Source organism: Schistocerca cancellata, chromosome 8 (genome assembly GCF_023864275.1).
Source record: "Schistocerca cancellata isolate TAMUIC-IGC-003103 chromosome 8, iqSchCanc2.1, whole genome shotgun sequence".
Lineage (NCBI taxonomy): Eukaryota > Metazoa > Arthropoda > Insecta > Orthoptera > Acrididae > Schistocerca > Schistocerca cancellata.
The window spans coordinates 595,294,366-595,438,544 of NC_064633.1; the positions used below are offsets into that span (position 1 = coordinate 595,294,366).

The following is a 144,179-nucleotide window of genomic DNA, read 5'->3' on the forward strand; positions in this document are numbered from 1 at the left end:
GGGGAGTGTTGACGTGATCGGACGTGTGTAACTGTGTTCACGCAAAAGTGATTGTGCACCAGAGAAGAGGCGAATATCGTCGCCGTTGTTGGAGTAAATCGCGACGAATGGTTGTTGAAGCCGCCTCTATGCCACTGGGGCTGATTGTAAGAGTTCCTGCGCCCAGATTTTATGGCGGACGTGCAGTAGCTTATACGAGTGCTACAGCTCGTAGTTCCAGCCGCCATTAAGGGCATGAGGCGTGAAGAGCTGCGTTAGCCACATGCATCTCACCACCAGCACCGACACGTCTACCCAAGGCAAGACTGATTTCAGTTGTTAAGTCGAACTTTGTATACATGTAAAAGGAGAATACCAGTTTTCTTTTACACAAGTGCAGAGGACAGAATATAGTAATGAGTATAATTACGGCGCATGTTGTTCTTTGTAAAGTGTAGTAACCTCAAACATAGTATAGTGAAATCAGACTGAGGCCACCATCGCCTCTTTCATTTACAATTCTTTTGGTTGTAGAATACTTTAGCGTATAAGAATGTTGAAAAGAGCAATGGTCACACCAGAATGAGTCGCCTATTTATAGTTACTTAAATTTTTCTGAGTAACCTTTCAAGTAAAGTCACTTAAATAATTCTGTATCAATTCTCCAAAGAGTAATATCCAAAATCATTAAATAAGTTGAAGGATAGAATTTTGATAACCCAAGTTGCATAAACTGTCTTGGTAGTAATTACCAAGCCAACTCACAGATATTGAGAGAGTATTTGCTTTGTAGAATCATCTAGAATGATCAGAAATAGTAATATTCAGAATTAAGTTTAAATTCAACTCAAGCCATTTCACTTTGAAACGAGCCAAAAATTGATTTATTCTTTTGCTCCTTCAGAGCTGGCGACCGTAGTTATAAGTATTTTCAGGAGGATTCGACGGTAAGTCTGCTGCTCTCGTCGTGCTGATAGGATTATCCACTGCTGCTAGCAGTGGTGATTGGATACATAAGCTCACTACCAAGTTAAGTGGGTCAGGTAGGCAGTGCTACCGTGTGAACTGTAGGGCACTGTAGGCCGTGGATCGAACCCGTTCAATCATCACAGCTCTTAGGGAGATAGTCCGGTTAGGAGTGTACTAATCATTAGGTAAATACTGGCGAGTAACGGTCAAAAATGTATACGCAAGTGAATTTAGCAAGGTCCACGTAGCACCTAGTTAATGTGGTGCAATGGCGAGGGTAGGAGTGGAGTAAAAGTGAGCTGAGCTTGTGGCAGCTGTGCTGTATTCAAATATTAACAACGTGAATTCACTACTACCTCTTACCATTAGGACTGAGCTATTTACAGTTAAAATACGTAGCAGTAAGCGCAAAGGCGTGACAGCTACAAGTCCGTATTGGTTTTATACATACGGAATTAGGAAGCGGGTCATTCCGTCAGTGGAGGGGGTTAAAACAACCGAGTCAGTGGAGAACATACCCCATTTACTGATGGAAAGATTCGGCGGTTCGGTCGCAGGCCGTTTATGAAATCTGCAACAATTTGCTGAAGGGTTGCACTTCCGTCACGTTGAACGATTCTCTTCGGTCGTCGTTGGTCCCATTCTTGCAGGATCCTTTTCCGGCCTCAGCGATGTCGGAGATTCTACGTTTTACGGGATTCCTGATGCTCACGGTACACTCGTGAAATGGTCGTACGGGAAAATTCCCTCATCGCTACCTCTGAGATGCTGTGCCCATCGCCCTTGCGCCGACTGTAACAACACGTTCAAACTGACTTAAGTCTTGATAACCTGCCATTTCAGTAACTGTAACCGATCTAACAACAGCTCTAGACACTTGTGTAATGTGGGCGTTACCCATCGCAACGTGACATGCTGCCTGTTTACATATCTCAGAATTTGAATACGCATCCCTATATCAGTTTCCTTGGCGCTTCAGTGTATGTAGATTACGCGATCAGAGAATGCATAAGAGATATAATGCCACCACGTACAAATATTATGGATAATGAACACATTAGCGCCGGCCAGAGCGGCCGTGCGGTTGTAGGCGCTACAGTCTGGAACCGAGCGACCATTACGGTCGCAAGTTCGAATCCGGCCCTGGGCATGGATATGTGTGATGTCCTTAGGTTAGTTAGGTTTAAGTAGTTCAAGGTCTAGGGGACTGATGACCACAGATGTTAAGTCGCATAGTGCTCAGAGCTATTTGAACCATTTTTTGAACCAACACATTAGCACGATGTAATTTCCGAGTGAACAATGAAGATAAATTACAGGAAGTAACGTGAATATATCTCTGAATGTAACGTATGCATGGCACCTGTAGGTACTTTCCCAATACAAACGAAACTAACCTCGACAATAAGGCGCTATAACAGGTAATCCTTTTCCTGTATTTAGGATGTGACGTATCGTATGGACAGGACGTGGATATATAGAAAAAACTAATACTTGCAACCGTATATATGGCACAATAAGGAGAACACTTAAGATTGAAACAAGGAAAGAAACACGAGGGAAATTTTATGAAGGCATCGGAGTCTCAACTTAATAATGTGGGACGGAAACTTGCACGCTTAGAAATATCGATTTACGACAGCTATAAGTATCAGAAGAGCCCTGGAAGGCTGCACTGGGGAAGAGAAAATCAGAGACGAAGTAGTAGGGAAGAATTAGGGAGGCAGCCAAGAACGTAGAAGTGATACAACGAAAAATATAAACCACATGCACTCCGTACGCCGCCAGAAATGCTTGCTAAACTAGCAATGGAATACAAAGCTTGGGGCAAGAGTGATTTAGGGGAGACCGAGGAAGAGATGGTGTACGCCGACACAGTGATATAACCCGCAAATGGATTGCATTTTTTGTATTTCACCTACTGCCTTCACATCTGTGGTATCTGGTGTCCTTACCTACTACTACGGTTGTTCAAGACTGTTATTAGAGACTGAATTAGCCGTTGCTTTTCTCTGCCTTTAAATGCAGAATGCAACACGTTGTTGTTGTTGTTGTGGTCTGCAGTCTTGAGACTGGTTTGATGCAGCTCTCCGTGCTACTCTATCCTGTGCAAGCTTCTTCATCTCCCAATACGTACTGCAGCCTACATCCTTCTGATTCTGTTTAGTGTATTCATCTCTTGGTCTCCCTCTACGATTTTTACCCTCCACACTGCCCTCCAATACTAAATTGGTGATCCCTTGATGCCTCAGAACATGTCCTACCAACCGATCCCTCCTTCTTGTCAAGTTGTGCCACAAACTCCTCGTCTCCCCAATGCTATTCAATACCTCCTCATTAGTTATGTGATCTACTCATTTAATCTTCAGCATTCTTCTGTAGCACCACATTCCAAAAGCTTCTATTCTCTTTTCGTCCAAACTATTTTTCATCTCTCTTTTGTACGTTTGAGCCTCTCTTTCTAAGAGGTGAGTATCCCCACAAAAGTATTCCGTAAGATATTATTGTGAGGAAATATGCACATTATGTCAGCAGTTTGCCTCGTTCTTTTCCAAAAACAGCAGCGGACATGTCCGAAAGAACAGACACCTTGCATTTATGTAATTGATACTCCTAGCTGGGCAATGGATCAACTTTCATCGGTGGGAATGCACAAATATCTAAGCAGCGAACAGGAGTATAATGGAAAGGTGGCGCTCGGTGGAAAAGTAGATCGGCCTTGAGGCGTGCCGATGTAATCCACGCAGTTGCCATAAAGCCGTGTCCCGAATTGCTTAACGCATCTGCCTCGTATTCAGGCGATCTCGGGTTCGAATTCCGCTCCAGTACACATTTTCACTCGTCTCCGCTTCTTCCACGTAATGTCCCCCTGCTGCTGAGATCCATGATCCCCTTCAATTTACATATAACGAGTCTACGTAGCTTGTTGTCTTCTGTCCTGAGACTAGTTTGATGCAGCTCTCCATGGTACTCTCATCCTGTGCAAGCTTCTTCATCTCCCAGGGCCTACTGCAACCTACATCCTTCTGAATCTGCTTAGTGTATTCATGCCTTGGTCTCCCTCTACGATTTATACCCTCCACGCTGCCCTCCAATGCTAAATTTGTGATCCCCTGGTGCCTCAGAACATGACCTACCAACCGGTCCCTTCTTCCTGTCAAGTTGTGCCACAATCTCCTCTTCTCCCCGATTCTATTCAATACCTCCTCATTAGTTACGTGATTTACCCATCTAATCTTCAGCATTCTTCTGTAGCACCACATTTCGAAAGCTTCTATTCTCTTCTTGTCCAAACTATTTATCGTCCACAATTCACTTCCATACATGGCTACACTCCATACAAGTACTTTGAGAAACGAATTCCTGACACTTAAATCTATACTCGATGTCAACAAATTTCTCTTCTTCAGAAACGCTTTCCAAGCCATTGACAGTCTACATTTTATATGTTTATCCCGATGTAGCTTCTCAGGACCGAAGGGTGCGGAATTAGCTATATGCTGACTAATGAAAGAAAGTGTTTACTTGTAAATAAGAGCAAAAGCTCAGGGTGAAGATCCAACGGAAAGCAGCGCGCTTCGTTACAGGATCATTTAGTAATCGCGAAAGCGTTACGGAGATGATAGATAAACTCCTGTGGAATACTCTGCAGGAGAGACGCTCAGTAGCTCGGTACAGGCTTTTGTTGAAGTTTCGAGAACATACCTTCACCGAGGAGTCAAGCAGTATATTGCTCCCTCCTACGTATATCTCGCGAAGAGGCCATGAGGATAAAATCAGAGAGATTAGAGCCCACACAGAAGCATACCGACAATCCTTCTTACCACGAACAATACGAGACTGGAATAGAAGGGAGAACCGATAGAGGTACTCAAGGTACCCTCCGCCACACACCGTCAGGTGGCTTGCGGAGTATGTAAGTAGATGTAGATACAGGTGAGAGACAAACGGAGAGAGAAGAGAGAATCCACCAAACGGAAAGGGCGCAGACGCAGTGGCGTTCAGCCCAGCCGCCGTTGCATCAGAGTTTGCTAACTGGGCGCGAGACCGCCAGATATGACGACTCACCGTGACGTCACGCGCAACGCAAGCAAGCAAGCAAAAAGGCAGGCCCGGCGCAGACGTGACGCGCTATAAATGTGCTTGCCGGGAGGACGCTGGCCAGTGCGCGGCGCATGCGCGGAGCAGACATCCGCGGCGGCATGCGGTCAGTCAAACAAACGCCTCGTCTCACGTGGATGCATTCCTAAAAAGGGCGGTTCGGCGGTTTCCACAGCGGGTGCGGAAATAGAACGCAGACACGTTGCAAGGCTGCGGAAGTAAACCGTTGTAGGACAGTGTAAAAGTGTGTAACTGTTAGAACAGAACAGGTAATGCTAGTCAGTGAGACTGCTATGAACCGAATTAACGTCACAAGGTGTGCGTCGAGAGTGATGAATACCTATACCGTGCCTCATATGAAGTGCAAGCGTCAGGATTCGCTGTTACGCGCTTTGGATAACGCGCTTGGAACCAGAGTAAACGACCAGTGGTGAACTGGTGTAGCACAATCCAGTCTTCGCAGTAGCAGAAAACAATGGCGCACCTCAGCGGATGGCCCTTGACCCTCCTCCTGTTGGGGCTCTCGCTGCTGTTGTTGGTGGTCTTCTTGAGAGAGGTCAACGCCTACTGGCGCAAGCTGGGAGTCCCCTACGTCGAACCGACGCTCCTCTTCGGCAACGCCGCTGGTCTCTTCTTCATGCGGGAGAGCTTCGCCGCTTTGATCGAGAATGTCTACCGCCGCCTCGAAGGATGCCCTGTCGGAGGTTTCTACTTGATGACCCGACCGTATCTGCTGCTCAGAGACCCTGAAGTCATCAAGAAGGTCAACCTGTGGGACGAGAGATATTTCCATGCCAGGTGAGCCGAAAGTACCTTCTTTGTTGCTCTGTCTCCTGACTAATTTCGCTATTTCTTGTGTCCAACCCTTCGTCTCTGTGTAGCACACACTCAGGTAACCTCGTTTACTTGTTATGTATATTCTAAACGTTACTTCCACTAGAAATTGTATTCTCTGTGAGCCAAAACTGCCTTCTTCGTTGATCTGTCTCAAGATTAATTTCGTCATTTCCTGTGTCCATCCCTTCGTCTCTGTGTAGCACACACTCCGGTAGCCACGTTTACTTTTTATGTATATACTAAAAGTTGCTTCCCCTAGAAATTGTGTTCTCTACAGCTCCATCTGCCCATCATCATAATAATCTTCAAGATTTAGCCCTTAGGTCTAGTTCCTTCTTCAAGGTAAATTGTACTGTATTCTCTTGAGATGTAACCGAGCAAGGTGGCGCAGTGGTTAGCACACTGGACTCGCATTCGGGAGGACAACGGTTCAATCCCGTCTCCGGCCATCCTGATTTAGGTTTTCCGTGATATCCCTAAATCGTTTCAGGCAAATGCCGGGATGGTTCCTTTGAAAGGGCACGGCCGATTTCCTTCCCAATCCTTCCCTAACCCGAGCTTGCGCTCCGTCTCTAATGACCTCGTTGTCGACGGGACGTTAAACACTAACCACCACCACCACCACTTGAGATGTATTCTCGTGAGAGGAGTTCCTACCTTCTCTCATTATATGGATCAACACGTTAGCATAATCACTGGCATTCGGTTACTGTGTACTCCTATAATATACTTTTTCCATTTTAATTTGCTGTCCTGCGTTCTACCGTTTATATTTAATACTTCCAGTTCCTTCTGTTTGTCACAAACACTTTTTATTATTATTTTTGTATAACTTTTTCTACAGTAGTGTGTAGCCTGCCACAGATCATAGAAATCTCACCTCGCCAGCTTCTCATCTCCTCTTGATTGATTATTGTCTTGCCCAGTTTCCACTGCCGTCTGTTAACACATCAGTGAGGTCGTAGAACTCAATTTTGATTTAGTGTCCTACTTCTGTAGTGTCGTGTTAATTGCAGCTAGAAGGTATTTCCATAACAGCCCATATCGCAATATTGGTTATTCAGCACTTACGGTGAACATGTGGAGCAAAAACGGATAAAATTCAAAAGTTTTGTACAATGAAATCACTTCCAGGAACAAGTGTATACCATAATTGAAGCCGGCTGGAGTGGGCGAGCGGTTCTTGGAGCTACAGTCTGGAACCGCGCGATCGCTACGGTCGTAGGTTCGAATCCTGCCTCTGGCATGGATGTGTGTGATCTCCTTAGGTTAGTTGGGTTTAGGTAGTTCTAAGTTCTAGGGGACTGATGACCGCAGAAGTTAAGTCCCATAGTGCTCAGAGCCATTTGAACCATTTTTGAACCATAATTAAAATGTAACGTCAGCAGCGACATCTCTGATACTGGTCTCGAATCTGTACTCAATGTGGTTTTGCACAGTGTATAGACAAACAGTGTGATAGCTGAATGCTTTGTTTTGTCGCTTGCAGTTTTGGATATTTGCACTTATTTACAGCCAATTTAAATGCTGAAACAATATGCAGTATTTATCAAAAATACCATCTGACGTCCGTTAAGAAGCTGTTTGGTTCGAACGAGGCAAACTAGGTGTGTCAAGAGCGTAATAATCCGAAACGTCACAGCCGTCTCTGTACGTCATGTAAAAGTGACAACTTATGTTAATGTGACACGTTCCACATCATTACAAAATGTCGTATTCATGATCTGTGGAACAAGGATTAATGTATGTATGTGTGTATGGGAACAAGACAATGGGGTGTCCATCATGGATTGGCCTGAAATGTCTCCAGGTGCAAATCCGATCTGAAATGTTAGCCCATATGTTTAGATGAAGCTTGAGAATACAGGGTACTTCTCCGGCTCAGTATTATGTAAAAATCAACACCTATTTCTTTCAGGCACTGTTTATAACGTGTATGGTTTAGAGAATTTTTGTTGATATCAGGTAATGCAGCACACTTTCTAAGTAGATGAGAAGTATTCTGAAGATTTTTGAACCTGCTTACGGTTATTAAAAATTTACAAAGAAATTGACGCAATTTCTTTCCAAAATGCTTCCTCAAGTTGAGGTACGATTTAATCAAGGGTTATACGTTTGGAGGAGAGCAAATGTTTACCAGATATGCATGACATGATGGCTGAGGTAATAGACCTGTTTAGTTCCACCTATTATGTATATTACAACGATAAAAATATCAAATCTTACATTTTAATTTTTTCTTAATAAAGATGTTGTTTTTTTCTATAATTTGATTGATTCTGTAATAAAGCTTAGGTCTAATACATAAATATGGGCTATTCCAAGTTACAGAAAAAAATTACAGCAATGCTTTATATACTTTAGGAAGTATATGTACCTGAATTCGGAAAAATACAACTTGTGGGCAATTGCAAATGAAGATATAAGTCCAATTAAACTGTGCCTAGCCGGCCGAAGTGGCCGTGCGGTTAAAGGCGCTGCAGTCTGGAACCGCAAGACCGCTACGGTCGCAGGTTCGAATCCTGCCTCGGGCATGGATGTTTGTGATGTCCTTGGGTTAGTTAGGTTTAACTAGTTCTAAGTTCTAGGGGACTAATGACCACAGAAGTTGAGTCCAATAGTGCTCAGAGCCATTTGAACCATTGTTTAAACTGTGCCTCAGACATTTCTGAAGCATAGTCATATAGTCTTCATCCTGCAGCATTTACCCATCTTCAAGCTTCCTCTTGGGATTCCATTTACCCCTTATTGCTTCTTTGGTAACTTGAAGAGCGAATCTGTCGGCTTCATGCACCTGTTGTCTATCACACTCAAGCAATTGATCTTCCATATTTTGTGCCTAAATTTCTCAGGGTTTCCTACCTTGCTATCACTCCATCATGGAAACTTATCACTGCATCTAATACACAAACATTTAATGTATTTAGTGCTACAAAAACGTTCTTGGGTAATCTTTCCCATATGCAGTGATTGAATCTTTCATTTGTATTCTGAGTGCCCCCATGAAGATATTTACTAAGCAAAACAAGGTCACTCAGGTCTCCCAAAATTGGATTTATTTCATTCATAACAGGCTCAGGAAGAGAATGCTTATGATGGTATATTTGACCACCTTTTGTTTCTTTTTTTGGTAACCAGACCAAGAATCTTCTCCTTTAGGGCAAAGTCCGTAAACAGGTGAACAGGGTGGTCATCTGTGGACACCTTATGAAAGTAGGTGGCCCATACAGCTTTTCTCAGTGCTGTAAAATCATTCAGAAGTGCAGTTCGTCTAATCGCCAGCCCGTTATAACTCTAAAGAAGGTCTATTTCAGTTTCTGTCAATCTACCTCGGCCAGACAGATATTTCTCATCAGACAACAACTGTCCTTCCATTTCTCTTCGTAGCTTCTTCAATCTAGCACCCATCCTCTCTTGCACATGTCCACAACTCTCCAGTTTTGTTACCAAAGTATCACAATAAACATTGAACTCATTCACTTTATTGAAAGTTTTAGAGTTCCCATCGACTAGGCACTTCGTATATTTAATGTTATATACGGGCACCGACCTCTGAAATATTTTTAGAGCTCTATCACACTCCATACCTCCACTGCAACCATCGTAATTCTTAGAACACTGATGTTCAATATGTGCTTCAGTGTTACCATGTCAGGTGTGGCAGTACTTAGATAAGCACTCAACATCAACAACTTATCCATTATCCAGAGCAATAGCAGTTACAACACCATTCAAGGAACGACGTCCTTGATGTTGCCATATCCAATCTAGTGCAACAGCAATGTCCCTGGTTCCACTAATATTTACACTTACTTCTACTACACGTTTCATAGATGCTTTAGACACAACCGTGAAGGCACTTAAAGGTACTTTTATGTACCTGCTGAACCTACTGGGAGGGGAAGGAAGGTCCAACGAACCACAAAACGTTTGAGCAGCCTTTTTTTCCTTTTCCTATTGCATGCACTGCACACTCTGACTTCAAATTCGCATCATATGTATTATGCACGATGTTCGAAGTCATTTTCAAGGTAGATTCATTGCAGGATCTACATAGAACAACTAATTTTGACGCTAAATCCTTCCTGCTATTTCCTTGTTCAGTTATTTCCAGACAGCCTACACCATCACATTGTTTACATTTCGCCACTTCCTTTATCAGAGAAGATAAAGATGCCCACATGAACAACAACAAATCCAGTACGAACAGCGCCATTTTTAACGCAAAAATTTGAATCACCAAGAAGAGGGCCATGTGGGAATTTCTTCCCTGGAGAAGTGATACATAGGTAACTTACAGCAGTGTCGCTTGCTTTGTTTGTGAACTGGTTACCACGAAATATCCTTTTATTGAATTACTTGTTGGGCGCATAGTTCGCCTTTATTGCACACTAAAGTATATTTACTTCCAAAAATATATGTAGCACTTGGGCAAGAAACATTCCGCAACACGTAAACAAACTGCTTCAGCGAAACAAAAGTAAATACTAGCAAGGATAATGATTTACACACTAGAAACCTGCACTGTTACCCACATAATCGCTGGAAACAGAAAGTTCACAATTCTTTACGAAATAATACTGATTTCTGGAAGAGAAATAAAAGGGGCGTGGTGGCATAAATGACTGTAACACTAAAATTTGGTATATATACGTCATTTTTCATTTGAAACCCTTTAACGTATATATCAATGTAATCAGGAAACACTATAGAGTTTCATACAATCATAAAATATTTCGATTTTTCCAGCATTTATAAGTACCCTGTATCCTTAAAGGAAAGCCATATATACTTTCAAGCAGCCGCCATATACAATAGGGAGACCGTTACCGAGAGAACATGCAGAAAATCTCGTAAAAATCATGCCAAAAATGTGCCAAGCTATAACCGATGACGGCGGCGATTGGATTAACTATTAGGTAATTGTGCTATTGATAATAACATGTATTTACATGTAAATTTATATTTATAATAGTGTCTTTTACTTCGTACAGACAACGGCGTACACTTCGATGTGGCACTGACTGTAGTCTTGACAAGTACATCTCGAGCGCCACGGCGAGGGGTGGAAAGAGACCCACTGCAGTTCAACAGCCGTGTTATAAAGTTACTCAGCAAGCAAAGCAAGCTTCTTCTCCGATTTGGACGAAGTCGACACCTAGTAGGAAATCAATAGCTGAATGAAACGAAAATGAGCAATGCTAGAAGCATTCATCGAATTTGAAAGTAAATATATGACAAACAATTTAAGTAAATATCCTTAGAAGTTTTTGTAGTACGGAAAGATATTAAGATGATCGAAATCACCTGTTCAGTCTCTTAGTGACCACACTGGCACTGAAAGAAACTGTAGCAGGGAGTAAGCCGAGGGACTGAACTCACTCTTCTGAATCTGTTTCGCAGCGGATTGTCGTATTATTACTCCCTTTTTCTAATATCCCACGAATACTGATATCGCAATATGCAGATACGTAGTTGCAGAACAAAATACTGAACCGAGTTGCACCGGAAGATATACCTGTGAGGCTCAACAGAGTTTACAGAAAAGTCCTAGTACCTTCCGACTGCGTTTCATAGTACGCCGTTCGGGCAATAAACAGTATCTAGCGATTGAAACAATGCGCATGCGATCCCTGTTTCCAAGAAGGGCCGTCAGGCATACATGCTTAATTGTAGGTCTGCATCGCTGTAGTCCGGGAGACCAGTCTTCGGCACTGACCGCTCAGTAGCGTCGTTCCGTTGCCTAGCGACCACAGGAAGCCAGCCAATGACCTACTGCTCACGAGCATTTAGCACGACACACGATATCGCACTGTAAATCTGATGCGCACGTATCTGAGGCATCTGAAGCACACCTTTGAGTGTATTAAATGTAGCCGGTACTGTCGTTCCGTCCTTCGCCTCACTAAATGTCATTGGTTGATGGTGCTTTCGTGAGTTATTCGCTTCTGTTTCATTTGAAACCATATACAGCGACAGGAACGGTGGAGGCCCATCACGTGAAGTGAAAGGCAGGATTAAAGCTTGCTACACAGTCAGGTCAGTAAACTGAGGGTTTACTTTCAGAATGAAATGGAAAAAAAACTGAGCCTTCATCTGCTGTCGAAGACGTTGCTAAAGGCAAGTTCTGGAAGTAATCAAAGACACTGTTGCAAAGATAGCCAAAGAACAGTACCATTTGACTGTCATGAGATTGGCTTAAAAAGACTGCAGACACCAGGTGAAAAAAATGGTCGAGAAAAAAAAGTGACAGTTTTGGGCGATTTCTGGAAAGATGCTACCGTCGTCATATACACTGAAGAGCCAACGAAACTGGTGCACCCCGCAAACACGCAGTAGTGTCGCAACGCGCCGTGGCATGGACTCGACTACTGTCTTAAGTGGTGCTGGAGTGACTGACATCATGAATCCTGCAGGGCTGTCCATTAACCCGTAACAGCACGAGCGGGTGGAGTGCTCTTCTGAACAGCATAACGCAAGTCACCCATATACGGTCAATATTGTTTAAACTGAGAAGAGTATTCCTGGTGCCACACTGTAGCAATTCTGGACGTGTGGGGTGTCGCATTGTCCTGCTGGAATTGCCAAAGTCCGATGGAATGCAGAACGGACTTGGGTGGCGTTAATCATACAGGATCTTTACGTACGTGTCACCTGTCAGAATCGTTTCTAGAGTCATCAGAGGTTCCACATCATTCCAACTGCACACGCCCCACACCATTACAGAGCCTCCTCCAGCTTCAACAGTCCTCAGCTGACATGCAGGGTCCATGAATTCGTGAGGTTGTATCCACACTGGTACACGTCCGTCCGCTCGATACAATTTGAAACCAGACTCGTCCGACCAGGCAACGTGATCAACTGTCCAGTGGCGGTGTTGATTGGCCCAGACGAGGCGTCAAGCTTTGTGTCGTGCAGGCATCAAGGGTACACGAGTGGGCCCATATAGAACATGTTTCCTTGAATGGTTCGCACACTAGCACTTGTTGATGGCCCAGCAGCGAAATCTGCAGCAGTTTGCGGAAGGGTTGCACTTGTAACCTCCCCCTCACTTATCGACCTTAATGACAGTGAAAAATTAAACCACGTGTACCTAATGTAAATTTGGGAAAAGAAATCGTCACCGAAGTTAATCTGTCGGTAAAGAGGGAGGAAAGAGTTACATCTAAATGAAAGGAAAAATGCTAATGAAACAGGTAGAAATTAATTTTGAAAAGGGGTAAAGTTAATAAAGAAAGTAAATGTGTGGCCATTACGTTAACAATTAACTAGCGGTAATTAGATATTTGAGATTTGGGGGAAATTATGGTCGCCAGTCCTAAGGACAATTACTATAGTAACTGGAAAAGAAAGGTTATTACACATATAATTAGTACTAGAAGCGTGGCAACTGAAGGTTGACACATGTAGTGTGAAAACTGAAAGTTTGTCAGAAGTAATAAATTTCGCTACACTCTGATTAATTTAGCAAAAGAATTAATAAAACCGGAAAATCGAAAGTTAATTTAGTGACTGAAGTTAATAGTGAGCTTTCTTTCTGAAGCAGATCGAAATTCAGTAAAATACGGTTAGTCTTGGACTACCGCAACAATCATTTCAAAAGCTACTTGAATCTACGCAATTTAGAAACAAGGGATTTAACTTTGAACTTGAATTAATTGATTCTGAACAATTAACAGTAGTAAAATTTAGTACGTACCAAGCTGAGCTGCAGTCACAGGTAAGCTAAAATACGGTAACAAAACTCGCACTCTTAATTTGTGCTTGTGTAATCTAAATATTGTAGCCAGCTGTGAATACCTTAACTGTACTTTGAAATTAAAGCAGTGATATCGAATGATGCTGGCGTTTGAATTTCAATGACACTCGGAAAAAGGAAGGGACCCTGCTTGGTAATGCAATTGGGACAATGAGCAATAAATGTTCATGCTAAGTGCTGTAATTATAGTTACGAAAATGGAACAGTTTGAAAAGCTGAGGTCTGCCATACAGTTGTAAAACTTTACGTGCTTCCAGTCTTCCTTGTTGGTTGATTGAAGGTTTGAAGCCGTCGATCGAGGAGGTGGCGACAGTCACTCATTGTCGGCCGTCGCTGTTGCAGAAGCTGGATGTTGGCGCGCCTTCTCCTCGACATGGTCACCAGGCGAAACGGGCTCTTGATGTGAGCCAGCTAATGCTTCCCGTCCACGACACCGTGTCAGAAACTATTATAGCAAGTCGAGCGCAATTACATGCTGCCAAACCCCGAAAGCGCGGCAACTCGCGGGAGCGTCACACAACACGCCTCCTCTACTGCACCACCCCGGCCAGACTCTCTCTGCTCAGCCCGCGCCCCACGTGACAGAGTTAACACTACCAAACATCCTAAACACTTTCGTTCTCCACGCGACCTATCGATGTAATCGTTCGAATGCATAGTTTTCCCTAGGCAAGACCCAGCGTAAAAATACAAATAATACTTACAAAACAAACCAATTATACATCGACATAAATGCATAAATATATATATACAAACAGTAAAACAATTACAATATATAAAGACACAGAAATGTCATATATTCAGGTAACAAAAATAAGGAAAACAAATTTATAGTACAATAGATGGAAACAGGAGGATATGCATTTCCGGCGTTACACACTTTTGTCAAGTTGAGCGATTCTTTTCGGTAGTAGTTGGTCCCGTTCTTGCAGGATCTTTTTCCGGCATCCGCGACGTCGGAGATTTGATGTTTTACCGGATTCTTGATATTCATGGTACACTCGTGAAATGGTCGTACAGGAAATTCCTCACTTCAGCGCTACCTCGGAGATGCTGTATCCCATCGCCCGTGCGCCGACTATAACACCACGTTCAACTTCTGCCATTGTAGCAGCAGTAACCGATCTGACAACTGCGCCAGGTACTTGTTGTCTTATACAGGCGTTGTCGACCGCAGAGCCGTATTCTGCCTGTTTACATATCTCTGTATTTAACACAGATGCCTATACCAGTTTCTACGGGGCTTCAGTGTATGTGGCTGATCTATAGAACGGAACATCCCAACTATCTAAATTGCTCGTATCGCTTCAGAGAGATATATCTTCTAAAGGTAGTACATTTTTATTGCGTCCAGCGCTCAGAGACATAGGCTTCAGCGATTCGTTAATTAACGGACGTAAAGCAATAATGGAAAGGTCAGATGTTGCTGCGTGGTGTTGCAGATTGCGCAGAGTCATGGCTGTGGCATTCGAAAGTATATTGTGGCGAGGTGAAACTTTGATTAATGCGAGCCATTCATTGCGTAGGTACTGGAGTGATGGAACACCTGAATGCACAGTGTTAAAGCCTATTGGAAAAGGAGGGCGGATTATTGATTTATATGGCAATAAACAATCGGTTTCGTACCAAACTGCCTGTTGTTGTGGAAGCAGGGAGTAGGTGCCCGAAATAATTACTCGTGGAGTCGATTGAGTTACAGTACAAGGTCAAATTTAATTTTCGAATTGCACAACAGAAATCTCAAGTAGAAATAGCATACTTAGAGCCACGTAATGACTGCAAGTTAATATAAGAATGAGTAATATGAAGAAGTTACTAAAATTGAATTTCTGCAGCAAAATCTTATCGAAAGACAGTTTCCAACCTTTAAAAGTCGCAATACAGTTTCTGATAATCAAAGACAACAGGATGTTAAGACAAGAATCCATTAAAACAAGAAATCCTAAATCCAAAATTATTAGTTTCATTAAACAATAGTACAGTCATTTTTGTTTATCCTTCTTACGCAACTAACCTTATTAATGAACCCACTGCTCTTTCGATCCACGTCAGAACGCCGTAGCTGAACACCGTTAACAGAAATACAGAAATCAGTAAGGAATACAAAATGAGTCTTGCCTTCTGTTGTGGCACGCCAAAACCGCTGCCACTATCTACATCTACATCTACATCTACATCTACATCCATACTCCGCAAGCCACCTGACGGTGTGTGGCGGAGGGTACTTGAGTACCTCTATCGGTTCTTCCTCCTATTCCGGTCTCGTATTGTTCGTGGAAAGAAGGATTGTCGCTATGCTTCTGTGTGGGCTCTAATCTCTCTGATTTTATCCTCATGGTCTCTTCGCGAGATATACGTAGGAGGGAGCAATGTACTGCTTGACTCTTCGGTGACGGTATGTTCTCGAAACTTCAACAAAAGCCCGTACCGAGCTACTGAGTGTCTCTCCTGCAGAGTCTTCCACTGGAGTTTATCTATCATTTCCGTAACGCTTTCGCGATTACTAAATGATCCTGTAACGAAGCGCGCTGCTCTCCGTTGGATCTTCTCTATCTCTTCTATCAACCCTATCCGTTACGGATCCCACACCGCTGAGCAGTATTCAAGCAGCGGGCGAACAAGCGTACTGTAACCTATTTCCCTTATTTTCGGATTGCATTTCCTTAGGATTCTTCCAATGAATCTCAGTCTGGCATATGCTTTACCAACGATCAACTTTATGTGATCATTCCATTTTAAATCACTCCTAATGCGTACTCCCAGATAATTTATGGAATTAACTGCTTCCAGTTGTTGACCTGCTATTTTGTAGCTAAATGATAAGGGATCTATCTTTCTATGTATTCGCAGCACATTACACTTGTCTACATTGAGATCCAATTGCCATACGCTGCACCATGTGTCAATTCGTTTCAGATCCACCTGCATGTCAGTACAAGTTTCCATTGTTACAACCTCTCGATATACCACAGCATCATCCGAAAAAAGCCTCAGTGAACTTCCTATGTCATCCACAAGGTCGTTTATGTATATTGTGAATAGCAAAGGTCCTACGACACTCCCCTGCGGCACACCTGAAATCACTCTTACTTCGGAAGACTTCTCGCCATTGAGAATGACATGCTGCATTCTGTTATCTAGGAACTCTTCAATCCAATCACACAATTGGTCTGATAGTCCATATGCTCTTACTTTGTTCATTAAACGACTGTGAGGAACTGTATCGAACGCCTTGCGGAAGTCAAGAAACACGGCATCTACCTGGGAACCCGTGTCTATGGCCCTCTGAATCTCGTGGACGAATAGCGCGAGCTGGGTTTCACACGACTGTCTTTTTCGAAACCCATGTTGATTCCTAAAGAGTAGATTTGTAGTCTCCAGAAAAGTCATTATACTCGAGTATAATACCTGTTCCACAATGCTACAACTGATTGACGTTAGAGATATAGGTCTATAGTTCAGCACATCTGCTCGACGTCCCTTCTTGAAAACGGGGGTGACCTGTGCCCTTTTCCAATCCTTTGGAACGCTACGCTCTTCTAGAGACCTACGGTACACCGCTGCAAGAACGGGGGCAAGTTCCTTCGCGTACTCTGTGTAAAATCGAACTGGTATCCCATCAGGTCCAGCGGCCTGTCCTCTTTTGAACGATTTTTATAGTTTCCTTATCCTTCTGTCGTCTATTTCGATATCCACCATTTTGTCAACTGTGCGACAATCTAGAGAAGGAACTACAGTGCTGTCTTCCTCTGTGAAACAGCTCTGGAGAAAGACATTTAGTATATCGGCCTTTAGTCTGTCATCCTCTGTTTCAGTACCATTTTGGAACTCTACTTTCTAATTCATTGAATGGCTCTCGCATAGCCTTCCTCACACTACATTCCGTTATCCTGTCCATTAATTCAGCAGCATAGAACGTGTACTTAGCATGTTTTTTCTTTTACAGTGGAGTTTACTGGCAAAGACCGTGGTCCCATATATGCAGGACTTATACACCGGTTTCATAAACCTGCAATGGGCGTATGTTATCACTGTAAACAACAACATTTCATCAGCTGAACAAATACGCAAACACATGAAATGATGTCACTGGCGCCAGAGTGCTACCAGAGCTATTAGAGAAACACTAGTCTGCTACTTTTGCCCCTTATAAGGATATATTTAGTGTTCCATTTGAAACACCACTGACCGCTATTAAATTCCTTGTCTCTGAATCACAAACCGAACTCGGTATTTCACAAGAGATAGCGACGGTGAACAGTTCCAAGGGCCTTCTTCAGTAATCTAAGTGCAGAGGCACAGTGCAGTTACTTCTTAATTCAAAAGTGGGCTTCTTACGTGCTTACTTCGGCACAAAATGCAGCTATCACGTTATCCGCCAAAGTATTAGTACTTCTGCAGTGGCACTGTTTGAGCAGGGGTCCAGGCACACCACCTGTTGCCGGCAGTTCGCTCGGCTCACCACCCACGCCACGTCCGCCATGCTTCCGGCCTGCCGCACTCCAGTCAACCACCGCGCCGGAGAGACTCCCAGAGTTTCCCAGCTCGAAGACTGGTCATTGCCCCTGTCAATAAGTGCCGACATGGAGCGACGCTAACGTTTCGATTCAAAAACACAGGTAATTGTCATGAAGAGACGAAGAAATTAGATCCTCAGAAGTGGATCTAGACATTACTTATGACCAATCTGACAAGGCACCGGGGACTGTTATGTTAAATGGGAAATGTCATTCCGCTGTTCACGGAAAAACATCAACTTCAAGAACAATGTTATTTGCTGGTTGAGAAGTGGATTTTGAAGCAGATTTGAGCAAGGCTGAATTGTTCGAAGTTGTGGCACAGAAGAAACCACAGTTATCAACATACATAACTGACGAGATTGCTGAAAGACACAGGCATGAAATGTCTGGATCCATTTTCACCACACCATTATCATCTCAGTGATACTGAAGGGGATATGTGCGCACATAAAAAAATTATTAATAACTTTTTGCAAACAACAAAAATTTTCCAAGAAAGATTTGTACTTACAGCGTCCTCGAGAACTCTGTAAGCGACTTTCTAAGAAGGGATTGTAACTAAAGCGTACGGGGTTTCGCAGTTCCGTTACTTTGATTGTGACCTTTGAGCAGTCCTCGGCAGTTGCACACATACAATAGGTTCCAAATGCAGGTAAAATACTCCCATGGACAGAGCAAAAAATATCACATCCCAAAAAGACTGCATCAAAATACAGTCCACTGTACATCAACAGCTTTCCTCGCCAGTATTTGCCCGAATTATGCGTCAAGCGTTGTTTTCTGCCAAACTGTGCGTGAGATGAATACGGCATGCACGTATAACAAGCTTGTTTTCCATATAAATTTGTATACTAATTGTAAAAATACAGCGTTTATAACGTATACAAATCCCAAGACACCCACTGCTTCCCCTTATTTATGATATCACCCAGCCAAGCGTATATCGTCCACTGCAAAATAATAAATGTATCTAATTTTACATAAGAAGTCATCGTGTACACCTTACAATCCCTTCCTGGAAATTTATTTGCAATCCCAAATTTTTCTTTGCCTTTATTTTCCGCACATTTTAAGAAAATGTTAGTAAATGCAACAGTTTGAACATTATTTCGATTTATTTGCAGTATAAGTAACATGTTGTTGTTGTGGTCTTTAGTCCAGAGACTGGTTTGATGCAGCTCTCCATGCTACTCTATCCTGTGCAAGCTTCTTCATATCCCAGTACCTACTGCAACCTACATCCTTCTGAATCTGTTTAGTGTCTCTTGGTCTCCCTCTACGATTTATACCCTCCACGCTACATACCACTACTAAATTAGTGATACCTTGATGACTCAGAATGTGCCCTACCAACCGATCCCCTCTTCAACTCAAATTGTGCCCTAAATTTCCCTCCTCCCAATTCTGTTCAATACCTCCTCATTAGTTATGTGATCTACCCATCTAATCTTCAGCATTCTTCTGTAGCACCACATTTCAAAAGCTTCTACTCTCTTCTTGTCCAAACTATTTATCGTCCACATTTCACTTCCATACATGGCTACACTCCATACAAGTACTTTCAGGAACGACTTCCTGACACTTAAATCTACACTCGATGTTAACAAAATTTCCTTCTTCAGAAACGCTTTCCTAACCATTGCCAGTCTACATTTTATAAGCTCTCTACTTCGACCATCATCAGTTATTTTGCTCCCCAAATAGCAAAACTCATATACTGCTTTAGGCGTCTCATTTCCTAATCTAATTCCCTCAGCATCACCCGACTTAATTCGACTGCATTCCATTATCCTCGTTCTGCTTTTGTTGATTTTCGTCTTATATCCTCCTTTCAAGACACTGTACATTCCGTTCAGCTGCTCTTCCAAGTCCTTTGCTGTCTCTGCAGAATTACAATGTCATCAGCGAACCTCAAAGTTTTTATTAATGCTCCATGGATTTTAATTCCTACTCCGAATTTTTCTTTTGTTTCCTTTACTGCTTGCTCAATATACAGATTGAATAACATCGGGGAGAGGCGACAACGGTGTCTCACTCCCTTCCTAACCACTGATTCCCTTTCATGACCCTCGACTCTTATAACTGCCATCTGGTTTCTGTACAAGTTGTAAACAGCCTTTCGATTCCTGTATTTGACCCCTGCCACCGTCAGAATTTGAAATAAAGTATTCCAGTGAACATTGTCAAAAGCTTTCTCTAAGTCTACAAATGCTAGAAACGTAGGTTTCCCTTTCCTTAATCTATTTTCTAAAATAAGTCCTACGGTCTGTATTGCCTCACATGTTCCAACATTTCTACGGAATCCAAACTGATCTTCCCCGAGGTCGGCTTCTACAAGTTTTTCCATTCGTCTGTAAAGAATTCGTGTTAGTGTTTTGCAGCCGTGGCTTATTAAACTGATAGTTCGGTAATTTTCACAATTGTCAACACCTGCTTTCTTCGGGATTGGAATTATTATATTCGTCTTGAAGTCTGAGAGTATTTCGCCTCTCTCATACATCTTTCCCACCAGATGGTAGAGTTTGCTCAGGGCTAGCTCTCCCAAGGCTATCAGTAGTTCTAATGGAATGTTGTCTACTCCCGGAACCTTGTTTCGACTTAGGTCTTTCAGCGCTCTGTCAAACTCTTCACGCAGTATCAAATCTCCCATCCCATTTTCATCTACATCGTCTTCCATTTCCATAATATTGTCCTCAAGTACATCGCCCTTGTATAGACCCTCTACATACTCCTTCCACCTTTCTGCTTTCCCTTCTTTGCTTAGATCTAAGTATCCCTCTGAGGCCTTGTTATTCGTGCAACTGGTTCTCTTTTCTCCAAAAGTCTCTTTAATTTTCCTGTAGGCAGTATCTGTTTTACCCTTAGTGATATACGCCTCTACATTCTTACATTTGTCCTCTAGCCATCCCTGCTTAGCCATTTTGCACTTCCTGTCGATCTCACTTTTGAGACGTTTGTGTTCCTTTTTGCTTGCTTCATTTTCTGCATTTTTATATTTTCTCCTTTCATCAAGTAAATTCAATATTTCTTCTGTTACCCAAGGATTTCTACTAGCCCTCTTCTTTTTACCTACTTGCACCTCGGCTGCTTTCACTACTACATCCTTCAAAGCTACCCATTCTTTTTCTACTGTATATCTTTCCCCCATTGCTGCCATATGTTCCCTTACGCTCTCCCTGAAACACTGTACAACCTCTGGTTTAGTCAGCTTATCCAGGTCCCATCTCCTTAAATTTCCACCTTTTTTCAGTTTCTTCAGTTTTAATCTACAGTTCATATGGCGCAGTGGTTAGACACTGGACTCGCATTCGGGAGGACGACGGTTCAATCCCGCGTCCAGCCATCCTGATTTAGGCTTTCCGTGATTTCCCTAAATCGCTCCAGGCAAATGCCGGGATGGCTCCTTTCAAAGGGCACGGCCGACTTCCTTCCCCGTCCTTCCCTAATCCGATGAGACCGATGACCTCGCTGTCTGGTTTCCTTCCCCAAAAACAACAACAACAACATACAGTTAATAACCAATAGATTGTGGTCAGAGTCCACATCTGCCCCGAAAATGTCTTACAATTTAAACCCTGACTCCTAAATCTTTGTCTTACAATTATATAATCTATCTGAAACCTTCCAGTATCTCCAGGCTTCTTCCACGTATACAACCGTCTTTTGTGATTCTTGGACCAAGCTATGATTAAGTTATGCTCTGTGCAAAATTCTACCAGGAGACTTCCTCTTTCATTCCTTACCTCCATTCCATATTCACCTACTAGGTTTCTTTCTCTTCCTTTTCCTACTATCGAATTCCAGTCACCCATGACTATTAAATTTTCGTCTCCCTTCACTGTCTGAATAACTTTCTTTTATCGCATCATACATTTCATCAATCTCTTCGTCATCCTCGGAGCTGGTGGTCGTATAAACTTGTACTACTGCAGCAGGCGTGGGCTTCGTAGGTATCATAAAAATAAAAAGAAAAGAATCGGCACAGGTGCTCTACACAACTAACCTCGGAATAGCTTTCTGTAACGCCAACATCTGCTTGGTACATACACCCATATATACAGGGCTATTACAAATGTTTGAAGCGATTTCATAAATTCATTGTAGCTCCATTCTCGATTCATTGACATATGGTCACGACACACTACAGATACGTAGAAAAACTCATAAAGTTTTGTTCGGCTGAAGCCGCACTTCAGGTTTCTGCCGCCATAGCGCTCGAGAGCGCAGTGAGACAAAATGGCGGCAGGAGCCGAGAAAGCGTATGTCGTGCTTGAAATGCACTCACATCAGTCTGTCATAACAGTGCAACGACACTTCAGGACCAAGTTCAACAAAGATCCACCAACTGCTAACTCCATTCGGCGATGGTATGCGCAGTTTAAAGCTTCTGGATGCCTCTGTAAGGGGAAATCATCGGGTCGGCCTGCAGTGAGCGAAGAAACGGTTGAACGCGTGCCGGCAAGTTTCACGCGTAGCCCGCGGAAGTCGACGAATAAAGCAAGCAGGGAGCTAAACGTACCACAGCCGACGGTCAACAGGATGGTGCTCCACCGCACTTCCATCATGATGTTCGGCATTCCTTTACCAGGAGATTGGAAAACCGATGGATCGGTCGTGGTGGAGATTATGATCAACAATTCATGTCATGGCCTCCACGGTCTCCCGACTTAACCCCATGCGATTTCTTTCTGTGGGGTTATGTGAAAGATTCAGTGTTTAAACCTCCTCTACCAAGAAACGTGCCAGTACTGTGAGCTCGCATCAACGATGCTTTCGAAGTCATTGACGGGGATATGCTGCGCATAGTGTGGGAGGAACTTGATTATCGGCTTGATGTCTGCCGAATCACTAAAGGGGCACATATCGAACATTTATGAATGCCTAAAAAAACTTTTTGAGTTTTTGTATGTGTGTGCAAAGCATTGCGAAAATATCTCAAATAATAAAGTTATTGTAGAGCTGTGAAATCGCTTCAATCATTTGTAATAACCATGTACTGATGTGACAAGTCATGGGATACTTCTTAATATCGCGTCGGACTCTCTTTTGCCAGGCTTAGTGCAGCAACTCGACGTGGCATGGCCTCAACAAGTCCTTGGAATTCCCCTGCGGATATACCGAGCCATGCTGCGTCTACTGCGGAGGTGTTGCCAGTGCAGGACCTTGTACGCGAAGTGACCTCTGATGATGACCCATAAATGATCGATGGGTGGGCAAATACACTCCTGGAAATTGAAATAAGAACACCGTGAATTCATTGTCCCAGGAAGGGGAAACTTTATTGACACATTCCTGGGGTCAGATACATCACATGATCACACTGACAGAACCACAGGCACATAGACACAGGCAACAGAGCATGCACAATGTCGGCACTAGTACAGTGTATATCCACCTTTCGCAGCAATGCAGGCTGCTATTCTCCCATGGAGACGATCGTAGAGATGCTGGATGTAGTCCTGTGGAACGGCTTGCCATGCCATTTCCACTTGGCGCCTCAGTGGGACCAGCGATCGTGCTGGACGTGCAGACCGCGTGAGACGACGCTTCATCCAGTCCCAAACATGCTCAATGGGGGACAGATCCGGAGATCTTGCTGGCCAGGGTAGTTGACTTACACCTTCTAGAGCACGCTGGGTGGCACGGGATACATGCGGACGTGCATTGTCCTGTTGGAACAGCAAGTTCCCTTGCCGGTCTAGGAATGGTAGAACGATGGGTTCGATGTCGGTTTGGATGTACCGTGCACTATTCAGTGTCCCCTCGACGATCACCAGTGGTGTACGGCCAGTGTAGGAGATCGCTCCCCACACCATGATGCCGGGTGTTGGCCCTGTGTGCCTCGGTCGTATGCACGGCGCCAAACACGCATACGACCATCATTGGCACCAAAGCAGAAGCGACTCTCATCGCTGAAGACGACACGTCTCCATTCGTCCCTCCATTCACGCCTGTCGCGACACCACTGGAGGCGGGCTGCACGATGTTGGGGCGTGAGCGGAAGACGGCCTAACGGTGTGCGGGACCGTAGCCCAGCTTCATGGAGACGGTTGCGAATGGTCCTCGCCGATACCCCAGGAGCAACAGTGTCCCTAATTTTCTGGGAAGTGGCGGTGCGGTCCCCTACGGCACTGCGTAGGATCCTACGGTCTTGGCGTGCATCCGTGCGTCGCTGCGGTCCGGTCCCAGGTCGACGGGCACGTGCACCTTCCGCCGACCACTGGCGACAACATCGATGTACTGTGGAGACCTCACGCCCCACGTGTTGAGCAATTCGGCGGTACGTCCACCCGGCCTCCCGCATGCCCACTATACGCTCTCGCTCAAAGTCCGTCAACGACACATACGGTTCACGTCCACGCTGTCGCGGCATGCTACCAGTGTTAAAGACTGCGATGGAGCTCCGTATGCCACGGCAAACTGGCTGACACTGACGGCGGCGGTGCACAAATGCTGCGCAGCTAGCGCCATTCGACGGCCAACACCGCGGTTCCTGGTGTGTCCGCTGTGCCGTGCGTATGATCATTGCTTGTACAGCCCTCTCGCAGTGTCCGGAGCAAGTATGGTAGGTCTGACACACCGGTGTCAATGTGTTCTTTTATCCATTTCCAGGAGTGTAATTCGCTCAAACTGTCCAGATTGTTGTTCAAACCAATTCGCGAACAATTGTGACCCGGTGACATGGCGCACTGTCATCCATAAATATTCTACCGTTGTTTGAGAACACGACATCCATGCATGCCAGCAACCGGTTTCCAAAGTAGCGGAGCTTAACCATTTCCAGTCAGTGATAGGTTCATCTTGACCTGAAGATTCAGCCCATTGCATGTAAACACTGAGCCACCAGCAGCCTACACAGTGTCTTGTTGACAACTTGCATCCTTGGCTTCACGGGTTCTGCGCCTCGCTCGAAACCTACAGTCAGCTCTTACCAAGTGCAGTCGAGGTTCATCTGACCAGGCACCGGTGTTCCGGTCGTCTAGGGTTCAACCGCTGTGGTTACAAGCCCACGAGAGGCGCTGCAGAGGATGTCGTGCTTTTCGCAAAGGCACTCCTGTCGGTCGTCTGTTGCCATAGCCCATTAACGCCAAATTTCGCCGCACTGTCCTAACGAATGCGTTCATCGTACGTGCAACATATTTTTCTGATGTCATTTCACGTAGTGTTGTTTATCTGTTAGCTCGGACATCTCTACGCAAACGCCGCTGCTCTCTGTATTTAAGTGATGGCTGTCGGCCACTGTTCCGTGCTGGGAATTAAGGCCTGAAATGTGGTGTTCTCGGTTCACACTGCGCACTGTGGATCTCGGAAAACTGCATTCTTAATGATTTCCGAAATACAGGGTGAAAAGTATTTAAACCGACAAACTCTGGGAGGTTGTAAGGGACATCATGAAACGTCCCCTTTCAACAATTATACACGACTCTGCTTAAACTGACACAATATTTTTAGCGCAACGCAATCTGACTTTCAGAAATCCCTACAAAGGAATGGCCCTGACTAACATTAACCTATACGTTTCACAAATCACTTACCTCACCAAAAATCTTCCATTCTCGAACTACTGCAATACAGCGAGCGCCACTACTGCCAGCTAAATAAAAGATTCAAACTACGGAAGGCACTAACTACTGATGAAACGTCCCTTTAGAACAATTGTACAAGACTGTGCTTAAACTGACACACAATATTTTTAGCGCAACGCAATCTGACTTTCAAAAATCCCTACAAAAGAATGGCCCTGACTAACATTAACCTATACCTTTCACAAATCACTTACCTCACGAAAATCTTCCTTACTCGAACTACTGCAATACAGCGAGCGCCACTACTGCCAGCTAAATAAAAGATTCAAACTACGGAAGGCACTAACTACTGATAGGCATAGTTAGCAAATGAAAAATTTTTGTAGAGAACAAACAATGTATTTACCTTAATACTCATAATATATATAGCAGTTCATGAAAAATTACAAAACTCCGCCATCTCTGTCCCCACATCCACCACTGCTGGCGGCTCACCTCCAACTGCGCAACGCTACGCGCTGTTCACATCCAGCTGCCGCTGCCCAACACTACAATGGCAGACAACAATGCAAAACTAGCCACAGACTGCACACAGCACAGCCAGTGATTTTCATACAGAACGCTATGTAACGTTGCCAATAAGAAAACATAAACAGCCTACCTACAATCAAAACAAATATTTTTCGCTAATGTCATTTTTTCCTATGAGGAGTATTTAAACCAGTAGGAGAAGATTTCTCTGGCGACAAATTAATTAAGCCAACAAAAAAGTCCAGAGGGGACATACCTGGGGATCGAGCAGGCCGTGGTACAGGACCGCCTCTGCCGATCCACGTGTCTGGGAACCGTCGGTCCAGGAATCGACGCGCACGACGATCGATATGTGCCGGCGCCCCGTCATGTTAGAACCACATGCGTTGTCTTGTAGGGAGCGGGACATTTTCCAGAAATTCTGGGAATGCTCAGAAAATTGTAATAGTGCCTGCCATTTAATGGCCTAAGTAGCAGATACGGCCCAGTTAGTCCCCAACAACACTGACCCACACATTAACGAAGAACCGCACTTGATGAGCGCTAGTAACTGTGACATGTGGGTTATCCTCACTCCAAACATGCGAATTGTGCATGTTGAAGACTCCATCACACCCGAACGTTGCTTCATCGGTAAACAACACAGAGGATGGAAATGTAGGATACATTTCACACTGTCCCAGGTACCACTGCGAAAACTGTGCTCTGGGTGGATAATCAACTGGTTCCAGGTTGTAGACACGCTGTAAATGAAACGGACGTAACAATTGCTCTCGAAGGACTGTTCTTACATTCGTCTGATTCATCCCCATGTTACGTGCAATTGCACGAGAGCTGATTGAAGGATCCCGCTCCACTTGCTGCAAGACAGCTTCCTCAAACTGCAACGTTCTTACCGTGCGACGGCGTCCCTGTCCAGGTAATCTGCTAAATGACCCGGTCTCACGCAGACGTTGGTAAACAGCAGCAAAGGTCTCATGATGCGGGATATGGCGATTAGGATATTGTTGTTGATAAACCCGCTGTACAGCTCGTCCGTTGTGGTGCGCTACATAGAACGCACCAAGCATGTCAGTGTACTCACTCCAGGTGTATCGCTGCATTAGTAAACAGAGAAAATGCACTACTACACTGGTGGACAGCAGTTACCTACAAATGAAGAGCGTAATAAGCCCTTTAACAACTGAAGATCGTAATACGGTCTCTAACAACTGAAGAGCGTAATACGGCCTCCACCGGTTTAAATATTCCTCATAGGAAAAAATGACATCAGGGAAAAATATTTGTTTTGATGTCCCCTACAACCTCACAGAGTTTGTCCGTTTAAATACTTCTCATCCTGTAGAATGTCGTATGTGCCTGGCTCCAACCATCATTCCCCGTTCAAGGTCTCTTAATTCCGGCCGTATGGCCATATTCACGTCCGAAACATTTTCACATGAATCACCTGAGTACAAGCAACAGCTCCACCATTGCTCTGTTCTTTCATAGCGTGTGCACCCGATACTTTCGCCATCTTTATATGTGTGTATCACTATCCCATAACTTGTGACAGCAGTGTAAATGGAGCATGCCATGCATTTAATTTTTAAACCCATGGCAACCTGGAGCTCCCTCTGTTATCTCTTTCACTTGTGGCCAAACCCTGAATATACCACAAATTTGGACGAAAACGGCGTTGACGTGTAGGCGCGTCTTCATCTTCGTGGTTTTCAAACCTTTAATTGCTCATTTACAGTGAACTTCCTTTCATTACCGTAACAGATTTGTCGATATTACTCCTTACCTTCTTGTAATTGTCACAAATTCAATAGGCTGAATGCAGTTAATCTTGGAATTATGCGGGAGCAGACGTTTATGCAACCGATTGTACATCTTGTTGGAACTTGCAGCAGACATCCAATAGAAATTAAAAGAAAAAAACTGGCCCTTGCAGCGCCAATAGTTACTCAGGCCGTAGCTGAGGAGCACACAATAATTCTCGATGTTGTTTCATCGGATGTACTTAACGGATTCTCTGACGCTCTAGTCTTAAAGAAATCAGTAACTTTCACTAAGTTCACATCTCTCGTGGCACCTTCGATTGCTACGAAAGGTCAGATCAGGTCAGGTCAGGTATATGTTCCTTGTAGCATAATATCGCCATGACCGACCTTGGTCGGTGTAGCGGTGCATGTTTCGAGCACCTGTTCGCCTAGGTTACGGAGCGTCTTGACTCGAAGATGGTATAGCAAGAAACGTCACTCACTCTATCCTAGACCGAATCTCGGCGATCCCCTGCCCAGTAGGTTTACGTAGGTACACGGATGTTCAACAATCTGCACTGAACGGCGCGCTCCGATACACTTATGCGAGCACCAGCATTTTACTACAGTGACATTTCCCCCTCAGATCGTCGCCTATCTGTATTTGGAGAACAGGCGATCACCCAACCCCTATGTTCTGTGACGAAGTTGACGCCCAGCGACTTGCTTCAGTACCAGATTTCACTGTCCTTCAACCACTTTCCGGAGATGCTTCATATAAGGAGGAGGAAGTGTTAGAAGAAGAAATAAGAGCCGATAGGGATAACATAGCGGGTACAGTACATTATGTACAAGAATCAAGAGAGAACAATAATACTGGAAGACAAAGAACGAAGTTATGGGGCTGAAGAGGTTGTAAGAGACGAATTCAATCTTTTGCAACTACTGTTATACCTATAAATCGAAGAAGCAATAACGGCAGTAATAGTAAGGTTCAGTAGTGCGATTAAACGTTGAGGTGAAAAGGTACCAATGATAAGATTCGCTGATGACATTGCTATCCTCAGTGAATCTGAAAAAGAGTAACAGGATCTATTGAATCTAATTAATACAGAATCTAATTAATACAGAATCTAATTAATACAAATTCTAGTTAATACAGATTCTAATTAATACAGAATAAGAATTGACACTAAACTGGAGGACGAGAAAGGAAATGAAATGTGGTAGAAACGAGAATGACGAGAAACCTAACATGAAAATTGGGGATCGCGAATTAGACGAAGTAAACGAATTCTGCTGCCTTGGAAGCAAAATTACCCCTGACAGACGAAACAAGAAGGACAGAAATAGCAGCTTAGCTCTGAGAAAGAGTTCATTCCTCGTTAATGGTCCCAGAAATTGGCCTTAATTTCAATAATAAATTATCAGAATGTACGTTTGGAGCTCAGCATCGGTACTAAATCATGGATAGCGGAAAAACCGGAACAGAAAAGAATTGGAGCGTCTGAGACCTAGCTCTACAGAATAATGTTGAAAACTGGACGGACTGAACGATGGGATACGCTTAGGTTCTCCACAGAATTGGTGACGGGAGGGATACATGAAAAACACTGACAAGAAGAAGGGAGAGGATTATAGAACATGTGTTAAAAAATAGCGCTACACGAAAAATATGTTGGAAAACGCTGCAGATTTTCTACTAGGAAGTCCTTAGACATCCTCCGTTCAGTCACAGATCTCGACTCATGCGATTACCATAATTCTGAAGGTCTACAGAAAGATATTCGTGACCGTCGACTTGCTTCCCATGGAAAACTGCATGTCTGATTACATCATGGTTTAGTACGCAACTGCTAATATTTTTCAATGAATGCATTGACCGTCTTATGGCACAGTGTGATAAATACAATTAAGGAAAAGAATCGCAAGACCAAGAAAATACATAAACGAAGGTTGGTAGGCGTGTTTCTATATTCTGAAAGATGTCTATTCAAATTTCGCGCCAGTCGCGTGAGAGTGGCGCCAGTAACGTCACTAGGAGGATGCAAACCAGGTTTGCTTTAAATATACGCTGTAACTGTCCTTAGCGTTAACTGCCTTTGAGATTGAACGTGGTCACTTGATGTTAGTCACTAACACCTTTATGACGACAAAGATGCCATTATAGCACCTCACTGAGCTTGAACGTGTGGTATCCTGCCCAGTCGTGTAATATAGTCTGGTACCGCGCGGAATTTGAATCCCCGACAGACGTCATGGACGTCGAGGACCCATAGACGTCTCTGTGCCACCGCGCCGTAAGCTGTGCGGCGCGCGCCTCCTGGCCCGCATTTAGAGTTATATCGCCACAGCGGAACACGTGGTTGCAGCGGCCAATAGCGGCGCCCCCGAGCAATTAAGCGCCTGCCTGTCGCTCAGCTTATCGCGCCTATGAACGTGTGTGGCTTTCTGGTCTTCTCTTCAAGCTTCAAACCTTCTCCCTTCCTATTAACTGCGTCCGTCTGATCGGATCCTTTCTTTCCCAACGTCCTTCCTACGTCACCATCCATAACACGGATTCCTACACCTTCTTCCCCTTCGCCGGTGTGCCCCAAGGTTCCGTCATTTCCCCTCTTCTGTACCTTTTGTATACGGCGGACATGCCGCCGGCTTCATCCCCCGTCCACCTTCTCCAGTACGCCGATGACACGGCCTTCCTTGCACTCGCCCCCACACTGCAGCGCTCCCAACACCTTCCCCGGTCCCATCTTGACCGATTCACCACTTGGTGCAACCAGTCGTTGCTTAAGGTCAATCCTTCCAAAACCCAGGCGATCATAGTAGGCAAAACCACCTCTTCCTTCCGCCTCCTCGATTTCTATGTCACCGTCTATGGCCATCCTATCGCCCTCACCCCCACCCTTAAGTACCTTGGCGTCACTCTTGACCGTCGCCTCTCCTAGATCCCCCCCCCCCCCCCCAACTCCGGACATTTCAAGTCGAGGCATGCTCTGGACTCTGTCTCCTCAAGCTCCTTTCTGGCCGTACACTGGGCCTGGACCCCTCCACCATCCACCATACCTATACATCCCTCATCCGCCCTCTCCTGTGCTATGCCCACACTGCCTGGATCTCCGCCGCCCCTACCTTTTACAATTCCATTCAGATCCTAGAACACTATGCTCTTTGCCTCGCCTATCGCGTATGTCTGCCCTCTCCCACGCGAATCCTGTACGACCGTCTTCCGTTCCCCCACCTCCTCCTTTTCCTCGAATGGATACGGATCCTCTACATCTCCCGTAAACTCGATCCTCCTCACCTGTTTGTCTCTCCCGCCCCCATCTGCTGCTGCATCTATATTTCCACATCCCACCTGCTTTCCATCTCTCCACTCTCCATACCCTCTCCCAAGGTGGCTTCCGCCAGCTCCCCCTCCCTGATGATGCCCTCCTCCCCTCCATCTACCCCTCCTATCAACTTTGATCCTCCCTCCCACTTCCTGTGCTTTTTCCTCAGGGCACCCTCTCTCCCTTCTGTCTCCCTTCCCTACCTCCTCCCTTCCTCCCCCCTCCTCCCCAAGCTTCCCCTACCCCCATACCTTCATTCCTCCTGCCATCTCCTCTGCCATTGGCATGTTTGCTCCACCCTCTCCGTCCCCCACACCCTTCTCCCCCTCTTGACAGGTTCCCGGACTCGCACACGTGTAGTGTACTTTCGCGCGCTGGAGATCATCGCTTAGTGTTTGTGTGTGCCGTCGTGTTCGTACTCAAGTGTTCCAGTGTTTAATCGTTCGTGCTCCAACGTTCGCATGTGTAATCTGTCATCTCTGTGTGTGTCCACGTGTCTGAACATTTTTATTTTGGACTCTGCACCTGCGAACGGCTCCGCGTGTGTTTTAATTTTGTATGTCTACCTTTGTATATCCACCATGTCTGTGCTGCGCCTGTCTTCTTTTCTATAATTAGTTTTATCTGTGCCGAGTGGTTCGAATCCTGCCTCGGGCATGGATGTGTGTGATGTCCTTAGGTTAGTTAGGTTTAAGTAGTTCTAAGTTCTAAGGGACTGATGACCTCCGATGTTAAGACCCATAGTGCTCAGACGCATTTGAACCACTTTATCAGAGGGTGAAGAGCGGCGTAGTATGCCGCTGCTGACTTACCTGAATCAGGTGTAAAATAGACAATAAAGGAAAAAAAAAAGCTCAGCCTGCCATTCTAACCTTGGGTGCGTCTCAGGACATATCGCCTCGCATTAGGCAGCGTATTGACTTTTGTGTTTTGTTTACGAGTGGACGTGGTTGTCTTGTTTGATTTGTGACTCTGTTGTCTGTTCTTGATGTGTCATATGGTCCTATGTTGGTCGTGTCCGTGATCTCCCGATGTGTTGTTGTTCGCTGCTCCGTGGGTCCCGCCGCGTTTCCGTCACTACAACCACGCAACCATTCGGGTCTCCGTTACAACATATAGTGTGCCTATGATACTGGTTTCTCAGACAGATAAGCAACATTTCAAGTAAATCACAATAATGATTTCTATTACAATAAAGTCGATTGACAATACTTAACTTGGCGTCTTTACAGAGATTAGTCGCAAGCACTTGGCGACAAGCAAATAATCAATGTCCTTCAATGTATGCAATTTACACGCAAGTAAATGATACTGTTCACAACTCACGGATCGTCTTCCAGTGCAGCTCTTCTAGTGGAGCTCTCCTAGTGCGGCCAGCTCTTCTAGTGGGGCTCTCCTAGTGCGGCCAGCTCTTCTAGTGGGGCTCTCCTAGTGCAGCCAGCTCTTCTAGTGGGGCTCTCCTAGTGCGGCCAGCTCTTCTAGTGGGGCTCTCCTAGTGCAACCAGCTCTTCTAGTGGGGCTCTCCTAGTGCGGCCAGCTCTTCTAGTGGGACTCTCCTAGTGCGGCCAGCTCTTCTAGTGGAGCTCTCTTAGTGCGGCCAGCTCTTCTAGTTGGGCTCTCCCAGTGCGGCCAGCTCTTGTAGTGGGGCTCTCCCAGTAGGGCCAGCTCTTCTAGTGGGGCTCTCCGAGTGCGGCCAGCTCTTCTAGTGGGGCTCTCCTAGTGCGGCCAGCTCTTCTAGTGGGGCGCTCCTAGTGTGGCCGGCTCTTCTAGTGGGGCTCTCCTAGTGCGGCCAGCTCTTCTAGTGGGGCTCTCCTAGTGCGGCCGGCTCTTCTCGTGGGGCTCACCTTGTGCGGCCAGCTCTTCTAGTGCAGCTCTCCTAGTGCGGCCAGCTCTTCTAATGGGGCTCTCCTATTGTAGCCAGCTCTTCCAGTGGGGCTCTCCTACTGCAGCCGGCTCTTCTCGTGGGGCTCTCCTAGTGCGGCCAGCTCTTCTAGTGGGGCTCTCCTAGTGCGGCTAGCTCTTCTAGTGGGGCTCTCCTAGTGCGGCCGGCTCTTCTCGTGCGGCTCTCCTAGTGCGGCCAGCTCTTCTAGAGGGGCTCTCCTATTGTGGCCAGCTCTTCCGGTGGGGCTCTCCTACTGCGGCCGGCTCTTCTCGTGGGGCTCTCCTAGAGCGGCCAGCTCTTCTAGTGGGGCTCTACTAGTACAGCCAGCTCTTCTAGTTAGGCTCTTCTAGTGCAGCCAGCTCTTCTAGTTAGGCTCTCCTAGTGCGGCCAGCTCTTCTAGTGGGGCTCTCCTAGTGCGGCCAGCTCTTCTAGTGCGGCTCTCCTAGTGCGGCCAGCTATTCTAGTGGGGCTCTCCTAGTGCGGCTAGCTCTACTAGTGGGGCTCTCCTATTGTTGCCAGCACTTCTAGTGGTGCTCTCCTAGTGCGGCCAGCTCTTCTAGTTGGGCTCTCCCAGTGCGGCCAGCTCTTCTAGTGGGGCTCTCCCAGTGCAGCCAGCTCTTCTAGTGGGGCTCTTCTAGTGGGGCTCTCCTAGTGCGGCCGGCTCTTCTAGTGGGGCTCTCCTATTGTGGCCAGCTCTTCTAGTGGGGCTCTCCTAGTGCGGCCGGCTCTTCTAGTGGGGCTCTCCTATTGTGGCCAGCTCTTCTAGTGGGGCTCTCCTAGTGCTGCCATTCTAACCTTGGGTGCGTCTCAGGACATATCGCCTCGCATTAGACAGCGTATTGTATTTTGTGTTTTGTTTACGAGTGGACGTGGTTGTCTTGTTTGATTTGTGACTCTGTTGTCTGTTCTTGATATGTCATTTGGTTCTACATTGGTCGTGTCTGTGATCTCCCGTTGTGTTGTTGTTCGCTGCTCCGCGGGTCCTGCCGCGTTTCCGTCACTACAACCAGGCGACCATTCGGGTCTCTGTTACAACATATAGTGTGCCTATGATACTGGTTTCTCAGACAGCTAAGCAACATTTCAAGTAAATCACAATAATGATTTCTATTACAATAAATTTGGTTGACAATACTTAACTTGGCGTCTTTACAGAGATTAGTCGCAAGCACTTGGCAACAAGCAAATAATCAATGTCCTTTAAAGTATGCAATTTACACGCAAGTAAATGATACTGTTCACAACTCACGGATCGTCTTCCAGTGCAGCTCTTCTAGTGGGACTCTCATAGTGCGGCCAGCTCTTCTAGTGGGGCTCTCCTAGTGCGGCCAGCTCTTCTAGTGGGGCTCTCCTAGTGCGGCCAGCTCTTCTAGTGGGGCTCTCCTAGTGTGGCCGGCTCTTCTAGTGGGGCTCTCCTAGTGCAGCCAGCTCTTCTAGTGGGGCTCTCCTAGTGGGGCTCTCCTAGTGTGGCCGGCTCTTCTAGTGGGGCTCTCCTAGTGCAGCCAGCTCTTCTAGTGGGGCACTCCTAGTAAGGCTCTCCTAGTGAGGCTGGCTCTTCTAGTGGTGCTCTCCTAGTGCAGCCAGCTCTTCTAGTGGGGCTCTCCTAGTGGGGCTCTCCTAGTGCAGCTGGCTCTTCTAGTGCGGCTCTCCTAGTGCGGCAAGCTCTTCTAGTGGGGCTCCCCTAGTGTTGCCTGCTCTTCTAGTGGGGCTCTCCCAGTGCGGCCAGCTCTTCTAGTGGGGCTCTCCCAGTGCAGCCATCTCTTCTAGTGGGGCTCTCCTAGTGCGGCCAGCTCTTCTAGTGGGGCTCTCCGAGTGCAGCCAGCTCTGCTAGTGGGGCTCTCCTAGTGCGGCCAGCTCTTCTAGTGGGGCTCTCCTAGTGCAGCCATCTCTTCTAGTGGGGCTCTCCTAGTGCGGCCGGCTCTTCTAGTGGGGCTCTCCTAGTGCGGCCGGCTCTTCTAGTGGGGTTCTCCTAGTGCGGCCGGCTCTTCTAGTGGGGCTCTCCTAGTGCGGCCAGCTCTTCTAGGGGGGCTCTCCTAGTGCAGCCATCTCTTCTAGTGGGGCTCTCCTAGTGCGGCCAGCTCTTGTAGTGGGGCTCTCCTAGTGCAGCCGGCTCTTCTAGTGGGGCTCTCTTAGTCCGGCCAGTTCTGCTAGTGGGGCTCTCCTAGTGCGGCCAGCTCTTCTAGTGGGGCTCTCCGAGTGCAGCCAGCTCTGCTAGTGGGGCTCTCCTAGTGCGGCCAGCTCTTCTAATGGGGCTCTCATTGTGCTGCCAGCTCCTCTAGTGGGGCTCTCCTAATGCGGCCAGCTCTTCTAGTGGGGCTCTCCTAGTGCGGCCAGCTCTTCTAGTGGGGCTCTCCTAGTGAGGCCAGCTCTTTTAGTGCGGCTCTACTCCTGCGAGGCCAGACATCACGTCACTTTTATTCTCTTCGTGTAGAGGCCACTCCTGTCTTGGTACATCCTAGTCAGCGTGGTATCGGTTGACGTCATCTCACATCCCTCTCTGCTGTATCTTTCATGTCGGCGCTTGTCGTTATGCCAGTCATTTCCCCCCTCCCTGCCCCCCGAATGCGACGGACGGACCTTGCTCGACAAGGGCTATGGAGGCACGAGCGTGGGCGCAGTGCTGGACCGGAAACTGTGGCTGCAGGGGACGTCAAGCTTCCAGCGGTACCCCGCCATTCACCCTTCGCTCTTCCGGAAACGCCCCTCGGAAAACGGCCAGAAGGGTACGCGTAAACCTCCTGATGCCATAAACCAGGTGAAGAAGGCGGTGTGGGCGGGTCCAGCTCCATCGGTAAAACGAGAGGAGGCGAATTCGTCGTGCAGTGGTGTCGTGAAGACGCCCTCTGGCGGCTGTTGTTGCTGTGCTGTCCTCTGGATCGCGAATCTGGGAGAAGAGACACAGAGGGCTGTCCGTGCAATGACAGTGGCGAAGTTGCTTGTGATGTCGGCGCTGCAAGCCATCTTGCAAGCGCCAAGTCGACGGACGATTTCGCCTCGCGCCCACCACCTGCTGCGCTAAAAAGCCTGTAAAAGACAATATCAAGGGGCGCAAAGCGGTACTTGCGGCCATCCATTAGCGCCGGATGCTGAGTAGGGTGGAGCAGGTGGAGCAGTGTCCGCTGGCGACGACCTTAAAGCAGTTCCGCCGGTGATGGTCCATTTCGTGGGTGAAAACGATAGGAGTCGAGAAACAGTTGCAATGCTTGATCCCTGGTGTGTCCGGAGCGAAGTTTGCCATCTGCTGCTTGAAGGTTCTGACAAAATTTTCCGCTTCGCAGTTTGACTTAGGATGGAACGATGCACTGGTTAGAAGCCATATGCAATTGCATTCGTACAATGTTTCAGATTCATTTGACGTGAACTGAGGGCCGTTGTCTGATACTATGATGTCAGGTAAATCTTCGAGGGAAAAAATAGAGGACAACACCCGAATAGCGCTGCATGACGTCGATTTCACTGGTACAGAAAAAGGGAACTTGCTATACGAGTCAGCCTCAATCAACCAACGAGTGTTCCAAAAGGTACCGCAAACTGTATGTGCACACGTTGCCATGCTGATTGCGACTTAGGCCAAGCAGAGAATTTTTATGACGGAGCGGACTGATTTTCTGCACATGCGTGACACTGTGACGTCATCTGTTACATTTGGGTACTGATATCCTGCCAAGTACAGTTTTGACGCGCTAGTTATTTCGTATGAAGAATCCCTCAAGGTCCTTGATGAAGTAACTACAACACTTCTTTTTGCAAAGTTTTAAGAATCAGCACACATAGATGTCCACTGTCATTTTGAACAAGAATCACATCTTTGTGTATAGCGCGCTACGGAGTTCTTGATGCTATGCAAGGAACGAGGCCATGTTGTGCGAATGTATGTTAGCAAAATGTTCAAATCTGAATCAGGTTCCGTGGAATGTGCAATTTTCGTATAGTTCAGCAGAAAAGATTGAAGCAATTCACAATCCTCTGCATAGATGTGACAAGATGCAGCAGATGCGTCAAATTCAGTATCTGGGCCAAATGGAAGATGCTAAGGTGAGTCCGCATTACCATGCTGTGGTGTCAGACGATACGCTATCTTGTACTGGCACTGAGACAACAACAATGCACATCTTTGCAATTTTTGGGCAGTTCGTACAGGAAGCGGCTTCGTCGGATGAAACAAGGACTGAAAAAGCTTGTGATCCGTTACTGAGTAGAATTTTCTGCTGTATAAATATTTGTGGAATTTGGTGAAATCATACACAACAGCCAAAGTCATTTTTAAATTTGTAAATAATTACAATGTGCTTTGGGCAACGCTTTTGGTGCGAAAGCAATAGGTCTGTCTTTATCACCAATTCTGTGTGGAAGCACTATACCGATCCCGTAAAAGGAAGCGTCAACTTGCAATAAACTGGATTTGTCAGGATCAAAATGAACTAAGCATCGATCACTGAGCAATGCATCTTTAAGTTTTTGAAAAGCTACTTGGCACTCGTCTGTCCAAACAAAGGGGACATCCTTGCGATGCAAGCGATGCTATGGAGCTGCGATTTGTGCAGCATTCAGTGTGAACCGAATATAATAGTTCATATTCCCGAAGACTGACTGCAATTCAGTGACATTGCGAGCAACTGTCAAATCCTGTATGGCTAACAAATGCGACTTAAGATGATGTACACATTGACTGTTTATGATGTGACCAAGATACTGTAACTCAGGTTTAAAAAGATCACACTTGTCCAGTGTACACTTTGGTCCTGCCCCAGATAACACACGAAACAAAGCACGCAGATTTGCAAAATGTTCTTCAGCTGTACGACCTGCTACAACGGTTGGACAGTTAGCTGTTCCAAATACCGTTGGAGAAACGCAAATATTTAACGAAGTCCAAATTAGTATTTACTATACGCACTATTTGAGAGTCTTCATCGAGTAGTATCTCAAGATATGCGTCACACAAATCAGTTTTTTCAGAAATAGCGTCCAGCGAGTAATCTGTCCATGAGATACTCTGGGCGTGGCAGTGGATACGTATCAATCACAGTTTGAGTGTTGGCTATAAACTTACAGTCAATGCGATCTGAAGGGTTGAGGAGAAAAACCAGTGGACTAGCCCACTGACTAGCTTATATGGGCGCAATAGCTCCGCTATCCTGCAGTTCTTTACGTTCAGCAGCGGCTTCGTCAGGTATTGCAATGGGAACAGTTCTGTCCCGGAAAAATTTCGGCTGAGCATTGTCTTTGCGAGTAATATGTGCAACAAAATTGTTAGCCTTGCCTAATCTTTCACAAGAGCTCTGGGAATTCTATTAGCAATCTAGCTACACTGTCTTTTGAATGGAAAGCGGACACTGACGACACACTGTCCTGAATGTTAAAACCAAAGAAATAAAATAAATCAAGACCAAATATGTTCTCACAATCGCGCGACTCTAGCACTCACTATAAGAGTCACTGTTCACGTATGCAAGCGGTACACGGCAGGCAAAGTACGCTTTCTGAGAACAGGAATGTCTTGCCCATTATACGCCGTCGTCAGTTGTGTGCTAGTTTTAGACAGGCGTGGGGAGCCTAACAGTTCATAAACACTCCTGGAAATGGAAAAAAGAACACATTGACACCAGTGTGTCAGACCCACCATACTTGCTCCGGACACTGCGAGAGGGCTGTACAAGCAATGATCACACGCACGGCACAGCGGACACACCAGTAACCGCGGTGTTGGCCGTCGAATGGCGCTAGCTGCGCAGCATTTGTGCACCGCCGCCGTCAGTGTCAGCCAGTTTGCCGTGGCATACGGAGCTCCATCGCAGTCTTCAACACTGGTAGCATGCCGCGACAGGGTGGACGTGAACCGTATGTGCAGTTGTCGGACTTTGAGCGAGGGCGTATAGTGGCCATGCGGGAGGCCGGGTGGACGTACCGCCGAATTGCTCAACACGTGGGGCGTGAGGTCTCCACAGTACATCGATGTTGTCGCCAGTGGTCGGCGGAAGGTGCACGTGCCCGTCGACCTGGGACCGGACCGCAGCGACGCACGGATGCACGCCAAGACCGTAGGATCCTACGCAGTGCCGTAGGGGACCGCACCGCCACTTCCCAGCAAATTAGGGACACTGTTGCTCCTGGGGTATCGGCGAGGACCATTCGCAACCGTCTCCATGAAGCTGGGCTACGGTCCCGCACACCGTTAGGCCGTCTTCCGCTCACGCCCCAACATCGTGCAGCCCGCCTTCAGTGGTGTCGCGACAGGCGTGAATGGAGGGACGAATGGAGTCGTGTCGTCTTCAGCGATGAGAGTCGCTTCTGCCTTGGTGCCAATGATGGTCGTATGCGTGTTTGGCGCCGTGCAGGTGAGCGCCACAATCAGGACTGCATACGACCGAGGCACACAGGGCCAACACTCGGTATCATGGTGTGGGGAGCGATCTCCTACACTGGCCGTACACCACTGGTGATCGTCGAGGGGACACTGAATAGTGCACGGTACATCCAAACCGTCATCGAACCCATCGTTCTACCATTCCTACACCGGCAGGGGAACTTGCTGTTCCAACAGGACAATGCACGTCCGCATGTATCCCGTGTCACCCAACGTGCTCTAGAAGGTGTAAGTCAACTACCCTGGCCAGCAAGATCTCCGGATATGTCCCCCATTGAGCATGTTTGGGACTGGATGAAGCGTCGTCTCACGCGGTCTGCACGTCCAGCACGAACGCTGGTCCAACTGAGGCGCCAGGTGGAAATGGCATGGCAAGCCGTTCCACAGGACTACATCCAGCATCTCTACGATCGTCTCCATGGGAGAATAGCAGCCTACATTGCTGCGAAAGGTGGATATACACTGTACTAGTGCCGACAATGTGCATGCTCTGTTGCCTGTGTCTATGTGCCTGTGGTTCTGTAGGTGTGATCATGTGATGTATCTGCCCCAGGAATGTGTCAATAAAGTTTCCCCTTCCTGGGACACTGAATTCACGGTGTTCTTATTTCAATTTCCAGGAGTGTATGTGAATATTTAGCAATGTGACAGAGGCACCCGTGTCCAACTGAATTTTCCGCAAAGAAGCAAATGTGCAATTGTTTGTGTGACTAGTGTATCACTGAAGACACTGCTCACTTGCTAGTTTTGATAATGCCTGTTGCAGACTTTGAATATACTGCATTAATAACAAGGGCCTTGTGACTAGATTTTTGTGAGTGGGTCGAATTCTTATGTTTGTTCCTTTGCAAACATACAGATTGTATATGTCCTTTCCTGCCACAAATGTAACACTGAACTTGTCGGGGGGGGGGGGGGGGCAGTCATAGTGTTTGCGCTGCGAGCATTGTTTACTCGGCGTGGCGAACGCAAACTGCTGTTGAAAGGGTCAATAGCAAACAAGGACTCAACCCGACAAATTGCTGGCTGCTCAAATTTATCAGCTGACAGGGCACCTGAATCATACTGATCTAGTATTTTCACTATCTGCTGAAATGATGGACTGGATTGTTACAAAATTTGTCGTCTGAGTTTGACATCAGGTACATTGTACACGATCGCATCAAGCTACATAGCCTCTGAATATAAAGCAGCACAAGTGCGTTTGAATTTGTATTTCCTCATCATATCCTGCAAATTTGTTACCCACGCATGATAAGTTTATTGTAACCGGTTTTTGCAATTAAAGAATTGATACCTAGCTGCTGCCACATTCAATTGTTGGTCACAATAGTTAGCGAATCCAAAACCTATTCATACGGAATTTCACTCTGAGTGGTGCTAGAAAATCGCTTTTGAGTTAATTGGAACACTGCACTTCCTATTGTGGATTACAGAAAAGTTTCTTAGTACCTCGTACGTTGTGAGCGGATACGTGTGATTCAAATTGTTGCAACAACCTGAGCCATTCCTCATCACGAAAGTGGCGAAAATGTGGTATAGTAGCTGTAGGTGGTGCTTGTTCCCGTTGGCCAGTAGCTGCTGCAGTGTGTTGAGTTGTATAGATATATAGTGAGTCTGGAACTGAAACCTCTGCATTAGGTGTGTTGCACCTAACACTGGTGGCTGTGGCGCCATAGCAGGGGTAGGATAGGTAGGGTGAGCATTTCGGAAGAGACAAATACAAGAAAGAGACAAGACAAGCAACAAAATTAGTACAAAAGCAAAGAATATTTCTGCAACGCCCACCTGAAAACACTGGTTATCAAAAAGAGACTGTTAAAGCAAGTAAACTACGGTGCAATGAATAAACGAGAGAATTAAAGCGACAGCAATACAAAAAAATATTCCGTGGGTACGAGACATGGCATATGTTTGTAAATCCTTATTGCCTCTGTGCTATCCTGCCTACACGTGTAATATAGGGTGCCTATGATGCAGCTCCCCCCCCCCCCCCCCCCCCCGTGAACCATTGGACCTTGCCGTTGGTGGGGAGGCTTGCGTGCCTCAACGATACAGATAGCCATACCATAGGTGCAACCACAACGGAGGGGTGTCTGTTGAGAGGCCAGACAACCGCGTGGTTCCAGAAGAAGGGCAGCACCCTTTTCAGTAGTTGCAGGGGCAAGTCTGGATGATTGACTGATCTGCCCCTGTAACACTAACCAAAATGGCCTTGCTGTTGTGGTTTGCGAACGTCTGACAGCAAGGGGAAACTACAGCCGTAATTTTTCCCGAGGACATGCAGCTTTACTGTATGCTTAAATGATGATGGCGTCCTCTTGCGTAAAATATTACGGAGGTAAAATAGTCCCCCATTCGGATCTCCGGGCGGGGACTACTCCAGAGGATGTCGTCATCAGCAGAAAGGAAACTGGCGTTCTACGGGTCGGAGCGTGGAATGTCAGATCCCTTAATTGGGCAGGTAGGTTAGGAAAATTAAAAAGGGAAATGGATAGGTTAAAGTTAGATATAGTGGGAATTAGTGAAGTTCGGTGGCACGAGGAACAAGACTTTTGGTCAGGTGATATAATATAATAAAATAATGGAATAGATGATAATAAAATGCGTGGCTTTTTAAAATGTATTTAATTAATGAGATTAATTTTTCGGCATGAATGAGAAGCACAATAAGCTGAGCTATGCTTGGAAATAAGTTTGTATTAGTTCATATTATTTTGCAGGGCGAATTGGTTTCTTAATCCACTGTAGATTTGTGCTTACCATTCTTTATAATGCTACGTTTGGTCGCCGTGTTCACCTTTGGAGTTTTGACCGTGTTCCCGTTAAGCTTATCGGATCTTCGTAATTTTCCAAAGTACACAGGTGGGCTTCAGTTCTTGTAATTATTGCACTATTTGAAATTACAACTCAGACGACCTTTCTGTTAATAAAACAATACAGTACTTTTCTAAACGATGAACATATGAAATACATACTCCTCACTTATTCATAGCGACCCCAAAATGGCGGTCTACAATTACTCGCTAAAAATGGCGTGCTTCTCAGTCGTTCACTAGCTGAGCGCGAATCCTTCCTTCCGCCTACTGGTACCAGAAAAAATCCTCTGTTTTTTAACAACTGAAAGTCAAAAAAATACATGACGGTAGGCATAGGCTCTATGATGGGCTACCGCTTCATCTTCTCTCTTTGCCTTTAAAAAAAATGGTTCAAGTGGCTCTGAGCACTATGGGACTTAACATCTGTGGTCATCAGTCCCCTAGAACTTAGAACTACTTAAACCTAACCAACCTAAGGACATCACACACATCCATGCCGCAGGCAGGATTCGAACCTGCGACCGTAGTAGTCGCGCGGTTCCGGACTGAGCGCCTGAACCGCTAGACCACCGCGGCCGGCTTTGCCTTTAAAGAAGATGAAAACATAAAGGTAATGCAAAAGGTTTATCACAGTAAGTGCAGGTTTATAAATACAATATCAGATAGGGGTAATGCAGTAGTAGGTTTTATAATTAATAAAAAAAATAGGAGTGCGGGTAAGCTACTACAAACAGCATAGTGAGCGCAGTATAGGGCCCAGATAGACACGAAGCCGAAACCTACTACAGTAGTACAAGTTTATATACCAACTAGCTCTGCAGATGATGAACAAAGTGATGAAATGTATGATGAGATAAAAGAAATTATTCAGGTGGTGAAGGGAGACGAAAATTTAATAGTCATGGCTGACTGTAATTCGACAGTAGGAAAAGGAAGAGAAGGAAACGTAGTAGGTGAATATGGATTGGGCCTAAGAAATGAAAGAGGAAGCCGCCTGGTAGAATTTTGCACAGAGCATAATTTAACCATAGGTAACACTTGGTTCAAGAATCATGAAAGAAGGTTGTATACATGGAGATAATAAAAAGTTTCAGATAGAGTAAATAATGGTAAGACAGAGATTTGGAACCAGGTTTTAAATTGTAAGACATTTCCAGGGGCAGATGTGGACTCTGACCACAATCTCTTGGTTATGAACTTTAGATTAAAACTGAAGAAACTGCAAAACGGTGGGAATTCAAGGAGATGGGACCTGAATTAACTGACTAAACCAGCGGTTGTACAGAGTTTCAGAAAGAGCATAAGGCAACAAGTGACAGGAATGGGGGAAAGAAATACAGTAGAAAAAGAATGGGTAGCTTTGAGGTAAGAAATAGTGAAGGCAGCAGACGATCAAGTAGGTAAATTGACGAGGGCTAGTAGAAATCCTTGGGTAACAGAAGAGATACCGAATTTAATTAATGAAAGGAGAAAATACAAAAATGCAGTAAGTGATACAGGCAAAAAGGAATACAAACGTCTCAAAAATGAGATCGACAGGAAGTGCAAAATGGCTAAGCAGGAATGGCTAGAGGACAAATGTAAGGATGTAGAGGCGTATATCACTAGGGGTAAGATACATACTGCCTACAGGAAAATTAAAGAGACCTTTGGAGAAAAGAGAACCACTTGCATGAATATCAAGAGCTCAGATGGAAACCCAGTTCTAAGCAAAGAAGGGAAAGCAGGAAGGTGTAAGAAGTATATAGAGGGCCTATTCAGTGGCGATGTTCTTGAGGACCATATTATGGAAGTGGAAGAGGAGGTAGATGAAGATGAAATGGGAGATATGATACTGCGTGAAGAGTCTGACAGAGCACTGAAAGACCTGAGTCGAAACAAGGCCCCGGGTGTAGACAACATTGCATTAGAACTAATGACAGCCTTGGGAGAGCCAGTCCTCCCAAAACTCTACCATCTGGTGAGCAAGATCTATAAGACAGGGGAAATTCCCTCAGACCTCAATAAGAATAAAATAATTCCAATCCCAAAGAAAGCAGGTGTTCACAGATGTGAAAATTACAGAAGTATCAATTTAATAAGTCACAGCTGCAAAATACTAACGCGAATTATTTACAGACAAATGGAAAAACTGGTAGAAGCCGACCTCGGGGAAGATCAGTTAGGATTCCGTAGAAATGTTGGAACACGTGAGGCAATCCTGACCCTACGACTTATCTGAGAAGCTAGATTAAGGAAAGGCAAACCTACGTTTCTAGCATTTGTAGGCTTAGAAAAAGCATTTGACAATGTTGACTGGAATACTCTCTTTCAAATTCTAAAGGTGGCAGGGGTAAAATACAGGGAGCGAAAGGATATTTACAATTTGTACAGAAACCAGATGGCAGTTATAAGAGTCGATGGGCATGAAAGGGAAGCAGCGGTTGCGAAGGGAGTGAGACAGGGTTGTAGCCTCTCCCCGATGCTATTCAATCTGTACATTGAGCAAGCAGTAAAGGAAACCAAAGGAAAGTTCGGAGTAGAAATTAAAATCCGTGGAGAAGAAATAAAAACTTTGAGGTTCGCCGATGACATTGTAATTCTGTCAGAGACAGCAAAGGACTTGGAAGAGCAGTCGAACGGAATGGACAGTGTCTTGAAAGGAGGATATAAGATGAACATCAACAAAAGCAAAACGAGGATAATGGAATGCAGACGAATTAAGTCGGGTGATGCTGAAGGAATTAGATTAGGAAATGAGACACTGAAAGTGGTAAAGGAGTTTTGCTATTTGGGGACCAAAATAACTGATGGTCGAAGTACGGAGCATATAAAATGTAGACTGGCAATGGCAAGGAAAGCGTCTCTCAAGAAGGGAAATTTGTTACATCGAGTATTGATTTAAGTGTCAGGAAGTCATTTCTGAAAGTATTTGTGTTGAGTGTAGCCATATATGGAAGTGAATCATGGACGATAAATAGTTTAGACTAGATGTAAATTGAAGCTTTCGAAATGTGGTTCTACAGAATAATGCTGAACATTAGATGGGTAGATCACATAACTAATGAGGAGGTATTGAACAGAATTGGGGAGAAGAGGAGTTTGTGGCACAACTTGACTAGATGAAGGGATCGGTTGGTAGGACATGTTCTGAGGCTTGAAGGGATCACCAATTTAGTACTGGAGGGCAGCGTGGATGGTAAAAATCGTAGAGGGAGACCAAGAGATGAATACACTAAGCACATTTAGAAGGATGTAGGCTGCAGTAGGTACTGGGAGATGAAGGAGCTTGCAGAGGATAGAGTAGCGTGGAGAGCTGCATGGAACCAGTCTCAGGACTGAAGACGAGACAACAACAACAACAGTGATGCTGCTTTCTCGGAGAGCTAAACAACAATTCAAGCAAATTATTTTAATGGTTTTTATTACAATAAAGTACATTAACTATACTCAACATGGCGTCCTTACAAAGACTGGTCGCAAGGAAATGGTGACATGCAAATAATCAATGTCCTTCAAAGCATACAATTTTCATGCAAGTAAATGATACTGTTCACAAGTCACAGGTCGGCTTCCAGTGCGGCTCTTCTAGTGGGGCTCTTTTTAGTGCGGCCGGCTATTCTAGTGATGCTCTTCTAATGCGGCCGAGGCTTTTTTTTTTTTTATCTTTATTGAATTTCAATTCCCCCCGAAGGGGGCGGGCTGGCGGCAGCTTAGTATGCCGCTCTTCAGCCTACAGATTTTGTGAGAAATTTCAAGAGAATAAATAATGAAAAACAGGCGATAAAGTCGGAGACTTAAAGAGTAACATGGCGAAAAGAAATCGTGGAACTTAAAACAAACAACAGAGGGATGATGATGCTAATAAAATACATACGAAGCAGACAGGGAAAACAATAGACAGACAATTAAAAAACACGGCGACAGTCTGGATTCTGTTCGCAAAAGACATAAAATTCACACCTAGCCACAGCATGGTTTCTGTTCGCAACACGAGAAAGACAAACAACACTGAATAGTCACTGGAACACTGCACTAAAAAGTTGGCAAATGTGACATACCACAGTCGAGAGCAGGTGGGGGGAAACTGGACAGAAGTTGGGAAAATAAAAAAGGGGGCAAAGGAGAGTAAAAGCAAAGGGGGAAACCGGGAAAGGAGCTGATGGAGGATGAGGACCAATAAGAGGGGTGGGGGGCAGACGCGACAGGGAGTGGGGTAGGCAGAGGAGGGGAATACAAAAGTACTTGAGGGGGAGAGAAGGGAGGTAGGGAGAGGTTTAGTGGGGAGAAAACAGGATGGAAGGGGGGGAAGAGGGAGCCCAGGGAAAGGACAGAGGAAAGGAGGGGGAGTGAGGATCAGAGTTGATAGGAAGGATAAATGGAGGGAGAGAGGGCATCGTCTGGGAGGGGGAGTTGATGGAAGCCACCTTGGGAAAGGAGATGGAGGGTGTAGAGATGGAGGGTAGGGGGGACACAACGGTGAAGACGTGGCAGGGGGCGGGGATGGGAGAGGAGAGGAGCAACCAGGGGGTGAGGGGGTTCAAGACGGCGGGAGGTGTAGAGGATGCGGATATGTTTGAGGAATAGGAGCAGATGGAGGAAAGGAATGAGATCATAGAGGATCCGCGTGGGGGACGGGAGGCAGATACGGAAGGCGAGGCGGAGTGCATGACGCTCAAGGATCTGGAGGGACTTATAGAATTTGGGGGGGGGGCAGATATCCAGGCAGGACTGGCATAACAGAGGATGGGATGGATTAAGGATTTGTAGGTGTGGAAGATAGTAGAGGGGTGCAACCCCCACGTCCGGCCAGAGAGGAGTTTGAGGAGTCAGAGGCGGTTGCGGGCTCTGGATTGGATGGAGCGGAGATGAGGTATCCAGGTGAGGTGACGGTCAATGGTGAGGCCGAGGTAGGTGAGGGTGGGGTTGAGGCGGACAGGACGTGCGCAGACAGTAAGGGAGAAATCCAGGAGCCGGAAGGAGCGAGTGGTACGACCTACGATGATTGCCTGGGTCTTGGAAGGATTGAGTTTCAGGAGCCACTGGTTACACCATGCAGCAAAAAGGTCAAGGTGATTCTGGAGAAGGCGTTGGGACCGTTGGAGGGTAGGAGCGAGGGCGAGGAATGCGGTGTCATCAGCATATTGCAAGAGGTGTACTGGAGGGGGGGGGGGGGGGGTTGGGGCATATCCGCCGTGTACAGGAGGCCGAGGCTAGACGGCGCGTCGCTTTTATTCTCTTCGTGTAGAGGCCGCTCTTGTCGTCGTGACGTCCTAGCCAGCGTGCTATTGGCTGACGTCAGCTCTCTCTGCAGTATCGGTCTTTATCTTCGTGCTGGCACTTGTCATTACGCTGGAACAGAACAAGGTCGTGTAATAGGGCTACCAACAGCTGAATGTTCCTTCTGCGATTTTACAGGAAGTAGGCAGAAATGTAGGCGCTCAACACCACTGCCGGCAGCGGTGGTCACGGGGATGCAAGAACACCGTGCTCTGGACGGCCACATAACACTAACGAAAGGCAAGACCAGCGTGTACAGCATTTAGCCCCGGCACATCGTACTGTATCTGTGTCTGCATCTGCAGCCGTTGCGACCACAGCGACAAAACGAACTGTTCTGTGACAGGCCCGCAGCTCGTGGTCTCGCGGTACGTTCTCGCTTCCCGTGCACAGGGTGCCGGGTTCGATTCTTGGCTGGGTCAGGGGTTTTCACCTACCTCGAGATGACTGAGTGTTGTTGTGTCGTCTTCATCATCATCATTCATCCCCATTAGGGTCGAAGGAAGGCAATGGAAAACCACCTCCACTAGGACCTTGCCTAGTTTATTTATTTATTTTTTATTTATTTATTTATTGTTCGGTGGGACAAAATTAAGGAGAAGTCTCCATGGTCATGGAACGAGTCAATACATCAAATTATAATACGATATTAGAAACAGATAAAATGAAATATAAAAAAAACATATTCAGGTGACAAGTCGTAAGTTTAAATGAAGAAAATCAACAATGTAACACTGGAATATGCTTGATTTTTTAGCTCTTCCAGGAGCTCCTCGACAGAATAGAAGGAGTGAGCCATGAGGAAACTCTTCAGTTTAGACTTAAAATAGTTTGGGCTACTGCTAAGATTTTTGAGTTCTTGTGGTAGCTTATTGAAAATGGATGCAGAAGAATACTGCACTCCTTTCTGCACAAGAGTCAAGGAAGTGCATTCTACATGCAGATTTGATTTCTGCCTAGTATTAACTGAGTGAAAGCTGCTAACTCTTGGGAATAGGCTAATATTGCTAACAACAAACGACATTAAAGAAAATATATACTGTGAGGACAATGTCAGAATTCCCAAATTTTTGAATAGGGATCGACAAGAGGTTCTCGAACTTACACCACATATAGCTCGAACAGCCCGTTTTTGAGCCAAAAATACCCTTTTTGAATCTGAAGAATTACCCCAAAAAATAATACCATACGACATAAGCGTATGAAAATATGTGAAGTAGACTACTTTTCGTGTTGAAGTGTCACTTATTTCTGAGAATGATCTAATGGTAAATAAAGCAGCATTTAGCTTCTGAACAAGATCCTGGACATGGGCTTTCCACAACAGCTTACTATCTATCCGAATGCCTAGGAATTTGAACTGTTCCGTCTCGTTTATAATATCCCCGTTCTGTCTGATCAAAATATCGGTTCTTGTTTAATTGTGAGTTAGAAACTGTAAAAACTGAGTCTTACTGTGATTTAGCATCAAATTATTTTCCACAAGCCACGAACTTATTTCATGAACTACATTATTTGTTACTGTTTCAATATTACACACAAGATCCTTCACTATCAAGCTGGTGTCATCAGCAAACAGAAATATTTTTGAATCACCTGTAATACTAGAAGGCATATCATTTATATAAATAAGAAACAGCAGTGGCCCCAGCATCGACCCTTGGGGAACGCCCCACTTAACAGTGCCCCATTGGGACTGAACATCACTACCACTCACAATATTGCGGAGAATTACCCTCTGATTTCTGTTCTTAAAGTAAGAGGCGAACCAATTGTAAGCTACTCCCCTTACTCCATAATGGTCCAACTTCTGCAGTAATATTTTGTGGTCAACACAGTCAAAAGCCTTCGTTAAATCAAAGAAAACACCTAGCGTTCGCAACCTTTTATTTAATCCGTCCGAAACTTCACAGAGAAAAGAGAATATAGCATTTTCAGTTGTTAAACCATTTCTAAAACCAAACTAAACATTTGACAGCATATTATGTGAATTTAAATGCTCCAGTAACCTTGTATATACAACCTTCTCGATAACTTTAGCAAACACCGATGGCATAGAAATAGGTCTAAAATTGTCAACATTATCAATGTCTCACTTTTTATAAAGTGGCTTCACTACCGAGTACTTTAATCGGTCAGGAAACCGACCAATCCTAAAGGAAAAGTTACAGATACGGCTGAGAACTGGGCTGACATACATAGAACAATACTTCAGTATTCTGCTAGATACCCCGTCATATCCATGAGAGTTGTGGTCTTTAGTGATTTAATTATTAACTCAATCTCCCTCTTGTCAGTATCATGGAGGAGCATTTCAGGTAACAGTCTCGGAACACTTTTTTCTAAGAGCGCTATATGATTACCTGTTGGGACTAGGTTCCTATTTAGTTCACCTGCTATATTCAGAAAGTGATTATTAAATCCTGTACATATATGCGACTTATCAGTAACACGGACATTCCCACTACGCACTGATTCTATATCCTCGACCTGTCTCTGCAGACCAGTAACTTCCTTTACGACTGACCATATGGTTTTAATTTTATCCTGAGACTTAGCTATTCTATCTGCATACCACATACTTTTTGCCTTCCTAATAACATTTTTAAGCACCTTACAATACTGTTTGTAATGGGCTGCAGCATTTAGATTTTGACTGTTTCTGACGTTTTGATATAATTGCCACTTTCTTCTACAAGATATTCTTATCCCTCTAGTCAGCCACCCAGGTTGCCTGTTTGTGCTAGTACCCTGTTTTAAACGTTCTAACGGAAAGCAACTTTCAAAGACCATGAGAAAAGTCTTGAGAAAAGCATTATATTTATCGTCTATTGTATCAGCGCTATAAACATCTTGCCACTCTTGTTCCTTTATAAGGTTTACAAAGGTCTCTACAGCAACTGGATCAGCTTTCCTGAACAACTGATGACTATTTTTAACACGTGTTGCAGCATAAAAATCTTTTAAAGTTAAAATTTGCGCATCATGATCTGAAAGGCCATTCACCTTTTTGCTAACAGAATGCCCTTCTAGTAATGAGGAATGAACAAAAATGTTGTCTATGGTTGTTCTACTGTTCCCTTGCACTCTCGTTGGAAAGAATACGGTTTGCATAAGATTATGTGAATTAAAGAGGTCTACCAGCATCCTCTTCCTTGCACAATCACTTATACAATTAATATTGAAGTCACCACATATAACTAACTTTTTGTATTTCCTATAAAGTGAACCAAGAACCTCCTCTAGCTTTAGCAAAAATGTTGTGAAATCGGAGTCTGGGGATCAATAAATAACAACAGTTCGAAGTTTAGCTCCGTTAAATTTAACCACACCTGCACAACATTCAAACACCTTTTCAATGCAGTATTTTGAAACATCAATTGACTCAAATGCGATGCCGTTTTTCACATACATGGCTACACCCCCACACCGCAAAGAGCTCCTCGAAAAGCAGCCAGCCAACCTGTATCCTGGTAAAGGAAGCCTCTGAATTATCTCCTTATTTAAGAAGTGTTCAGATATACCAATAATTTCAGAGTCAACATCTATAAGCAGTTCACTAACTTTATCTCTAATACCTTGTATATTTTGATGAAATATACTAATTCCCTCAGTACTCGGATACCTAAGCTTTGTCAAAAGTGATTCCCTTGTTAGAGAGACTTCCCTTAAGCAGGAATACCTATCAGCTGACTTCAATCTAAAAAAGGTGCAGCTCTAACACCCACTACTGCAGGAATGTTCCCATGAGTGATCCCACCAACCCCACCTATGCTGTCACCTATAAGCTTTGCCAACATCCCCTTCCCATACCTGTTGAGGTGCAGGCCGTGTCTAGTGAAACCCGTCCTGCAGATAGACTCCACCGACACCACTGAAATGTGACCCACGCTTTCTGTCATCAGCGCACCCCCAAGTCTCATGTTATTACGCCTGACGGCTGTATTAAGATGAGGCCGATCGTGACGCTGAAACAGTTCCACGAAATGCACATTCGTGTTGCCAGTCTGAGCGGCTATCTTTTCCAGGTCACCATCTATGTTATACTCCCCATCCCTATCAATACTATTACCAGCCCCACCCACAATCACTACCTGATCCTCTTTAGTAAAATCCCTACATAACCCCCCTATGTTAACAGTCACCTGAGCCAACCCTGCATTAGGCTTCACAATGCTGGTGACCTAGTACTCACTCCCCAGCAATTCCTACAACTGCTGGCCTACAACTCTGCCATGAGAACTACCTAACAGCAGAACCTTCTTCTTCCTCTTCGACTTTGCAACTGTTCTAGGCACAGTAACTACTGAGGTCTGCTGCATACTTCCTACATCTAAAGCTACTAGAGATTCCTCTCCACTAGACTCTGACAGTTGGTCATATCTATTGTAAACACCAATAGTAAAACTATCTGAAAATCTTCTTCTCCTAGCAAATCTCTTGCTAACAGCCAGCTCCCATTCCCCAACTCCCTTCTCCCTCCTCATCCTATCTAGCTCCTCCTGTGCGTTTTTCAACTGCACCTGAAGGGCACAGATCTTACGCTCCCGCTCCTCTATCAACTTACTCTTGCTACATAACCTGCAGTTCCAGAAGAGGGTCTCACCAGAATGCCCACTGGCTTCCCCACTGCATTCCCCCCAGTCAAAATACTTCGAACAAGTCTCACACCGCAATCCACTACTCACGAACTTACGGCAAAGCCCACACTTCTCACTCATGGTAAAATTTTACTTTTTCTAAGTTCCGCTACTACAATAAGAAGATGTTAAAAACCTGACTACAATAATCACAAACTTATTCTACAAGGGAAGTAACTACTATTATTAACAGTATTAATAAACAACAAATGTGAATATAACAAAAGACTAATACAGAAAGAGAATCAAACGTCTAATGACACAGTAGCGAAGCTGTAAACAGTTCCCAAAAGGTTCTTCTGAAATTATTTCACCAGAAAACACCAAGAACCCCGGTTGAAGACTACTAAAGTTCCTAAGTATACCACTATACACGAACAATTAATTAGTACTTAGCTGAAACAACAAGTTTACTGTTACCAGTCACCGTGACTGGTAACAGTAAACTTGTTGTTTCATTTAATGTCAGTAACAGTTACGGTAAAGCCTAACCTAAAAATGTTCGCATTTAAAGTACTTAGCTTTCGATGCGCCGCTACAGCTGCAAGTACAGCAATGCGGTCTCCCACATCGTCCCCTACGCTCTCTCAAGGCGTATGGGACTTCATCATCATCATCATCATTCTCTGTAACAGAATTACCACAAGGACACCTCCGAGCCAGACGCCCTGTAGGATGCATTCCTCTGATCCCAAACTACCACCATTTGCGACTTCAGTGGTGTCAAATGAGGGCTCATTAGAGGTCAGGGTGGAGGTCTCTTGTGTTTTCTTATGAAAGCTGGCCCAGTCTCAGTGCCAGTGATGGCCATGATGGAGGCCAGTTGAAGGCTACACACACTGGACCTAAAGTTATGGTCAGGGTTGTGATTTCTGTGACAGTAGGAGCACTCTCGTGGTTATCCCATGCACCATGACTGCAAAATTGTGGTTCAGTCTCGTGATTCGACCTGATGTGCAGCTATTCAAGAACAGCTTCCTAGAGGTTGTTTTCCAACAGGATAACGGTCGCCCACATACCGCTGTTGAAACCCAACATGCTCTACAGTGTCAACACGGTGATTTGGCTCAGCCACCAGATCAGTTTCCAATTGAGAACGTATGGGATATCATCGGCCGACAACTCTATCGTCATCCACATCCAGAATGAACTGATCCTGTATTGATCGACCAAGGGCAATAGGCATGGATCTATCCCACAAACAGCCATCTGCCATCTGTACAGCAGAATGCATGGACTTTTGCAGCGTTTACACAGGTTCTCACCGTACAGGCATTTCACACTTGCGTTCGCTTATATGGCATTTACATTAACCTGTGTTCTTACAGTTTAATCATTTAAATATGTTACCTAGACAAATGTATTCCAGAAATTTCCTCACTCTACTGTTGGTATAGCGAGTTTATATATCTACAGTTTTACTTCAGAAATTATAAACAGTTTACGCTACTTACACTACTGGCCATTAAAATTGCTACACCGCGAAGGTGACGTGCTATAGACGCGAAATTTAACCGACAGGAAGAAGATGCTTGATATGCAAATGATTTGCTTTTCAGAGTATTCACACAAGGTTGGCGCCGGTGGCGACACCTACAACGTGCTGACATGAGAAACGTTTCCAACCGATATCTCATACACAAACAGCAGTTGACCCGCGTTGCCTGGTGAAACGCTGTTGTGATGCCTCGTGTAAGGAGGAGAAATGCGTACCATCACGTTTCCGACTTGGGTAAAGGTCGGATTGTAGCCTATCGCGATTGCGGTTTATCGTATCGCGACATTGCTGCTCGCGTAGGTCGAGATCCAATGACTGTTAGCAGAATATGGAATCGGTGGGTACAGGAGGGTAATACAGAACGCCGTGCTGGACCCAACGGCCTCGTATCGCTAGCAGTCGAGATGACAGCCATCTTATCCGCATGGCTGTAATGGATCGTGCAGCCACGTCTCAATCCCTGAGTCAAAAGATGGGGACGTTTGCAAGACAACAACCATCTGCACCAACAGTTCGACGACTTTTGCAGCAGCATGCACTATCAGCTCGGAGACCATGGCTGCGGTTACCTTTGGCGATGAATCACAGACAGGAGCGCCTGCGATGGTGTACTCAACGACGAACCAGCGTGCACGAATGGCAAAACGTCATTTTTTCGGATGAATCGAGGTTCTGTTTACAGCATCATGATGGTCGCGTCCGTGTTTGGTGACATCGCGGTGAACGCACATTGGAAGCGTGTAATCGTCATCGCCATACAGGCGTATCACCAGGCGTGATGGTGTGGGGTGCCATTGCTTACACGTCTCGGTCACCTCTTGTTCGCATTGACGGCACTTTGAACAGTGGACGTTATATTTCAGATGTGTTACGACACGTGGCTCTACCCTTCATTCGATCCCTGCGAAACCCTACATTTCAGCAGGATAGTGTACGACCGCATGTTGCAAGTCCTACACGGGCCTTCCCGGATACAGAAAATGTTCGACTGCTGCCCTGGCCAGCACATTCTCCAGATCTCTCACCAGTTGAAAACGTCTGGTGAATGGGGGCCGAGCAACTGGCTCGTCGCAATACGCCAGCCACTGCTCTTGATGAAGTGTGGTATCGCGTTGAAGCTGCGTGGGCAGATGTACCTGTACACGCCATCCAAGCTCTGTTTGAGTCAATGCCCAGGCGTATCAAGGCCGTTATTACGGCCAGAGGTGGCTGTGCTGGGTACTGATTCTTCAGGATCTATGCACCCAAATTGCATGAACATGTAATCACATGTCTGTTCTGGTATAATATATTTGTCCAATGAATGATCGAAACAGCATATCCTGACACTCCGGGATGATGAAAGCATTGAAACAGAGGATGACACGCGTAAAGCTTAAATACTAAACACCTTTTTCCAAAGCTGATTCACAGAGGAAGAGCGCACTGCAGTTCCTTCTCTAAATCCTCGCACAAACGAAAAAATGGCTGACATCGAAATAAGTGTCCAAGGAATAGAAAAGCAACTGGAATCACTCAACAGAGGAAAGTCCACTGGACCTGACGGGATACCAATTCGATTCTACACAGAGTACGCGAAAGAACTTGCCCCCCTTCTAACAGCCGTGTACCGCAAGTCTCTAGAGGAACGAAAGGTTCCAAATGATTGGAAAAGAGCACAGGTAGTCCCAGTCTTCAAGAAGGGTCGTCGAGCAGATGCGCAAACTATAGACCTATATCTCTGAGGTCGATCTGTTGTAGAATTTGAGAACATGTTTTTTGCTCGAGTATCATGTCGTTTTTGGATACCGAGAATCTACTATGTAGGAATCAACATGGATTCCGGAAACAGAGATCGTGTGAGACCCAACTCGCTTTATTTGTTCATGAGACCCAGAAAATATTAGATACAGGCTCCCAGGTAGATGCTATTTTCCTTGACTTCCGGAAGGCGTTCGATACAGTTCCGCACTGTCACCTGATAAACAAAGTAAGAGCTTACGAAATATCAGACCAGCTGTGTGGCTGGATTCAAGAGTTTTTAGCAAACAGAACACAGCAAGTTGTTATCAATGGAGAGACATCTACAGACGTTAAAGTAACCTCTGGCGTGCCACAGGGGAGTGTTATGGGACCATTGCTTTTCACAATAAATATAAATGACCTAGTAGATAGTGTCGGAAGTTCCATGCGGCTTTTCGCGGATGATGCTGTAATATACAGAGAAGTTGCAGCATTAGAAAATTGTAGCGAAATGCAGGAAGATCTGCAGCGGATAGGCACTTGGTGCAGGGAGTGGCAACTGACCCTTAACATAGACAAATGTAATGTATTGCGAATACATAGAAAGAAGGATCCTTTATTGTATGATTATATGATAGCGGAACAAACACTGGTAGCAGTTACTTCTGTAAAATATCTGGGAGTATGCGTGCGGAACGATTTGAAGTGGAATGATCATATAAAATTAATTGTTGGTAAGGCGGGTACCGGGTTGAGATTCATTGGGAGAGTCCTTAGAAAATGTAGTCCATCAACAAAGGAGGTGGCTTACAAAACACTCGTTCGACCTATACTTGAGTATTGCTCATCAGTGTGGGATCCGTACCAGATCGGGTTGACGGAGGAGATAGAGAAGCTCCGAAGAAGAGCGGCGCGTTTCGTCACAGGGTTATTTGGTAAGCGTGATAGCGATACGGAGATGTTTAACAAACTCAAGTGGCAGACTCTGCAAGAGAGGCGCTCTGCATCGCGGTGTAGCTTGCTCGCCAGGTTTCGAGAGGGTGCGTTTCTGGATGAGGTATCGAATATATTGCTTCCCCCTACTTATACCTCTCGAGGAGATCACGAATGTGAAATTAGAGAGATTAGAGAGCGCACGGAGGCTTTCAGACAGTCGTTCTTCCCGCGATCCATACGCGACTGGAACGGTAATGGGAGGTAATGACAGTGGCACGTAAAGTACCCTCCGCCACACACAGTTGGGTGGCTTGCGGAGTATAAATGTAGATGTAGATGTAGATCATGTGCATTTCTTCTTGGTGCAGCAATTTTATATGGGCAGTAGTGTAGAGTACTTCTGTCGTCACTTCCGACTTTATTTGAATATCTCCTATAGCACAAAGTACGACAAAAGTCTAGGTATTGCATAGGTTGTGACCCTGAAACAACAGCTGCAAGTGTCGTTGTTGGTGCGACAGCTCGGCGCAGGTGCGCTACTGCGGCTTCCGGCCGGCCTCGCACGAGGTGCTGCGGGACACCGCGGTCCACACCGAGGTGCGCCGCCGCGTCGGGCTGGTCTTCGGGCCGGAGCGCACGCGGCGCGTCTTCTGCCTGCTGGAGGGCTGCGTGTCGTGCGTGCTGCAGCGCCTGCAGGCGGACTGCCGCGGCGCGCCGGGGCCCGTCGAGCTGCGCCCGCACCGCGTCTTCGCCGGCTACGCCACTGACGTCATCGGGCGCTGCGCCTTCGGCGTCGAGTGCGGCGCCATCGACGACCCGACCTCGCAGTTCCTGCGCATCGGTATGGAGGTACGAGCAGCGCCAACACTGCCGTTAACCAGTAGCAGTCGTCGAAGTACATGGGGATCGACCAGTAGCAGTTACGGAAGTAACCGCAAGTTGGATAGAGATATGACAGGACACGCAACTACTATCCCTCTCGACTGCTACGGTCGCAGGTTCGAATCCTGCTTCGGGCATGGGTGTGTGTGATGTCCTTAGGTTAGTTAGGTTTAAGTAGTTCTAAGTTCTAGGGGACTTATGACCTAAGATGTTGAGTCCCATAGTGCTCAGAGCCATTTTTACTATCCCTCATTGAATGTTGCAGTAGTAGCATTCATGGTAGTCCCAGCACGTTGGGAAGAAAAAAACCCTGGAGGCGTAACTAGTTGCACTTATCGACCAACAGCAGTAGTAGCATTTACAGAAGGGTCCGCACAGCAAGATAATGTATGCCTGAACACACTGCGACTTGACTCATAGACCAGTAGCAGTAGAAGCATTTATGGATGTCTCAGGATATTGGAAAGGAGGCACACCAGGATGCACCACTACTTACCATTATCTACCAATAGCAGTAGTAGCATTTACAGAGGCCTCAGCATGGCGTGATGATGTATGCCTGAACACACCACTACTAGAATCATTGACCAGTAGCAGTAGTTGTATTTATGGATGTCTCAGGATATTGGTAAGGAGGCTCGCCAGGATGCTCCACTACTTCCCATTATCTACCAATAGCAGTAGTAGCATTTACAGAGGCCTCAGCATGGCGTGATGATGTATGCCTGAACACACCACTACTAGAATCATTGACCAGTAGCAGTAGTTGTATTTATGGATGTCTCAGTATATTGGTAAGGAGACACGCACGGAAGCTCCACTACTTGTCCTTATATACCAATAACAGTAGTAGCATTAACAGAGTCTTCAGCACGGCAAGATGATGTATGCCTGAAAACACTGCTACTTGACTCATTGACCAGTATCAGTAGTAGTATTTATGGATGTCTCAGGACAATGGTAAGGACACACACCCAAAACCTCCACTACTTCCTCGTATCTACCAATAGCAGTAGTAGTCGCATTAAAAGAGGCCTCAGCACGGCGAGATGATGTATGCCTGAACACACTACTGCTTGACTCATTGACCAGTAGCAGTAGTACTATCTATGGATGTCTCAGGATATTGGTAAGGAGGCACTCCTGGAATCTCCACCACTTCCCCTTATCATGCAATAGCAGCAGTAGCATTTAATGAGGTCTCTGCATGACGAGATGATGTTTGCCTGAACACACTGCTACTTGACTCATTGACCAGTAGCAGTAGTAGTATTTATGATGTCTGAGGATATTGGTCAGGAGGCACGCCTGGAACCTCCACTACTTCCCCTTATCTAACAATAGGAGTAGTAGCATTAACAAAAGTCATAGCATGTCGGGATAAAGTACGCTTGAACAGCATTTCCTGCCCTAGTGACCAGAAGCAGAAATAGTTCTCACGGAAGTCTCAGCATACTGGGATGAGGTAAACCTGGATACACCATTACTTGCCTTTGTCGGCCAATAGTAGTAGTACTATTTACGGAAGTCCCAGCGTATTGGGAAGGAGGCATGCCTGGAGGCACTACTACTTTCCATCATCAACCAGCAGAAGTAGTAGCATATTTGGATGAGATGTACGTAGTTGCACCACTACCTGCCCTCATTATTCTGTAGCAATAATAGCATCTGTGGATGGCTCAGCAAGTCGGGATAAAGTGTGTCTCTAGGCGCCACTACTTTCCGTTATTACCTGTAGCTTTAGAAGCACTTACTGTTGTCTCAGCACACTGCGATGGAGGTGTGCCTTTAGCCATCACTACTCTCCCTCACAATCGAGCAACAGTTGTGGCATTTGTGATGTTTCAGCACAGCAGGATGAGGTATGCCTGTATGCAGCACTGCAGTGCAAGATAAGCCACTGCAAATGTGGAACTTTGGTAATTTGATAAACGGTGTAAACGCCAGATCGTTGAATGCAACTATGTAAACATACATGCAATGTGCTGTACAGGTGACAGATGTCAGTTTGTGGGATAGATATCCATACCTGTTGCACTTCGTCAGTCAATACAGAGGCGGTTAATGGTGATTGTGGATGACAATGAAGTTGTCATTCAATGATGTGCCACATCTGCTCGATTGGAAACAGATCTGGAGACTGACCTGCCTAGGCATCGTATCGACTCTCTATAGAGGGCGGTGAGTTACAACAGCGGTGTGTTAGCCAATGTTATCCTGTAGGAAAACAACTATGGAAAGCTGTTCTTGAATGGAAGCTCAACAGGCCGAATCACCAGACTGACATATCGAGCAGTAGCAGTACTAGCATTTATGGAAGTCGTAGCACATTGGGATATATGTACACCTGGCTGCACCACTACATGCCTTCATGAAGCGATAGTAGTAGTTGTGGTGGTACTACCCGAACATTGGTGCGGAGGCAGCATAGTGTGGAAGCAGCATTACTTAGCCTCATTAACTAGTAGCAGTAGTTATGGCACTAACAGTATATTGGAAGGAAGGTGCACCCTCGTTTACTGCTCATTCCTTCTTAACCACTTCTATTAGAATTTGTAGTGGTCGTCACATATGTACATAATTATGCACTAAGGCTAACTACCCTAACTAAGTAGTAGCAAGTGTAATTGTAGTAGAGGACATCATCCTAATGAAGGAACATCCAGAGGCTACTTGTCCTGATTAACCAGTTACAGTAGTATTAACTTTTTGAATTCTTGAACATTGGGATGGAGCTACACACAAATCTACCCACCCTCATTATTAAGGAGAAGTACTAGTGGTTTCGATAGCTCTTGTGCATCATGATGGAGGTTCATCTGTAGTCACCATTACTTACTCTAAGTAACCTGTAGTAATGGTAGTACCTTTACTACAACATTCCCAAGGCGCACCACATATTGAGACACATATGTGTGCACCAAACCTATCTCTCAGAGAGTGAGAGAGACACTTTATAATTATTAATAAGTCAATCTAGAGATTCTAAACCATTTCGTAATGAGCAACCCCTAGGTGAATTTACCTTTGAGCTGCCAACTGTATTAAGAGCTTTATTGAATTATAATTTCAATTCAGATCCTTAAAAAAAATCCGAGGAGAATGTATTTAACTCATTCTTGTAGCAGTGAAGGACAGTAATCTGAAACCGGACTGCAGCTGCTGCCAAAATGGGACAAGTTATTTCTTTGCTGAGAATGGATGCAGTCTTTCAAAACTCTCCAAATCTGACATGGTTTCTTCTTCGTATTTCTCAAACAGACGTAGGGAGACAATGAGGAACACTCTTAGACGGTTTGAACTGAGAGTCTGATAGCAGAAGACGGGTTCAGTACTGTTTTCAACAACCAGAAGTCCTGCGTCTCCACCTCTCCCAATCTTTGGTTGTGGCTCTATGTTTTGGTGTCAGAAGCTGCATAAACAGTAGTAATTCCAACACTATAAAAGCGGAACCAACCCACCCCATTCCCTTTAGCTTCGATTTGGAACCAGTACCGCCTCCAATACGCCAGTGCAGATACATATGGCTCCAGGAGCTTTCCCCCTAACAGATAGCCACAGTTTTCCTGGCCAGTATGTTGAGCACAACACCATAATATCGCTCATATGCAAATGCACTTGTACTTGCCCAGAGTGCAGGACCATGTCTCACTTCAGCCTACAGCTGGCAGCGCAATCATGTGGTAAGAAATCACTTCACCCACCTGCCTTGCTACCTCGTTCAATCTGTCATCGGGTTCTGTACTCTCTACAACACAGGACAGTGACTGTGACAGTGACTCTACCAAGCAGCGCACGATCCAGTGTCTGGGCTGCGTGCAGGTTGAGTGTCAGCCAGTAACAGTTTTGTTCGATCATTCTCGGAAGTATCCGGTACAGCGCGACATTTTAGTTAGTATTGTGGTGAGGCAGTTTTCGGACAGCCCAACTCTCTACGGTAGATACTGGTGTCAGCGCTGATTACCCATCGTTGTTTGTTCATGGTATGAAGGACGCTCACAGGTAGAGTGTCCAGATGCCCAAAACGACTCATTCTAGAGGTCTAGCGTCAGAATCCTTTAAAACTGAGTAGTAGTGACAGTAGAGCGGGAAGAGAATTCTCGATGTCTGTTATGCACTCACATAAACAACACGTGCTGCAGATTTGCTGAGAAACGACATTACAGTACGATGCAGAAAGATTTTAATGATTTAGTTTCCAATGAAGGAATAACACCTGCATTTGTTAAATGGGACTTACTGCCTTGTACACCAAGAAGCCCTTTGTGATAAGTTTTGAGACGTGGAGCACGTGAAGAAATTGGTGGTACAAATAATAAAATTTCTGCAGTCACGTACATTTTTCCACTTTCAGCTGCGACAGATTTCGATGAAACTGAACTAAGGATCAAAAACTCAGTATAAATTTGAAAACTGAATAAATCACGGAATAATGTAGATAGAGAGGTACAAATTGACACCCATGCTTGGAATGACATGGGGTTTTATTAGAACAAACAAAACATACAAAAGTTAAAAACATGTCTGACAGACGGCGTTTCATCTGATCAGAATATCAATTATTAGCATAACAAAGTAAGACAAAGCAAAGATGATGTTCTTTACAGGAAATGCTCAATATGTCCACCATCATTCCACAACAATAGCTGTAGTTGAGGAATAAAGTTGTGAACAGCACTGTAAAGCATATCCGGAGTTATGGTGAGGTATTGGCGTCGGATGTTGTCTTTCAGCATCCCTAGAGATGTCGGTCGATCACGATACACTTGCGACTTCAGGTAACCGCAAAGCCAATAATCGCACGGACTGTGGTCTGGGGACCTGGAAGGCCAAGCATGACGAAAGTGGCGGCTGAGCACACGATCATCACCAAACGACGCGCGCAAGATATCTTTCACGCGTCTAGCAATATGGGGTGGAGCGCCAGCCTGCATAAACATCGTACGTTCCAGCAGGTGTTTATCAGCCAGGCTGGAGATGATCCGATTCTGTAACATAGCGGCGTACCTCTCACCCGTCACGGTAGCAGTTACAAAACCAGAATCACGCATTTCCTCGAAGAAAAAAGGCCCAATAACGGTAGATGTGGTAAATTCAACCCATACCGTGACTTTCTCGTCGTGCAATGGAGTTTCCACGACAGTTCTAGGATTTTAGGTAGCCCACATTCTGCAGTCGTGGGCGTTGACAGATCCTCGGAGCGTGAAATGAGCTTCGTCGGTCCACATCACGTTACTCAACCAATCGTCATCTTCCGCCATCTTTTGAAACGTCCACACCGCAAATGCCCTCCGCTTCACTAAATCGCCAGGTAACAGTTCATGATGCCGATGGGTTTTGTACGGATAGCATCGGAGGTACGCCTGAGTGCCTACCAAACAGTAGCGTATGGAATGCCGGTGCGACGTGCGACTGTACGAGCGCTGACTTCCCCGTGCATAGACGAACCCGCTACAGTCTCCATTTCATCCTGAACTATCTCAGCAGCATTACGCCTTGTGTTCGGTCGGCCACTACGGGGTCTATAGTCTAAACAACGCGTGACTTCGAACTTCGAAATCATTCTCGCCACAGATGCATTTGTCAACGGATCTTTACCCGTTCGAAACCCCTTCCTATGGCGATAGGATCGTAACGCTGAACTATCACATTCCCCATTCTGATAATATAGTTTCACTAAAAGTGCCTTTTCAGGTAACGTCAGCACGCTGCGACTGCTGGCGCATCTGATTCTCACTATAATTACAGCTCCTTTTACACACGATTGTCATACGCAGTCACTGACGTTTTGCTGTCCAGCGCCATCTGTCGGACATTTTGTGGACTTTTTTTTGGTTTTAATAAAACCTCATGTCATTCCAAGCATGTGTGTCAGTTTTTACCTCTCCATCTACGTTATTCCGTGGTTTATTAAGTTTTCAAATTTATACTGACTTTTTGATCACCCGGTAGAATCTTTCTCTCTCTCTCTCTCTCAGTCTCTCTCTCTCTCTCTCTCTCTCTCTCTCTCTCTCTCTCTCTCTCTCCCCTCCAGTGCCATCTTCGCCTGTCTTCCATCTGGCATACGGGCTACGTGGCCCACCCATTGTATTCTTTTTCTCTTTATCTTCTGTAGGATACTTGGTTGTCGCATCAGAAGGTAGATTTCCTCGTTTCTCCTCCTCCTCCATTCTCCATTGTCTAAAACTGGTCCCCATATCTTCCTCATTACTCTCCTTTCAAATATTAATAGTTTTTCCCTTTCTCTCTTAGTCATGTTCCACGTTTGTAACCGTACATTACTGCTGGGCATGTAACTGTTTTGTAGATTTTCATCTTCGTGTTATCTGAGATCGATTTAGAGCCAAGCGTCTCTCTGAGGATATGCATGCATTTCGTTGCCACTGCTATTCTTTCCTTGATGTCCATTTTTATGTTGTTGTCCGTGGTAAACCACGATCCCAAGTGTTTGAACTGGTCTACTCTCCTGAACCTCTTTCCCCTATCTCAAGAAATTCTATCTGCCCTTGCCTTCTTTCTAATTGCATAAACTCTCTCTCTCTCTCTCTCTCTCTCTCTCTCTCTCTCTCTCTCTGGGTGTGTGTGTGGGGAGGGGGGTGGGGTTGATTTGGTGGAAGAGACCAAACAGCGAGGTCATCAGTCTCAGTGGATTAGGGAAGGATGGAAAAGGAAGTCGGCCGTGCCCTTGCAAAGGAACCATCCCAGCATTTGCCTGAATCCATTTAGGGAAATCGTGGAAAACCTAAATCAGAATAGCCGGACGCGGGATTGAACCGTCGTCCTCCCGAATGCGAGTCCAGTGTGCTAACCACTGCGCCACCTCGCTCGGTCTGGGTGTGTGCGCGTGCGCGCACGCATGTATGTGTGTGTGTGTGTGTGTGTGTGTGTGTGTGTGTGTGTGTGTGCGTGCGTGCGTGTGTGTGTGTGTATGTGTGTGTGTTCAGTGATAATAACATACACACACACAGATATAAATATAATGGAAAAATAAAAGATGTTAAAATACATGACGTCATACAGTTACAAAATCTTCGAGGTGGTAGCAGAATAGAAGCCAGCAAAATAGTAATACTAACAAGAAACAGACGTTAGACAGTGTGGAAAAGCTCTTAACAAGTGTATTAAAGCTGTTAACGTAATTATAACGTAAATTGTGGAAAAGTTCGATACATCTCATCAAGCCGACCGGGATGGCCGAGCGGTTCTAGGCGCTACGTCGCAGGTTCGAATCCTACCTCGGGCATGGATGTATGTGATGTCCTTAGGTAAATTAGGTTTAAGTAGTTCTAAACTCTAGGGGACTGATGACCTCAGAAGTTAAGTCCCATAGTGCTCAGAACCATTTGAAGGAGTTTTGAACCATGGCCTTAGCATCATGGAATTTGTCATTTACACATTTTAATATTAGTTCATCTTAATTCCATTAATGATAATATTTGACTTCATTTATTATGATTTCACTAATTTTTGCAACTACAATTGTTGCCTGATAGTCACTCATTTTTGTCTCGTATGGAGCAATTTTCGTATCGATTATAATTTCCTTAAGACCATTTCGTACGAAATTTTTCCTGGATATCCACTATAAACCTTTCGGTAATATTGCCTGTTGATCGTCTGAGAAAGGAATGTTACTGATGTTTACTACTCATTATGGAAATTTGTGTTTTACAGTTGGGATAGCGTCGGGTTTTTTATTAGAAATATGACAAATCTTTAATCCTTTTTTCATGCCTAATTTGAGTTGGTATTGAATGATTGTTGACACTGTTACAAACTGCTCGCCTCTTATTGTGCAACTCAACTGGTATTAATTCATGTTTTAAAAGAACTTTTGTAGTTCTGTAGCCTTACCTGACAGCAGTTCCATCTCTTTATCAGACTCTCTTATTGTAGCTCAAGTCATAAAATTTTAATCTTAGCCTTAATTTTTAATTTTTTTTTCAACTAAAGTGGTGCTATTAATTTTCGCTTTAGCATAGTTAGGAATCACATGCAACTGTGAACATCTCTTATTAAGAATTACATGTAGACGATTTTTAACAATCTTCATTTGTAATTTAAAAAAATTCTTCTTCTTTTTTTCTGGATCGCTAATGTACTGTAATTACCCGACTTATTGCTATGCTTCATCTGATGTGTTTGACAACTTTGTGCATTGCTGATAGAGTTATGGCTGTGAGCGCATCCTTTTATATAATATTTTTAATTTCACAGTTCACCTTTATGTTTTCAAAGGTAAGGTGGCAATATGGCAATATGCCACAGGTAGGGGCTCTAAATTCACGTGTCAGACGTTGTGGATAACTGAGTTAATGTTGTTCCTAAATTACGTATGATAATGACACTGAAGAGCCGAAGAAACTGGTACACCTGACTAGCGCCCCCACGAGCACGCAGAAGTGCCGCAACGTGACATGGCACGGACTCGACTAATGTGTGGAGTAGTCCTTGAGGGAACTGACACCATCAATCCTGCATGGATGTCCATAAATCCGTAAGACTATGAGGAGGTGGAGATCTCTTCTGAACAGCGCTTTGGAAGACATGTTCAATAATGTTAATGTCTGGGGAGTTTGGTGGCTAGCGAAAGTGTTTAAACCCAAAAGAGTGTTCCTGGAGCCGCTCTGTATCTATTGTGGTCGTGTGGGGTGTCACTTTATCTTGCTGGAATTGCCCAAGTCCGTCGGAATCACAATGGACATGAATGGATGCAGGTGATCAGACAGGATGCTCACGTACGTGTTACCTGTCAGAGTCGTATCTAGACGTACCAGGGGTCCCATATCACTCCAACTGCACACGGCCACACCATTACACAGCCTCCACCAGCTTGAACTGCCCCCACCAATGATACAGGGCCGTTGGACACATGAGGTTGTCTCCATAGCCGCACACATCCATCAGCTTGATACAATTTGAATCGAGACTCGCCCGACCAGCCAACATGATTCCAGTCATCAACATCCAATGTCGATGTTGACGGGCCCAGGTGAGGCGGAAAGCATTGTGTCATGCAGTCATCAAGGGCACACGAGTGGGCCTTCAGTTCCGAAAGCCTAATCGACGATGTTTCGTTGAATGTTTAGCACGCTTACACTTGTTGACGGCCCAGCACTGAAATCTGCAACAATTTGCGGAAGGGTTGCACTTCTGTCACTTTGAACGATTCTCTTCGGTAGTCGTTGGTCCCGTTCTTGCAGGACCTTTTTCTGGGCGGAGCCATGTCGGAGATTTGACGTTTTATCTGATTCCTGATATTCACGGCACACTCGGGAAAATCTTCACTTCATCGCTACCTCGGATATGCTGCGTCCCATCGCTCGTGCACGGACTGTAACGCCTCGTTCAAACTCAGATTTTGATAAACTGCCACTGTAGCAGCAGTAACCGACCTAACAACTGCACCGGATAACTTGTTGTCCTATACAGGCGTTGCCGCTCACAGCGCCGTATTCTGCCTGTTTACATGTCTCTTTATTTGAATACACATGCCTATACCAGGCGCTTCAGTGTATAAACCTTGTGACAAATTTGTAACACAAATCTGAAGATAGCAATCTAACATTGCCAAAACTAGTATTATCTGGTGTAGTTGACATCTCTGTGATACAATTATGGCTTAAATTTTAGTGTAGTATTGCATGGGAGTGTCTCTTCTGTGAGTTTAGATACATGTTTTCAGTTGACGGGTAGCAGTGTGATACACGTATATGATGATATGAAGATGTCACTATAACTTTGCTGAAACTACACTACTGGCTATTAAAACTGCTGCACCAAGAGGAAATGCAGATGATAAACGGGTATTCATTGGACAAATATGTTGTACTAGAACTGACATGTGATTACATTTTCATGCAATATGGGTGCGTAGATCCTGAGAAATCAGCACCTAGAACAACCACCTCTGGCCGTAATAACGGCCTTCATACGCCCGGGCATTGAGTCAAACAGAACTTGGATGGCAAGTACAGGTACAGCTGCCGATCCAGCTTCAACACGATACCACAGTTCATCGAGAGTAGTGACTGGCGTATTGTGACGAGCCAGTTGCTGGGCCACCATTGACCAGACGTTTTGGCCAGAGATCTGGAGAATGTGCTGGCCAGGGCAGCAGCCGAACGTTTTCTGTATCCAGAAAGGACTGTACACGACCTGCAACATGCGGTCGTGCATTATCGTGCTGAAATGTGGTGTTTCGCAGGGATCGAATGAAGGGTAGAGCAACGGGTCGTAACACATTTGAAATGAAACGTCCACTGTTCAAAGTGCCGTCAATACGAACACGAGGTGACGGAGACGTGTAACCAATGTGCATTCACAACGATGTCGCCAAAGACGGATGCGACCATCATGATGCTGTAAACAGAACCTGGATTCATCCGAAAAAATTACGTTTTCCCATTCGGGCACCCAGGTTTGTCGTTGAGTACAGCATGGCAGGCGCTCCTGTCTGTGATGCAGCGTCAGTGGTAACCGCAGCCACGGTCTCCGAGCTGATAGTGCATGCTGCTGCAAAAGTCGTCGAACTGTTGGTACAGATGGTTGTCGTCTCGCAAACGGCCCCATGTGTTGATTCAGGGATCGAGACTTGGCTGCACGATCCGTTACAACCATGCGGATAAGATACCTGTCATCTCGACTGCTAGTGATACGAGGCCATTGGGATCCAGCACGGCGTTCCGTATTACCCTCCTTAAGCCACCGATTCCATATTCTGCTAACAGTCATTGGATCTCGACCAACGCGAGGAGCAATGTCGCTATACGATGAATCGCAATCGCGATAGGCTACAATGCGACCTTTATAAAAGTCGGAAACGAGATGGTACGCATTCCTCCTCCTTACACGAGGCATCACAACAACATTTCACCAGGCAACGCCGGTCAACTGCTGTTTGTGTATGAGAAATCGGTTGGAAACTTTCCTCGTGTCAGCACGTTGTAGGTGTCGCCACCGGCGCCGACCTTGTGTGAATGCTCTGAAAAGCAAATTATTTGCATATCACAGCGTCTGTAGCACGTCATCTTCGTGGTGTAGCAGTTTTAATGGCCAGTAGTGTAGTTATCAGGATGTGTATGAAATGCGATCTGGGCAGTAGACCTTCTACTTGGGAAGCATTTATTGTACATTAATGTCTGTGTTTCTTCTCTCTGAACGTGAATTCTTCCCCGCCTCTCTTGACCTCGCCGCTATTCGCCAGGTGTCGCAGCCCTCTCGCTGGGACCCTCTGCTGCCGTGCCTGCGGCCGCTGTTGCTGCCCCTGCGGTACCTACTTCCGCGCTGCACCATCATCTCGGAGGGCCATCAGCTGTTCCAGCGGCTCTTCCGCGAGACCGTGCAGCACCGCGAGCGGCACGGCATCGAGTGCGATGACGTCATCCAGCTACTGCTGCAGATCAAGAATGGCGGACTCGTGTCGCCGTGCAGCAGTCCTGCCCGTAAGTCGTTCTTACTGAGTCCTCTAGCGCTAAGCCTCCGTCACGCCCCCCCCCCCCCCCCCCCATTTGATCCAAATGATTTCCACACCACCACTTATCACCGTCTCGTTCTTACAACTGACACACAAAAGTACGCAGGTCTGCTGAAAAGTAATGGCTCCATGTTTTTTATTCTGTTCTCAGTATCGGTTAAGACATAGATGTCATGGTTTGTACTCGGTTGGGGAATTCAGATATCCAGAAATGGAATGAAATGTCCGATATACGTTACGTCAGTAAATTAGACTGACCCAATAACTACGAGATCCTAGTGCGTGGGAAATATGTTACGAAAAAAGGGAATGCATATTCACAGGAAAATTTGCGTATGTAGATTTTATATCCGAATATCCAGATGGAAAGAATCGTAAAATTTCATCAGTAATGGTGGTCACAGATGTGTTATAAGCTAAGAATCTGAATACAATTCCACTTGCTACATGCTCATTAACATTAATATTTCCATGAATATTTATATAGCAGAATGCTTAATAAATTAGTAGGGTTCCTATAGCGTAGATCGTAAAACACAATAGGGTATAGTACTTCGGTATATAAATTGTTGGTCTCCGGATTTGCAGATGTCGAAATGTGCTGCAGATTTCAATTATGTGTTCTTAACAATAAAACCTGTGCTAAAATATTCGTCGCTGGTGTATGGTCAAGAAAGTCATGTTCTAAAAATCATCGACAGCTGCTAAGAGATTGCTCATTTGCGGATTCCGTCTTGATTCTTATTTAGAAATTTTTAGTTTTCCGGAATGTCGTAGCAGACAAGCAAAAAGAGTGTTTCATAATTCTACAACAACTCTATTTCAGTGATGTAAAATGTAATTGTATTACTTGCGCCTTATCGACGCCCCTCCTAGAATTCAGAAGAGCTTGGAAGCTTTCGTTCCTTCTGCTGGAAGGGAAGGCAGGTCTTTCTCATAATATACACTCCTGGAAATTGAAATAAGAACACCGTGAATTCATTGTCCCAGGAAGGGGAAACTTTATTGACACATTCCTGGGGTCAGATACATCACATGATCACACTGACAGAACCACAGGCACATAGACACAGGCAACAGAGCATGCACAATGTCGGCACTAGTACAGTGTATATCCACCTTTCACAGCAATGCAGGCTGCTATTCTCCCATGGAGACGATCGTAGAGATGCTGGATGTAGTCCTGTGGAACGGCTTGCCATGCCATTTCCACCTGGCGCCTCAGTTGGACCAGCGTTCATGCTGGACGTGCAGACCGCGTGAGACGACGCTTCATCCAGTCCCAAACATGCTCAATGGGGGACAGATCCGGAGATCTTGCTGGCCAGGGTAGTTGACTTACACCATCTAGAGCACGTTGGGTGGCACGGGATACATGCGGACGTGCATTGTCCTGTTGGAACAGCAAGTTCCCTTGCCGGTCTAGGATGACGGTTTGGATGTACCGTGCACTATTCAGTGTCCCCTCGACGATCACCAGTGGTGTACGGCCAGTGTAGGAGATCGCTCCCCACACCATGATGCCGGGTGTTGGCCCTGTGTGCCTCGGTCGTATGCAGTCCTGATTGTGGCGCTCACCTGCACGGCGCCAAACACGCATACGACCATCATTGGCACCAAGGCAGAAGCGACTCTCATCGCTGAAGACGACACGTCTCCATTCGTCCCTCCATTCACGCCTGTCGCGACACCAGTGGAGGCGGGCTGCACGATGTTGGGGCGTGAGCGGAAGACGGCCTAACGGTGTGCGGGACCGTAGCCCAGCTTCATGGAGACGGTTGCGAATGGTCCTCGCCGATACCCCAGGAGCAACAGTGTCCCTAATTTGCTGGGAAGTGGCGGTGCGGTCCCCTACGGCACTGCGTAGTATCCTACGGTCTTGGCGTGCATCCGTGCGTCGCTGCGGTCCGGTCCCAGGTCGACGGGCACGTGCACCTTCCGCCGACCACTGGCGACAACATCGATGTACTGTGGAGACCTCACGCCCCACGTGTTGAGCAATTCGGTGGTACGTCCACCCGGCCTCCCGCACGCCCACTATACGCCCTCGCTCTAAGTCCGTCAGCTGCACATACGGTTCACGTCCACACTGTCGCGGCATGCTACCAGTGTTAAAGACTTCGATGGAGCTCCGTATGCCACGGCAAACTGGCTGACACTGACGGCGGCGGTGCACAAATGCTGCGCAGCTAGCGCCATTCGACGGCCAACACCGCGGTTCCTGGTGTGTCCGCTGTGCCGTGCGTGTGATCATTGCTTGTACAGCCCTCTCGCAGTGTTCGGAGCAAGTATGGTGGGTCTGACACACCGGTGTCAATGTGTTCTTTTTTCCTTTTCCAGGAGTGTATATAGATTTTAAGAGCTTCTGTTTAGCCTTAGATGCTTTTCCTCTTTTGAGCGATTTTCATTGGTTTTCTATTCCACGATTACTTATCTCAATTACTCCCGTTTCGGTGTTAGTGCAGTGATTGAAACGACGAAGGAAAATAGAATCTTCTGCATTGTACTAATTTCGGACGTCTGAGTTCAGTATTTTTGTCCTCCCACTTTCATCTTCCATTCCATTAGCATTATGATAACTGAGCGACCGACAGATAATTCTGATTCTTTTACTAATAAAGAAAAACATTACCTCTTAGTTATTTCATCAAATTAGTGGGTAAAATTTTACATTAGAATTTAGTGTATGCTTCTCGCACTATCCCATTAGCCTATTTTGTCTTAGTTTGGCGTTTGCTTATCAGCATTGCTTTGACTTCGCTTAAATCAGTTTGATGCTTCCTTCCCTGCGTCAGAAACTTTTTAACGCGGCTATTTTGACAGGGAGTGCTGAAAGTTGTGACTCCAGATCTGTTTTCTCTTCTCAAATTTCTTTTCTGGTTCTCAAATTCCCATCAGATCACCTTGTTAAGCGCTGTCTGGCTGGGCTAGCACTTGGATGGGTGACCATCCGATTTGCCGTGCGCTGTAGGCAAGTGGAGTGCACTCAGCCCTTCTGAGGCAAACTGAGGAGCTACTTGATAGAGAAGTAGCGGCTCCGGTCTCGGAAACCGACATACGGGTGGGAGAGCGGTGTACTGACCACATGCCCCCCCCCCCTCCCGTGTCCGCTTCGGGTAACGCCTGTGGTCTGAGGACGACACGGCGGCCGGTCGGTAGCGCTGGGTCTGCCAGGGCCTGTGGATGGAGTTTACGGGTTACCTTTTAAGTTCTCTAAATCGGTTTCTATATTACATGTCACGCACATTATTCACTAGCCTTTCCCTCATCACTGACACGAGCCGCAACTTTCTGCCGCTAGAGGGCTCCGAATTGTAGAGTGTAACAGGGCGGTATATCAAGGAACTACGACGGTGTGTAAGAAACTGCGTGCTGTAATCGAGTTTCTAGCAGCAGGAAACGTGCCTCAAATTTAAATTTTAGGTGATTAAAAGCTGTGTACGGTGATGATTGTATCGACATGAGTAATTTGCCAATGTGGGTCGTTCACGCTCGTAATGAAGGAGATGGTGGTGCTAATCGCATCGTGTATAACAGCACTCGGAGTGTTTCCGAAACTTAAAGAACACATTCGTGGTCTTCACTTTGATAGTGATGCAGCAATGCAAGTAGAGGTCAGGTTGTTGTTCGGTCAAAAATGTCAAAAGTTCTACAGAGACGCTATCAGCAAAGTAGTCTCTCATTGGGAGAAATGTGCTCATCGCCATGGTGACTGTGTTGAGAAGTAAAAGCCTGAAGAATAAATACGTAGAATGTTAATAAAGGCTGTTTTATGTCAAAATCTTTAAGAGTTTTCACGTAAGAAATTCGGAGTCATCACTTTTCAGCACGCCCTCGCAGGTAGGGCTAATCCTATAATCTGACATGGAAAGGTCATAAAGGACTGAAAACTACTAAAACGAACACTTGTAACACCTGCAATACATGGTGTTTGCAAACCTCCAACATTCTGATGGCGTGTATCGTCTCTTATGACAATGATTCCGAAACGTAGGGCCGGCCGCAGTGGCCGAGCGGTTCTAGGCGCTTCAGTCTGGAACCGCGCGACCGCTACGGTCGCAGGTTCGAATCATGCCCCGGGCATGGATGTGTGTGATGTCCTTAGGTTAGTTAGGTTTAAGTAGTTCTAAGTTCTAGGGGACTGAAGACCTGAGATGTTAAGTCCCACAGTGCTCAGAGCCATTTGAACCGAAACGTAGCTCTGTCAGATTTATGCTTACTGTCGTTTGCGCATCGTCCCCCCCTACCCCCCCCCCCCCTATAACTTCTACTTCACCGAACACTTACCGATTTCTTACACTATTCGCAATCTTGACACCTACCACCAAATTATTTCGTCCCTAACATTCGTATTATCCCGTACCTGCACAACTAAATCTTTCCAGCTTTACTTATACCGACACTCCACATCCTAATTCAACGAAGGTTTATCCGCCTACCCCAACCAGGTCACGAAACGCGCCTCAAGATGTACCGACGCTCCTACGGGCTCGTACCTCACCTTTAAATTTGAAGTAATTATGTTTTCTTGTGTAACTATTATTAATAACTTCGATTTCTCTGACAGTAAAGATGGTTAACACTTATATGAGTAGATCGACTCCTCCCCCCCCCTCCCCGTCGACTGGAATGATGCTGACGTAATAACATTGATGTGAAAACAAAAATACGTCGTTAGGCCTGACACCTACCCAAAAATCTACTCTTATCATAGCTTGAATAATAGTTCACGCACTCTCCTTTCATCACTAAGAAACGTGCTATGAGGGTACAAATGTGTCAACAGTTCCCACGTTTACCACATTTATTTAGCTTAGATCAAGATTTCGAGACATTAATGTCTCGCGCAGTTTCGTTAAGGCTATGCAAGACGGTCTTCCTGTACTGAATACTTGCTTTGTTAATGCCACATTGTTATTTAGTAACCATTTAAAATGATCATTGTAAGAATTTAAATACATGAAAGGATAGCAGTAATTAAAAAAGGAGCGAAGTAGGTCTGTATCCTGCTCCCCGTCTTATTCAGTCTATAGCTTGCTCGTGCTGAAATTGGTAGTATGGAGACATTTGGAAAGGGGATTGATATTGACAAACAAGAATATGAGTCTATGGTTTGAGAATGCTGATATCCGTGGTACATGTCCATAGATTGAATCTTCTCTTAGCAGTAAGATGTGAGTCTGTGCGTGGTGCCCAGATAGGGCTCATGTACTGCCAGCGATGACAGTAGCTGATAGGCATCACATAATGCCATGTTCTTCCAGGAACTGAAGTTCTCGCAGAAAAAGCTTCCCCATCTATAGTATCGCTCTTCTAAGCGTTATGAAAAATTTCGTCTCGGCATATTCTTCAGCTAACCGGTTATGAAAAAATTCCACTCGACATGTCCTTCAGATAACTGCTTAGTTCTAATATATATTATCAACAATCAAATTACTTGATAGCAACTTTTCTATGATAAATGATGTAGGATGCAGAAAAAGCATTCCTGTGCGCTCTATGCCAACGTTTACTTTACCAATATCTGTAAATTCCAAAAGCAACAGAACTATAAATTTTACAAAGTACCTTCGGTCACCTCCTATGTTATACAGGATGTACATAAAGTCCGAGAACACTTTCAATTATTTATTGCACAAGAACCAAACATTGTACAGATATCATACATATGTCAATTTGATGAGAAACCTACGGTCGCCTGTTCGAATCCTTCCTCGGGCGTGGATATGTGTCATGTCCTTCAGTTAGTTAGGTTTAAGTAGTTCTACGTTCTAGGGGACTGATGACCTCAGAAGTTAAATCCCGTAGTGCTTAGAGCCATTTGAACCATTTGAAGAGAAACCCTGAAAGTCCTTTATCATATATACCGCCACAGCGTAGTTTGGTAATTTGCCGATAGTCAGCGCTAATCGCATACATGGCGAGTTCAGGTGCGGTGCGAGCTTTCTTTGTGTTGGAGTTGGACAAAAACAAGTGTGCTACAGCTGTTTAGCGGATGTTTAGAAGCAAGTACGGTAAGAAGCCACCAACAAGGAAGGCCATTTATCACTGGCACAACAAATTCGTTATGGCGGGTTGCTTGTGCCCGGCAAAGAGAAGCGGACGTCCCAGTGTGAGTGAAGTGAATGTGGAGCGCGTACGAGAGACATTCATAAGCAGTCCAGAGCAATCAGTCCGTCTCCCGTGAACTCGAAATGGGTCCAATGACAGTGCGGAAAGTCCTGCGACGGAAGTTGTCTATGAAACCTTTGTTCGCAGTTGCAACAATTGAATGAGGATGGTGATAGCATTGTTTATAGCTTAATTTTTAGCTACGAAGCCACTTTTCACACTAATGGGAAAGTGAACAGACATAATTGTTGAATTTGTGGCACAAAGCATTCACACGTATGCATTGAATTTGAGCGTGATTCACCAAATGTAAATACTTTTTACGCCTTGTCACGTCGAAAACTGCACAGGCCATTCTTATTCGCCGAGACCACTGTCACTGGATATTCCTACTCGGACATGTTGCAGCAGTGGCTGATGCCTCAAACGCAGTCGGACTCTCCCTTCATCTTTCTGCAGGATGGGGCTCCACCCCATTTTCATCGTGAAGTTCGTGGGTACCTAAACACGGAGCTGCCGCATTGATGGCTCGCACGTGCTACAGAAGGGGACAGCTGTTCCATGAAATGGCCTCCCCAGTTACCAGAAATCACTCCAATGTGACTTTTTTCTGTGGGGACACATTAAAGATCTGGTGCATGTACGGCCCCCACCACAAGATGTAGCAGTGCTCCGGGAGAGAATACGGCAAGCGATTGCCACAGTCGACGATACCATACTGTGACGTGTATAGGAAGATCTCGATTACCGTATTGACGTCTTCTGGGTGACTCATGGATTGCATATCGAATGTTTGTAAAAAAAAAAAAAAAAACTTTCAGTGTTTCTCATCAAAATGCAGTACGTAAGACATCTGTACAATGTTCAGTTCTTGTGCAATCAATGATTAAAACTGTTCCCAGGTTTAATCTACACTCCTGGAAATGGAAAAAAGAACACATTGACACCGGTGTGTCAGACCCACCATACTTGCTCCGGACACTGCGAGAGGGCTGTACAAGCAATGATCACACGGACGGCACAGCGGACACACCAGGAATCGCGGTGTTGGCCGTCGAATGGCGCTAGCTGCGCAGCATTTGTGCACCGCCGCCGTCAGTGTCAGCCAGTTTGCCGTGGCATACGGAGCTCCATCGCAGTCTTTAACACTGGTAGCATGCCGCGACAGCGTGGACGTGAACCGTATGTGCAGTTGACGGACTTTGAGCGAGGGCGTATAGTGGGCATGCGGGAGGCCGGGTGGACGTACCGCCGAATTGCTCAACACGTGGGGCGTGAGGTCTCCACAGTACATCGATGTTGTCGCCAGTGGTCGGCGGAAGGTGCACGTGCCCGTCGACCTGGGACCGGACCGCAGCGACGCACGGATGCACGCCAAGACCGTAGGATCCTACGCAGTGCCGTTGGGGACCGCACCGCCACTTCCCAGCAAATTAGGGACACTGTTGCTCCTGGGGAATCGGCGAGGACCATTCGCAACCGTCTCCATGAAGCTGGGCTACGGTCCCGCACACCGTTAGGCCGTCTTCCGCTCACGCCCCAACATCGTGCAGCCCGCCTCCAGTGGTGTCGCGACAGGCGTGAATGGAGGGACGAATGGAGACGTGTCGTCTTCAGCGATGAGAGTCGCTTCTGCCTTGGTGCCAATGATGGTCGTATGCGTGTTTGGCGCCGTGCAGGTGAGCGCCACAATCAGGACTGCATACGACCGAGGCACACAGGGCCAACACCCGGCATCATGGTGTGGGGAGCGATCTCCTACACTGGCCGTACACCACTGCTGATCGTCGAGGGGACACTGAATAGTGCACGGTACATCCAAACCGTCATCGAACCCATCGTTCTACCATTCCTAGACCGGCAAGGGAACTTGCTGTTCCAACAGGACAATGCACGTCCGCATGTATCCCGTGCCACCCAACGTGCTCTAGAAGGTGTAAGTCAACTACCCTGGCCAGCAAGATCTCCGGATCTGTCCCCCATTGATCATGTTTGGGACTGGATGAAGCGTCGTCTCACGCGGTCTGCACGTCCAGCACGAACGCTGGTCCAACTGAGGCGCCAGGTGGAAACGGCATGGCAAGCCGTTCCACAGGACTACATCCAGCATCTCTACGATCGTCTCCATGGGAGAATAGCAGCCTGCATTGCTGCGAAAGGTGGATATACACTGTACTAGTGCCGACATTGTGCATGCTCTGTTGCCTGTGTCTATGTGCCTGTGGTTCTGTCAGTGTGATCATGTGACGTATCTGACCCCAGGAATGTGTCAATAAAGTTTCCCCTTCCTCGGACAATGAATTCACGGTGTTCTTATTTCAATTTCCAGGAGTGTACATTCTCTACCAACATCAGTGACCTTGCAGGCAAAAATAAGCTACTGGTCGGTACCAACTCTCCAGTGTTAGTACAAGAACTGTGTTCCCTCTCTCCAGCTACTACAACAGCTTGGATGGTTCCTTCCTAGCATCATACACTAACGCGACAAAAGTCATAGGGTAGCGACATGCACATGTAGAAATTGCGGTAGTGCCGCGTACACAGGGTACAGAACGGCAGTGCGTTGGCGGAGCAGTCATTTATTCTCAGGTGACTGATGTCAAAGGGCTGTAAACGTGATAATGGACGCACGACTCGAATTAAAGACGTTGAATGCCGAATGAGAACTAGAGTTAGACGCATAATACATTTCGTTACGGTAATCGTTGGGGAAGTCAGTATTCCCAGGTCCACAGTGTCAACAGTATGTGGAGACCACCACATTTCAGGAATCACGTATCATAACGGACAACGCCGTGGCCTGACGGCCTCTGCTTAACGACCGAGAGCAGCGGCGTTTGCGCAGACTTGTCAGTGCTAACAGACAAGCAACACCACACAGAATAACCGTCTAAATCAGTGTGGGACGTAGGACAAACGTATCCGTTAGGAAAGTGAGGCAAAATTTGGTGTGAATGTGCTATGGCAGCAGATGACCGATGCGAGCGTCGTTGCTGACAGCACGACTTTGCGTGCAGCTAATCTCTTGGGATCGTGGCCAGATTGTTTGGACGGTAGACGACTGTGACCTGCTCAGATGAGTTTCGATTTAAATTGGTAAGAGGTGATGGTAGGGATCGAGTGTGGTGCATACCCCACGAAGATATGGACCTAGGCACTGTGCAAGTTGGTGGTGGCTCCATAATAGCTTGGGCTGCGTTTACATGGAATGGACTGAGTCCTTTGGTCCAACAGAACCGATCGTTGACTGGAAAAAGTTATGTTCGGCTAATTGGAGACCATTTTCAGCCATTCATGTCTGCCATTCATGTTCCCAAATAACGACGTCGTGTCAGCGGGCCACATTTGTTTGCGATTCGTTCGAAGAACATTGTGCATATGCGATCTGAAGTTTTCCCCGCGTAACTCCAATTTGAACAGTTCTCGGGTATCCGACCGGCTAGCGTCGTAACTTCTCCACAATATTTCGGCAGACGTACGCACTGGCATCTTCAGGTGGTTCCTGACGAATGCTGTGCTGTTCCTCTCGGCGCCCTATATACACTAGCCGTTACGCCCTCCTGCGTTCCTCTTCTGGTGTCTTCTGTGCGGCCGGCGCGGCGTCTACTGGAGCTGGTGGGGGAGGTGGCCTGGCGTAATTCGGTATGGCGCTTGTGTGCGCGGCACCTTTCTTCTACAGTGTGAACTGCCTCCCCAATGTGTAATTTTCCTTACTGACAGGGAATTTGATAAACGCCTGGTTTTCGAAAGCCTAGGTGCTCTTTCGCTGAGCCCAGTACAAAGTCAAGGTTTTTGCAGGGGGTCGGAATACCCATTGTGTTTCCTCAGGATTCTACCGATTTTTCTTGAGGTGTTTCCGACAAACGGAATGAACGCCGATGACTTGTGTTCTTCTGTATCTTCTTCTTGTTCTCTTGGCGCAGTCTGTCTGAGTGCGTGTCTTATTTGCTTCTCGTTGTACCCACTTTTCCCAAATGTTGTCACGAGGGGCTGCAGTTCTTCTGGAAGGCTCTTCTGATCGCAGATCGATCGTGCCCTGTGAACAAGTGTGCGCAAAAAGCCTTCACGCTGGGAGTTGTGGTGGCAACTGAAGGCATTTAGGTAAAAAGCGGTGTTCGTAGGTTTTCTGTATACACTGTGTCCCAGTCGGAAACACCTCAAGAACAATCGGTGGAATCCTGGGGAAACGCAATGCGAAATGTGTATTCCGACCCCCTGAAAAAAACCTTGACTGTACTGGGTTCAGTGAAAGATGTCCTAGGCCTTCGAAAACCAGGCGTTTATCAAATTCCCTGTCAGTGCGGAAAATCATATTGAGGAGACAGTCCGCACTGTAGAAGAGAGGTGCCGCCAACACAAGCGCCATACCGAATTACGCCATTCCAGTAAATCAGCCCTGACCATTGTATAAAGACTGGCCATACTATGGACTAACAAAAACACTCTGTCAAACCTCCTACTTCTGGGACTGCGTTACTAAAGAGGCGATCGAAATCCGACTAAAGGACAATCTAATTAATAAAGACAGCGGCCTTCAACTTAATCACGCTTAGAACCACGCACTCAGCCGGGAGAGAAAGATGCGGTCCCATAGAACGAGGACCGCCCCCGACGGTGGTAGGAGGGAGACTGTAGAGCCCAGTTCAGACCTAGGCGCCGCTTCCCCCACCCCTTCCAGTAGCCGCCGCACCGGCTGCACCGAAGTCACCAGGAGTGAAACGGTGGAGGGGGTAACGGCTAGTATATATAGGGCGCCGACAGCAACACCACAGCATTCGTCAGGAACCACGTGAAGATGGCAGCGTGTACGTCTGCCGAAACATTGTGGAGAAATTACGACGCTGCCTGGTCGGATACCCGAGAACTGTTCAAACATTGTGGATAATTCGAGTGAATGATGTGGCCTCCCAAATAGAAATGAATCCCATAGAACAAATAAGGGGAACAATCGAGAGGTCAGTTCAAGCAGAAAATCCTGCACCGGGAACACTTTCGCAGTTATGGTCGGCTATACACACATCATGGCTCAGTATTTCTGCAGGGTCTTCCAACGACTTGTTGAGTCCATGGCAGGTCGAGATGCTGCACCACGCCAGACGAAACGAGGTCCGACGTCGTATTAGGAGGTATCACACGAGCTTTGTCACCTCAGTGTACTGTGCACCAAGAGTAACAACGTCCCGTCAGTCCCGAAAAGAGTAAGAAGAATAGTGCTCTCCTTCTTTCTGTGCGTACTACATTTCTTCGTCATCATATTTGGTATAGGTCTGACATACTTCGGTAATATATTATAGTCTGTCGCACGAGTGTTTAGTAAGATACTTATTGGTTTCTTCCAGTATCTTACCAATGAAGTGAAGATTACGCTCTCCCCCCTCCCCCATCACCGCTTTACCTATAGCTGAACATTTACATTATGTTTCTCAATGTTCGTTCATAAATCTCCTGTTCTGTCCACGTCACACCAACGAAGAGCTTGGGCTGTACTGTAGATACATTCAGTTCTATAAATACGTTTAACATTCAGTTACAGTAACACTTGAAAGGTGGCTACACTGAGCCACAGCGCCAGAGATCGCGCCAAAGAGTTTTGTTCCGCCGCCTCCACTGGCAGTGATTATTGAGAAGTCGTAGTAGAGAGTTCTTGCCGAGAAGTTGTACAGCTGATGTTGTTCCAATGGAGATATTGTAATGATTAGAGTGCTTTTCGTCAATATATATGAAGGTAACAAAACTCGCTTTTTTTCATTACTTCTATGTTTTGAATAATGCGTCATTACAGGTTCAGTCAACAAAGCATCTGGCTTGTGTTCTTGGATTAGAGTGTAATTCTGGTTTTCTTGCATAACTATAGTATTTCTATTTTCTTGAATTACTTCAGTATAAATGATATTTAAAATTTCTTGCGTTATTGAAGAACAACCGTGCCAGATGCGTACGTTGAATCACACTCCCACACACAGAACCATTACACTTGTGTTTTGGTTTCGTAGGTTTTATAGTTGCTGGGGACTTAATTAATTAATTGTGTTATCGGAAATTTTCATTTTACGACCTCTCGACAAGCACTGACTACTACAACTTCTCGGCAAGAACTCTCTACTACGACTTCTCAATAATTACTGCCAGTGGAGGCGGCGGAACAAAACTCTCTGGCGCGATCTCTGGTGCTGTGGCTCAGTGTAGCCACATTTCACACTGAGAAGGCTTTCTAGTGTGACTCTATTCACAAGCTAGACCACAGCAGTCGTAGCTCAAAATAATACCGGTTCTAGATAAAAAAAAAAGAAAATCCCATTGGGAGGCTGATATATAGCTGTCTCCATTGGGCTAGTTCCTCTCATGCTGAGCTAATATTTATGTTAAAGCTCGATTTTACAGCGGAAATTTCACCAAGTGCTTCCTTCTCATCTTTGCTTATATTACCTACGTACAACCTGGTCCATTTAAATTTCAACATATTCCCACACCAGAATTCAGGTATACACTTGTTTCGCCTCTTCCCACCTACATGCAAATCTAAATAAACGCGTTTACCGCACATTCCCACCTTATGACACCGTCATGAAAACTTATAATAGAGTTCGCGGAAATTTTGCGGTTCTATGTCTTGTAAATGATCCTATAAGATACAAAATTAAAAAAAAAAGGTATTCTCCTCAGTAGATCAGGAGATAAGTCACATATGGTTTTCCTATGACATTTCACAAAATAATTTAAATTGCCGTTTTACCTGTTTGTTAATTTGAAATATAAAATTTAGACACAATATTTTCTGCTAATCTCGCTATTAATTAAGATATTTGCCTCTCTTTCGATGGATACATCGGACATATGCAGGCTCAGGGTCTGCATTATTGATCGCTGGTAACAAAAACTAGTGTACAAATGTTTATTTCAACATCAGTCTAGACCAACAGATTTCAAACAAGAAGTATTGTTAATTTGTGTGTAGACTTTTACAGTCGGTGGCATATTAAATAAAATCCTTTGACCATTAAGCCGCATCACTAAAACTATTATTAAAACCGACGTTTCGACCGTCTTCTTCAGGAATCTGTGCTGCCATTTCTGGTAATGGTCCTTCTTATACACCTACGTATTTAGCTTACCAAGCGATAACCTATGTTACTATACGAAGTTTAAAAACTCGACGGCAAGGCTTCGTGAATGGTTTCCTCGCACAACAAGAAGATGGCTGTGTCAACATAACTATGGATGTGCATTGTTACCGAGTTTTTCGAGCATGTTACTGTTACGCATTGCACGCTGACAAGTGCCTTTTGCCGGAGGAAAATATGCGAGGCCTGTAAGAAGCATTACCCAAGTAAACAAACCCTGAATCAATGTTATGTGGGCCTGAATAGCCTTCAGCTAGTGCAGACGAAGTACAGTGACACCCGTATAACACGTAGCTGTCTTGACATACGTTGTTAGTAATTCTGGTGGGCAGTATGCTCTGAAGTGACACATAAATACGAGGATCATTAAATGTATTCGTAAGCGTCAGCAAAGGTGTGTATGGCGTTGTTTGTAATGGCCTGTGCCCTTGGTTTGTAGTCTAGAAGCGTACACGAACCAAGATCTTGCGACAATACCTTATATGTATTGTTTGGTGGATGGCAGTGCACTTGTGCGAGGAACGCTGCTCAATGAGCAGATTACAGGACCGAAAGACATTTGAAGGAATTCATTGCCACCTCTCTGAATACAGGAGTTACACAAGCCCACCATGCAGCGGGGGTCGACCAGAACGTTAAACACCAGATGATGAGGAAGTTCTACTCAGCGCTGTGGAATAAATTACTGGAATCAGCACAAGGTGATTAGGTTTGCAGGGGAATGCGCCGCACGTGAAGATCTGGAGACATCTGTGTGAAAATGTGCTGCATCCATACCATCTGCAGCTAGTACAAGCCTCTGTCTCCTGTGGATTATCCTCCAAGAGCAACATCCTGCCAGTGGCTTCTGTGGCAAAGTGTTATGTTGCTCAACTTTGCAGATGTTGTTTCATCCATTCACGAGGACGTAATCAATAGTTTGCATAAGCAGCTCGTGTGGGCTGATACAAATCGCCCTGCAAGTATCCTATCGTCTCAGCAGCAGAGATTCCCCATTAACATCTGGGCAACCATTGTTGGCGAATGCTTGTTGGAACCGTACATCGTGCCAGGGAGACTCACTGGACAGAATTAAACAGATTTATTGCGTACTGCATTGTCTGAGTAGTGCATCTTGTCGACAATTGTACCTCAAGCACGATAGTGCTCTTGCACTTTTCAGTCTACCTCAAGGCACCTAAATGCTCATTTTCGTTGAGCTTTCGGTAGGTGCGTGTGGATCGATTCCTTGGTCATCCCATTCGCGTGATTTAAACACCTGGACTTCCACCTATTGGGACACATAACATCTCTCATTGTGTTAGACTTCTGTTGTGGATGATCCTGCTTTCATTCACGCATTCCGACAGCCTCTGAGACAATACGGGCTACACCAGGCATTTTTCCTCATGCGCGGAATTTAGTAACCTGTATTCAGGAACGAGGGGTCACTTTCAACATTTCCTCTGATACGTAATCAGAGTGTATCAGCGCAGTTGGTAGGAACTGAAGGTTGAATAACTCTTTAAGATGCATTTTCTCATCCATGTTGATGTAGCCACTTTTCTTCTTGTTACGAAGGCTATTCGGAAAGTGAGGTCCGATAGATCGCGAAAAGCACACCGCAAAAACGTTTTATTTCCAAAAGTTTTTTACACCTTCCAACTACTTCTTTACATAGTCGCCACTGCGACTTAAACATTTGTCGTATTCAATGAACTGTGGACAAATCCCGACCAACAGGGATTACATGCATTGACCAAAAATGATAGTGCATTGAGAATGCCTAGTTTCTAGCTGAAATTCAGATCTGCCAATAAAAAATTCCAAAGTATGACCCATAGCTGAAATCTATTATTTACAAAAAAATTTGTCGTAGCGTTGTACCAACTCTCCAATACCCTCGTCATAGAAGGCCACCGCCTGTGCTTCCCGCAATTTCCGCACGTGCAGTTTGTCGTCTGTGCCGAGATGTTGTCTTCGTAGTCAGTGGTTTATGGGAGCCAAGTCTAAGATATATGGTACCTGATGAAACAGTTTACATCGAAAACGCTTCACGGGCGTCCACGGTGCCCCTACAGTGTACAGCCGAGAACTGTCATGAAGCAGCAAATTTATGACAGGTACGTTATGTATGGTTGCATGAAATCAGGCGAAAACTCGCAGTAGGCACCTATACTTTACGGAGACATTATTGTTCTGCTCATCTCTACATTCTCAGCGTGTGGTCAGGAAAGAGCGTCGGCTGGATTGGCCGAGCGGTTCTAGGCGCTACAGTCCGGAACCGCGCGACCGCTACGGTCGCAGCTTCGAATTCTGCCTCGGCTATGTGTGTGTATGATGTCCTTACGTTAGTTAGGTTTAAGTAGTTCTAAGTTGTAGGGGACTGATGACCTCAGAAGTTAAGTCCCATAGTGCTCAGAGCCATTTCAAACATTTTCAGGAAAGAGCGAAGTGAGTCGATCGACAGGTATACTACATCTTCATCTACATGGATTACCTGCAAATCACATTTAAGTGCCTGGCAGAGGGTTCATCGAACCACCTTCACAATTCTGTATTATTATAACCTCGTACAGCGTGCGGAAAGAACGAACACCTATATCTTTCAGTACGAACTCTGATTTCCCTTATTGTATCATGGTTATCGTTTCTTCCTATGTAGGCCGGTATCAACAACGTATTTTTGAATTCCGAGGAGAAAGTTGATGGTTGGAATTTCGTGAGAAGTTTCCTCCGCAACGAGAAACGCCTTTGGTTTAATGATGTCTATCCAAATGCCTGTATCACTTCTCCTCTATTTCGCGGTAATAGAGAACGTGCTGCCCTTCTTTGAACTTTTTCAATGTACCCCGTCATTCGCAACTGGTAAGGATCCCACACCCCACAGCAGTATTCTAGAAGAGGACGGACAAGCGTAGTGTAGATATATTAGAGATACTGCCCAACACATCTATGTAAAGAAAGCTTCTTCGGTTTTTTACTGTCATTTCCATTTCGCGGCCTCTCGGAACTTAGTTTCCGAATAGCCCACTGGTACTCTACTGGCCATTAAAATTGCTACACCAACAAGAAATGCAGTTGTTAAACGGGTATTCATTGGACAAATATATTATACTAGAACTGACATGTGATTTCATTTTCACGCAATTTGGGTGCATAGATACTGAGAAATCAGTACCCAGAACAACCACCTCTGCCCTGATACGCCTGGGCATTGAGTCAAACAGAGATTGGATGGCGTGTACAGGTACAGCTGCCCATGCTTCAACACGATACCACAGTTCATCAAGAGTAGTGACTGGCGTACTGTGACGAGACAGTTGCTTGGCCACCATTGACCAGACGTTTTCAATTGGTGAGAGATTTGGAGAATGTGCTGGCCAGGGCAGCAGTCGAACATTTTCTGTATCCAGAAAGGCCCGTACAGGACCTGCAACATGCGGTCGTGCATTAACCTGCTGAACTGAAGGGTTTCGCAGGGATTGAATGAAGGGTAGAGCCACAGGTCGTAACACATCTGAAATGTAACGTCCACTGTTCAAAGTGCCGTCTAGCGAACAAGAGGTGACCGAGACGTGTAACCAATGGCACCCCATACCAACACGCCGGGTGATACTCCAGTACGGAGATTGCGAATACACGCTTCCAATGTGCTTTCACCACTATGTCGCCAAACACGGATGCGACCATCATGATGCTGTAAACAGAACCTGGATTCATCCGAAAAAATGTCGTTTTGCCATTCGTGCACCCAGGTTCGTCGTTGAGTACACCATCGCAGGCGCTCCTGTCTGTGATGCAGCGTCAAGGGTAACCGCAGCCATGGTCTACGAGCTGATAGTCCATGCTGCTGCAAACGTGTCGAACTGTTTGTGCAGATGGTTGTTGTCTTGCAAACGTCCCCATGTGTTGACTCAGGGATCGAGACGTGGCTGCACGGTCCGCTACAGCCATGAGGATAAGATACCTGTCCTCTCGACTGCTAGTGATACGAGGCCGTTGGGATCCAGTACGGCATACCGTACCACCCTCCTGAAGTCACCGATTCCATATTCTGCTAACAGTCACTGGATCTCGACCAACGCGAGCAGCAATGTCGCGATACGATAAACCGCAATCGGGATAGGCTACAGTCCAACCTTTGTGAAAGTCGGAAACGTGATGGTACGCATTTGTTCTCCTTACACGAGGCATCAGAACAACGTTTCACCAGACAACGCCGGTCAACTGCTGTTTGAGTATGAGAAATCGGTTGGAAACTTTCCTCGTGTCAAATGGTTCAAATGGCTCTGAGCACTATGCGACTTTACTTCTGAGGTCATCAGTCGCCTAGAACTTAGAACTAATTAAACCTAACTAACCTAAGGACCGTAGCGGTCACGCGGTTCCAGACTGAAGCGCCTTTAACCGCACGGCCACACCGGCCGGCTATTCCTCGTGTCAGCACGTTGTAGGTGTCTCCACCTGCGCCAACCTTGTTTGAATGTTCTGAAAAGCTAATCATTTACATATTACGGCATCTTCTTCCTGTCGGTTAAATTTCGCGTCTGTAGCACGTTATCTATGTGGTGTAGCAATTTTGTTGACCAGTAGTTTAGGAGGAGTCCATCCCTGAAATTTTGCCGTAGAGTTACCAAACATCCTGGGCAATGGAACGTCGTGGCACAACTCAGAATCATCCTGGCATATAGGCAGTTTGCACCGGAGGACCAGCGCCTTTTTGGACCTGAAAAGGACCGCTGCAAATGCGGTCGAAACGTCGGTTTTAATAGTTTCCAACAACCTTGCAGGAGGCTGTTATTGAGGTTTGGCATGCTGCTGATGTATTGTACCGCGTGCCGCAGTACCCGACGCGACTGTGGACGAGGCGCTGGCCTACAAGCTGTTCGGGCTGTTCCTGGTGGGCTTCGAGATGACGTCGTCGGTGCTGAGCTTCTGCGCGTTCGAGCTGGCCGCCGACCAGGCGGTGCAGACGCGGGCGCGCCTCGAGGTGGACGCGGCGCTGCGCCGGCACTCGGGACGCCTCACCTACGACGCCCTGCAGCGCACGCCCTACCTGGACGCCGTCATCACCGGTCAGTGTGGTCTCCGCTGCAGCGCGCCCTTCTATTTCCCTCCAAGTTGGGTTGTTTTTGGGGAAGAGACCAAACAGCGAAGTCATCGGTCTCATCGGATTAGGGAAGGATGGGGATGGAAGTCGGCCGTGCCCTTTCAAAGGAACCATCCCAGCATTTGCCTGGAGCGATTTAGGGAAATCACGGAAAACCTAAATCAGGATGGCCGGAAGCGGGATTGAACCGTCGTCCAGTGTGCTATCACTGCGCCACCTCGCTCGGTCCCCCTCCTCTAAGTCGTCAGTCCTCTACCTTTTTTGCTGGACATCATCTCTCCGCCAGTGACTGTTATAAGTTTTTATTACACTACTGTAATTTCGGCCTTAGCCCATTATCAAGTACTGATATTATGGCTTTAAAACATTCGCTGGCTCCTTAAAGATGTTTTTTATGACTGTTAATCCCAGCCACAACAAGTTTAGTCCTCTAACTGGGTTGATGCGACCCGCGCAAATTTCTCTCCTGTGCCAACCTTCCCATCTCGGAGTAACTCCTGCACCCAGTTCCTCAATTATTTATTGCATGCATTTCAGTAACTGTCACCGCCTACAGTTATCATCTGTACAGCACTCTCTAGTGACATGGCAGTTATTCTCTAACGTCTTAGAGCACATCATACCATGCTGCACATTCTGCATAGCTTAGCCAGAATTTAGATCACCGTCAACCAGTGCTTCTTGTTGGGTTCAGCACAATTTTGACTTTCGCCCGACAGAATAGTATCTCGTTCTGAAGTTACTGCACTGTCTCGTCGCCTGGGTCGCATGATTTACAGTGTGTACATTTTGGAAGCAGTGAAAGGGATCAATCTAAATTGGGAAAGCTTTTAAAAGACAGTGGACTAGCCACGCACTCCGTCGTCAGGCCACGAGTGGCCTATTGGGACCATCTGACCGCCGTGTCATCTTCGATGGAGGATGCGGATAGGAGGGGCGTGGGGTCAGCACACCGTCCTCCCGATCGTAAGATGGTATTCTTGACCGAAGCCGCTACTATTCGGTCGAGTAGCTCCTCAATTGGCATCACGAGGCTGAGTGCACCCCGAAAAATGGCAACAGCACATGGCACAGGATGGTCACCCATCCAAGTGCCGGCCACGCCCGACAGCGCTCAACTTCGGTGATCCGGGAACCGGTGTAGCCACTGCGGCAAGGCCGTTGCCCATAAGTTTTTATCACACTATTGCAATTTCGGCCTTAGGCCATTATCAAGTACTGATATTATGGGTTTAAAACTTATAGCAATCACTGGCGGAAAGATGATGTCCTTTAAAAAAAAATTTATGGCTGTGAATCCCAGCTACAACAAGTTTAGTCCTCTAACTGGTTTGATGCGACCTGGGGAAATTTCTCTCCTTGCCAACCTTCCCATCTCGGAGTAGCCAGTTCCTCAGTTATCTATTGCATGTATTCCAATAACTGTCATCGCCTACAGTTATCATCTCTCTCTTGTGATATGGCAGTTATTCTCTAATGTCTTAGCGCACGTCCTGTCATCCTGTACATTCTGCCTGGCTTAGACAGAATTCAGACTACCGTCAACCAGTGCTTCTTGTTGGGTTCAGCACAATTTTGACTTTCGCCCGACAGAACATTATCTCGTTCTGAAGTTATTGCACTGTGTCGTCGCCTGGGTCGCATGGATTACAGAGTGTACGTTTTGGAAGGAGTGAAAGGGATCAGACTAGTACCCAAAGACTGTAAAAATTATTTAATTGCAATGTTCCACATTCAGTCTCGTTGTCATTATCCACCTGTATTTTGAAAAAGACTGTGCTTTAACACACGCCAACATGAAAATCTATGTCATTGTGGTATTTGTACGTTGACATTGTTTACTCCAACAATGTTGTTTTTGTGGTCGTCAGTCCTGATACTGGTTTGATGCAGCTCTCCATGTTACTCTATCCTGTGCAAGCTTGTTCATATCCCAGTGTTTACTACAACCAACATCCTTCTGAATCTGCTTAGTGTATTTATCTCTTGGTCTCACTCTACGATTTTTACCCTCCATGCTGCCCTCCAATGCTAAATTTCTGATCCCTTGATGCCTCAGGTCCCTTTTTCTTGTCAAGTAGTGCCACAAACCCCTCTTCTCCCCAATTCTATTCAATACCTCCTCATTAGTTATGTGATCTACTCACTTAATCTTCAGCATTCTTCTGTAGCACCACATTTCGAAAGCTTCTATTCTCTTCTTGTCCAGAATATTTATCGTCTATGATTCACTTCCAAACATGGCTACACTCCATACAAATACTTTGAGAAATGACTTCCTGACACTTAAATCTATACTCCATGTTAGCAAATATCTCTTCTTCAGAAACGCTTTCCTTGCCATCGCCGGTCTATATTTTATATCCTCTCTCCTTCGACCATCATCAGTTATTTTGCTCCCCAAATAGCAAAACTCATTTACTACTTTAAGTGTCTCATTTCCTAACCTAATGCCCTCAGCATCACCCGACTTAATTTGACTACATTCCATTATCCTCGTTTCGCTTTTGTTGATGTTCATCTTATATCCTCCTTTCAAGACACTGTCCATTCCGTTCAACTGCTCTTCCAAGTCCTTTGCTGTCCCTGGCCGAATTACGATGTCATCGGCGAACCTCCAAGTTTTTATTTCTTCTCCATGGATTTTAATACCTATTCCGAACTTTTCTTTTGTTTCCTTTATTGCTTGCTCAATATACAGATTGAATAACATCGGGGAGAGGCTACAACCCTGTCTCACTCCCTTCCCAACCACTGCTTCCCTTTCATGTCCCTCGATTCTTATAACTGCCATCTGGTTTCTGTACAAATCGTAAATAGCCTTTCGCTCCCTGTATTTTACCCCTGTCTCCATTAGAATTTGAAAGAGAGTATTCCCGTCTACATTGTCAAAAGCTTTCTCCAAGTCTACAAATGCTAGAAATGTAGGTTTGCCTTTCCTTAATCTTTCTTCTAAGATAAGTCGTAAGGTCAGTATTCCCTCACGTGTTCCAACATTCCTATGGAATCCAAACTGATCTTCACCGAGGTCGGCTTCTACCAGTTTTTCCATTCATCTGTAAAGAATTAGCGTTAGTATATTGCAGCTGTGACTTGTTAAACTGATAGTTCGGTAATTTTCACGTCTGTCAACACCTGCTTTCTTTGGGATTGGAATTATTACATTCTTCTTGACGTCTGAAGGTATTTCAGCATGAAGCTATGTACATCATGACAAGGACATACGTTATTCATACCGTTACCGATGAAGATGGTGTTTATTGCATATACTGTTATCCATCTGAACATTCTGCCTTTTTAAGATGTCATCATCAGGTAACAGTATACCCGGCAGGGTAGCCGAGAGCGCTAACGCGCTGCTTCCTGGAGTAGGGAATGTGCGCCGGCCCCTGAACGAATCCGCCCGGCGGTTTGTCGACGAGGGCCGGTGTACTGGGTAGCCTGGATGTGGTTTTTAGGCGGTTTTCCACTTCCCACTAGGTGAATACCGGGCTGGTCCCTCCGTTCCGCCTCAGTTACACAGCTCGCAGACATCTGAACACATTGACACTATTTCATGGATTCCACTAGACACAGATAGTTGGGGTACACTAATTTCATCCTGGGGGGTACAGGGTGGCGACACGAAGGGCATCCAGGCACCCCTTACACATTAACATGCCACATTCGATTTACCATGGCCGACCCTGCGTAACCGCGGGACAAGGAGCAAGCGACAGAATAGAATAGAACCATCACGATGTACTGTCTTGTAATGTTGACAAATTCTACCATTTAATACGCTCAGCACACACTGAGATGACAGGAGTCAAGAAATAGCGATATGCAGATATACGGATGGCGGTATTATCTCATGAGGTATGAAAGGACAGTGCATTGGCAGACCTGTCATTTGTACTCACATGATTCTTGTGAAGAGACGTCCGACGTGATTATGACCACACGACGGGAATTAGTAGAAGCTTAACACTCAATGGTAGTTGGAATTGGATGCAATGGGACATTCTATTTCGGAGCCGGCCGCGGTGGTCTCGCGGTTCTAGGCGCGCAGTCCGGAACCGCGCGACTGCTACGGTCGCAGGTTCGAATCCTGCCTCGGGCATGGATGTGTGTGATGTCCTTAGGTTCGTTAGGTTTAAGTAGTTCTAAGTTCTAGGGGACTGATGACCACAGCTGTTAAGTCCCATAGTGCTCAGAGCCATTTGAACCATTCTATTTCGGAAATCGTTAGGGAATTCAATATTCCGAGCTTCGAGGTGTCGAGACTGTGCCGAGAGTACCAAATTTCACGCATTTCCTCTCACCACGGACAACGCAGTGGTCGACGGCCTCCAATTAACGACTGAAAGCAGCTGCTTTTGTGCAGAGTTGTCAGTGTTAACAGAAAAACAAATCTCTCTGAAATAACACCAGAAATACAGGGTGATTCAAAAAGAATACCACAACTTTAAAAATGTGTATTTAATGAAAGAAACATAATATAACCTTCTGTTATACATCATTATAAAGAGTATTAAAAAAGGTTTTTTTTCACTCAAAAACAAGTTCAGAGATGTTCAATATGGCCCCCCTCCAGACACTCGAGCAATATCAACCCGATACTCCAACTCGTTCCACACTCTCTGTAGCATATCAGGCGTAACAGTTTGGATAGCTGCTGTTATTTCTCGTTTCAAATCATCAATGGTGGCTGGGAGAGGTGGCCGAAACACCATATCCTTAACATACCCCCATAAGAAAAAATCGGAGGGGGTACGATCAGGGCTTCTTGGAGGCCAGTGATGAAGTGCTCTGTCATGGGCTGGCTGGCGGCCGATCCATCGCCTCGGGTAGTTGACGTTCAGTTGATTGTGGAATTTGCAGCTCTCTGCTAGCTCTGCGAGTCGATTTTCCTGGGCTGCGAACAAATGCTTGCTGGATGCGTGCTACATTTTCATCACTCGTTCTCGGCCGTCCAGAACTTTTCCCTTTGCACAAACACCCATTCTCTGTAAACTGTTTATACCAACGTTTAATACACCACCTATCAGGAGGTTTAACACCATACTTCGTTCGAAATGCACGCTGAACAACTGTCGTCGATTCACTTCTGCCGTACTCAATAACACAAAAAGCTTTCTGTTGAGCGGTCGCCATCTTAGCACCAACTGACGCTGACGCCTAGTCAACAGCGCCTCAAGCGAACAAATGTACAACTAAATGAAACTTTATAGCTCCCTTAATTCGCCGACAGATAGTGCTTATCTCTGCCTTTTGTCGTTGCAGAGTTTTAAGTTCCTAAAGTTGTGGTATTCTTTTTGAATCACCCTGTACTTAGGTTGGAACTTAAATAGTGGCAACATTGTTGTGGAGACACTATGCAATGGAATCTACTATTGCCGCTGACAGCACAAGTTGTTGACGTACGTACCTTCCCTCCGAGCAAATGGACGCGCCCGTCCAACGTCACTTGTGAGCGACCGGTCTAACGTAACGGTGTTACTACGTTTTCGAAACAGGAACAGCGGAGTGGGATCAAGATTGAATGTGCCAGAGGTCGTACAGCACGATAGTGTCATCAAGGTCTTCAAGAGGAGTGCGGGGAATCGGCATTGCCGTACAGAACAGTGCCACGTCGGGTAAGAGCTTTCAACGAAGGTCGGCAAACTGTGGCAGACGTGCAGCGGGCAGGTCGTCCTAGCGTCTCTGAAGAAGAAGTGAGTGCTGTTGTCACGTTCGTGGAGAGTGATCGAGGCCATACGAGTCGTGAGCTCGCCCACGAAACAGGATTAGCGCATACGGCTGTGATTCGCATCCTCGAGGAACGCCTGGGCATGCGAAAAAAAGCATCAAGTTGAGTTCCGCATGATTTGACGGAAATGCAGAAATGGATGCGTTACGATCCTGTTCAGACGCACTTAGATGGCTATGAGCGCGAAGGAGAGGCTTTCTTACGCCGCATCGTAACACTGGATGAGACATGAGCCACATCGTACGAGCTAAAACTAAAACGCCAATCCAACGAATGGCGTCATTATGGGTCGCAGCGAAAGTCTAAAGTGCGTCAAAGCCCCAGTATGGTGAAAGTTATGGTGATTCACGTGTACGAAATAGTGTTACCCTAATGCATTACGTTCATCCACGGCAGACCGTAAATGCACAGTGTTATTGTTTTTATGGAGCATCACCTGCGACCAGCTTTGCGAGAGAAACGGTGACACTTTCTGCGCAACCCACCCATCATTTTGCACGGCAATGCACGGGCGCATGGATGTGTGTGATGTCAAATGGTTCAAATGGCTCTGAGCACTATGGGACTCAACTGCTGTGGTCATAAGTCCCCTAGAACTTAGAACTACTTAAACCTAACTAACCTAAGGACAGCACACAACACACAGCCATCACGAGGCAGAGAAAATCCCTGACCCCGCCGGGAATCGAACCCGGGAACCCGGGCGTGGGAAGCGAGAACGCCACCGCACGACCACGAGATGCGGGCTGTGTGTGATGTCCTTAGGTTAGTTAGGTTTCAGGGGACTGATGACCCTAGATGTTAAGTCCCATAGTGCTCAGAGCCATTTAAATCAGTTTTACGCTCTTTGAAAAAGTTCTAGGTGCTTGTAAACCCCAACCGCGAGAAGTTATACAAGAAAAGCGAATTAAAGATCACAGAGAGAAAATAAGAACTTTGAAATTTTGCACTAACGTAGCAATTCTATAAGAGGCAGCAGGGTACTTGGAAACTCAGTTAAACGCTGAAGGTTATTAAAAGTAGAAGTGAATCAAGGATAAAAGGGATAATTGACTTAAATCTGGTGATGCTGAAGAAATATGACTGGGTAATGCTATTTGGGCATGAAAGTAAGTAATTATGTGCGAAGCAAGGATCATAGGAACCACGGACTGGCAATAGCGAGAAAGCTTTTCTTAACCGAATATTATTATAACATCTAACGTAAATTTAATTTTAGAAAACAGAGGTTTCATTTAAGGACAACGGTGCTTCTGATTTTGATTGATACAATCACTTTTAAGATTTGGACCCACAATGTCCATATTCAGAAGCTACATAGGGCAAAAAGTAAAGAACAAAAATTAACCCGGAATCAAATAATAATAACAGTAATAAAAATTTAAACCTAAACCCATTATTTTAAAGTTAGATCGGCTTGCCAATTCATGTTCAGTAACAATATCTGTCGTTCATACCTCTTGATCATGAGCGGAAACTGCTTAACAAATGAAACTTCCAGGCAGATTAAAACTGTGTGCCCGACCGAGACTCGAACTCGGGACCTTTGACTTTCGCGGGCAAGTGCTCTACCATCTGAGCTACCGAAGCACGATTCACGCCCGGTACTCACAGCTTTACTTCTGCCAGTATCTCGTCTCCTACCTTCCAAACTTTACAGAAGCTCTCCTGCAAACCTGCAGAACTAGCACTCCTGAAAGAAAGGATATGACGGAGACATGGCTTAGCCACAGCCTGGGGGAGGTTTCCAGAATGAGATTTTCACTCTGCAGCGGAGTGTGCGCTGATATGAAACTTCCTGGCTGATTAAAACTGTGTGCCCGACCGAGACTCGAACTCGGGACCTATGCCTTTCGCGGGCAAAGGCAAAGGCATCTACATTTATACTCCGCAAGCCACCCAACGGTGTGTGGCGGAGGGCACTTTACGTGCCACTGTCATTATCTCCCTTTCCTGTTCCAGTCGCGTATGGTTCGCGGGAAGAACGACTGTCTGAAAGCCTCTGTGCGCGCTCTAATCTCTCTAATTTTACATTCGTGATCTCCTCGGGAGGTATAAGTAGGGGGAAGCAATATATTCGATACCTCATCCAGAAACGCACCCTCTCGAAACCTGGCGAGCAAGCTACACCGCGATGCAGAGCGCCTCTCTTGCAGAGTCTGCCACTTGAGTTTGTTAAACATCTCCGTAACGCTATCACGGTTACCAAATAACCCTGTGACGAAACGCGCCGCTCTTCTTTGGATCTTCTCTATCTCCTCCGTCAACCCGATCTGGTACGGATCCCACACTGATGAGCAATACTCAAGTATAGGTCGAACGAGTGTTTTGTAAGCCACCTCCTTTGTTGATGGACTACATTTTCTAAGGACTCTCCCAATGAATCTCAACCTGGTACCCGCCTTACCAACAATTAATTTTATATGATCATTCCACTTCAAATCGTTCCGCACGCATACTCCCAGATATTTTACAGAAGTAACTGCTACCAGTGTTTGTTCCGCTATCATATAATCATACAATAAAGGATCCTTCTTTCTATGTATTCGCAATACATTACATTTGTCTATGTTAAGGGTCAGTTGCCACTCCCTGCACCAAGTGCCTATCCGCTGCAGATCTTCCTGCATTTCGCTACAATTTTCTAATGCTGCAACTTCTCTGTATACTACAGCATCATCCGCGAAAAGCCGCATGGAACTTCCGACACTATCTACTAGGTCATTTATATATATTGTGAAAAGCAATGGTCCCATAACACTCCCCTGTGGCACGCCAGAGGTTACTTTAACGTCTGTAGATGTCTCTCCATTGAGAACAACATGCTGTGTTCTGTTTGCTAAAAACTCTTCAATCCAGCCACACAGCTGGTCTGATATTCCGTAGGCTCTTACTTTGTTTATCAGACGACAGTGCGGAACTGTATCGAACGCCTTCCGGAAGTCAAGGAAAATGGCATCTACCTGGGAGCCTGTATCTAATATTTTCTGGGTTTCATGAACAAATAATGCGAGTTGGGTTTCACACGATCGCTGTTTCCGGAATCCATGTTGATTCCTACATAGTAGATTCTGAGTTTCCAAAAACGACATGATACTCGAGCAAAAGACATGTTCTAAAATTCTACAACAGATCGACGTCAGAGAGATAGGTCTATAGTTTTGCGCATCTGCTCGACGACCCTTCTTGAAGACTGGGACTACCTGTGCTCTTTTCCAATCATTTGGAACCTTCTGTTCCTCTAGAGACTTGCGGTACACGGCTGTTAGAAGGGGGGCAAGTTCTTTCGCGTACTCTGTGTAGAATCGAATTGGTATCCCGTCAGGTCCAGTGGACTTTCCTCTGTTGAGTGATTCCAGTTGCTTTTCTATTCCTTGGACACTTATTTCAATGTCAGCCATTTTTTCGTTGGTGCGAGGATTTAGAGAAGGAACTGCAGTGCGGTCTTCCTCTGTGAAACAGCTTTGGAAAAAGGTGTTTAGTATTTCAGCTTTACGCTTGTCATCCTCTGTTTCAATGCCATCATCATCCCAGAGTGTCTGGACATGATGTTTCGAGCCACTTACTGATTTAACGTAAGACCAGAACTTCCTAGGATTTTCTGTCAAGTCGGTACCTAGTATTTTACTTTCGAATTCACTGAACGCTTCACGCATAGCCCTCCTTACGCTAACTTTGACATCGTTTAGCTTCTGTTTGTCTGAGAGGTTTTGGCTGCGTTTAAACTTGGAGTGAAGCTCTCTTTGCATTCGCAGTAGTTTCCTAACTTTGTTGTTGTACCACGGTGGGTTTTTCCCGTCCCTCACAGTTTTGCTCGGCACGTACCTGTCTAAAACGCATTTAACGATTGCCTTGAACTTTTTCCATAAACACTCAACATTGTCAGTGTCGGAACAGAAATTTTCGTTTTGATCTGTTAGGTAGTCTGAAATCTGCCTTCTATTACTCTTGCTAAACAGATAAACCTTCCTCCCTTTTTTTATATTCCTATTAACTTCCATATTCAGGGATGCTGCAACGGCCTTATGATCACTGATTCCCTGTTCTGCACTTACAGAGTCGAAAAGTTCGGGTCTGTTTGTTATCAGTAGGTCCAAGATGTTATCTCCACGAGTCGGTTCTCTGTTTAATTGCTCGAGGTAATTTTCGGATAGTGCACTCAGTATAATGTCACTCGATGCTCTGTCCCTACCACCCGTCCTAAACATCTGAGTGTCCCAGTCTATATCTGGTAAATTGAAATCTCCACCTAAGACCATAACATGCTGAGAAAATTTATGTGAAATGTATTCCAAATTTTCTCTCAGTTGTTCTGCCACTAATGCTGCTGAGTCGGGGGGTCGGTAAAAGGAGCCAATTATTAACCTTGCTCGGTTGTTGAGTGTAACCTCCACCCATAATAATTCACAGGAACTATCCACTTCTACTTCACTACAGGATAAACTACTACTAACAGCGACGAACACTCCGCCACCGGTTGCATGCAATCTATCCTTTCTAAACACCGTCTGTGCCTCTGTAAAAATTTCGGCAGAATTTATCTCTGGCTTCAGCCAGCTTTCTGTACCTATAACGATTTCAGCTTCGGTGCTTTCTATCAGCGCTTGAAGTTCCGGTACTTTACCAACGCAGCTTCGACAGTTTACAATTACAATACCGATTGCTGCTTGGTCCCCGCATGTCCTGACTTTGCCCCGCACCCGTTGAGGCTGTTGCCCTTTCTGCACTTGCCCGAGGCCATCTAACCTAAAAAACCGCCCAGCCCACGCCACACAACCCCTGCTACCCGTGTAGCCGCTTGTTGCGTGTAGGTCCCGAGTTCGAGTCTCGGTCGGGCACACAGTTTTAATCTGCCAGGAAGTTTCATATCAGCGCACACTCCGCTGCAGAGTGAAAATCTCATTCTGCTTAACAAATGTTAATGCATTGTCAAAATGAACGTGATACTAAAGACTATGTAACTATATAGCTACACCAAAGTACACTATTTCCCCTGCTACGCTTTTCTGTTTCTTTTCCTACCACTTCAGCTCCCAAGACGGTTGTCACAAAAAGTGATGATCTCAATAAAAACCAGAAGCTAACAAACTCAATTGGTAGGAAGTCTTTTCCGAAATGACTGTTTGTCGCCTAGTGTTGAAGGGAACTAGGGTATCGGGATTAAAGGGGTGGAGTGATTGAATGAGCTTGTTTGTCATACTTTACGTAAAACATTTATTGAAACTTTTATTAAATCTAACATTAACCCATTTCAACATGCCAATGCCGCCATACATGGACCCACAACTTAAAGTAATATGAGTCTGATAACAAGCCAAAGTGATTTAAAACACTTTAGCCTTCACTTATATGAATCCCTTGAGAAAACTGTTCAGCAAATAACCTTTCATCTAGACCACTTTAGGCAAAATATCTATCAAGTATTTGAAGAGTTTTGCCAGTAGCAGTGAATTAAAAAAATGCTTACTATATTAGAAAAAAAAGAAATCCTGTCACATAACTCAATAGTCAAAAAATCTTATCCGAATAAAGAATTAAAGTCTCTAAGGAACAAATACCTCAGTTAAGAAAGGCTGACAAGAGCTGCTTCATTGGAAAAGATGACATTTAACACCAGACAACACCTACACGTAGCTATAACTACCACAGAAAACTCTTAATCATGTGGTTCTCTTCTGCTTATTATCAAGGAAACATATGGAACGTTGCTGCTTAGAGACAGTTATAGCAATCATAAGGACAGCTACCTTTCAACAGATCAAGCTAACATTAGAGAATGCTTTTATTATAAATATAATTCATTCAACACAATACGACTATAAAGCATACACAACGATGGCTTCCCTTGTTCACTGTATGCTAATCCATGATCGCTCTCCTTCTCATGTGTGGCAGGCATTTAGCACATATACGTTTCACATTGCAGCTATTTTAGCCTGCGTTTCTATTAAGGACACTGTAAACTTAATCCCTTGTAATTACTATTGACTTCTTATTTTCTTGCTTCTGTAAAACAGGTAGAACGGTTCTGCACACTATAATGTGAATCTAAAATAAAATTACAATTAACATATGTAGCAGTGTGACTCAGTTGATGCTACGGTCGCAGGTTCCAATCCTGCCTCGGACATGGATGTGTGTGATGTCCTTAGGTTAGTTAGGTTTAAGTAGTTCTAAGTTCTAGGGCACTGATGACCTAAGATGTTAAGTCACATAGTGCACAGAGCCATTTGAACCATTTGACTCAGTTGAGATATAAGGATCAGCCTCCGCAGGCATCTGTTTACCGTTTGTGTTTAGTGATACGCTGCAAATACTCCAACACGAAATACTACGTCGAATACGGTACGTTATCTTCTAAACGTGTCATTCATCGATAGAGCGGCACACCTGATGTATTCCTCTCTGAACAACGTCTTGTACTGGGTGTGAGATTTTCATTCAGACTTTTCCCTCAGAAGAGATTATGTAAGTCTAGTTAGTGGGAATTTCGGATATCATGTCTGCACAGTACTGCTAGGTAAAAGGGATGCTGTCCAACATGAAGTTCCAAATTTTCGGTTGACTAGTTTACTGTAATAACAGCAACTCCTTTCTTCGTTTCTACCATTATTTGCTGTCTCATATTCATTGAAAGGCGTTTTCCTACCTGGATCGGGATGATTTTTATGTGTAACAGTGACTGTTTTAGCCCCTATTTTGCATCATGGAATTATCGTGTAAAGTGATGCAAAAAACTGTTCCAAGTTTCCATTTTCCTGCACGCCATGTGTCAGTCGGCGGCGTGGTTTATACAAACATGTAAGGATGCCAAGGTTGTTCAAATAAAAATCAGTTTGATCCAGGAAAATGCTTATTCCAAGACATTTTACGTGGTCCAAAGTCAAAATTACACTTTTATGTCCTCGATATAAATTACTATTTCAAAACTATAATCTTTCATAAGACCACGCAGCAAGTCCCTGTGGCCCCATCTTAATCCCCGTGATAACGGGGGATTATGACTTTGATTCATTCACGGAAGGATCTCTCTTCAAGTTTCCGCGTAGCCTCGTTCATTCGTGTCGGCTCTTAGGACGAGTTCAAGTAGATCCCTACTTTCGTATGCGTATTATGCAGCCTCAGATCCCGTTATTGTTACTGTGGACATTTTCCGTATTTTCAGTATAGGCCTGAATAACACCGCTCATTCAGTGACGCTCCTGCTTTGCACTTCAACTTTGCATCTTATTTCCTTATTTTCTTCGGTTTACGGTGTATGACCTTCTCATTTCTCGGTGGTGGGAAGTCTAAACCACTTGTGGACTGATCGTAGTTGAGAAAACCATCCTAAAACAGTGTAGTGCCAAATGTTTCAGCAACAGCCTGAGTCTGACTAATAGTCCCTATGTTATAGTAAATAAGTCTTAGGAGGGGAATATTAATGCACGACCCGATTTACCTGAACTGATTCTGGCCCGTTAGTTGGAGTTTAGGGACCGATCGCACACAACTGCCAAACAGTTCCTATTTTCAACAGGCTACGAGTTGGTGAGTTCTTTCCAGACTTGTTAACTGCAATACTAATGAATGAGTGTAGCTGGGTATTCTTACATGAAATGAGCCAAGCGACACAAGAGTCTTCTAAGATCAACGTACTTTTCTATGAAAACCTTAAATATGCTCTATGGTCTCACTCATGAAAAAATACTGTGAAGATGTGGACTGAAGTCGCGAAGTCCCAACATTTGGCGTACACGACCAGTTGCAATCCAGAAATCGACTCGTGCAAGCGCTGCAGTTTCGCGCCCTGGAGACAGAGCTACTCCTCACCCTTTCCGGCCGGCTAACTTTGCACTGCCTCCCACTGTGCCTCTCTCAGCCCGCTACCTGTTGGCTGCCGCCATTGTCACTTCCCTATCATGCCATTCAGTGCTAGTGTCGCACATTACACTATACAGGGTGATTCAAAAAGAATACCACAAATTTAAAAATGTGTATTTAATGAAAGAAACATAATATAACCTTCTGTTATACATCATTACAAAGAGTATTTAAAAAGGTTTTTTTTCACTCAAAAACAAGTTCAGAGATGTTCAATATGGCCCCCCCCCCAGACACTCGAGCAATATCAACCCTATACTCCAACTCGTTCCACACTCTCTGTAGCATATCAGGCGTAACAGTTTGAATAGCTGCTGTTATTTCTCGTTTCAAATCATCAATGGTGGCTGGGACAGGTGGCCGAAACACCATATCCTTAACATACCCCCATAAGAAAAAATCGCAGGGGGTAAGATCAGGGCTTCTTGGAGGCCAGTGATGAAGTGCTCTGTCACGGACTGCCTGGCGGCCGATCCATCGCCTCGGGTAGTTGACGTTCAGGTTTCATAACTAACCTTTTTCGTAGGACTCTCCATACAGTTGATTGTGGAATTTGCAGCTCTCTGCTAACTCTGCGAGTCGATTTTCCTGGGCTGCGAACAAATGCTTGCTGGATGTGTGCTACATTTTCATCACTCGTTCTCGGCCGTCCAGAACTTTTCCCTTTGCACAAACACCCCTTCTCTGTAAACTGTTTATACCAACGTTTAATACACCACCTATCAGGAGGTTTAACACCATACTTCGTTCGAAATGCACGCTGAACAACTGTCGTCGATTCACTTCTGCCGTACTCAATAACACAAAAAGCTTTCTGTTGAGCGGTCGCCATCTTAGCATCAACTGACGCTGGCGCCTAGTCAACAGCGCCTCAAGCGAACAAATGTACAACTAAATGAAACTTTATAGCTCCCTTAATTCGCCGACAGATAGTGCTTAGCTCTGCCTTTTGTCGTTGCAGAGTTTTAAATTCCTTAAGCTGTGGTATTCTTTTTGAATCACTCTGTAATTCAATCCAAATTTTTTACCACTCTTTAAACATTTAAAAAAAGATTTTCGTAATTAATCGTGCTCCAGTGCTGATCAAACTGACATCTAACAGCATATATTTAAAATGAATAGTTCCTCAGAAAATATTACGCTGGCAAGAATATTCGTTTGGTAACCTAAGACATAAATAATCGGCAAATTTTTAATTTTAAGTAAGGATTGGAAGCTTAGAAGCTAATTATATCTAGTTTTGCACGCTGAGTTGCTAGCATTAAATGTTTGTATGTATAACTTGGTGAAATTTCCACCTCACTCGCTCATAGCGGGAGTTCCATTTGCGCACCAGTAAAGACGTGTCGTTGCCCCAGTGTACGCATCAATACGTTGTACTACTCCTTCACAGAACGCTAAAACTTATTTTCTTATACAATGCGCAACACAATTAAAAGATCACTTTTTCTAATGCCCCATCATTAAGTCCCATTGCAAGGAAGAAATATCAGATTTGACTTAAACTTGCCTACCGCATTCTTCTGCAAAAGCATTACCTGTGACGTCACCATGGGCATCGGCGACGCTTGAAATAGCAAGGCGTCGACAAACGCGAAATAAAGAGCTCAGATGCTCATGTTAACGGTAAGGCGGGTCCGTGATGTCGCATTGGTATCAATTTTCACAATGCTGACGAACGCCGACGTTTTCTGAGTGGTCGCGGAAAATATTTCAGACTCACAGCAACTCACAGTCGACACGTAAAGGCCTCACGGGGTGGCATAAGTGGTATCAATAAAACCACCCCTTTCCATAGGTCTCCGATTCCTTCACATTTCGCGGTCGAAAAGGACAGTTTGCTGTGCGACGACCAGCTGGGTGACGTTCTTGACAATCTTTGACACTGCTGACATCCCTCGCACTGTTCAACCCCTTCTGTAAGGACATCGTGGGCCTGCAACCCCAATGAACGTGATGAAACTCCTTCGGAGTGTGGCTTGACAACAACTTTTTCTCTGGTGTACTGGTTGGAACCAGAGGGGACCGTAAAAAAACCATTCGAAGAAATGAGAAAATCATCCACAACAGATAACGGTGATTATACTTCTTCAGAGCTATTTCGGGCCCTCCTGTGGCGTGTTGACTGGGGTGTGCGACGTTTAAATATCAGAGCACCCCTCTGAGACTCTAATTCAGTAACACCCTCGACGCCACCAGCACACCTACATTGAGCATTCTGGAAACGTACATCTACAGAGAAAACCTCTGGCGAATTCATAGATGGATGCAAGCAGTGAATCTTTCGACTCTCCACGACCGCTGGCACGAGCTAGACCAGGGCTTCACAACATACGTGCTCGCAGAGCAAGCTGTGAGCAGCAAGGCGCGAGCACGGAGCAGCGCGAGCACGCTACCCCCACTACCGGACCAGAGCGGAGAGTGGGGAGAATCACGTGGGGCACACAACAGCTGCCACCAGTCAATGTAAATCCGCGGCCACCTGCAGGGATATCACTCACGAATTATTACTGCGACAAATGAAACAAATAAAGGAGAATGTACACGTGCCACATAATTTTATTCGCTTAGTGTATGCCTCTACATTCGTATTAATTTGTGAACTGTTACACAATAAAAGGTGTCACTGAAGTGTGGGATTCTCGGTTATCTTGTACTTATTGCCCTTTACAATTGCGTCTATGTTCGGAGTAATTGTTCTTGTGCACTGTAGGCGCAGCGTGCAGTTTAAATTTCGACCAGACAATGCGTTTCTCAGGCGCGTCTTGTTACATTTCATTCCAGAGAACAATTGTTCACAAACATATGTGGAACCGAACATTGATATTATTGTAGCCGCCAGTTTGTGCAAACGAGGAAATCTATCCTGAGGGAAGTGTCTGCAGAATTCCAAAATGTTTTTCTTCTTCTGAAATTTGTGTCTGTATTCTCTGTCACACTGCAGGTCAATAAGTTCTAGTTGCCGCTCAGGACGAATCTCTTCAATATTCGCTGAATATGGAGAGGAGAACAGATAAAAATCACTGTCTAGTGCTGTCAGATCTTGAAAGCGTTGATCAAATTCTTCCTTAAGGGCAACTAAACTATGTGAATAACGTTCACAGTCTTTGTGATCATCTAGCATGGATGATAATTTAGGAAAGTGAGCTAGATTTCCTGTTTCCAGCCGACTCACCCAACGTGTCAATTTCATTTTAAAAGCTCGTATTCGATCTATGAAATGAGTAATTAGCAGATTATTACCTTGCAGTGAAATGTTCAAAGCATTCAGATGGCTAGTTAAATCTGCTAAGAACGCGAGATCACATTTCCATGAAGGCTCTTTCGATTCAGGAACACACATGTTATTTATTTCAAATGGTTCAAATGGCTCTGAGCACTATGGGACTCAACATCTTAGGTCATAAGTCCCCTAGAACTTAGAACTACTTAAACCTAACTAACCTAAGGACATCACACACACCCATGCCCGAGGCAGGATTCGAACCTGCGACCGTAGCAGTCCCGCGGTTCCGGACTGCAGCGCCAGAACCGCAAGACCACCGCGGCCGGCGTTATTTATTTCCATGAACATATTTATCTCATCTAATAGGGAAAAAAATCGATTTAATAATTCGCCACGACTAAGCCAGCGGACCTCGCTGTAATAAGGCAGGCTACCATACTGGCTTTCTACATCCTCAATTGCCTGTGTTGTAGCCCATGCTTCCTTATATAATTGGTTGTACAAACAACAATACTCATCACATTTTTTAAAGTGATACTCTTTGCACATAAGTTTACCTGGTGGATCACACAGTGAACGCCCCTTATTTCATTCGGCACGGTCGGTTTTTTCATTTTCTCCTTCAACAGCGCAATGAAACTTGATTTTTTCCCTGTCATCGCTGGTGCACCGTCTGTAGACACTGAAACTAAAGAATTCCTCGACAATCGTATATTTTCAACACTTTCTTCAACACTACTTAAAATATCACCTCCGGTTGTAGTGTTCTTTATGGCTACTACATCGAGGAGCTCCTCCCTCACCTGAAGATCTCTATTTACACCTCCAATAAATATGGCAAGCTGCGCTGTTCCAGTGATATCAACACTTTCGTCCAGTGCTAGAGAATACGCCATAAAATCTTTGCAGATATTTGCAAGCTGGCTCTGGACGTCGTCTGCCATGTCCTGTATGCGACGCATAATGGTCATGTTAGATAATGGCACAATCCGAAACTGTTCAACTAGAGATGGACACAAATGTTCCGCTGCAACTACCAAACATTATTTTATTAAATCGCCATCAGTGAAGGGGCGCAGGGATTTTGCTAAAAGCAAAGCAATTTTGTAACTCACTCTGAGAGCTGCTTCAGTTGATTTTTCTTCGTCGTCCAGATCGGACAGCTTCCTTTTAAGTTTAATAACTTCCTGTGCACGATCTGGTCCATCACATTTTCCACTTCAATAGTCTTTCGCGTGGTACGACATATAATGTCGCTGCAAATTAAATTTCCTAAAAGAATTCAGCGTTTTGTGACGTACTAAACATTTTGCAACACCATCTTTTACTGTAAACAGATACAATTCCTCCCTATGGGCATTGAACTGCGAAAACATGGTTGGGGTTACGCAACGGCGACTTGATGTGATTCTTAACCTGCGAAGTGACTGTTAGAGCTGATCTTAGTACTTTAAACGTTACACAGTCAGCGCGAATTCAATAGGCACGCTGCGGTCCTATTCATACGTGCGCGCGCATTTCCCCTCCCTCGCCTCCCACCCTACTCCGCGACCTTGCACCTGCTCGCGAGCACGTGCCTGAGCAGAAGCGAGTACTCGCGCCCAAAACCGGCCAGTTGTTAAGCCCTGAGCTAGAGCAATAGAGTTCCTTGCCTACAGGCACGTAGTACTTCGTCATGGTAGAGATACATTTTCAGTGTGCTCAAAAAAGATGGGTGGGTGACACTGAGGGACGTAGCCGAACTGCGCGGTCTCAGAGGGACCCTTCGCCGTTTTATTCACACATGTGTCAGTGTCGCAGTCCTCTGTAACACGCCACAGCACGGCGCGTAAGGGAAGGGCTTTTATTTTATTGACGTGTGACTAGCCCCCCCTCCCCCCCACGGGTATACCGTTCGCCGGGTGCAAGTCTTTCGATTCGACGCCACTTCGGCGACTTTCGCGTCGAAACAGAAGGACTGAAAAAAACATATAAACCCGTTGCTGCTTCGGATCGCGTTCACATATCGTCGAATAACTACGAACGTTCCCAGCTGGTTCTAGCATCTACATAACAGCTAGAATTTCTGTCACGCTACCCTCAAAAGTAGTGCGATCACGTCCAATGGGGTTGCAGGCACTCGATGTCCTTACAGAAAGGCTGAATCGCTCATGGGGTGGAGGTTGGACCGGTTTGTCACTAATGTCAAAAGGTATCAACAACATCCACCTGTTGCTCATCGCACTGCAGATAGTGGTTTCCGCCGTGAAATGTGAGGGAGCCGAAGCCCAACAAAAATGGGGAGTTTTATAGACGACATCTTACACCAACAACTGACGCCTTATCCTGTCGATGTGTGTGAAATGCTTTCCGCAGCCAACTGTAAGAAAACTGCGCATATTGAACGCTAGGTGTCGCGGTTCTGATCTGCATCGCAGAGGTAAATTGTGGGCTACAGCGACTACGACTACCTTTCCATCGTGTGATACGTCCACGGTGGCAATAGGAAGCGCTGTGACGAAATTTGTTGCAAATATGACATCATTAATCCACCGTGCAGCTCACATACAACTGCTGAGCCCTTGGAGTTATTTCCCCCATGTGTCGACAACTTGCTGTTTGGAGCGTCGCCGAACCCAAAGATGACGCCGGAGGCCTCCAGGCTTTTGCACCATTGCATGGGTACATTGTTGTGGCGTATCAAGACAGCCACGCCACTCGGAAGTAGCCGAAATGCACGCGTTAAATTCAAGCCGGCTTGCTGAGATCTGAAACAGGATACGTAATGAATGCTATAAAGAAAAGTACGTAGCTTCTTTAATACTTAACTTTAATCCATCATTTGTATACAGCATTCTTGATGATACAAGTGAGACTCTCTATAGAAATGGTTAATGGCGCCTTGCTAGGTCGTAGCCATGGACTTAGCTGAAGGCTATTCTAACTATCTCTCGGCAAATGAGAGAAAGGCTTCGTCAGTGTAGTCGCTAGCAAAGTCGTCGTACAACTGGGGCGAGTGCTAGTAAGTCTCTCTAGACATGCCGTGTGGTGGCGCTCGGTCTGCAATTACTGACAGTGGCGACACGCGGGTCCGACATGTACTAATGGACCGCGGCCGATTTAAAGCTACCACCTAGCAAGTGTGGTGTCTGGCGGTGATACCACATACATCATAGTCATCTTTGAGCCAAATTTGAAGCTTGTACGTCGCAGTGGGAGATCATCACAGAGTGATCATTTAATTCTGTTGCGCAATGTATTTATCATATCAGCAAATCACACTTGTAATCAGCTAACCCATACAAATATCTGGCTGTCTCAAATTTCGACAATAGGTAATATAGTGGTGGCATACACTGATCATCCAGAACATTATGACCACTTACCTGATAGCTGGTATGTCCACCTGTGGCACTGACAACAACGGCGACGTGTCGAGGCATGGAAGCAATGAGGACTCGTCACATCGCTGGGGGGAGTTGGCTCCACTGTGGAGTGGTTTCGCTCTCACCCAGCGTATCGTCAGCCATGCGTCATGTGCATCGCCATAAAGTCATAATGGAGACACGTGGTATCACGTGCCCCCACAGTGATCGGTATTAGGTCTGGTACTATTTTCACTGTACGTGTTGTCCTGCTGGCAATATTACTTGTTCGCCACCGACTTCCAGTTGCATCTAAATGCAAAACAAATAAACTCTAAAAAAAGTTATCGAGAATCTCAATACCGGCCTAGATGTACTATCAAAATGGGCTCAGAATAGAGCGTTGAAGCTCAACTCCCCCAAATCCAAACCGGTTCTGGTTGGTCATCCTAGGCTTATTAGCCCAAATTATCGGGAATTTTTACCATCTTTAACCCTAAATGGGACAAACATCAACTCCTCTCCTTCAGCAAAACGTCTAGAATGAATAACAGTTGAAAATCTAAATTAGACTGACCAAGTAACTGCATTGCGCAAGATAGCATCAGCATCTTTCAACGCCATACAAAAATATAAAAAGCTCATCTCATTTTAACTGAAAAAAGAAACTTTATAAACACATACATTTCTAATTAGTAAGGCCTTTGTCCGGAGAGATCACGACTCCTGGAACTGGTTGTGAATGCCTGTGTTTGTTACATCCGTGATGTTGGACTCTTTGATCAGACTTAACCGTAATATGCACTGCTATCCTGGCTGCGTACAGACAAGTGTAAAGATTTCCATGGACTCTGGCTTCTGTACTGTCTTACTATCAATGCACTTCGCCCCTCATACGTCTCTTCGATCTTAATGCTCTTGCCTGAACAACATGGCAGAGAACAACATGGTTACTATCAGAGCAGAATCCTTTCTGTCCCTCTCCATCATTTAGCCACTCTCTCCAAGTTCTTCTCAGTAGCGGGAATCTGACTTCCCTCATTATGTTAGAGAACTGAATAACATCTCCAGCTGCAGACAACAGTCAATGACGTATCTACTGAAACGGCAGTAATGATGACCGTTGTCCCCGTGTACAATCGTTACCCTTGTACATCTTTCTTTTCAACCAGATCTTTCTCATTTCCTAGTGTTCTTACTTAGAGGAGTCTCCTAGTCTCCTTGAATTTCCTGCTCCCGGAACTCCTTTAACACAAAACATAGATTTGGTATACCCACTCATGCAAATCGTTTTCATATGTGGTATTATCATTATTGTTATTATTATTTCTTTCCTTTCTCAGACGTTATGTCTGGTTAAAAATGGAAAGTGACGCGGACCTTGATCAAGCGTGATTTCCTTTTAACTGTACGGTATATGTTACATTGCATTTAGGAACTTTCGGGTAATTGAACATGTATCAATAACTACAGATTTCTGTAGTTGTATATATACGTTTGGATGTAGCTGTATTGCGTTGATGTACTTGATGTACTGGTGGATATTGTGTGGTATGACTCCTGTAGTTGATAATATAATTGGTATAATGTCAACTTTATCCTGACGCCACATGTCCTTGACTTCCTCAGCCAGTTGGATGTATTTTTCAATTTTTTCTCCTGTTTTCTTCTGTATATTTGTTGTATTGGGTATAGATATTTCGATTAGTTGTGTTAATTTCTTCTTTTTATTGGTGAGTATGATGTCAGGTTTGTTATGCTGTGTTGTTTTATCTGTTATAATGTTTCTGTTCCAGTATAATTTGTATTCATCATTCTCCAGTACATTTTGTGGTGCGTACTTGTATGTGGGAACGTGTTGTTTTATTAGTTTATGTTGTATGGCAAGTTGTTGATGTATTATTTTTGCTACATTGTCAGGTCTTTTGGGGTATTCTGTATTTGCTAGTATTGTACATCCGCTTGTGATGTGATCTACTGTTTCTATTTGTTGTTTGCAAAGTCCGAATTTATCTGTTGTGGTATTGGGATCTTTAATAATATGCTTGTTGTAATATCTGGTGTTTATTGTTTGATCCTGTATTGCAATGATGAATCCTTCCGTCTCACTGTATATATTGCCTTTTCTTTGCCATGTGTTGGATGCGTCTTGATCGATGTGTGGCTGTGTTAGATGATACAGGTGCTTGCCATGTAGTGTTTTCTTTTTCCAATTTACTTTCTTCATATCTGTTGATGTTATGTGATCTGAAGGGTTGTAGAAGTGGTTATGAAATTGCAGTGGTGTAGCCGATGTATTTATATGAGTGATTGCTTTGTGTATTTTGCTAGTTTTTGCTCGTTCTTTAAAGAATTTTCTTAAATTGACCACCTGTCCATAATGTAGGTTTTTTATGTCGATAAATCCCCTTCCTCCTTCTTTTCTGCTTGATGTGAATCTTTCTGTTGCTGAATGTATGTGATGTATTCTATATTTGTGGCATTGTGATCGTGTAAGTGTATTGAGTGCTTCTACGTCTGTGTTACTCCATTTCGCTACTCCAAATGAGTAGATCAATATTGGTATAGCATAAGTAATTATAGCTATTGTCTTCCTTCTTGCTGTCAATTCTGTTTTAAGTATTTTTGTTAGTCTTTGTCTACATTTTCTTTTAGTTCTTCTTTAATATTTGTATTATCTATTCCTATTTTTGTCTGTATCCTAGATATTTATAGGCATATGTTTCTTCCATCGCTTCTATGCAGTCGCTGTGGTTATCCAATATGTAACCTTCTTGTTTAGTGTGTTTTCTCTTCACTGTGCTGTTTTTCTTACATTTGTCTGTTCCACAAGCCATATTTATATCATTGCTGAATACTTCTGTTATCTTTAGTAATTGGTTGAGTTGCTGATTTGTTGCTGCCAGTAGTTTTATATCGTCCATGTATAGCAAATGTGTGATTTTGTGTTGGTATGTTCCAGTAATATTATATCAATAATTTGTATTATTAGCATGTTGGATAGTGGGTTCAGAGCAAGGCAGAAGCAGAAAGGACTTAATGAGTCTCCTTCATATATTCCATGCTTAATCTGTATTGGCTGTGATGTGATATTATTTGAATTTGTTTGGATATTAAGTGTGGTTTTCCAATTTTTCGTTACTACGTTTGGGAACTGTATCAATTTAGGATCTACTTTGTATATTTCCAATATTTGTAGTAACCATCAGTGGGTTACATTATCAAAAGCTTTTTGGTAATCAATGTATGCATAGTGTAGCGACCTTTGTTTAGTTTTAGCTTGATATGTCACCTCTACATCTATTATCAGTTGGTCTTTACGTCTTTGTGCTCCTTTGCAACAGCCTTTTTGTTCTCCATTTATAATTTTGTGTTGTATGTGTCATTAATTTCTGTGTAGTGACTGAAGATAATATTTTGTATATTGTTGGTAGGCATGTTATAGGGCGATATTTTGCTGGGTTTGCTGTGTCTGCTTGATCTTTAGGTTTCAGATAAGTTATTCCTTGTGTAAGTGTATCAGGGACTGTGTATGGATCTGCAATGTAACTGTTAAATAATTAAGTTAGATGTGAATGTGTTGAGGTGAACTTCTTTAGCCAGAAATTTGCTAGTTTATCTTTTTAAGGGGCTTTCCAATTGTGCATAGAATTAATTGCTCGGGTGACTTCATGTTGGAAAATTATCACTTCAGGCATTTATGGTATCATCTTGTATGTGCCTGTTTCTGCTTGAATCCACCATGCATGTCTGTTATGTTGTACCGGGTTTGACCATCTGTTGCTCCAAAAGTGTTCCATGTTTGTTATGTTTGGTGGAATGTCTATTTTAATGTGTTTGTTATCTATTGTCTGGTAAAATTTCTTTTGGTTTGTGTTGAATGTTTGGTGTTGTTTCCTTCTATTTTCACTTTTTTGTATCTTCTATGTCGTTTGGCCAATGCTTGTAATTTCTGCTTCTTTTCATCTATTTGCTCTATCGCTTCTTGTTGTGAGGTTTTACCTAACCTTTTTCGTTCTTTGCCTGATATTTCATATCTTATAAATTGTGTTAGCTGTCCAATGTCTTTTCTCAGTTTTTCTATTCTGATCTGTAGCCTGTGTTACCATGCTGGTTTTGTGAGTTTCTTCTGTGTGTTGGTTGGTTTTGATCTCTGCCTAGTGTGCATATTTAGCGTAGTGAGTGCTCCTATATAAGCCAGTAGTTGTAACTCTTCCATAGTTGTATTTTCATTTATTTTGTTGTGTATGATTTTGTTGATAGTTGTTATTGTTGTTTCGACTTGTGGGTTATTTGGTGGTGTATGCAAAAATTGTCTAATGTCTGTATTTGTGTCTTTGTATTCTATATATGTCAGCTGAAATTTTTCTTCTATATCTAACATGTGTGTCACTTCGGGTCCTATTTGTGCTTGTTCTGGTGGCTCTGTTAAGATTTCGTTTTCCTCTGATTGTTTAATTGATGCGTGTTGTTCTTGGTTTGTTTGCTCTGGGATGTTTGAATCCATTACTGTATTTTCTTCTTCTTCTGATTCCACATTATTTTGTTCCAGTATTTGTTGTACTTGTTGTTTGATGTTTTCTAATTCTGACTGGGCTATCCTGTTATTTTTTATTATTACACGGATCTGATCAGCTAGTCGTTGTTCTGTTAAAAATTTTAATTCTGGGTATCTGGTAATAAATGTTGTGTATACTTGTGATCTATATCCAGTTGTGTTGGTTCCTAAGTTTGTTGCTTGGTAATAACAGAACATGAGGTGTCGGTTAACTTCATCTGACCATCTCATCCTCTGTCTATGTTTTGCTTCTAGAGTGGTTGCAAGAAGCATATCCTGCAAAACACCTTTATTTGGATTTAAATCATTTTCCGTGTGGCTAACAGTGTCGTTACCATTGTGGGCGGGCATAGGGTTCAAGCGTCGTTCCCGACCATGACAGCGCTTGTACGAGGCTTCATTAGTTCTGCCCTGAACCAACTAATCACACTAAAAGGGGGGTTAGCCCTGTTAGTGGTTTGTTCTTTTCGTCGCCTTTTACGACTGGCTGAACATATTGGAGGCCTATTCTTCTTCTTCTTATTATTATTATTATTACTATTATTAGTGGCAGTAGCAGCAGTAGAACAAGTGCTGCCAGTATTCATATTGTCACTATAGACACTGAAATCATTTATTTAGGTCAGATTGGTTGTGAAGCGGCAACCATAATGGAAATCCGATGAAGCTTCATGTGTCAGCAGTGTCTCTAGTGTGCTTCCCGATAGCATCACGTCGCACTTTTCAGATTCTAAACGCAGAGTGAGAACGCAAAGATGCTTAGAAAATAGTGTCTCCCTAGAAGTATGAGTGCATGCTGACTGATTTCTCCTGACGTCATGCAATCCACACAACTTAACTGTCGTGCATTTTCTCCATTGAGACAATTGTCCTGTGCACACTGCAAGGGCAATGAGAACGCTCCCGCAGCGTTTCCGATGGAAAGAGTTTCATCAGCCACCATAGAGACCGGACTTCGCATCCTCTGCGGTTCATCTCTGCCCACATGAGCCAATGGCAATCAAGACAACATTTTGGCACAGACATAGAAACTGTTAACATCTTTGAATTCCTTCACCGAATTTGCTGCTTTGTTGTGTAGTACAAAACGAGTACCGAATTCATGCATATCTACACATCCACCGTAGAATAGTGTGTATCTATCCTCTTTGTGAGTTCTTTCTCCTAGCCATCTTGTCTCTTGTACCACCACCAAGTCCAGTTTATATCGGTTTATTTCTGAGACCATAGTCTGGATGTTTCCTTGTCTACACAGGCTCTGAACATTCCAAGATCCAAAATTAAAATTTCTAAATCGTATGCCGTTTGTCCTTTGCAGTTTTTGTATTCGATTGTATCCATCCACGTCCGAGGCAAGTTTGTTTTTCGTAACAAAGGGTTTTTCACAGGATTAGGTTGTTAGCCCAATGCCCATCCCTCCTCCTTTATCCGGGATTGGGACCGGCAATGGCTATTGCAAGGCAACTGACCCCAGATGGAGTTAAGCTGTTAACAAGAGAATATCCTATATAGTACTTGGAAACCAAGAGTCGGACATCACATTCATCAATGTTCATGCCGCAACTGAGGATAAAACAGATGAGGCAAAGGAAGAGTTCTATGACCAACTAGAGCAAACAGTTGAGAGCACACCAACTACAAATATCAGGATAGTGCTGGGAGATTTTAATGCAAAAGCAGGAAAAGAAGAATTCAACATACCAACTACAGGAAGGCACAGTTTGCTTGATGGGACCATAGAGAATGGTCAGAGGATGATCAACTTGGATATCTCAAAGAACTTGAGTGTATGTTCGACTTACTTCGAACGCAAGAGAATACATAAGGGAACATAGTGTTCACCAGATGGGAGAACCACCAACCAGGTAGATCACATCTTGGTGGACCAGCGCTGTAGCCATATAGTCATGGACGTCATGTCGTATAGAGGAGCCGACTGTGCGTCAGACCACTTCCTCATTGTGTGCAGGCTTAAACTCATGTTCACCTGCATGAATAAGAAGAAGGGGACACTAGAACCTGCTTTGAATGTTGAGAAACTACGAGAAAGTGCCATTAAAGAACAATATGCTATAGAAATCAAAGATTGTTTAGAGATCCTAGAGACCCGAGAACCAGGAGAGGAGGTGGAGGAAAGGTGGAAAGAAATAAAGTCCACAGTACTAAGAGCAGCGGATGATATATTGGGAAGAAAGAAGATAATGAAGAAGAGGAAATAGTTCAACGAGACATGCCAGAAGACTACAGAAAAGAGAAGGAAGATGAGAGAGAAGTGGCTAGCTGACAAGGAGAATGAGTAGAAAAGGGAAAATTTTATCAACGTCAGAAGGGAGACAAAGCGAATCCTAAGAGCAGAGAAGAGAATATATCTAGCCAGTTAGCTAGAACAAGTTGAGGCAGAGAGCCACAACAAGAACTCAAAGCAATTCTTCCAATACATAAAAAATAGGAGACGTGGATTTCAGAACCTAACTTTTTTCATTAGAGATAAAAACGGCAGCTTGATAAATGACAAGGAAAGAATTGTAGAAAGATGGAAAGAATACTTCTCAGAATTGCTGAATCGCCCAAACCAAGATGAGATTTTACCTGCAAAAACTACGGAGGAAAGGAAAGATGAAGAAGAATGGGAAGTTAGTGAAGAAGACGTGAAAATCGCAATCAAATGACTCAGAAACAAGAAATCCCCAGGGGAGGACGGAATAACATCAGAATTAATCAAGGAGGTAGGTGAGAGCTTACACTTAGAGATATATAAACTGATCCAGTTGATATGAGAGAAGGAGACACTGCCAGAAGAATGGAAATTGACTGTAATATGCCCAGTATACAAGATGGGAAGCAAAATGGAATGCGGTAACTACAGAGGAATCAGCTTGTTGAATGTAACGTATAAGGTGCTCTCCATCATTATCCTCAGAAAATTGCAACCATTCATAGAGAACGACATACAGGAGTACCAAGCTGGCTTTCGACGAGACTGATCGACAATAGATCATATTTTCACACTAAGACAATTGTTTGAAAGACTTTGGGAACATGATAAAGATATCTACAGCCTGTTTGTCGATTTTCAACGTGCATATGACAGCAACCACAGGAGTAGCCTATACAATGCAATGCCGGACTTCAGAATCCCTGAGAAGCTAGTGAGAATGGTGCAATCTTGTATGGAAGGGTGAAAGGCAGCAATACGTTTCCGAGGAGCCACATCAGAAACATTCGAGACTGAGACAGGCCTCAGACAAGGGGATGCTCACTCATGTGTTCTGTTCAATGTCATCTTAGAGAAAGTGATAAATAAGTGTCGGCAACAGGAGTGGGCTGGAGTAGAGAGGGACGGTAACTTCAATTGCCTCGCATGTGCAGATGACATAGTACTATTAAGTGAATCAAAGCACGAGCTGAAAGAAATGTACCAAAATATGGACAATTATGCACAGAAGGTACGGGTCAAAGTAAATAGAGACAAAACAGAGTTCATGCAATTAGGAAGAAAACAAGAACAGGTAGAATTTCTTGAGGTAGATGGCAAGAGGTTCAAGAGAGTAGACCAGTTCAAATACTTGGGATCTTGGTTTACCACGGACAACATCAAAATGGACATAAAGGAAAGAATAGCAATGGGAATGAAATGCATGCATTCCCTCAGAGAGGCGCTTGGCTCTAAATCGATCTCAGTGAACACTAAGATGAAAATCTACAACACAGTGATATGCCGAGCAGTAATGTACGGTTGAGAAACATGGAACATGACTAAGCGAGAAAAGGAAAAAAATATTAATATTTGAAAGAATAGTAATGAGGAAGATATGGGGACCACAGTTTTACATAACGGAGAATGGAGGAGGAGGAAAACCCAGGAAATGTACCTTTTGATGCGGCAACCATCCATCATACAGAAGATAAAGAGCAAAAGAATACAATGGGTGGTCCATGTAACCCGTATGCCAAATAGAAGACAGGCGAAGATGGTACTAGCGGGGAAACCAAACACCAAACGCCCCATTGGACGACCAAGGCAGCGCTGGTTGGACGACCTGGTGAAGGACCTAGCAGCCCTGGGAATTGGAGACACCTGGAGGAACCGGGCACAAAACGGGAAGGAGTGGAGGCAATTTGTGGAAGCAGCGCCTGGTCTTGCAGGACCTGTGATCGCTGAGTATCTATCTATCATACAAACTGTAGACCAGCGCAGAGAACTGGTGGAAAGTACTGTGGCGAATACGGAAAATATCTAAGTGGTGGAGATATAGCTCTTCCACTAGTATTGTAATTTAGTATGCTTCTACGTAAATAACAGAAAACACTGTCTCTACATTGCCACGTATAACCCTCTTACTAAATTTTGTTTATTTTTCAAACAAAGTACATTATGGAAGGATAGTCCTGTCAATAGGAAAAGCTAATCGACAGAGTTACGCTTTTTTCAGGATTTGACCGTGTGCTGTGTCTAATTGATAAGTAAATAAGACTATTCACTTCCTTTCCTAAGACCTTACCCAGCAAATACATAGAAACGCCGTTTGAATAATATTCTATTGAAGCTAGGACAACTCAGTTCCAAGTTCATTTTGTGGTTTAAAACATGTACTAATGGTCGCCAGTCTATCTGGGTAATGAAACAGGGAAGTATTGGAAAAGCAGAAATACGAATTTTGCCTACATTCTTGCTACTGTTAAAGTTGCTTCTTGAAACAGATATTACACCACGTAAACAATGTTGGACTACACTATTCACTTCCCTTCCTAAGACCTTAACCAGCAATTACATAGAAACGCCGTATGAATAATACTATATTGAAGCTAGGACAACTCAGTTCCAAGTTCATTTTGTGGTATAAAACATGTACTAATGGTCGCCAGCCTATCTGGGCAAGGAAACAGGGAAGTACTGGAAAAGCAGAAATACGAATTTTGCCTGCTTTCTTGCTACTGTTTAATTCGCTTCTTCAAATAGATATTTCACCACGTAAACAATGGTGGACTACACCCTTATATTTTACCTTTTTGAAAGAGAAAAAGTCCATTAGATAACTTCAAGGGAGCTACAAAAATTTGGCCAGGGGGGGACCTTTAGAAAAACACTTTCCATAATACACAAACTAAAACACTAAAACACTTTGATACTAAAGCACACATTTTCTACACTGAACATTTCACTTCAAGAAAAACTCTTTCTTACTGGAATTTACTTTCAAAAGCTAACTCTGTATAGTCATTTAGCAGATTCTAATAACTAGGCTTTACTCTGATTGGATTTTATGTAAGCTAACTTTTACTATTACACTTTGCAATAGTTAAGAAATTTTTTTCGTTATTTGGGCACAAAAAACACTTTAAATGGTGCGCCTTTATATTAACTTGCCACTTCACAAGTCTGTAAAACAGCATATTAGGATTAATCAAATACCAGGAGAAAACCCTATATAGGTGCATGATTAGGATGAAATAACAGGGTGAACCAGTTTCTTTAAAGTTCAAGTATGATTATTGAAGCTCAGTTTAAATTAATGCTTCACGCAGTACAGTAAAATAGAACGACGCCAAGAAGACAAATGTATCCCACCCGGCAAGATACTTGCAGGACGTACTGTGGGTAGTGTAGCCGTTATAACTGTTCGCCACACCCAAGCCTACGGCCACCAGATAAGTGATTTGTACTTTTACTTTTGTACAGCGTGAACCATAAATTTTAACTGTGTTTTAATGTTCAGTCCTGAACTTTAAACAAACTGGATCTCCCTGTTTTTTCATCCTAATCATACACCTATATAGGGTTCCTTCCTGGTGGTTGATTAATCCGAGTATCCTGTTTTACAGACTTGTAAGTGGCAAGTTAATATAAAGAGGCACCATTTAAAGTGTTTTTTGTGTGTAAAGAATGAAAAAATTTTCTTAACTCTTGCAAAGTGTAATAGTAAAAGTGCCTAATTACCCTAATCAGATCAGGTGAAATGAATGGATAAGTAAATAAAAATAAAGTGGCAAGCACCCTAAGCCATGTACTTGACAGTAGTTTGTAGAGAATGGATGTAGATGTAGATTTAGTGCAAGACGTGTCTAGCTAGATGTAAGAATGGCTTCATTGGCCGCCCTTGCCCTGAGTAAATACCTAATTAGCGTCGGAGGTAATAAATTAGAGCGGCCCGGCGATGTTTGCTGTGCCCACACAGAGACGCTGCGGCTGTACCCGCCGATGGGCGTGGCGTGCCGGCAGGTGGCGGCGCCGTACGAGGTGCCGGGGGCGGCGGCGGGGGCGGCGGCGGCGCGCCTGCGGCCGGGCGACTGCGTGTGCGTGTCTGTGGCGCAACTGCAGAGGGACGCCGCACACTTCCCGCAGCCGCTCGCCTTCCGGCCGGAGCGCTTCTTGTGCGGCCAGGAGCACCAATCCGGAGGCGGCAGCGGCGGCGACGGCGACGGCTGCTACCTGGCGCTCGGCTGGGGCGCCAGGCCTTGCGTGGGTGAGTGCCCGCCGCCGCTAAGCGCACGCTGCGGCGGTTCCCCAGTTCCCATCGCTCCGAGTCCCCTAGGGCTCAGTTTTGAGTCCAAAACTATCATTTTAAGTTCCTTGTATCAATCTGTTAATAGGCTTCAATTTTCCTTCATATTCCTCTACGTAGAGCTAACTGAAACGTCCCCTTAGAAAAATTATTGAATGACTGTGCTCGTAAACCCCTTAGGTTACTTCATTTTCAAACGGCAGAGCAGAACTGAACGTACTCAGACATTTCGCACTTTACTTATTCTAATGAACACTAAACTGACACAGAAAATTTTTAGCGCAACGCAATTTGACTTTAAAAAATCCCTACAAAAGAATGGCCCTGACTAACAATAATCTATACCTCACTTACCTCACAAAAAATCTTCGTTACTCGAACTACTGCAATACAGCGAGCGCCACTACTGCCAGCTAAATAAAAGATTCAAACTACTGAAGGCACGAACTACTGATAGGCATAGTTAGCAAATGAAAGATTTTGATAAAGAACAAACAATGTATTTACCTTAATAGTGTTCAATAGTCATTATATATATATATATATATATATATATATATATATATATATATATATATATATATATATATATATATATATAATATCATTTCGTGACATCCAGTCTTACAAATTTACTCTTTCTGATGGACACACGTCCAGATCGTCCGCTCTCAAAATTCTGCGATCTCTCTCCCACACATCCACCACTGCTGGCGTCTCACCTCCAACTGCGCAACGCTACGCGCTGTTAACAGCCAACTGCCCAACACTACAATAGCAAATTCCAACAACGCAAAGAAGCCACAGACTGCACACAGCACAGTCAGTGATTTTCATATAGAGCGCTACATCGCGTTACCAACATAAAAACGTAAACAGCCTACTTACATAACATTATATCTCTGAATAACTATCATGCCCAACATTTTCTATAATCTATTTTGCATCTACAAATTTTGCTCCATGCTAGGGTACTGCAGGTGCGTGTTCGATCGATGTGATTTCGGTTGGTTGCAGTGTAGTAGAGAGAGGGCGAACTGACTTCACATCTTTAGCCCAGCATGGTATGTAATTGGAACATAGAGGAATGGAAATCCAGAGAAGAAAACAGGTCTCATTTCAAATATTATGCCACCGGTAAAAAATTCACAGGGAACATGACATACGAAATGAAGAAGTATGAAACTCTCTCGAAGACCTTATGAAAATAAGGGAGAGTTTAATGGAGATTTACCAGGACATCTAGGAATAGATAACCAGTTGCCACACGACTGGAAGGGCCACACTAAAGCACTACACCTCCCTAATGGTCTTTTCTCTGTTTCTTTTTAGACGATGTTCTTTGTTACAAGTACGTCGTCCACCGCGTCAACATTCAAGCCGTCCGCCGTTCGTGGTCTCGCGGTAGCGTTCTCGCTTCCCGAGCCCGGGGTCCCGGGTTCGATTCCCGGCGGGGTCAGGGATTTTCACCTGCCTCGAGATGACTGGGTGTTTGTGTTGTCCTCATCATTTCATCATCATCCAGGGAAGTGGCGAAATTGGACTGAGCAAAGGTAGGGAAATTGTACGGGCGCTGATAACCACGCAGTTGAGCGCCCCACAAACCAAACATCATCATCATCAACATTCAAGCCTTACTTCGGGCAGGTCAGATGGCCTAACAAATGCGTAGATCACGGCTTATTATCTGTTTCCCTTAACTTTTCACTATTTTCCTAACTTTCTTCAACCTCCATTATTTTTCTTCGAAGTAAAAGTTGAACGACAGTAGTGATAAGCCGCAATTCTGGGTTATATCCTTCTTAACACGAAATTACCTTCCATTTTTTTACATTTTTATTATCCCATGTTGGTTTTGTAGATGTTTTAGTATATATGTCCGTAACCGTACTGGATCCTTCATCTGTATCTAAATTTTGTATGAATCGTGGTATTTTTTTTTCGAACTTAACTCAAGGTTAACAAATATCAACATTGTATCCACATTTCCCTCCTTTTGCCTTCCACTGTCGAGTACTTTCTTTAGTACTAAACTTATTTTCGTTTGTTTCCTATCTTCCCATTTTATTGAGATCAATTCTTTGCAGGCATGACTTCTCAATCTGCCTAATAATTTTCGTATTGTTTCTGATCTTCATACTTTGGTAATGGTAACGCACTTCTGAAAACTTTATGATGAATCATTCGTCCCATTGACATTTGACTCCAACGTAATTAAACTTCAAGTTTCTGCATCTCTCACAGATTTCAGTAACTATGATAATATATCATCGAATCCAGGTGGTTTGTTTGTGCTTCACCTAGTGCTCTGTCACACTCAGACCGCTCTTCTCGATCATATATTTCTGCTTCTTAATTTACTCTTCATTTTGTGCCATGCATCGGGTTCGTTATTTTCCACCGTTAAGGCCTTCGATGTAATATTCCCAACCTTATAGCGTTTCATCAGTATTTAATACAGATTTTCCATTGGCATCTCATTGTTTAACATTTATATATTTTACTTCTTCAGAATTGTGTAACATCTTTCTGTACTACACTTTTCATTTGTATTAGTTAAGAGCACATCAAGAGTTCCATTTCTGCACGGGTACATCTTTAGATGCTAGTGCAATGCACGTAGCTATGTACAGACAGAAATAGCTCAGGCATGACACAAATTTCGTAGAACTCAAAGAATACGCAGTGCTTTCATTGATCAGCTTAGTTGGTTTGGACCGGTCACTGTGGCCGAGCGGCTCTAGGCTCTTAAGTACGGATCCGCGCTGCTGCAGCGGTCGCAGGTTCAGTCCTGCCTCGGACATGGATGTGTGTGTGATGTCCGTAGGTTAGTTAGGTTTAAGTAGTTCTAAGTCTAGGGGGCTAATGACCTCTGATGTTAAGCCATATAGTGCTCAGGGCCATTTGAACCACTTTTTAGCTGGTTTGAAACTTTCTCACAGATCAAAATTATGTGCTGGGGCTTTAGCCATACAGCCACATAGATTGAATCTGCCATGAAGTTTCGAATTAGCGCACACTCAGCTCCAGAGTTTTGGGATCATATGTAGTACCTGCACTTTTGATCTACCACTTTGGTAGGAGTCCCTCACACATCTTGTCTTTTGAATATATTGACGGTGAACGTGACTGGGTCACCCTTACCATAATGTCCTGCGAAGGAACTCTCACTTTCGTCTAAGTGGCACACCAGCGTCCTGGATGTCAATGAATACTCTCCGCCAAACGCGTAACTTATTCCTTCGTCAGTATCGTACATGTAGTAAAAATGAAATTTTCTTCTGTAAGGTTGCATGACTTTTTGAACACCCTGCAGTAAATGGACCCACAGGCCTCATACAACAGCAATCGCTACAGCTTATAACGATATGTTTACGTAATGTGTATACATAAACATACAGTTATAAATGTCCCCGTTCGTCGTCTGATCAGTCGGAAGTTGCATTGCATAGGAGAGTAAATGCCTATTCAAAATATAATTATTTTGGATAGCTCAACATGAATTTCCTAAGGGACCGTAGTTTATCATGCATTTACCAGTAGAATATGGCGCGGATAAAGTATTTCGCCGCATGCAACTTCCGTCCGAACTCGACGAAAGAATTCGTGACTGTGAACTCTCTATTTGGCAGAAACATAAAGAAAATTAAATAACTTCATGAAGGAGTGAGACATAGATTCTATATTAAATAAATAGTCCATACACCAGTTCAATTTTACTCTGAATTTATGGCAATTAATAGACGAACTTACACTGCGATGAAGGATTTAACATGGATGCCGTTTTGACTGGCACTTCTCTTAATGAAAACAATTCCTTCGACGTTTTCACATACATGTCGCACAATAAATCTACTGCTAGGCACTTTTAGTATTACACAATTACTTTACACTAAAACAATATTATTTTTAACAATAATAATACGGCGGCAAGACATGCGCGTCCGACACAAGTTACAGGAGACAAGAGAAGAATGAGTAACTGTTCATCGAGAATATCTCGTACCTAAAAAAAAAATGTGTAAAAGTGTTCTTCTTCTGTCTGTTTTTAGCGCCGCGGTTTTCAAAGTCAATAACTCACTGCATCTCTGACGGCGCTTCGACAATAAACAAGTTACGTCACAGGTCGTTCACCTTTTACATTCTCGCAACATTATTTGCTAACTGTAGCTGTTGCCGAGCGACTGCTCGATTAGTGAATGATTTAAAATGATAAGACAATCACATAATGGTACAAGCTCCGCCTTCTGTCTTTGCTGCAGGGAAACACTTCGCTTTGGTGGAGATGAAGGCGGTGTTGGCAGCCCTGCTCTCGCGCTTCGAGCTGTACCCGAGCCTGCGCTCCGGCCGCAGGCCTGCCAACCCTGAGGGCGCCGGCCGCGACCTGTGGGTGCGCGTCACACCGAGGATCTGGTACAGTGACGACTGACGTCCAGGTCTGCCAACTCTGCGAGTGCAGACCAGACTTCTGGGTGTGAGTCACGCCCAGATGGGACACCGATGGATGAAGCCATACCTGACATCCGCAAGGGACCAAGCCACGACTTGTGGGTGGCACTAAAGCCAGGGATATGGCACATCGATTGCTGCCAGCTCTGAGAACAATGACAGCGACCTCCTGGTGCTGGTCATGGACTGCATCTGGTACTTCAAGTGATTATGTCCAGGCCAGCCAGTTTTAGTGGCGACAACCTTGATACACCTGAGTACACTTGTTGAGCCACACCGATGATGACATTATTTGACCACTGCAGAACTGCTACTCTCACCAGAAAAGTACCTGGGCCTAACGGCAAAAACACTCGTTTTTCCATGACGTGCAATGTTCTTCGGTTTTTTAGTATGATACCTGCAGTAGCGCGCAGAGGACGTATTAACGCTTGCGTCTGACACAGTCATTGTAACGAGGTTATCCTGAACATAGATCTGTGAGGACCTTAATAAAAAAATATTATATAACACCTTTAAACCTTAATCTCTTTAGATCCAAGAGTTGTTGACGGACCTTTCACAGTTCCTGTTATTTTAACTTTGGGATAAAGTAAAAGTGTCACAATTGATGAAATGTAATAGGAAGACAGTCTGCAGTGCAGAACGTGCAGTTGAACATCTTCCCTTATAAAATTCCTTGTATTCCCTGTTGGCACCAACATAAAAAGTGTGAGTTATTAAGAGCTCAAGGTAAGTTCACTCAACAACATATGGTAATCAGGCCAATGAGCAGGAGGTTAAATCATTATCACAAGGGGCATAAAAATCTAAGCCGCCAAGCTGCATTATATTTACTGAGAAGTGGTTGTAAATTAACTCAGCTTCATGAAACAAGACTAAACTATCGACATTTCTAACCAAATGGTAAGATCAAGTTTACTGGATGTAATCTTTCGCATACTATCTAATAACGTTTCATCTATGAGGGAGTCACACTTATCAAATCATGTGACACAAAGCCAGCATTCCCAGATTTTTACTTATCACAGTTTCGTGCTACGCAGCTTAATTTCCTCTTGTACAAATAAAATATGCTGTCACCTCGTAAAGAAAGGTTTCTCGCTGATAGCATCATGGTGCTCATGGTTAGGAGTTTGTGCCACAGCGGATACTCGTCAGAATGGCGATTTCACAAAATTAATAAAACTGTTTCTAGCTTCAGTGGACTCTATCAGGGTGTTCCTGCTTCTCCGACCTGGGCCTAAATTTTCAACACCACTACCAAGTATTATCACCCAAGCACGGGCGAAGTATCCAAAACCCATTGTCTGTAACACTGACTGTCACAGCGTGGACGCCTTTTGCGTCGCTAGTGACACCGCAGCATGGGGAACTGGCTGTTGTGTTTTTAGTCCGTAGTCTTACAAATGTGGGTGAGCTTTCTCATGGGCTGCTTCATCTACGATAAACACCACGTGCTTTTCTCGTTCTGAACTGCTGGTCAGCATGTCTGTACTGTCCAGAGGAAACGTTTGCTGAGATACCTGGCAGTTAAACAACAATTCCTCGCAATGCGTCGCCGGAAGAGATCCATGAGAGTAAAAACAATCACGAAATGATATCGGTCTGTCTCCTCACAGCAAGTCAGTGCGCTCACACACATGCACAAACACACATACACACACACACACACACACACAATTCCAGGACGGCAGAACTGATAGCACGCCCTCAGAGGAGATCGGTCTCTTGAATACATTGATACACATAACTGCGACAGTTTCTCAAAGGATGACTTGGATTCCGAGATAAAGCATCCTAAAGTTTGTGTTCTGAAATAACAGTCTGGGACTCAGCATAGTCAGTTTAGCTGTCTCAAAAAAATAGAAACGCCAAAATGTGCCTAAATCATTACACGATTTTGTTACGATTCTCAGACACATGCTACCGTTCACCGGACCTCTTCTTCCATAGCTTAAAAGCCCTGGATAGATTCTATAAGAGAAATAGTTTCCTAATCATTTATTTTTATAATCATTGACGGGTTTACTAAGCTGCATCTTAGAAGAAAAGTGCAAGTACAGAATTTCAATGTACTTTTAAATTATAAACATATTGGTGAGATTATTTACTCGTAAAGAAGCCTCCTTTTCTCAGTAAATTGTTAAGTCCTAACAAACTCTGTTGTTGTATTTGTACAGTAAGGCTCTTCGCGTAACAAAATGAAATGAATTGTTCTTTAATGACACTCTCTGTTAACTACAAATTACTTCATAATGTAATGGAATCTGTAAAATACATAAAAATAATAAATACAATTTATATAAAAGTAAAACGATCACCCAATTTTGTTCCTACATTTCTATGGGGGATACATGTAGGAAAGTTAGTAGGGTCCTAGGCACACAAGACGTAAGGTCTACATTTCGGTTAACCAAAAAACACGGGAGTCGTTACGCCTGTTTGAGAACAGTTTCGGCTTTAGGGCACCTCTAATTTAGAACACTTGTTGCCATTCAGGAGAAACTACATCGGGGAACCAGTACACACAATTTCCAAGCGACGTGCAGAACACCAACGGCCCAGTAAAACGTTGTGTCTCATAACATCAACATATCCTGAATACAACCTCACGAATAAACATAAAATTAAATTTTTCACCAAATATCTTGCCAAAATGACCAATCTACGGTGATGTTTCATACGGGACAATGTACAGCATTGCCTTTACGCGAGACATCAGCCAAAATCTCCGTGGATCATGGAAGTGGGCTCTAGACAGTGGGAGAGATAAGAGAAAGAAGCCCAGTTGTTTCCGATCCAGCGGGTGCCACTACCTTCACAGATCTCGTCATATCTTGCGGCATGACGATAGCCTTTTCGTCCTGACGACTTCTGCGGATATTATCGTCGAAAACTCGAGCATTTATTCTATTTTTACGTGTTACAGATACCGATATTCTTTTTTTTTTTTTTTTTTTTTTTTTTACCGTGGTTCGTTTGATCGCCTAAGCGACCCCTTAAAATAAATGGAAAGTCTGGAAATAATGTTAGAACTGTGGAGACAGAAGGCAGCCTCACGTTCACCTTTGACCGAAAAACAGAAGTGGAAATAAATGATCTACTGATGTGCTGTCAACCGTCCCTGTGAGTCTGAGGACCACATACCTCAGCTCACGTCGCAAGGTTTGCCGGTTCCGAGATTGCAGAAGTCTATGGGTAAGGCTCCTCCAGTGTACACACCAACCGCAATGGCTTTAGTGAATACGTAAATACTTCAAGAGGAGCACCGTCCCAGTGATGGAAAAGTAGCCCTAATATAGAAATTGAATAACGAAAAGGCTCCAGTACCAAATAATATTCATACCAAAAACGCGAAAATTGTTCCACTCGTAACCGTACGGCTTAAGGCTTCATTAATACTGGTCCTAGTGTCCAGTTAGCTGCAAAAGTAGTACAGGGTACGGGATAGTGGGAGGGCAAGCTCTGGGTCTAACACACTTGTGAACATTAAGGAAAGACGGCTGAGCGACAGGGAGGGAGGTTCATAGAGTTAATCAGTCCCAATTCTTGTCTTTGTGAAAGAGAAAAGTAGTGATGACGCTGTCTAGAAGTTATTTGAAACAATAGAAACATGTGATAAAAATACCAAACTGTGATACTAATGAACATCGCGGGCGCACTTTTACGATTTATGGCGGTCCGCATTGTTGCGCGGGTCCGAGAACAATAGTCAAGCCCGTATCTGTACTACAGTTTCACCAACTGTTGAAGGATAGAGAGTGGACGGACTGTGTAGAAAAAGTTATGAAATTTGAAAGATGCCTATTAAATAGCCACTTTCAATATTCAGTCTCATTATTTCTTTACTTCGCGAAATAATTGTCGCAGCATTGGTGCAAAGATGATTCAGTACCCAGTATCGGCTACAAAGACGGTATCGTTATAGGTTTTGTCTGCGAGGATTTCGGAAGCATGCTTCGCAGTGCTTACAGTAGTACAGGTCAAAGGGCAGGGGTTCAAACAAATTCCGTTGGATGCTGCTCTGTTGGCTGGTCTGGTGTCGACGGCAGTAAGGCGATGATGTTTATTGTCGAATGTGGCTAGTCGCTGAGCTGTTGTTTGGTGAAATGCTTTAACTCATTGGGGTCATCCGTAGGCATTGCCTGTCTGCAGAGTTGTTCCGTTAACCATGCTTGAGATGCCTACGTTCGGTGGTTAAATTTTCACTTATTCACGTTATGATATCCTGGAGTTAAGTTTCACATGCCTTTGCTAATCCATTGGGTCTAGGCTTGGTACAGAATACGACTTTCGTCAATTCTGAAAGTGTTACAATCGACTCGGCCATTTTTCTCTTCAGTTTTAGCGTATTAAATTATTCGTACCGTGAAGCGAAGCTTCGTTTGTATGATGATTATGTAATTGCATTCACGCAACATGTGCTATTTGTGGTCTTTTTTTATTATATTTGTTATTACACGTATTATTCTGTTCATTTGTTTTAACAAGCAATTTATATGCAGTCGTAGATAAACATTTTCTGGTATTGTTTTCACTGGTCGTGTATTTATTGCCTAACTGCATTACCGAGACCGGTACTTTGCAGCAATTGTACTATCGCTCAATGCAATATATAAATTTTTGCTGCACTGGTTCATTCATTCTACGATTACCACTTGCTATGAGAGGGAGTGAAATGAAAACCAAACACCTGCCACAAAGGGATCATGGAATAGCTCGGTCCATAGGTAGTTATCACATACTTCAAGATATTTATTTCACTGCCAGACGAGACAATCAATTCCTGTTCCGTGCGAAGAGATTTCGGGATTGCAGCCGGTCGTCGCAAACTTCACTCCATAATATTTCAACTAGACGCCTGCCATTCATCTTCAGGCCAGCCATCGAAGACTGACGAACACCGGTCACTAGTCATTGGTCACGATCATGGCGAGCAAAACCAGAGCTCGTCTGTACGGAAGGTAAGCGTACTGACGAAGACATTCCCCGTTCTATCTTATATAGTCTTGCCGCTCATACGCCAGTCACGGTGACTGAAGGACATTTTCTGGCGGCAGCGTCCTCGCTGATGGAACTGCAAGGGTCAACTGACGTCGACGTTTCCGCTCATCGCAGTCATCGGATTATTCTGGCGTCTTCGTCGAGAGCAAATCTCGGTGATGACGGGATTCCAGTCATCATCCAACTGTCACAGTTCACTGGATTCTCCGCCAAGCGTATTTCAAGCGATTCCTTTATAATGAAGTACCAACAAGATATCGCTGTGGCCAAAATCAATGTTTTGTCGTACGCCACTGAATGTCCGTTGGAGATACAGTTGCTGACATGCTGGATTGCGGAAGGCGAGTGCAACGTTAATGTTATGTGCAACGTTCTTCCACTGTGCGTGTTTTTTGACCCGTATAGGCCATACACACTGGCAAGGTATATTGTGGATGAACCCCTTCCGCAATAACAAGTTATCCTTCACTGATTCCAGCAGCTTCGAAATCTTAGATGGCGGGCGGAAAATCTCTTTCACCTGAAAATTACTAAGGAATCTTGCTATTTTCAAGTAAATATTTCACAATTCGTGTTTCACTGAATGCCGTCGGCTGCTGATGGATCCACAGCCTCATCCACTCTTGCACTTCCTCGTCCGACTGGAACCGACATCCACGCATGTCTTTCTTCACCAAAGATGTCAAAATCGCATGGTTAACGAACCGGGCTTACGGAGGATGTAGCAGTGTTTCCCAACGAAATCACTGAAGCATAGATTTCGTCCGATTGGCTGTGTGGGTGCGACCGTTATTGTGTAACATGATGATTCCATGTGATAGCGGTCTAACAGCCCAATGGCAAACGGCAAAGCCATCAGTGGAACATACCACAGCTCAAACTTCCTGGAAGATTAAAACTGTGTGTCGGACAGAGACTCGAACTCGGGACCTTTGCCTTTCGCGGGCAAGTGCTCTACCAACTGAGCTACCCAAGGTAGGAGGAAGGTAGGAGACGAGGTACTGGCGGAAGTAAAACTGTGAGGACGGGGCGTGAGTCGTGCTTGGGTAGCTCAGTTGGTAGAGCACTTGCCCGCGAAAAACAAAGGTCCCGAGTTCGAGTCTCGGTCCGGCACACAGTTTTAATCTGCCAGGAAGTTTCATATCAGCGCACGCTCCACTACAGAGTGAAAATCTCATTCTGGATCCCACATCTCTGCCACCAAAAAATCCAAAGCTGAAACTTCATCGCATATTAAAACTGACTACCGGATCGAGACTCGAACGCGGGACCTTTGCTTTTTGTGGGCAAGTGTTCTGCCGAATGCGCTACCCAAGCACGACTCACGACCCGTCATTACAGTTTTGCTTCCGCCTGTACCTCGTCTCCTACCCTTCAAACTTCACAGAAGTTCACCTGCGAAACTTTCAGGACTAGCACTTAGAATATTGCGGAGACATGGCCAGCCACAGGCGGTGTGTACAAAACTACATAGATACTCTTCAGAGGGTTTTACTACAACTGCTTGCATCCGACCGACGATCCTTCTCTATAACCTGAATGACCTGCTCTGGAAATTCCTTATAGTTGGCTCCGCTACAACGTATACTCATAAATGTACATATGATTACCCAGAAACAACCATTTAAGAGCTAGACGGGTGATTCAAGACATCACATTCAAACTGTGTGCCGTTCATTCCTAAAAATTTCCGTATTAGCTTCCATTTCTCTCTCTCACTCTGTTTTTCTTTTTCCTTTTTTGTTGCTATGGACATTACTCATTATATAAGAGATCATTAAATGTTATGTCTTTCGGAATAAACAGGTGTTAATTTAAATTTTTGTGAAACATTTTGATGCTGGTAATCACACTTTTAATTTAATGATACCCTTTCCCATTCATTTATCCTACTTTGACATTCCTTCCGCTATTTCGTGAGGAAAGAGAACAGTCCACTCCTATTTGAAATTCAGCGATGTTTAATAGTGACCATTCGTGTGTTGTGCTGATTCTTGTTTCCATTTTATACGTAGAGTGGAAACATAAACTCGACGAAACACGCGGAACGACACTATTAATCACTTGCGTCGAGAAAATGTGAGAGACTGGTCGATTTTTTTGTTTGTTATGTTTAGTATTTATCCCAGAGTGCCTAGGTAAAGAAGAAGAAAGAATGACCTTGCATAAACATTTTCGCTCGTGATTAAAGTCCAGTGTTCGCGCCTCTGTTTGTCCAAACATTATAAATGATTAATTGGATACAGCACCCAACTCTCCACCAGTTAAAGTCTATTCCCAGTTCAGTACAGGGAGTGAAGCCTCTTCTCGCATTTTTTTTTCTTGATGAATATCTGTACGACAGACTCAAGGCGACAGCTAACATCCAATTGTGGCTCTTTCGTTTTCATGCTGCAACTACCACAGTATAGTGACAGCATAAAGTTCCGTAAAAAATTTGCTCTGTTTCTTATTTATCTATTACTTAGACTTTGGAGTAAATGATGGGTTAGCGGTGGCTATGTTGCTGTTCTGAAAAAAAAAAAGAAATAGCTCTGAGCACTATGGGACTAGACATCTGAGGTCATCAGTCCCCTACAACTTAGAACTACTTAAACCTAACTAACCTAAGGACATCACAGGGTTCGAACCTGCGACCGTAGCGGACGCGCGGATCCAGATTGAAGCACCTAGAACCGCTCGGCCACCCCGGTCGGCGCTGTTCTGCAGTCTCTGACTGAAAAATATAAATATCATGATAAATCTTGTCTACGAAGATGATGTAGCGTTAAAACGTAGTTCTAAGACAGAATTAGTGAAAATGATGCAACATAATGATGAAAGGTCACTGAGAAAACAGGATTACGAGTTAGTGAAGAAAATTCAGGATGTGTTGTCATCAGTAAGAAAATCAGATGTCATGCACCTTTGCGTACAGATAGATTAGCTTTCAAAACTATTGACTGGTTCAACCACTTAAAGAGTCTCCACAGTAACAGCAACAGAACGTCTAGCAATAGCAAACAAACAGTTTTTCCTTCCATAAAAATTCTAAAGAAGAAATCACTTAGTAATAACTTCAAAATCCGCTTGTATCAATTGGCTATCATACTGGTAACATGATATGGATGTGAAACATTAATATTTAGAAAGAAAAACAAAGAAAGTGTTAATGCTCGACAGAAGAATAATAGGGAAAAGTTCTGGACCAGTACATGATGAAAATTCTATGGAATGGAATTAAGAGAACTGTACAGACACCATAATATGAGCGAAATGCTTAAGAACAGAAGGTTGAACTAGGCAGGACATATAGGTGATGGAGAACAGACTGCCTAGAAGAGCACTCTGCAAAACTATAGATGGAACGAGAGGAAGAGGAAGAACCGGAATTAGGTGGTGAGATAAGTCCGAGGGGACACAAGTAGAATGAACATCAATACTTACTTCACAAGCAGTGCACTCGACACAATATAATGGAAGATGCTCGTAGAGTTGTTGGTGTTACAGCTGCCCCATTTTTACACGGAAGTCAGCTGATAGGTGTACCTGCTTAAAGGAAGTCCCTCTAACTAAGGGCTCACCTTCGGAGGACGTCATGTTTCCAAGTAGAGAAGGAATTAGCATATTTCACCAAAATATAAGAGGTATTGGAGAGAAAGTTAATGAACGGCTTATACGAGGTGCATTCACCACGAGAGTGTCATACGAAATCGCACCCCAGAACACAGCTTCAGGTGAAGGTCCAGTGTGTCAAATATGCAGACAGGTTGGTTGTAGGTCCTCAGTTGGCCTCTTTCTAACCAACATTGACACCGACGAAGAATCAGCCAGCTTTCATCTGAAAACACAACAGACCTCCCGCCTGCCCTCTAAACCATTCGAGTCGCAAACAGAGGTGATTTGGGGTCGGTGGATTGCACGCTACTGGGCGTCTGGCTCGGACGTTGTCTCTGAAGTAACCGGTTAGTAACAGTTCGATGTTTCACGGGGGTGACAACTGCTGCTCATATCGTTGCTGCAGGTCACGTATGACGGTCTTCCCTCTCGGCAATGCCACGTGGCCGTCCGAAGCCCGGTCTTCTTGCAGATCGTACATTCTCATAACCACCTCTGCCAACAGTCATGTACGAGGTGCATTCAAGTTCTAAGGCCCCCGATTTTTTTTTTCTAATTAACTACTCACCCGAAATCGATGAAACTGGCGTTACTTCTCGACGTAATCTCCCTGCAGACGTACACATTTTTCACAACGCTGACGCCATGATTCCATGGCAGCGGCGAAGGCTTCTTTAGGAGTCTGTTTTGACCACAGGAAAATCGCTGAGGCAATAGCAGCACGGCTGGTGAATGTGCGGCCACGGAGAGTGTCTTTCATTGTTGGAAAAAGCCAAAAGTCACTAAAGTCTATTCACCGAGAGCTGGGACAAAACATAAACAGTGTCACGTGAGCGACTACGCTCGTTTCCAGAGAAAGCATTCGGTGTTCACGTGATACGTAGGGGTGTGGAAAATCCTTGGCGCACGCTTTGCAGCTGGTGGCGTTCGGCTGGCTGCCGAGCTGTCACAGCGGACCGTGAGAAACCTGGGCAACAATGTACGAAATAAATTAACAATAATATTAACATAATGTTAAACTGAGTTCATTCTATCGAAGCAGATTTATTTTCATTCAGGTTGCTAACAAAACGCTCCATTAAAATACAATTAATTGTTTATTTTAGCCCGCATCTCGTGGTCGTGCGGTAGCGTTCTCGCTTCCCACGCCCTGGTTCCCGGGTTCGATTCCCGGCGGGGTCAGGGATTTTCTCTGCCTCGTGATGGCTGGGTGTTGTGTGCTGTCCTTAGGTTAGTTAGGTTTAAGTAGTTCTAAGTTCTATGGGACTGATGACCATAGATGTTAAGTCCCATAGTGCTCAGAGCCATTTGAACCATTTTTTTGTTAATTTTAATAACAATACCAGTAATAATAATGAGAAAGGACGAAACAAGGTTCATTCTGTCGAACTTGAACTGTTTTCATTGAGATTTATAACAAACCGCTCCTCTCTCTCCTCTATAATGCAGTCTAATTTCCACATTTGACTTTCCACTTTTTCTACGACATGGAGGACGCACTTGTTCGAATCCTCTGCAGTCACTGTTCTTACTGCTTCTTCTAGCAGTACTTTAACTTCCGGCATTTTGTATGATTTGTTTTTCACTGCAACATAGCCTTTGATTCTGGCCCACACTAACTCGATGGTGTTTAATTCACAGTGGTACGGAGGAATTATGAGAACTGTTTTCCCTGCATTATTCGCCATTTCATCTATTGTGTATTCGTTGTGCGCTGTTCTGTGATTTTTAACTATATCTAAAAGTTTTTTCTTCGACATACCGTCTTCGAAATGGATGTTTTTAGATTTTAGCCACTCTGATATTTCGTGCTTATTGGAATTCGCATTGAGAACTTTTTCTTTTCTCCGAGAATGGTACGGCGCGTTATCAAGAACAAGAACTGCATTTTCCTGAAGTCGAGGAAGAACATCTTGAAACCACTTCTCGAAGGTTTCGGCGCACATCTCCTCATGATAATCTCCACTTTTCTTGGATTCGAAAGTCCACAAACATCCTTCAACGAACCCTGCTTTGCTGCCAATGTGTGCGATAATCAGACGTTTCCTTTACCTGATGGGCCCTTGCTTCCGGTGGATAACCCGGACACAAACGCTCGTTTTGAGGAATTTATAGTGTCGTCTAACCAGACGTAACTTCGGGTATGTCCTGCGTTCACCCACGTCTCGTCCAAATAGTAAATGGGTCTGCCTTCATCTCTCAACCGTTTAATGGTTCGAAGATAACGCCGCCTCCATAAGAAGATGTCATCCCTGTCTATTAGATGCTATCGCGCGCACGCCGGACATATATGAAATTAATTCCTCTCAATAAATTATAAAATGTAGTTCTCCGAAAATTGGCCAGATCTGCATCTTCGTTCACGACTGTAACCACTTTGTCAATTGATGCAATTCGTTACGAAAAAAAAAAATTCGTGTACTTTCCTTCGTATCGCATTTCTATCGAAGTCATCAACATTTTCAGGAAGTTTGTCGGAATTTTCCTTTCTTGGTAGACTTCAAAGAGTGTGTGGCCTTGTACTCACTTATCACACGATACACTGAAGAACGTCCAACACCTGTAGCTGCAGCTGTTTTCGAAACAATATCACTCATCGACTGCTCTGGATGTAAAAGTTCCGTTTTATACACATTAAGCACCATGTGCTTCTCTGAACTTAATGATTTCTTTTTTGCTCGCTTCTTTGGTGGACTCAAAACTGACACGTCGATCTCGCTCGCTGAATCCGTTGATGCCATAATAAGGACAGCCGTATGTGATGCTAATGAAATAAGTGAATATATAAAATAAGAAACCATGTGATGCTATTGGATGCGCACATAAACAGTGAATGCTCAGCGTGACTAAAAACACATATACTTACTCTAATAATCAACAACTAAATCTTTCAAGCGTCTTTACAGATGAACATAAGATATGCTGAAATCGCCGCTGTACAACACCTACTAACGAGCTCACACCTGCAACTGAGGCGGCCACACTGACTGAGCGCCGCGCCTGCGAACCGCACAATGCATCGATCATAAAGGAATAACGGTTGCACCCATCACATTCGAACAAACTACAAAATTAAATTCATACCTTTCTGAAACTTTTCTCGCTTACACCCCCACAAAAGAATTTAAAGGGAAAAAGTTTGTCGCTTACTATATTTCGGATGATGATTTGGTAAAAGTTCTATATCAGACGTGAGATTTTAATTCATTGCTTCACTATTACTGACTCTATTGGGCAGAAAATTTGCAGACGTCATCAACATATAGCACTGAAGGCAATTATAAAACTATTTTGCTGTTCGACACACAGCTTAGGAGATATGGCGTGATAAATATAGAGTAACGTGAAAAAAAAAATTTCCTGAAAGCCTAAATATTTCTCTTTTTGAGTTACAATAAATTTTAATGTAATGTGAATTAAGGAGTCGGAAGGTAGTTCTCGGATCACTTTATCACGTTCAGGTGCCAAATTATAAAAAACACGAATTTCATTTTTTAATATCTGACGCCCCAGCCTTGTACACCCCTCGACGGCAGCGCTGTGGTCACGCGCCTTGCCGTGTGTACAGTACGTCTCTTGTTTCGGTGAATGGAGTGTAGGAGCCAGGTCAGGTGAGTAGGGAGCATGAGGAATCACTTCAAAGTTGTTATCACGAAGAAACTGTTGCGTAACGTTAGCTCGATGTGTGGGTGCGTTGTCTTGGTGAAACAGCACACGCGCAGCCCTTCCCGGACGTTTTTGTTGCAGTGCAGGAAGGAATTTGTTCTTCAAAACTTTTTCGTAGGATGCACCTGTTACCGTAGTGCCCTTTGGAATGCAATGGGTAAGGATTATGCCCTCGCTGTCCCAGAACATGGATACCATCATTTTCTCAGCACTGGCGTTTACCCGAAATTTTTTTGGTGGCGGTGAATCTGTGTGCTTCCATTGAGCTGACTGGCGCTTTGTTTCTGGATTGAAAAATGGCATTCACGTCTCATCCAATGTCACAACCGACGAAAAGAAAGTCCCATTCATGCTGTCATTGCACGTCAACATTGCTTGGCTACATGCTACACGGGCAGCCATGTGGTCCTCCGTCTGCATACGTGGCACATACCTGGATGACACTTTTCGCATTTCCAGGTCGTCATGCAGGATTGTGTGCACAGAACCCACAGAAATGCCAACTCTGGAGGCGATCTGTTCAACACTCATTTGGCGATCCCCCAAAACAGTTCTCGATCATGTCGTCAGACTGGCTTGTGCGAGCCCAAGGTTGTTTCAGTTTGTTGTTACACGATGTTCTGCCTTCATTAAACTGTCGCACCCACAAACGCACTTTCGACACATCCATAACTCCATCACCACATGTCTCCTTCAACTGTCGATGAATTTCAATTGGTTTCACACCACGCAAATTCAGAAAACGAATGATTGCACGCTGTTCAAGTAAGGAAAACGTCGCCATTTTAAGTATTTAAAACAGTTCTCATTCTCGCCACTGGCGGTAAAATTCCATCTGCCATACGGTGCTGCCATCTCTGGGATGTATTTGGCAATGAATGCGGCCTTATTTTAAAATAATGCGCATGTTTCTATCTCTTTCCAGTCAGGAGAAAAAAAATCGGAGGCCTTACAACTTGAATGCACCTCGTAGGTGTTGATTCTGAAATTATTAGGGTATCGAAGAACCACTTAAATATAAATACTTTGACAATTCAGAGGCTTCCTTTACCAAGATACAGATTAGCTGGCTGTTTTTCGAGGAGTTCCTTGCGGGAGGGGGGGAGTGGCTATGTATGTAAAAACAGTTTTCAATTTGAATGCATAGACGTATCACGGCACTGCACTGAACAGATATTTGAATGTTGTGCAGGGGCAGTTCAATTTAGTGATCCTAAACTTCTAATTGTTGTTGTTTATAGGTCCCCTAACTCTGACTTCAGAACGTTTATGCTCAAGCTAGAGAGGGTTCTCGATTCACTTTGTAGGAAGTACCAGAAATTAGTTATGTGTGGTGAGTTCAATATAAATTTTGTGTATGATGGTGCAAGAAAAAGGATATTGGTAGATTTCCTAAAATCATACGATCTGATACATAATCTGTTTTTCCCCTAGGGTGCCAGGGAACAGTAGCACAGCCATAGACAATATTTTTATTCATTCTTCATTAGTAGATGGGCATTCTGTTAGTAAAAGGGTGAATGGCCTTTCAGACCACGATGCACAAATTTTAACACTAAAAAGCTTTTGTACTCAAACAAATGTCACATATAATTACAAAATGTGTAGGAAAGTTTATCCAACAGCAGTAGAGCGTTATTAAACCTTACCAAGGAACAAGAGTGGCATGGTGTTTATAGTACCGATAACATAGATGATAAATATAATGCTTTCCATTAGAACGTTCTAAATGGAGTACTAGCAGTAACACGCAGCCAGAGTAGCTGACTAGTGCGATAAGAATATCCTATAGAACAAAGCGGGAATTATATCAAAATGTTAGATGTAGTGAAAATCAAGCTACAGCTGCCCATTACAAAAATGGTTCAAATGGCTCTGAGCACTATGGGACTCAACATCTTAGGTCATAAGTCCCCTAGAACTTAGAACTACTTAAACCTAACTAACCTAAGGACATCACACACACCCATGTCCGAGGCAGGATTCGAACCTGCGACCGTAGCAGTCCCGCGGTTCCGGACTGCAGCGCCAGAACCGCTAGACCACCGCGGCCGGCCTGCCCATTACAAACAGTGTTGTAAGGCGCTTAAAATATTGTTAGGAAGGCAAAGAGTACGTGGTATGCAAACAGACTAGCTAATTCACAGGATAAAATTATAACCATATGGTCAGTTGCTAAGGAAGTATCTGGTCAGCAGCACACGGTCAATGATATAAAGTCAGTTCGTAGTAAAAATATTTCTATTACTGATAAATCAGATATATATTCAGTATTTAACAATCATTTTCTGAGCATTGCTGGTAAATTAAATAAAAATTTAATTTCTTCAGGGAATCATTCGCTTTCTAGGCAGATGCCTTTCCGAGATTGATAGGTAAAATACTCAACTGTGATACAGACAAGGGGGAGATCAAGCCAATAATTAAATCACTTAAGACTAAGGACTCTCATAGATATGATGGAGTGCCTATTAGTATATTGAAGTACTGTGTGGCACATGTTAGCCCTATACTTAGCTATATTGGTAAATTTTCCTTAAAGAATGGTCAGTTTCCTGAACTATTAAAGTACTCAGTAGTAAAACCGCTTTATAAACGGGATAAAAGTATAATGTTAACAATTTTAGACCTATTTCTATTTCCTCAGTGTTTGCTAAAGTTATTTAAATGGTTGTGTATGTAAGGGTAATTTGATCATTTCATATCACACGATTTGCAGTCAAATGTACAGTTCGGCCTTAGAAGTCGTTTAACAATGGAAAATGCTATATTCCCTTCTCGCTGTGAGGTACTGGATGAGTTAAACAAAAGGTTTCGAACACTAGGCATCTTTTCTCATTTAACTAAGGCGCTTGATTGTGTTGATCACTAAATATTGCTCCGTAAGTTGGAACATTACGGAATATGGGGAGTAGCTCACAACTGCTTCACCTCTTACTTTAGAAACAGACAGCAAAAAGTCATTATTCACAATGTAGAAAATGGCTGTGATGTGGGGTCTGAGTGGGGTACAGTCAAGCGAGAAGTGCCCCAGGGATCAGTGTTGGGGCCACTCCTGTTCCTTATTTATATAAATGACATGCCCTCTAATATTATGGGCAACTTTAAAATATTTGTGTTTGCTGATGACACTAGCTTGATAGTAAAAGATATGTACAACATTGCCATGGTTTCAAATAGTGCAGTTCATGACCTAAGTTCATGGCTTGTAGAAAATAGAGTAACGCTAAATCATAGTAAGGCTGAGTTTTTACAGTTTGTAACAAACAATTCAACAAAACCTAACGTTTTGATTTCACAGAATGGACATATGATTAGAGGAACTGAACATCAAATTTCTAGGTGTTCAAATAGATAGTAAACTATCGTGGAAAGCCAACGTTACTATCTTGTTCAAAGATTTAATGCTGCCATTTTTACTATTCGAACGGTATCTGAAGTGAGTGATGTTTCGACACTTTGCTTATTTTCATTGGCTTATGTCGTATGGTATCGTATTTTGGAGTAACTCTTCCTACTATAAAAGGATAGTTTTGGCTCAGAAACGGGCGGTTCGGGCAATAAGTGGTGTAGTTCACGAACCTCTTGTCGTCCCCTGTTCATGTTTCTGCGTATTTTTACTTTGACCTCTTAGTATATATATTCCTTACTGTCATTTCTTGTTAACAAGATCAGCTTATTTCCAAGAATAAGCAGCTTTCACTCAGTTAATACTCGGCAGAAATCAAACCTGCATTTGGATCTGACTTCCTTAACTATCGTGCAGAAAGGTAAGCAGTTTACTGCTGCATCCATTTTCAATAAGCTACCAACCGAATTCAAGAATCTTAGCAATAATCCGCGTGCTGTCCAATCGAAACTGAAGAGTTTCCTCTTTGATCACTCCTTCTATTCTGTCGAGGAGTTCCTTGAAAAATTAAGCTGATTCTTGTTGTATAGCTGATAACGGTTACTAAAACTTATGGACTGAATTTTTACACGTTCATAAACATTTTATTTTTTTCTGTTATTACTTTTATGTTGTAATTTCATGAAAGACATATTCCATGACCTTGGAGAATAGCTCCTCACTTTGGTCCTCCGGAACTTGTGTAAATAAGTAAAAAAATAAAGCAAGCAGAGGATCGATAAGGCTCTTGCCGCATGTAGAGTGAGTAAGTGATATGAGGAAAGAGGGCTGGCGTTTACTGTTTTCATTGTACTGTAGGTGAACTTGGTAAGGAACTGATCATCAGCGGAAAAGTTGGGACGATATAGACACTGGAAGTGTGGGAAAGGGAAGTGTTATTCATGGTGTCTGTGGATTCGTTACTAAACGATGCTTTCGACGTCGGTACTTCAAAGGCCACATCAACAAACATTGTTTAACGGCTAATCTGATCCGGGAACGACGCAGTTGGCCGCTCCCGTCGAGCAGGTGGCGGCTGCCGAAAGAAAGAATGCGGTCCGACAGACACGCCTCGCTGTCCCGCAATAGCAACCGCAGCGCCGAATAGATAAGACCGCTTTGGGGCGCCGCCGCTGCCTGTCCTCCACCACGCAAATAGCGCGGCCGCGGCCGCTAGGTACGAAATATGACGACAATAAACAGGTTGGGCAGTGCCACGGCGCACGCCGGTGGACTGTTTACGTGTGGGCGACGCCGTGAGGGGTCGGCAGAGGGGTGAGGCGTTATAGGGGGGTGGGGCCCTGGGGTGGGGGTTAGCGCCGCCGGATTAGCGTCCTAAGCCTGATTTACCGGCGAGCCGCCCTGGAGACGCCCGTTCCTCGCGTGAGGCGTTAACGTCCGCCCACGGGGCTGGCAAAGGTCATTCCCGTCTTTATGATCAACACTCTGACAGGTGGACTAACTAGGAGTGCGTATCGTCCACGCCATTTTACGTAGAATTTTGTTCCACGTAAGACACTGTAACGCCGGAAATGCATATCCTCCTATTTCCATCTATTGTACTATAAATTTGTTTCCTTGTTTTGTTACCTCAAGACATGACATTTCTGTCTCTTTACATATTGTAATTGTTTTACTGTTTGTATATATATATTTATGCATTTATGTCGATGTATAATTGGTTTGTTTCGTAAATATTATTTGTATTTTTACGCTGGGTCTTGCCTAGGGAAAACTGCTATCGAACGATTACATCGATAGGTCGTGTGAAGAATCAAAGTGTGTAGGATCTTTGGTAGTGTTAACTCTGCCGCGTGGAGCGCGGGCAGGGAGAGTCTGGCTGGGGAGGTGCAGTGGAGCAGGTGTGTTGCGTGAAGCTCCCGCGATTTGCCGCGCTTTCGGGGTTGGGCAGCATGTAATTGCGCTCGACTTGCTATGATAGTTTCTCACACGGTGTCGCGGACGGGAAGCATTAGCTGGCGCACGTCAAGAGCCCGTTTCGCCTGGTGACCGTGTCGAGAAGAAGGCCAACATCCAGCTTCTGCAACAGCGACGGCCGACAATGAGTGACTGTCGCCACCTCCTCGAACGACGGCTTCAAACCTTCAACCAACCAACAAGGAAGACTGGAAGCACGTAAAGTTTTAGAACTGTATGGCAGGCATCAGCTTTTCAAACTGTTCCATTTTCGTCACCATAATTACAGCAACTTAGCATGAACGTTTGTTGCTCATTGTCCCAATTGCATTACCATGCAGAGTCCCTTCCTTTTCCGAAATGAACCCGAGTGTCGTTGAAATTCAAACGCCAGCATTAAAGTAATATAGCTAATTCGTTTTCACTGCTTTAATTTCAAAGTTCAGTTAAGGCATTCATAGCTGGCTACAATATTTAGATTACACAAGCACAAATTAAGAGTGCGAGTTTTGTTACCGTATTTTAGCTTACCTGTACTGCAGCTCAGCTTGGTATGTACTAAATTTCACTATTGTTAACTGTTCAGAATCATTTAATTCAAGTTCAAAGGTAAATCTCTTATTTCTAAATTGCGTAGATTCATGTAGCTTTTGAAATGATGGTTGAGGTAGTCCAAGACTAACCGTATTTTACTGAATTTCGATGTGCTTCAGAAAGAAAGCTCACTATTAACTTCAGTCACTAAATTAACTTTCGATTTTGTTTTATTCATTCTTTTGCTAAATTAAGTCAGAGTGTAGCGAAATTCATTACTTTTGACAAACTTTCAGTTTTCACACTACACGTGTCAACCTTCAGTTGCCACGCTTCTAGTGCTAATTATACGTGTAATAACCTTTCTTTTTCAGTTACTATAGTAATTGTCCTTAGGACTGGCGACCGTAATTTCCCCCAAATCTCAAATATCTAATTACCGCTAGTTAATTGTTAACGTAACGGCCGCACATTTACTTTCTTTATTAACTTTACCCCTTTTCAAAATTAATTTCCACCAGTTTCATTACCATATTTCCTTTCATTTAGATGTAACCCTTTCCTCCCTCTTTACCGAAAAATTAACTTCGGTGACGATTGCTTTTCCCAAATTTCCATTAGGTACACGCAGATTAATTTTTCACTGTCATTAAGGTCGATAAGTGAGCGGGAGGTTACAACACGAGTGTGTATTAGCAAATAAGTCACTGCGAATGTGGTTTTAAGGTTTTCGTCCGTTTGTTTCCAGTAGGTGGAAGATAGCAGTCCCTGAAGGCAGAGTGCGCCCGACTATAGGCTGGGTGGTTGGTTGATTCGGGAGATGGCACCAAACAGCCAGGTTATCGGTCCCAAAGATTAGGGAAGGACGGGGAAGAAAGACGGCCTTGCCATTTCAAAGAAACCATCCCAACATTTACCTGAAGCGATTCAGGTAAATCACGGAAAACCTAAATCAGCATGGCCGGACGCGGGTTAGAACCGCCGTCCTCCAGGAAGCGAGTCCAGTGCGCTAATCAGTGCGCCACCTCGCTCGGTGACTACAGTACTGTTGTCAAGCACTGCACGTCACTGACTGCAGTGACATTCGTGACGTTCTTTTGTTAGTCACACATCTACGAGCAGATATATATATATATATATATATATATATATATATATATATATATATAGGTGTAACGACATTCCTCTCAACAGCGAGTAGTTCGCCTTCCGTAATGTTCGCACATGCTTTAACAATGCGCTGACGCATGTTGTCAGGCGTTGTCGGTGGATCACGATAGCAAATATCTTTCAACTTTCCCCACAGAAAGAAATCCGGAGACGTCAGATCCGGTGAACGTGCGGGCCATGGTATGGTGCTTCGACGACCAATCCACCTGTCACGAAATATGCTGTTCAATACCCCTTCAACCGCACGCGAGCTATGTGCCGAACATCTATCACGTTGGAAGTAAATCGCCATTCTGTCATGCAGTAAAACACCTTGTAGTAACGTCGGTTGAACATTACGTAGGAAATCAGCATACAGTGCACCATTTAGATTGCCATCGATAAAATGGGGGCCAATTATCCTTCCTCCCATAATCCCGCACCATACATTAACCGGAGAAGGACTCTGATGTTCCACTTGTCGCAGCCATCGTGGATTTTGCGTTGCCCAATAGTGCATCTTATGCCGGTTTACGTTACCGCTGTTGGTGAATGACGCTTTGTCGCTGAACAGAACGCGTGCAAGAAACCTGTCATCGTCACGTAATTTCTCTTGTGCCCAATGGCAGAACTGTACACGACGTTCGAAGTCGTCGCCATGCAATTCCTGGTGCATAGAAATATGGTACGGGTGCAATCGATATTGATGGAGCATTCTCAACACCGACGTTTTTATGATTCTCGCGCAATTTGTTTGCTACTGATGTACGGATTAACCGCGACAGCAGCTAAATCACCTACTTGGGCATCATCATTTGTTGCAGGTCGTGGTTGACGTTTCACATGTGGCTGAAAACTTCCTGTTTCCTTAAATAACATAACTATCCGGCGAACGGTCCGGAAACTTGGATGACGCCGTCCAGAATACCGAGCAGCATACATAGCACACGCCCGTTGGGCATTTTGATCACAATAGCCATACATCAACACGATATCGACCTTTTCCGCAATTGGTAAACGGTCCATTTTAACACGGGTAATGTATCACGAAGCAAATATCATCCGCGCTGGCGGAATGTTACGTGATACCACGTACTTATACGTTTGTGACTATTACAGCGCCATCTACCACAAAGCGAAAAAAGTGGTCCTGCTAAAGACATTCATATTTCTTTACGTACTACACGAATATTCAATAAGAAATGGGATTCCTATTCAAAGAAACGCAGCTGATATCCGTTTGACCTATGGCAGCGCCATCAGGCCTTGAAGCTAGACAAGTTTCGTTCTTTGTAATTTTTTCGTTTTACGCTTATTTCGTGAGATATTTTGTCCGGTCACGATCAATGGACCACTCTGTATATATATTTTGGGGGGTGGGGGGGTGGAGGGGGTGAGGGTGTGGCTGCCTTGTGACAATGCCTAGCATCAATGTGAGCTCACGCTGCTTATTATTGTCGCAGGAAGTGTCCTGTGTTCGGCGTTCGCTAGCTCTGGTCTGATAGTGTTACTGGATTTCTCAAACACTTTGTTCCTATTGTGTATGCGAGCATTTATTGTCATGGTGAAAACTCATGAATTAAACGCCAGAAAGAAAAAAAAAATGCATCGAAGTTTCACACAATTGCGAAGACATTAAACCGTTCGAGGTCAGCTGTCATGGAGCCTAAAGTGTGGAGGTCAGCTGGCCTAATGGGTGGGAACGAGCATAGAAGAATCGCGGAAAGCTAGTATCCTATCCGCGTGCTGCTGTTGTGAGGATCTATGGAACGTCGATCGCTCACCACGCAATGAAGATGGCTTAGGCTTACACGAGTTGTAAGGCAGGACAGAAGACGATGCATGCCTGCTCTGATGAACAATGCTATGCTAGCGCAAGAGCAAGTATTTTGGAGCACACTGCTAAGCACAAATTGTTGAGCAGGGGCTGTGCAGCAGACAATCCGTTCGTGTTTCTATGTTGACGCGGCTTCACTGTCTCTTACAACTGCAGTGGGCACCAGATCATAAAGACTGGAATATCAGTCAATGGAAACGTGTAGCCTGTAAAACACCTAACATTTCTTGCTACGCCGGATCGATCGTTGTGTCCGGATACGCCATCATCCCGGCAAACAGCTGCTCGAAACAAGCATCACTGCACACA

General features: G+C 44.5%; 1 protein-coding gene across 1 annotated transcript; it reads left to right on the forward strand.

Annotated features, from left to right (window-relative positions):
• Positions 1-5,137: 5,137 nt before the first annotated feature.
• Positions 5,138-114,042, forward strand: LOC126095699 (cytochrome P450 6a2-like). Its single transcript, XM_049910451.1, has 5 exons — positions 5,138-5,847; positions 56,941-57,268; positions 68,508-68,745; positions 86,836-87,070; positions 113,793-114,042. The coding sequence occupies exons 1-5, from the start codon at positions 5,525-5,527 to the stop codon at positions 114,040-114,042; spliced, it is 1,374 nt and encodes a 457-aa protein (XP_049766408.1). The 5' UTR covers positions 5,138-5,524.
• Positions 114,043-144,179: the final 30,137 nt, after the last annotated feature.

What these genes read in the sequence shown, in the direction of transcription:
- LOC126095699 (XM_049910451.1), top strand. Translation starts at nt 5,525, where the DNA reads ATGGCGCACCTCAGCGGATGGCCCTTGACCCTCCTCCTGTTGGGGCTC. An exon ending in TCCTGCGCATCGGTATGGAG is followed by an intron (nt 57,269 to 68,507) that starts GTACGAGCAGCG and finishes GCTATTCGCCAG; the next exon opens with GTGTCGCAGCCCTCTCGCTG. An exon ending in GACGCCGTCATCACCGGTCA is followed by an intron (nt 87,071 to 113,792) that starts GTGTGGTCTCCG and finishes CATTGTGTGCAG; the next exon opens with GCTTAAACTCATGTTCACCT.